Below are 118606 nucleotides of genomic sequence, written 5' to 3'. Positions count from 1 at the left end.
GGGTCCCAAACCCTACGCACAACCGCATAAGCGGGTTTCGCCTTCTCACTTTAGCTCGCCTCCAAACGGATATCTGTTGGCTACCCAGAGGATACTTGGTCTAAGACCGGAAGTCGTGAGCTGCTTGAGCCACATGTAAAAGAATCGTTCCTGGCCACTCCCAAGTGAATGACAGTTAGAAATTTTCCTCACTTACGTGAACTCCTACATATGACTCCATCCTCCAACAGTTTTTGAATGGTTATAAATACAGGAGCATTCCGATAACGTACACACTGCTGTTGGGGAAACTATTTTTAATTATATTAAGACAAAAGTCCGTTGTTTTTAAAAGAAGAGAGACAGTGTTATACAACTCATTTAGAACTACCAAAACTTTTTTAACCAATAACCCTGCTTTTGTCACCAACAAGCTAACGCCTGAAGATTTACAATTCTAAACAAGTTTCAGAAGTGCATTGATAATTAGCAAGCAAAAACAATTTCCGCAATATACTCATTCGAAATTTTAAATTCTCAAAAAAATGAACTACCAATTAAATATGCAAGGCATAATTCTACCTCATAATCCAAGTGGGAGCTCACATCCCCAACCAACTAATTGAAATCGCCGGACATAAAAACCTCACTTTGAAAATTATCGTATAGCCGTGAGTCCGACAAGCCAACAACAACAAAAAATATATATGGACCTTATTAATGTCTGTACATAACTGTCCCCAAAGGCCGAATGTTTTGCATGTCTGTATGTAAATGGAAATGAAAAGTGAAAGCAGGCAATCAGCAATAGAAACAACGGTACCACGGCCGGCGTATGAAAAGTAGAGCGAGTAAATAAATTGTAATGGACGCGCATAAATAAATATTTGAATTTTTTAATAGATTTGCAGACGTGCTCACCAGCGTAATTTTATTTTATTATGACGGCGTAGCGAGCATTTACGAGCGTTGCACATAAATAACTAAAGGACAATAAAAATCATATAACTGTATATGAAAACGAGAGTGAAAGTCACATTTGACATGACGAAAAACTGCTAGGGGAGTGTGGTCAAAAATAAATATCAATTTAAATATGTAGTGTGAGGCGCAGGAAAAAATGTGCCGGAAGCAGCGTAAAGCTAAAAAATAAATATTTACTCTGCCTCTCTACATATACAAATATGAAATAAATATATGAATGCATTTAAATGTATATAAATAACGGGAAATTAGTATAAATACAGCAGCATAACAAACGAAATGAGCTAGCAGGCTACCGAGAGTATGCGTCATAATTTTTTTGCCTTGAAAATTACATGGAACAAGCCTAAGCGCCAATCAAGAGACCCAATTGGAAAATTTAATACATTATTTTATTATAATGGTCGATTAAATACATTTTTTTTTATATCGATCTTGGACATTTGTGTCAACATTAATCCAACAAAATATTTATAGAGATCTGTATGCATCCCAAACTTATTCTCAACTGAAAATGTCAATTTTTAAGCCGAATTCTTGACATTTGCCGGAATGTCTCTAGGATCAAGCGCTCGTCGATTAAATCGATTAAATCGTTTTATATCGATCTTGGACATTGGTGTCAACATTAACCCAACAAAATATTTGTAGAGATCTGTATGCATCCCAAACTTATTCTCAACTGAAAATGTTACCTTTGAGCCGAATTTTCAACATTTGCGGGAATGTCTCTAGGATCAAGCGCTCGTCGATTAAATCGATTAAATCGTTTTATATCGATCTTGGACATTTGTGTCAACATTAACCCAACAAAATATTTGTAGAGATCTGATTGCATCCTAAACTTATTCTCAACTGAAAATGTCACTTTTTGAACCGAATTCTCGACATTTGCGGGAAATTTTGCTTTTCTTTTTTAATTCCAAGAAAATTGCGACTGAGGCTCATCGAATGCTTTCGGATACGTATGAAGAGGCTGTCCTAGGTAAAAAAAGTCTTAAATTTAACGGCGGAAGCAAAGTTGTACACCTAATATAAAGACAGATTTTCATATCGCAGATTCAATGAAGTTTCGACATTTCTTCCCAAGAGAACGAACTGAATATGCTTCTAATTAAGATAATTCCTATTAAAATCACTTTCGTTATCCATCATATTTAAAGTAAGATTTTCTATTGGGTATAGAACATCATGTTGTTGCCCTTAATTGTTTTATTTTTATTTGATTATAGTCGCCGTCGGCAATGAATTATATTAACATATAAACATCCACCACTCAAAGCCTATTTGAATAAATTGTAAATGCTTTAAGGCTTCACGTTTGGCTTTAAAGCTTGCAGGCAGCAGCTTTTGCAGCAATTGTTGGCTGCAGGTTTCACTTGCTGATTTGCATGGTCGACGGATTATGAATTCAAAACATATTTATTTATTTTTCCGAGTGTTGGGTATATTTAGGTGAAAGCGATTTGGTGATACCCGTAATTTGTATGAACAATTAAAGTAGAGTTTTTTTTTTGTGGTATATAAAATTTGCATATTTTTATTGTGTGAGAGCAATGAATGCTTAATTTAATAATTAGTTGGAAAATCAAGTAACATAAGCTTGAGTTGGGATATTTAAATCTCATTATAATTGGCCGAATTTAAAATTTCGTGTCAGATTTTGCAAGATTTGTTACCTTTAGATGAAGAATGTCAAGTTTAAAAACCTTGTAAAATCTCAAAATGTTTCCGTAAGATAATCAACCAATTTAATATCTTCTGCATTCATCTCAGCTTGAAAGATGGACCATGATCTATCATTAAGTGTGAAACTGATATCAGCAAGGTGCCCACAGAAGATGTCTGCTCCTGCATTCTTGAATAGGCTTATTAATATCATCGGAGATTCCCCAGGCCAGAAGTAACTATTTGAAATCTCAAAATAGGCATAGAAGCTCATAATCCGTACGATATGTTCTCTAAACAACTTAGAAAAGTGGACGTGAACATAATTTCTACTGGTTAAATTTTTCATGTCAAATTGGATCACAAACCAACCTACCTTTTACTGTCATTTCAGACGCCCTTAATTTTGCAAATCTAATCAAAGAATTTTGGATTTCGGTTCATAACAACCGCTAGCTACTTTCTACCACATATTGTGAAAAACTAATTGATATATTTTGAGTTTCTTTCGCTTACACAGAGCGATGTTCGACCCAAATGTGTGAAATCGGTCTATATCTTCCCAAAGATCTGATGTATCTCATATTTCCCTAATCATATTTCTATTTCTATATTTCAAATTTTTTCATAATCGGTCACAATATATAATGTATTTGTAAAATTAAGTAAATATGTTCTAACTAACTTACTTAGATATTATTAGAATATATATATATACATATGGCGTAGGGACCGCTTTAAGCGATAATAGCCGAATCCACCAGAGCGCACCACTCGTTTCTCCTTTTTGCTTTTTGGCGCCAACTGGAAACACCAAGTGAAGCCAGGTCACTTTCCACTTGATCCTTCCATCGAACACTTTCAGAGCTGGAGCATTTTCGTCCATTCGAACAACATGACCTAGCCAGCGTAGCCGCTTCTTTTTTTTATTCGTGGAACTATGTCAATATCGTCATATAAATCGTACAGCTCATCGTTCCATCGTCTGCGGTATTCGCCGTTGCGAATGTTAAGAGGACCATAAATCTTGCGCAAAACCTTTCTCTCGAAAACTCCTAGTGTCACCTCATCGGATGTTGACATCGTCCACGCTTCTGCACTATAAAGTACGACGGGAATGATGAGGAACCTGTAGAGTTTGATTTTTGTTCGTCGAGAGAGGACTTTACTTTGCAATTGCTTGGTTCTCAAGTAGACGAAAGTATCTACGACTTCAAAGTTATGACTGTCATCAGTGACTGACTGTTTGTTTAATGACAGGAGAAACCTTGCCAAGCGTTTAAACATATAATGCAACATCTAATGGTGCAACCAGAAAGAGCGTACTTACTTGCCTCCATAAGTTTTTGCTTGATAAATAGCGATACGTATTTGTTTCTTTCTCCTCACCATTAAAGCTGTATGTAAACTCTTAAATGCACAACTGTCCTTTCAATTATAAAAACTTGCTTGAGAACGGCACTTCGAAACAAAGTCAACATTTTTTATATAAATATATCATATATATTTGTCCTGTATAACTTTTAATTTATTACAAATGCTTCATATATACATATTTGCGATGCCAAAAATTTCTCAACAATAGCTAAACGATCTAAATCTAAACATTGATCCGCACAACCAGAAGCATGCGTAGCCAATGCAAAACAACGCCCGAAAATATGCTTCACCTAAATGTCATAAACTATTAAGTTATGTTTATATAAGTATATATCACTTGCAACGTGTCGGCTGTCAAGCACATATAAACATAAATATTATATATAAGTACAAGCAGTTAAACCATTTATGATGGCATTTTCAAGTCAGAAGCGAGCATACACAAATATAAGAATAAAATCACAATACATACGTGTATGTATGTGAAAGCATAAGTTAGCCGAATAAAAAGCAATTGAGTGAAATATCTTCTTATGACATCGTCTACCCGCATATGCGCACATAACCACACACACACATCCAGACACAAATACAATCATCTTCGCTTATCCCCAACTCCCTCATGCGTCTGGTGTCGCATTTCTTTCATGACCAACAACTTTTCCCCGAATCGCCTTCATTTTGAATGCAACGCACGAGCTGAAAATTTATCATGAGAATTATTGAAATTGAAAATGATGAATGTAAAATCTTGCAAAGAAAATAATAATAAAAACGAAATTTCAATGATGACAAGCACTCAGCAAACAGTGGAGACTGTGATAGCCTGAATGAGGATGTGTGTGTGTGTGTGTGTGTGTGTGTGTGTGTGTGTAGTAAGGCAGTGTTTAAAGTTATATCACCAATATTTGGCTGCTAAATCAACTGAATGACTTCTGATCAGCAAAGAAAAAGATGAAAAAATTAAAATAAATTCTCTCAACTGCTTTGTCCTTTGGGTGAGGGCGAGCAGTAGCTTCAGTGGCATAACTGACAAATCAATTTTATTATCACAAAGCTATTTGTGTATTTCTAAATACTTATAGTTTTAGGTTATCTATTTAAGTATAAGGATAGATAAATAATTCACTAAAGCTTTTTGACATAAAACAGTAATGAAATATTGAATTACAGAACAACTTTGGAATGTCATTCAAATGGTACAAGGAGAAATTTTGACCTTTGACTATATTAGGAAAATAAGGCCCTTCTCGTATTAATTTAAACATTTACATGTGCTCTTACGCATTGGCTTCGGAAATCATGCGGTCCTTACATTTTTAATCCATAACGTATGTATATTGTCGGAACTCATTGACTCAAAACTGATATACCAGACTTTCAGATGTTTTAACAATTCCGAAGATTATACCTCATACAAATAATTATATGTGCATTTCTGCTTTTGCTTACATTTCGTATTCACTGTTATTTTTTGGATTTCGGTAAACGTGGAATTAAAGGTTGATCTGTTGCCGTTACTATGTAATGAAAATTGTTTCATACTTTTCTCGTTCGTTGTACAGTTTCATTAAGAATGTGCTTGTAAATTGGGAATTGCATAGTAAATATTTATATGTGCAAAATCAGTTTAGCTGATCTTTCTTACTGATAGTGTCGCAGCAAAAACTTTGTTTGTTATAATTTGTACGCAAAATTATTATAATAAATATTAAAAATTTGATTATATTTATTTAACTTTAAGCCTTAAATGCCTCGTGGTACTAGTTTATCAGCCGAGGAACAAGGAATAATCATAGGAATGCATAAAAGCTGTTCCAAAGTGGTAACCCCACCACACTAATTATGGTATAGTGCGACGCAGCGGACGAAAAACAACATTGATGATCGGTTCAAAAGAATGACGGCTGGCAGTAGCGGACTCGATAAGCAGCGGTCAAATAAGGACCATGTTAAGACTACAAATAACAAGAAATATCATTTTTTCAATTATACATAACAATCAGTTTCTCAAACACACCTCAACCACAAACCTAAACCAACAAACAAAGACACAATAAAACACATTTGAGGTCTGCAAATATATACCAATTCTGGGCCGATGAGTGATAGAATAAAGTCTTTAGTGACGAAAAAAAATTAAATTTGGTCGGCTCAGATCATTGCAAGAAATATTGGAGTGATTCGCGTGAGGAACGACGGTCCTACTACAAGCGATGTTTTGGCAGCGGTACCTTTCACGGGCTGCATTTTGCTGCAGTGGAAAGCCATCTACATGTTTTATATCCACTCAAAATAATGCTAATATCTATGTACATCTTTTGGACAGCGAGTTAATGAAATTTGCAGGTAATATTTATGGCCTGTAACAGAACATATCAGCAGGATAACGCTTCAATCCACACGAAGAACGTCTTTAACAAACGGAAAATTCCCGCATTACAATGTGCAGCATTGATTTCGAACCTAAATCCTATTGAGGATCTCTGGGGGATCCTCTCTGGTCCTGTTTCCCAAAACTGAAAGCAGTTTCAGACAGTACGTCACCTAAACTACAGTCATTAGTTAATTCTATTCTTAATTTAGTTTTAAAATATAAGGAAAATGCTACTGACTATTAACATAAAAACATTTCTTTCAGTTAAACTTCAATGTATAGGATTTACTGGTAAAAATAGTAAAATGCACATATAAATATTTACTATTAGCCTAAACTTAATTTCTGTGTTATAGATATATAGATAAAAAATTTGAAATTTGTTATTTTTTTTTTGTTTTTTTTTATATCGTATATATTAATAATACATACCCAAAATATTTTGTAATTTTGTAATCTTTTATTTTTTTCGCGAAAAGTTCATGCACATATAATTATTTGTATGAGGTAAAGCCCATTAAAGAGCTGATTTCTTATCATACGGGCTTACTTACTTATACATATATACAATAACTACTATCTATAACACTGCAAAAACAATAGCCGGTCTAACATCAATTTTAACTTCGAAGACAATTTCTTATATTATTTTAAGCGGCAATGTCCAACGGCAATTTAATCTTGATCTTAGCTGCAACAAATCAAACTCAGCGGGAAATGTCATATGAGTTTTCTGCATGTACATAAATACATATATATTAAGATATGTACTTACACATATCTTGCGAATTAGAAAGCTTAAAGCTTAGTTGATGAACTTTCTGACTTAGATTAAATTCAGCCGACAAAGTACAAACTGAAAATGAAATAATTTAGCTGTTATGACTTTGTTCAAACTGATTTTGGGTAGTGAAAGGGTTAAGACGTAAATTCTGTTTGGCAATAAAGATTCGAAATGCATATCTAATGCAAAACTATATCCGCTTCAATCCTTAAATGTGACAATTGCTGCAAAATGGAAAGACAGTTGAATTTCCCTAACTCGAATCACCATAATCCACAAAAAAAAGGTCGCGTTAGAGAGACGTCCGAGTTACGGAAGGTAATTTGTATAAATTTAACTTCTATTGTCAATTCAAGAGTTCTAGTTATATACTGCTACGAGTTATAGAAAATCGACTTATGGAAGTTCAACTGTAGCACAAAAATTATACATCTAATTTATAGATTTAAGGTACTCTGAAAATTCCGAAATTATAAACCAACTAAATTTAGTTGCTCACACTATTTAAATAGTGTGTACACTCCAGCTTTAGTTTCTAGCGACTCGGAAAAAAGTCGGACATACGCAGAATTGCTTAAAAATATAAATTACTATATGCAACTTCCAACTTAAACATTCTGCAATAAAATTTTCAGTTTTTACAACTCCGAATGACTCCGAAAAAACTCCGAAACTATAACAAACATAAGTGTCATATGCAAACTTCTAAAAGAAATTACTACGAACTTAAATACTATGTTCTTGTGTACTCCGAAAAATTCCTAAAAACTCCGAATTCATAATAAATTCTTTTGTTAGACTTTAACCCCCAGAAATAAATTTTTACATACACATTTGTAAACTACGATTGCATGAAAGTCAGCCAAACTGTTGTTTTTGAGCCACTGCATTCTTTACATAGCAAATTAAATTTAATTATGCGGTATTATGACTTGCTAAACAAGGATAAATAACTTAGATTTAAGTATATTTAATTTAAATTATTTAATTGCTTTTCACACCTCATAAATCCGAAAAATAACGTGTACAAATTTGTATCTCATTGCATTAAATATTTATATACTTTAATAATCCGCTTTAACAAGTGTTTGAACCTAATAAATTCCACAAATATTTACTCTTCATCAACATAAATATATGAACCATAGGTGATAATAAGAAATTAAATTTTGATTAATTTTCGTTTGAAGGCATTGCAATCTGGAGGCAACAGTGCGTACACGAATAAATTTAATAGGAAAATTATGCTAGAATGAAAGACGATATTTATTTTATATTTGATATTTAGATAACAATTTATTATTGCATTTTGTTAACAAACATTTGCTTTGAAAAGCAACAGCAAATTTCACTTCATATATGGCTGAGAGTATGATGGTTTCAAGGAAGGCACACATTTTTCGGAGTTGTCGGTGGTCATATTTTTAGCATTTTTCAGAGTCTTTTTCAATTATTTATTTTATTCATATAATTATTGGAAGCCTTCTCACAACTATACTAGAGCTTCCTCAGCCAAATATGAAATCAGCTTACATCCACTGCTTGCCGTTACGATCCACTGGCGGTGGTGGCGCACGATTGCCATTGCCACTACTTCTACCACCATTATTACCACCCGACGACTGCTGCCCTGTAGACTTCGACTGTTTTTCATTTTCGATGCTGAAGCCACGCTCGGCACGTCCTTCCCTTTTCCTTGCGCCACCTGCCGGCTGCATAAGACTAACATTTACAACCGAACTGACCTCGGAGAGATTGTCATCGTTGGAGTGTAAGTATTGTTCGCCATCCGTGTCGCCATCATCCAAATCGACCACATCGATGTCGAAGGAACTGGTATTAGCGGTGGGTCCAGTGTAACCTGGCCGACGTCCGGAGTAACCGAACTCTACAGAAAATGGCGTGTGACGACTGCCGGGTGCATTTGCGCCGCTCTCTTTGCTGATGTTGCTATGTATGTAGCTAGGCGGTGCTTGTGGTGCAGTTGACTTTTTCACCGAACCACTGGGTCCACTTGTGGTTGCGCTGATAGCCTTGCCAGGTGCTTGCACTTTTGGTGCCGGTGGTTTCGTCGATTGTTGCTGCTTGGCCAGTGATGCGGCGGAGAGTGGTAATTCATTGCTTGGCTTGCTAGACTGCTTGCCGCTATTGTTGTTACCCTTGTGGTTGTTATTTTCAGGCGCTTTAACTGCTTTGTTGAGCTCTATTTCCGGTGCGGTCTTGGCGCGTGTCAGCAGTGGATATTCTGCCTGCTGAAATTTCTGCTGCTTTTGCTTCAGAAATGTTTGCTCTTTGTAGGTGGGTTGTTGTTGTTGCTGGAAGGCGCGTAGTAACTCGCGCTTTTTCATCTCAGCCGTTCTGGCGTGTGGTGCATCGTAATGATCATCGATCTCTTCACTAATCTTATTGAGCAAATCCAGTAGTGTTGAGGTCTTCTCATCCTCAAACTCTATAGGTATCGGCGACTCGATACCCGGACGTGAAAAGGTAGGACTAAGCATGATGAGTCTGTGCAGAAATTGGGAAGAATTTTAGTCCCGGAATATTTGTGACGATTTCAGTTAAATTTACTCACCGCTTCGCCTCCTCGATCGCCTTTCCAAGATGCTGCAAGTTGTCCGCATCGTGATAGTTGCTGCAGCGTCCGATTTGCGAGTTCTTGGTTACGCCACGCAGCACCACCGTCCACTTGTGTGTTGCTGATTGCGCAGCCACAGTGCGTGCAACACGTCGGAAACGCTCGAGCGGTGTTTCGTTGGGATCGCGCGATGGTTCCTTCTCGATTTTGATTTCGTTAATTTCACCTTCGCCATTCACATTGAAATTGGCATCTTCGGCGTAGACGACATTCACTGGCGCCACCTGGAAGCCCTTCATGAGACGTCGTTCCCACACTTTGTTGCGCTTGGCACGTGATGCTGCAAATAGAGTATTGGAAGGAAATGTTGAATACAATTTTGAGAAATGTTGAGATATTCATGAATTTTGACTCAAACATAATTATTTTTAGGATGAGGATGACAGCATAAATCAAATCATCGCCTCATTCCGACTAACATATTCCTAAGTGCTTTCAAATTTTATACAAAAGCTAACAAAGATACTTCAATCGGAGGTAATTTACATATCTATTAAAGCGGCCTTTGTCAATTATGGGGATATTGGGAGTATATAAAGAATTTTACAGCACACAAGGAAAAATATGGCTCAAGAGCATTAAAAATTATGTATTGTGTTTTATTAATAACTTTTATACAATTTGAACCTACTCCGAAAAATTCGGAAAAACTCCGAAAGATTCCGAATTGTTAATAAACTCCATTTGACCACGAAAAATTGAAAAATACTCCGAATACGTTATTTTGATTTCTTATGCCAAATTCAGTATATCAGAGAATATACCAAACCTATCCAACCTTATAAAATAATACTTAATTTGTAATGTATTTCAAATGTCTCCGAATTTCCTCTCTTCTCAATGCCATATTGTAAAGTATTTTGAACTAACAGTAAAGAATAATCCACAGTCTAGTAACAGTCACTTCAATCACACTTACGTTTCTCACGCTTACTCGCGCTCGAACAATCCAATCCGCTATTCTCGAACACATCCAAAATCTCATAGCGCATTGTGGAGATCTCGCATTTCAGCTCATTAATATCATCCTCGGTGACAGGATTCTCCTCAAACTTGCGATGCTCCGCCGAAATGAAACGCCAAACCAACGAACGCATTATATTGTCATAGGCATTCTCCTGGTCCTTAAGCTGGCGCTTCTGCGGGTGGGAAAGAAAACAATTACTCGCAAGTGTCTCACATTACAAATGCGGCCATTTAGTGCCTAATTAGCTGTACCTTTGAACGCTTCTTATCGATCTCCTTGCTCGATTTGCGGAACACCCTGATTAGCCACTTAGCCGAGGGCATTATATTGAAGGGTGGCGGCAGCGTGGCGCTGTCCTCAAAGTAGCTCATCCACAATTTGGTGCGTGCGAACTTCCACTCCGTGTCCGAGTGTTCCTGCAAAGAAAAGAAAAAGCGTGCGCTTGTAGTGGACGTAAGTGGGTGATAAAAAATCTTAAACTAAAGCTTTTGTGCCTACAAACGTTGCATGGCATAAATCAGGCATTGAATGGTGAAACGGCGTTGCGGCGCAAACAAATAAATCTATTTTCGGTCACAGGCAGACGCATACTTCCGTCGGCGCTTTCATTGTGCGTACGTGATGGCCGACCAGACGGTCTGCGACAATTGCTTGGTCTATGCCTGCGAGGGTAACGCATACTTTATGTGCCACAAACACGTGTTCGATTGCGCGGGAGGGGTGGTAAGCAAGTTGCCACTTTGACTCGGTAATCAGTTCAATCTTTACGTGCATCTACACCGACACTAGCACGTCTCCATCAGTGGTCCTTTGTTCGTCGGCCGCTGGACACAGACAAAACGTTGTCGCTTGCTGACTTACCAGCTTGCTGACATATCAATTCAACAACTTGGTCATTCAACACCCGGCCGACATACCCATCCACCGACCGCCTTGCAGCCTCTTCCAGCTACAAATTATTCATTTGCACATATTCTTCTCTATGAGTGGTCCCTTTCAGTTGTCCCGCTGTCTTGTTGTTTGTCAACGGTCTCTCCGGTCTTTTCCCATCCCCACTTCGTCGTCGAGTTCATTTCATTCATTCGTTTAAGCAATTTCAACTTACATCAATCATGGCATATGAATTGGACATCATCGCGATGAGTAGATTCAACAATACAATCACATTGATGACACTGTACGAGCCGAACATCAGCAAACCCCAGAAGCGTGTGTATGATTTAATGCCGGTCAGCTCGAAATCGGACAGGCCAACCATGCCGAAACTGGCCCAGAAGAGTGATTGCGATGACTCGAAGAGGCTGCAAAGGGAAATCAAATGTGAAATATATTGAAAGAAATGTGTACGAATATGTGTGTGAGTGTTGAATAAGTAATGAATAATTGGAAATAATCTATGGCGGCTGAGATGATGAACAAATGAAGGATTACACAGCGCTGAAGCGCTGATGACAAGAGAAATATATGGATTGAAATATTACAGTAAGCTGGAGGGCCAGAGGTAGGGAGGCTGAAGGAACAAAGTGAATAAATTTGCGAGGAAAACGAATTTGGACAGCGCAATGTTTTTGGTAATACACATGATAGTGAAAGCTTCAGTCGAAAGCTAAACTGAATACGAAGTCCGGTGAGACTTTGTATTAAGCGTTAAAATGAGTTTAGTGCTATTTAAAAATCAATTAATTCAGTCAACACTTTAACTGTTTTCCACTTACTTTCCAAAACGCCGCCACTTCATACACGAATCTCCATTGCCACCCCAATCGGCTGAACCATCCGGCAAACTATAGCACTTGCTCTTCTCCAAATCAGCGAAATACCACAGCAATTGATTGAGACCACAAGCAAAGGCGAACAGCACTAAAGAGTAGATGAAGAAAAATTTCACAATGTCGATAACCATGCGTCCAAGTGAGATCTGCAACGGTCCCAAGTGTGGATTGATCGAGAAGAGATGTACCAGTTTGAGTGCTGAGAACACGTTAGCAGCGGCTAGTAGACCTTCAGCGATTAACTGTGGATCATAGTCGTCCCATTTCTCGCGTGGCACGTACGCCATTTTCGAATCGTGCGCGATTTCGCTGGTCTGCTGTATGTAGGCGAGGATTCTGTGTGGAAGAATGAGAAAGAGAAAAGAATGGAATAGTTCGAACACTACAAACATTTCTCTCTTGAACTATACAGATAATTAAAGCTAGAACTCAATAGCAGAGGTATAAGCCAAAAATCAACTAATACTGTGAACCAAAGTATTTGAAGCCGAATTCGAATGGCTGATAGATCTTATGAGAAGACTTTTCTTCTCAGAAATTAGTCCGGAGATATGTCGTTGCCGGTAAGGAAAGACTTTCTGAAGTTGTTCCAAGATGGGATCGAACTGAGGTCCTCGTCTAGCCCGTATCCGTATCGTTGCCCTTATTGATGTTACAAAAATGGCAAGATGGTTTCATAAGGCCCACTCATTATCAGAAGTGGACGGAAATTAACTTATTCGTAATAACTTTATGTAGTGGAGAAAGCCATGAAGGGACTTAAGCCTTTTCTGGTTGGATAATCTCAAAGTTCATCTTGAGAAATTTTTTAATATTTTACTTCAGCGTTTTTAAACATAATCTACAATTTTCATATATTCTTTACACTCTTCAATTTCAAATAAAACACATATTTTTATACCCACCACCACTCCACCCGCTCTCACTTACCTCAAACACATGACGCTGACGTACAAACTGTTGCGCAGAAAATCAATGAAATTCCACATGTTACGCAAATAGCTCTTCATGCCCACCGTGAATATCTCCTGCACCTCCTCCCACATGAAGCCGAACACGTAGAAGACCACCAACAGCTCCAGCTTAGTCGGCGCTTTACCACGCTGACGCAGCTGTTCTTCGGCCAGCGCCTGCCGCATGCGTTCGGTGCCGAAAAGACGTATGACATCGTCGTCGGCACGTTGCGAGACCAGGATTAGGATGACTGTTTGCCAAAGGATGTGTATGTGACAGGCGGAACGGCGCGTCGGAACGCAGAGTTGCATTCAAGGACAGTGTCGGACATGCGAGCGAAGTGCAGCAGTCAGCAGAATGTTGAAAGCAGGAAATTGGAAAAAAGAACATAGAAAGAAAGCATAGAAAAATAGAGCAAAAAAATCATTTGTTTGAGAAAGCGCTACCGAAATGGCTAAAGTGCAGAGAAGATAAATTGAGAAATTGAAAAATATTGCCGGGAATCTTTTCATGCTGCCAACGTGTCTGCGCATTGTATGACTTTGATAACTGCTTATTTGTTGCGACTGTCAAGCGCTTGTGGCCGTCACACTAAAAGCACTCCGTTACAATCACCGTAACATGCATACACAAACACACCATCACAGACTTGCTGTAATACACATGAGTTGTGTAACGGCACATAAGTCTATAAATATAATTCGATTTTGCTCTACTCCAACCAACCACAGTGACCAGCGGTTTCCGCTTGTTTGCTTCTATATCTAGAACTAGCTTTTAGTTGTCTTTTTCATTTCTTACTCTTTCTTTTACATTGTTGCTGCTTTTATCGCTCGTAGCGCCTTGGCTTCACTGCAACAATTGCTGCCACAATCCCATGGGTATTTACTTCGTCCACTGAAGTATTTATTATTGCCGCTGTCTGTTTGACTCGATTAGATAATGTTCATAAATGGGTTTCTAAATGTTTGACAAATACGATTTGACTCAGTTGCCACAACTAGGGATAATGTGTGGTGCCACGAAATAAGAGTACGTGTCGGACATATATATGTATGTATCATGAAGAAAATTCTTGTTTTCTTTGCACGAGATAAGATATGAAAGTTCAGACGAACTTTGTAATTTAGTTGAAGTTTTAAGAAAGGTGGCAACTCTACACAGTAAAATTTTGGAATTTAAAGTTTCTTACAACTATTGTCTTTATTATCCAAGGAGAGGAAAATGATTTTAAATTAAATTCTAAGTAGGTGGCAACTCTTATCAAACATAAACACTTAATACTTTAAATTATTATACTATTACATAGTCCAGGAGCATCCCAGGGAGGATGGGATCGTGTGTAGAAGTTCACGCAAGTGAGGAAAGTTTTTGATTGTCATTCACTTGGGAGTGGCCAGAAACGATTCTTATCCACATGGTTCAAGCAGCTCACGACTTCCGGTTTTAGACCAAGTATCCTCTGGGTAGCCAACAGACATCCGTTTGAAGGCGAGCTAAAGTGAGAAGGCGAAGCCCGCTTATGCGGTTGTGTGTAGGGCTTGGGACCCACCACATAAAAACGAAGTACCAATGAAAAATCTACGAAAGCCTCGGATGAGACACGCCCTTTTGATGACGACCCCTGCAAACGTTTTAAGGATAATGATATAAGGGCATGCACCTGGAATGTCCGGACCCTTAATTGGGAAGGTGCCCAGCTGGTTGATGTCCTCATACGACTCAAGGCTGACATCACCGCCATCCAAGAAGTGCGATGGACGGGACAAGGACGGAAGAAGGTGGGTCCTTGTGACATCTACTACAGCGGCCATATAAAGGAGCGCAAATTTGGTGTTGGATTTGTGGTGGGAGAGAGACTCCGTCGCAGAGTCCTGGCATTCACCCCGGTGGATGAACGTCTTGCCACAATCCGCATCAAAGCGAGGTTCTTCAACATATCGCTGATTTGCGCCCACGCCCCAACGGAAGAGAAGGACGATGTGACCAAAGATGCTTTCTATGAGCGCCTAGAACGCACCTATGAGCGCTGCCCCTGCCACGATGTCAAAATCGTGCTTGGCGATTTTAACGCCAGGGTGGGTAAAGAAGGTGTCTTTGGCACAACAGTCGGAAAATTCAGCCTCCATGACGAAACATCGCCAAACGGCCTGAGGCTGATCGACTTCGCTGGGGCCCGAAATATGGTCGTCTGTAGTACCAGATTCCAGCATAAGAAAATACATCAAGCTACTTGGCTGTCTCCTGATCGAAACACGCGGAACCAAATCGATCACGTTGTGATAGACGGAAGACATGTCTCCTGTGTTTTAGACGTGCGTACGCTCCGAGGACCAAATATAGACTCGGACCATTATCTGGTCGCAGCGAAGATACGCACCGGCCCTGTGCAGCAAAGAATGCCCGTCAACAAACACAAGGAAGGTTCGACGTCGAAAAGCTGCAATCGCAACAGACAGCCACGAAATACTCTACTCGACTTGCACTCCTGCTCTCTGAGAGCACTCATCAGCATCTCGGTATAAGGGAACTGTGGAACGGCATCTCAAACTCACTGTGTACCGCTGCAGCCGAAACATTGGTTTTCGGCAACGACAAAAAACAAGCTGGTACGATGAGGAGTGCCGTCTCGCAGCGGAGAGAAAACAGACTGCCTACCTCGCAACGTTGCAAACGACCACAACACGTGCGTGATGGGATAGATACCGAGAGCTGAAGAGGGAAGCCAGACGCATCTGCAGACAAAAAACGAAAGAGGCCGAAATGCGTGAGTACGAAGAGCTTGAGAAGCTGGCAGACAGAGGGAATGCTCGAAAATTTTATGAAAAAATGAACCGACTTAACGAAGGTTTCGAGACCGGAGCATCCTCATGTAGAGACCAAGGTGGTAATCTGGTTACTGATATCCAGGGCATACTGGGATTATGGAGGGAACACTTGTCCGACCTGCTGAATGGCAGTGAGAGTACAACACCAGGATATGGCGAACCCGATCCCCCAATCGATGACGATGGAACAGATGTGCCATTACCCGACCATGAAGAAATTCGAATAGCAATTACCCGCTTGAAGAACAACAAAGCAGCGGGGGCCGATAGATTACCGGCAGAACTATTCAAATACGGCGGCGAAGAGCTGATAAGGTGCATGCATCAGCTTCTTTGCAGAATATGGTCGGAAGAAAGCATGCCTGACGATTGGAATCTCAGTGTGCTCTGCCCAATCCATAAAAAGGGAGATCCCACAATCTGCGCCAATTACCGTGGGATCAGCCTCCTAAATATCGCATACAAGGTTCTATCGAGCGTACTGTGTGAAAGACTAAAGCCCACCGTCAACAAACTGATTGGACCTTATCAGTGTGGCTTTAGACCTGGAAAATCGACAACTGACCAGATATTCACCATGCGCCAAATTTTGGAGAAGACCCGTGAAAAGAGGATCGACACACACCACCTTTTTGTCGATTTTAAAGCTGCTTTCGACAGCACGAAAAGGAGTTGCCTCTACGCCGCGATGTCTGAATTTGGTATCCCCGCAAAACTAATACGGCTGTGTAAATTGACGTTGAGCAACACCAAAAGCTCCGTCATGATTGGGAAGGACCTCTCCGAGCCGTTCGATACCAAACGAGATTTCAGACAAGGTGACTCACTATCGTGCGACTTATTTAACCTGATGCTGGAAAAAATTATAAGAGCTGCAGAGCTAAACCGAGAAGGTACAATCTTCTACAAGAGTGTACAGCTCCTGGCGTACGCCGATGATATTGATATCATCGGAAGCAACAACCGCGCCGTTTGTTCTGCTTTTTCCCGCATGGATAAGGAGGCGAAGCGAATGGGTCTGGAGGTGAATGAGGACAAGACGAAATATCTCCTGTCATCAAACAAACAGTCGGCGCATTCGCGTCTTGGCTCCCACGTCACTGTTGACAGTCATAACTTTGAAGTCGTAGATACTTTCGTATACCTGGGAACCAGCATCAACAACACGAACAATGTCAGCCTCGAAATCCAGCGCAGAATAACTCTTGCCAACAGGTGCTACTTTGGACTGAGTAGGCAATTGAACAGTAAAGTCCTCTCTCGACGAACCAAAATCAAGCTCTACAAGTCGCTTATCATTCCCGTCCTGCTTTACGGTGCAGAAGCTTGGACGATGTCAACATCAGATGAGACGACACTAGGAGTTTTCGAGAGGAAAATTTTGCGTAAGATTTATGGTCCTCAGAACATTGGCAACGGCGAATACCGCAGACGATGGAACGATGAGCTGTACGAGTTATACGACGACATTGACATAGACAGCGGCTACGCTGGCTAGGTCATGTTGTCCGAATGGACGAAAACACTCCAGCCCTGAAAGTGTTCGATGCAGTACCCGCCGGAGGAAGCCGAGGAAGAGGAAGGCCTCCACTCCGTTGGAGGGACCAGGTGGAGAGCGACCTGGTTACACTTGGGATCTCCAACTGGCGCCGAACTGCAAAGGAGAGAGAGAGGTGGCGCACTATCGTCGATTCGGCTATAACCGGCTAAACGGTTGCAACGCCAATCACATACATACAGTCCAGCACTTAGGCCTTTAAGCGGCTCATCGTGGAACCACCGGGACTTGAACTCTGGGGTTGTTAGTAACGATGTCGATAGTGCCACTTGCAATGAACACTACCATGTCCTCTCTAGATGATTCTTGATAAATTTATTCAATTCAATATGTTTTATAAGTTCAACTTTCAAGACACCCTCAATAAAATCGCCACCGATCTTTGTCACTCTTTCTTCCTGTGCAAAGAATATGTTCCACAGTTTCCTCACATTCTACTTCTTAGCAGCTTCTACAGTAATCTTTATATGTATATATATTTTTTTGTAATATATATATGTATATATACACTACTGGAAAAAATTAAGGGATAAAAAAAATTCCAAATTTTTGGGCAAATTTCAACAGGCCGTAACTTCGAAAGAAATGGTCGTACAAGAAATCGATAAAGAAGGAAATTATAGCTCCAAGTGTCTAGTTTTTGGATTAGAACTTTAGCTTAGTCACTATAAGGATCAGATACTTCGTTCATTTAGCTTTAATTTGGTTTTTTGAACACCTCGATAGGTCCACTTCTCGCCGAGATATCGGTCTTCAAATGGAAAAGGATCCTTTTGTCTTTGATTATCGATATCTCAGCTACCAGACAGAAAGTTAAAGGTGGGTTTCAAGAACTTGAATGTATTCTCATTAACGACTAGCCTTTGTTTTTCCGAAATTTTTTTTTTCTTATTGTCACATGAATTTGAAAATGTAACAAAAAAAAAGGCTTTTGGTGGTTTTTTGGAAAATCGAGCGCTAGATCGAAAATATTGAGGAAGCCACTAATGTTAAGTGTGCCTTTTACGGTTCAATATGTCCACAAAAACCCTACAAAAAAATTAAATTAATCCAGCCAGCCGTTTTTTTTTATCACTCGCTCAAATTTTTGAAAAAATTAAAGGATCACGTTTTTTGCTCTGAAAAACTCATAATTTTTAAAAATGAGGAAAAAAATCGTTTTAATTTCGCTTAAATTTTAAACAAAAAAAAAAAAAACAGTTAAGGAACAAGTTGTCTGCGATTGGGGAAGTTTCGTGCAACAATATTCGCATAGACAAAAGGTTGTCGTCGAAATTTTTTTTATTTGTTTTGGTCAGAATTGAAAATTTTTTACTTTTTTAATTTAATACGCAGACAACTTGTTCCTTAACTGTTTTTTTTTGTTTTAAATTTAAGCTTTTTCTGGAGCAAAAATGTGGAAAAGCTAGGAAAAACGATTTTTTTCTCATTTTTTTAAATTATGAGTTTTTCAGAGCAAACCACGTGATCCTTTAGACGTAGACCCCGCCCGTAGACCAAAAAAAAGAATAGAAAAATTTTGATAATTTTTTTGTTGATGGTTTTTCTACGATTAAGCGCTTGTAGCCGAATCCATCAGATCGCGCCAACTGGAAACACCAAGTGAAACCAGGACTCTTTTCACTTGGTCTTGGTCTTTCCATTGGAGTGGAGATCGTCATCTTCCGCACCTTCCTCCAGCGGGTACCGCAACGAACACTTTCAAAGCTGGAGCACTTTCGTCCATTCGAGCAACATGACCTAGCCAACGTAGCCGTTCGGTCTTTTTATTCGCTGAACTATGTCAATGTCGTCGTATAAATCGTAGAGCTCATCGTTCCATCGTCTGCGGTATTCGCCGTTGCCAATGTTTAGAGGACCATAAATCTTCCGCAAAACCTTTCTCTCGAAAACCCCAAGAGTCGTCTCATCGGATGCAGTCATCGTCCACGCTTCAGCACTATACATCAGGACGGGAATGATAAGCGACTCGTAGAGTACTCAGTCCAAAGTAGCACCTGTTGGCAAGATTGATTCTGCATTGGATTTCTCGGGCTGACATTGTTATTGGTGTTAAATCTAGTTCCAAGATAGACGAAATTATCTACGACTTCAAAATTATAACTGTCAACAGTGACTTGGGAGCCAAGACACGAGTGCGCTGACTGTCTGTTTGATGACAGGAGATATTTCGTCTTGTCCTCACTCACCACCCATATACATAGACTCATTCGCTTCGTTTCCTTATCCAGTTTGGAAAAAGCAGAATAAACGGTTATTGCTTTCGGTGATATCAATATTATCGGCGTACATCAGCAGCTGTACACTTAATATGCAATATAAAATATTGCCACCTATTTTAAAATTCCAAATCCAAAAAATGTACTTACATACATTATATAAGAACGCAAAAATATGAATGTCAAACAGAATATTGTTTATGAAAGCTAGCAGTTAAATATATATCTTTGTAGGGTTGCCACCAGTTTAAGTAATTGAACACATTAAAATTTATACAAAAAAGGGAATGCTGCAATCTTGATATCAAACTAAAAAGGTGTCCGAAGATTTGAATTTGCACATATTTGGATAGAGGTTGCCACCTGTTTAAAATATCATACATAAAATTGATAAAATAAGCAGATTCTTAAAGAAATACTTATCAGTATACACACATTTTGGAAAGAATTGTATCGAAGAAATTTAGGTTGGGGTTGCCACCAAAGACAAATGCAATTTTACAATATGAGTGCCAAACCGTACAAAAAATCATTCAATTTGTCTTATTGTTCTATTAAAGAGATAAGGTAATGGAACGCATTTTGAATATACATAAGTCCTAAACGGATTAAAGCTGCCAGCCTGTTCTAAATATTTCTGTTATACTTTGCCATAATAATAAGCTAAGATATATTTTTCTCACTCTACTTTCTAATCCCCAAAAGGATACTTGCACTTAAAAATTATCCAGAAAAAAATATTTTATTTTAGCCTTTAAGTGAAAAACATACTAAAAAATCACGATAGTGATTTGACGTGACAACAGCAAATTACTTTTGACCAGACAAGTGCTAATAACCGTTAGGTGAAATGTCCATTCCATGCACTCATAAGCGGCTCAAACTATTAGCGAAAATGACAAGCAGCAAATATGCCATCAACAGAAGATTTAATGGACTGGAAAGATTACCGATTTGCACGCATTCCGCTTGAGGCGCACGAAAATCCAAAAAATCGTTGACAGCTGTCAGTGCAGAGAGAGAGAGTGAGAGCGTGTAATCTGCGGGAGTATATGTCTAGCTAATGCACGAAATAAAATGACAGCAGTAGGAAGAGCTTGTTATACTCGTATTGCGGAGATAAATTCTTAAGACGCTACAGGAGTGAGATTTCAGCGAAGTGTTTTGGTCGAATTCACAAAAATTCTTCTTCAGTCACACAACACAATTTTTAGGATCCATCAAGAATTCTAATCTAATCCTAGTCATTAGCAGCTTCTAACGACAGTGATTTCATTTAACTCTCCAGTCTTAAGTCTTCGCTTTCCCTAGCCAAGCTGCTTAGATCAACAAGATTACACAGTGTTTTCGCTTATTAATCAAATATTGTTGTTGTACTGATTAGAGTTAACGCTGGCAAGCCTCTTTGAAGCTCGGAACATGGAGGTGAAACTCTAGCTGCGCTGCTGCTGCTTTGAAGGGCTCACAAAGGACTCTGGTTCAGAGTATGCCTGCTTCGATACAAATTAACAGTTACTCGCATTACATAAACTCCACACAATGCGCTGCAACACATTCCACACAAATTGATAAAGCACTTGAGCTGTTTAGACATAAACTCCAGAGATGGGTTGTGGATAGCTATACACCAGACTCAACAGTAATGTGTGTGTGCACAGAAGCATTCTTGAGATGTCGAGTAGTTGCACGCGCTCACACACGCATACTATCTGCCAAACACACATTCTCACTTAAACGCACAGGAGCACAATGCGCTAAAATTTTCCGCTCATTATACCCAGAATTCCGTATACTTACACAGGAAGAACAGATAGGACGAGGCGTGTATGAGAAACTTCATGAACGGTTTACGCATCAAAATTCCGGTTCGACAATTTGGCGCAAACATGTAGATCATACAATAGACGGGGAAGAGCACAGCCACCTGCACAATGCACCAGATCTTTTCGAGTACCGTTTTGCGCCTAAAACCGGGCAAACCATCGTACCAAATAGCCGAGAGCAATTGTTGGATATTCGAGTGGGCAACAAACTGAAAGGAGAGAGAGTGGAAATGAGATTAAATTTAAATTTTTATTTTGGAAACTCGAGTTTTTTAAAAAGTTTTGTAAAGTGGGAAAAGGGCGCCCTTAAATACAATGTTTATGAACATTTACACTACAGCGCCATCTATCTCATTTTTGAAGCAAGTGAATATTCTTTGTGGATCTAACTAAAGTGTTCAATGCTAGCCATTAATTTTGACAATCTGATTTAATTTTTAGACACTATTTTGACACCATTGCCATCTATTAAGTAAATCTTATGGAAGAGTACTAATTGCCTCTACTCACTCTCACTTATAACTAACTTGAAATTTCGATAATTTACTAACGGAAAGCGCCACATACTTCGTTGGCAAAAAAGTCCATGTTCGGCTTTATCCTCAAGACATGTATTTCATAAAAATATTATTGTATACTGAAAGCAGCCACTTTTCTATAGGCTCCGCAATCAACGTCCGGACTATCACCAACGAAATAGAAATAATATCTAACTTACGGATTTTTCAAGTTTTTAGTGATTTTTGCACAAGCTTTATTTTAGTTCAAAATCACAACAACTCCTGGATATAAAAATGTAATTTGTTTTCACTCACCTTCTTTTGTTTATACATGATGGCCTGCTCCAGACGGTTCAAGCTCATGCGATCACCAGGCTCATAAGTAGAAATCTCCGGATCGTAATTGAGTATTATGGCCAGTTCATTCGAGGTACGTGTTTGATCCAGCAGATCAACGGCGAATTTTTGGCACTGACGACGCAATTCCATATACTCGGCTTTGCATTCCTGAGAAATTAGAAAAATTATAATAAACGCTTCTAAAATAAAAAATTGTAATATAATTAAGGAAATAAAACAATAACAAAGTACAAATTAAAATAATATAATTATTCATAAATTATTTTATTAAAATTTGCACTGATTTTCTTTTTGTTTCTCAATTAAAAGCTGATATTTAACTGACCTGCTCCGTAAAAGCCAAATTTCGCAACTCCCAGGACAGTTGAAATGCCGTGAGCAATGGATCGGTAGAGGTGAGACAAATGAGTGAAGGACTCGCCAAAGCCTTATAAATGTTAACACGAGACAAAGAATGACGCAACGAGTCTTCGTTAGACAAACGTACGCACTCATCACAACCGCAGCTAAAATAATGTAAAAGGAAAATAGGATTTTTTTTATTATTAAAACAATATTTGTATATCAGAAAACCTCGATATTAAGAGTTTGATGATCATATAGTAAAGTACTCATACACACCGAATATCATGTGGCACCGGCACGGCAGCACCACGATCCAATAGAATTTTTAAAATCTCAAAATTATCCTTATGAGCAGCCAGTATGAGCGGTGTGATGTCGGGTGGGAACATAGCTGTATTTATATCGACTTTTTGCCAGCTCTGAAAGAAGAAGAACAAGTAAAGAAACTGAAAAATTAGTAGATAATCTATACTACTATTATAAAGCGGAAAGATTTGTATGTATGTTTGTAATGAATAAACTCGAAAACTACTGTGCCGATTACAAAAATATAAAATTAAAAATATATCTTCTACGAAGGTGCAACTTACTGCATTTTATCCGATGGAACTCTCTTTAGACTCAACAATAGTTTTGTTATTCGACAGAATAATTACGGCTACGTAATCAGATCGGAGACGAAAGCACAGCGACCACAATTTTCATAAAGTATCAACTGGTCGGCACTATCTTATAAACCTTATATGTAGACTTGCAATATCTTGAGTAGCCTTTGGTGACTATGAAGAAAGATTGCCTTTACACTTAATGTACGTATTGTAGCGTATTTCTTGACTCTAGTCAATATAGTCAGCAACAAACAATTTGTTTATCTAAATCTTGTTAAACTGCCGGTTCTACTATAATTTACATACATCTTTGGGACTATTGCCAAAATGGTCTGAAACTGGTACTGAACGAATTATTTCTCACAGTCTCTAACTTCAATCGATATTAAATCTTAAGTGGCATGGTTAAGCGATTCTGTCACCTGAGTATGCAGTGGTGACTACCTACAGAAATGTCTAGCGAGTTAATGGCTTCCGTCCCGTTAAAACTCAGGTCTTATAGAACGTTAGCCTCACTTGATTATTAAATTGCTATGAATTGAGAATGCCAATAAGTTCTTTGGGCTAACAATCGATAACTCTAATACCAAAAAAAAAAAAATTATCGAATTGTGATATCGATAATTGAAATATCGCAATCTATCTATCGAAACATGATATGATCAATTCTAAACTTAACACAGATATCGAACCATGAGATCGATTTATAAAATATCAAGAAAGATATCAAAACAAGGCCTATGCCTTCCTAGGAAAAAAATTCTAGAAAGATAGTGAAATTGACGAATATTTTTCATTAGGCACAAAAACTGAAAAATTATTTCTATAAATGTAGTATATCTGTAGATACTACAGTGCTAAGTTCGAGACGTAGGCTCTGAAATCGGTATTCTTCTTCCTCTTTCACCCATGTATCAAACACTGATTATTGGATTGAGTTTAAACTGGTTTAAAAATAAAAGTAGTCGATGAACTGGCGATTAGTAACATAAGTTATCTAATAAACAAGTAAGGAAAGGCTAAGTTCGGGTGCAACCGAACATTTTATACTCTCGCAATTTATTAAAGAAATTTCATTTACATAACATAAAAATTTACCCATAAAATCGGCATAAAGTTTAATACAATAACGAAAATCAGCATATATAGTATTTGAGGGCTAAGGTAATTCCTGAACCGATTTCATTCATTTTCACCAGCAAGGTACACTATATACAAGCCTATATGCTCACTTAATTTTGCTAAGATATCTCACATATTAACCAATACATATATGCGGAATAAAGCCTATAGTATTTGTAAAAAACCTATGACCTATAGGAGATGATATTTTTGAAAAACTGAACTGAAAACTTAAAAAAAAATTTAGGAGCTATGAGATGTTATGACCCGATTTTAATAATTTTTGTAAAAGAGACACACTATTAGAAGAAAACAATTTAATTTGAATTACATTAAATTATCTGAGAGATTTACCCGTATTTTCGGTTAAAATTTACCCTTAGGCGCTGAGTTCAACATGTTCGATATCTGAAGCCTTGAAAAGTTATAGTCCGTTTTCGACAATTTTTTCACAAGTCAAGCCAGAGATGATATGCACTATTTGTGTAAAGTTTTATTCCGCTATCTTCATTGGTTCCTTATGTATACATTATAAATTGAACGAATCAAATGGAATTCAAAATTGAGTTACAAGGAAAGTAGTCGTGGTTGTGAACCGATTTCGCCGATTTTATCCGTGTCAAGAAAACATTATATACCAAATATCATTGAAATCTGTCGAAGGGTTCCTGAGTTGTGGTTTTTGACCCATAAGTGAGCGATGCCACGACCATTTTTCATTTTGTAAAAGAATATGAGTGCAGCTTCCTTCTGCTATTCTGTGAAATTTAGTGTTTCTGACGTTTTTCGTTAGTGAGATAACCCACTTTTAGTAATTTTCAACCTAACCTTTGTATGGGAGGTGGCCATGGTTATTATCTGATTTCAACTATTTTCATGGTGTGTGGTGGGATACGTAAGAGAACCGACTGCAGAAAGTTTGGTTTATATAGCTTCATTGTTTTGCGAGATATATACATACATATAACCGATTTGGGAGCTGGGCAACGCCCAATCCCCGTTAAAAAAAAACCATCCAAATATGCCCCTTCCTAGTACGCTCCTTTATTCCAGTTATGACACTTTATGTGTTTTTGGTTTTCGCCGTTTTGTGTTTTCGCGTGACAATGGTCCGATTTTGCCTATCTTCGAAAGCAACCTCCTCAGGTTGCCAAGGAATACGTGTTCCAAGTTTCATTAAGATATCTCGATTTTTACTCAGGTTATCGCTTGCACGGACAGACGGACGGACGGACAGACAGACATCCGGATTTCAACTCGTCTCGTCATCCTGATCATTTTCTCTTAGCAACTTTTGTTGCGAGAGTATAAAAAAAAGAAAAGTATGCTGCATTGAATGGAGAAATGTTCGATAATTAAAATTCTTCGTATAATTTTAGTGTAGATACATTTGTGAATAGGTGATAAATCCATCTTGCAACACAAGTATTTTTAACTATTTTAAAATTTAAAATTAGTCTAATGAACTATTTCAACCAACGTTAGGACTACTTTACTTAAATTCAAATAAATGTATACTACTATTATAAAGAGGGAGTATTTGTATGTATGTTTGTATTGAATAAACTCAAAAACTACTGTGCCGTGTACTATATACTGTGTCAACTTTCTGGACATAGTTCCCAGGTATCAAAAAGACTCCGTGATGGAGAATCTTTATCTGAAACTGAAAATCGTCTTGCAAGTCATTATCTTCGAATCACAATCACGTTCCAGAGAGTCGAGTAACGAGCGCAGCTGCTTGCTGAACAAAATTTCAAAACCTCCCAAGTACGCGGTTGATAATCGAGTACAAGGATGTACAGCGGCTTGAAGAACAAAATATTAGAAGTATACAAGTTCGCACTAGGGACTCGAGCTCTGAGCGTTCCCAACGCCTTCATAATCAGAGAGAAAGACAACGGACACCAAAGACTAGATGTCGTAATCAAGCTCATTGCAAATAAAATATAATTTCATGTTCGAATTTTCCTCATTTTAATTTTTGAAAACGGCAAAGTACATACATCTGTATGGAAGAGTGTGTATAAGTGTGTAAAAACTTATAACTTTTGAAATGTTTGTTTAAACCAGTACGAAGCCGGAGCGGTCTGCTAGTATAAAATAATTTTTAAAACAGTTTTTTCCGAAAATTGTTTTATCTCAACAGCATTTATAACAAATATTTTAGCTTAAAAATAAATTGGTGTAAAGTGTTTAAGCATTTTGTTAAAAGAGGGTAACTTTTCATTAAAAACTTCTCAAACAACATTCTCATATTGAATTAGCACAAGAAAAAAACTGAGTGATGTATGCCTATAATTATGCCCGTGATTGAATGTTAAATGGCTGCCTATTAGCCACAACTGAATGCCTCACTCAGTCAACTGCTTGTGTATAAAGGTCGGTTTGAACACAATGAACGGCTGTGTGAACGCGCGTTGAACTGAATTGTGTCAGTTGGTGAGCTAAAGCATACACTCATATGCCTGTATGTATATGTGTAACAAAGTCAAGGACACAGCGTTGACACAACAGCGTCTCAGCTGCTTTCACGCATCACTCAACACATTTCCAGCCAACGCCGCCACCACCACCACACACCTGCGTGCGTTGATTTCCTGTCTACCCATTGGCACATTAAGTGCCTAATCAAGCGTAGCATAACATTTGCGACAACAAACTGCAAAGGTGAAAGGCAACAGCAACATTTTTGCATATGAATACCCCCACACAAACACTAACACACACGGATATTTATTGGCATTATTTTTTGTGTAAACAAACTTGTTTGTGTGTGTGTGTGTGTGTGGGATTATGTATGCATAAATATGCTGCAGCATATGAATGTATATGGCAAAAACACTTATGAATATATTCCAAAGCATAAAAATAGCACGATGAATAGCTGTTTGCGTGAATGAATGCATAAATGATTGCTTGATGAGGCAGTCAAGTGCGCAATGACTGTTTATGGGTAATCATTCATACACACACACACTCACATACACATTGGCATATAGTTTCATACATACCCAGCTAATTTTGTATTTTTTTCCTTTTCTAAAAATATTTCATTATTATACATTCATATGTTTGCCTACACCATTGATTGGGTCTCAACACCTCTGCTTAGCAGCAACACCTAGGCGTATGCGCAACTTTTATGTGTATGAATAAATTATGGTTATATGTATATATGTGTGTGTGTGACTGCATATTTGTAACTTGTATGTAAATTTATATGAAAATGAAAGTAATTTCTTTGCATTTGCAATGTTTTCATTTAGCTGTTATTAGAGGGTTGACTGTTTTGGGCCAAATAGCTGCGGAAGTCATGCCAAAACGAGCTGGAAGTTTTTATGCGAGCCAATATCCACTGAGCTACATATCTCCTGAGTTACATTTCAAGGCAAAATTATACATTTTCAAATTAAACACTAAGAATTTTTCTATTCTTCACTAATTGTATATGTAATTTTATAAACTATTTTTAAAGTCTGGGTAATGAACTCAACATTTAGTAAAACATTTCTGATTTGCCAAGCACAAACTTAACTGAATCCGCGTTGATACCTTGATTCGCACTAATTTATTATTGCCTCATAAGCTTAAGGGTAATAAATACATATTGGAATTGTGTAGTTTATCGTGGTTGGAATAACCTATTTAACTAATTGGTATGACACTCAGTTGAATGACTAGGTTAATTTAAGAAAGATTCCACACACTCGTATATAATTCCATCAGTATATAGAAAAAGCAATGAAAAAATATAGGCACTGACATATTGTTACAGCATTCGTAGAGAATGAATAGCATGAATTGCATACTCCAAAAATTTAGAAATTTAAATTGAAGCTTTGGAGGGCAGTTAGTGTTAAGTTGCTAAATCAAAGAAACTGAAACCAATATGGTGTTCTTCCTCTTAACCAACTACGAGTGAAATATTTTATGACCCGATTTCACCATTTCTGGTACAGAGGAACACTATTAGAAGAAAAAGAGAGAGATTTACCGATATTTTCGGTGAAAAATTACCCTTAGTCACTGCGTTCTTCATATTCGATATCCGGGGCATTGAAAAGTTATAGTCCGATTTCGACAATTTTTTTACAAGTTATGCCACAGATCTACATATATACAGTATATGTGCAAAGTTTTATTCCACTATCATCATTGGTTCCTTATGTATATATTAGAAAGTGAAGGAATGAGGTGGAATTCAAAATTGAGTTACATGGGAAGTTGTCGTGGTTGTGACCCAATTTCATCCATTTTCGACACGTGTCTTCAGGATATCAAGAAAATATTATAAAAAACCTATTTGGAGTGGGGCCACAGCAACTTCCCCAAAAAAATTACATCCAAATATGCCCCTTACTAGGACAATCCTTTGTACCAAATTTTACTTTTATAACTTTATTTATGGCTGAGTTATGACACTTTATGTGTTTTCGGTTTTCGCCATTTTGTGGGCGTGGCAATGGCCCATTTTCAATACTAGCCTCCTAAGGGTGCCAAGAAATATATGTTCCAAGTTTCGTTAAGACATCTTTATTTTCAACTCGTCTCGCCATCCTGATCATTTTGATATATATAACTCTATATTTAACACGTTTAGTTTTAGGTCTTACAACAACCGTTATGTGAACAAAACTATAACACTCTCTAAGCAACTTTTGTTGCGAGAGTATAAAAAGATCATTCAGTTAACGAGATCTTCTAACTAAGTAGCTCAACATGATACCGAGATAGTAACTACACCAGCGGAATATAGTTTTCATACGAATGGAACTTTAACCTTTTAAAAAATACATTATTTGCTATTCCTAAATGTAAGAAAAATAAGAGTCGTTCATATGCAAGTATATTTTGAGAAATTCGTATTAAAAAAATTAAGAATAATAATCCTACATAGCATATTCACTTAAGCCTAACCAAGGCCAAGAATGCTTGATTTTTTCGATAATCGCGTCAGAAGCTCGATATTGATTTTTAATAAAGTTCTACACGGTATATAAAATCACTTCTTTCAGCTCCGGATTGCAATCGAGAAAGTTAGATTCTATTAAAAACCACATCTTCTATTTGCTATCAAAATCGTTTATAGTGTAATTATAGCACTTGAAATGAATGCCATTTTCATTAGCATATTCAAGACAAATGAGAATATGCTATAATGTCAGTTTGTTAAATTATTAAATTATCAGATGAGATAAAGTTGAGCTCAACTCTGAACCCCAAGCTGACAAAAACCTATCACTTAAAAAGAACCAATTGTGCATGAGAGACAGAATTTTGACAAAAATTTCGATATTTCAACAAAAAATGTATCAAATTAATTTCGTGTTAACAAAACACTGTTTGAGGAAACATATACCGATCCTTTCTCATAGCACAGGTTATAACCGGCAAAATATGCAATCAAAATTGTTTGTTCTGTTGAGCTGTTATTTCATAATAAGGCCGAATATATAGATGACAGTGGATGAAACATGGTTCCCTCACAAAAGTAACTTTACAGTTTGAACAAAGTGACTTATTCTTGTACTTTGACTTCAGGATAATGTTCGAGATGAATGTGTTCAGGTTTATATAGTACATCGATTTTCATAGGATAATATTTTCATCGAAAATAAAATTCACTCACCCGCTCTTAATTTCTTAAAGGCAACTATAAATTTAATTTAAATTTCCATACTTCTACTACCAATAGAAATTTACTGTGCCTTGCCTGCTGAAGAAACAAATTAATTTGCTGGCAAACACTTGTCGTCTGTTTGAGAATCTGTGATAAGTACGTGACTAACGAGGCAACTGTCTTAACGAGCACTGGCAGAGGGGTGTTAAGGTAATATTTCCTGGCACTAAAAATGCAAAATTACACACACAAACAAACATACATATTACTATGTAGGCTACACATACAGAGATCGATTATTTGTGCCTTCAGCTGGGAAGTGTAGTTTGCATGAAAAGTGCTCAGCATACTTTTAAATTCTTCACACATATAAACTTACTTATGTATTTATATTTGTATACGTAGTGGGCCTTGCTGACATACAAGCTTCCGTTTAATCGCCTTCAATTATGCCAGCGTCAGCACAAGTGTCAAGTGTTGTATTAATAAAGTTTATTGACAGACAGCTTATTGATACACACACACACGCGCACAATATCAGATATCAATAAGTCTATACATGTATGAGAATGATTGGATGTAGGTGTGTATGTCACTTGTGCTCATGTACTCATATGTATGTTGTTGTATATACAAGTAAGTATGACACATAGCATCTATCAATCTCAGCGGCTCACTACAAATGCCTTCGAAGTATCTCCTGCGCTTCCACCGACAGCTGCAGATGCCGACTGACAGCGCTCACATAGCTGTTGTCAACTCATTAGTCGCTGACATTTCTGTCAACGTTGCAAAAAACGCGCTCAAAAATTGACGCCTGCTTGCTTTCAGCTCACACTCACTTCATGGCTTGTGTACACCAATCAGGCTTTAAGACACTCATACACTAATATTGGGGCACATAAGTCCTCTTTGTTGTAGATTTTTAAAGAATGATGCGTGAATAATTTAAATCGATTTTGAAATAAAATGAATATAGTTTAAATGTATATTTCTTAAAATTAAATGGAATCCGAAGTAAAGATTTAACCAAAAGGTTACCACGATATACTTTTCTACATTACCATCCAGATTGTCTTTGATTCTATATCCCGTCCCAGAAATGATTCATACCGGTCATAATATATTGCCCCGCTATACTCATCCGCGTCTTGTTTCCCACGTCACTATTGACAGTCATAAATTCGAAGTCGTAGATAATTTCGTATACCAGGGAGCCAGCATCAACAACACCAACAATGTCAGCTTCAAAATCGAGCGCAGAAACACTCTTACCAACAGGTGCTACTTTGCACTGAGTAGGCAATTGAACAGTAAAGTCATCACTCGACGAACCAAAATCAAACTCTACACGTCGCTTATCATTTTCGTCCTGCTTTATGGTACAGAAGCGAGGACGATGTCAACATAAGATGAGACGACAGTAGGAGTTTTCGAGAAGAAAATTTTACGCAAGATTTATGGTCCTCAGAACATTGGCAACGGCGAATACCGCAGACGATGGAACGATAAGCTGTACGAGTTATACGACGATATTGACATAGTTCAGCGAATAAAAAGACAGCGGCTACGCTGGCTAGGTCATGTTGTCCGAATGGACGAAAACACTCCAGCTCTGAAAGTGTTCGATGCAGTACCCGCCGAAGGAAGCCGAGGAAGGGGAAGACCTCCGCTTTGTTGGAGGGACCAGATGGAGAGCGACCTGGTTACACTTGGGATCTCCAACTGGCGAACTGCGAAGGAAAGAGAAAAGTGGCGCGCTATCATCGATTCGGCTATAACCGACTAAACGGTTTCAACGCCAATCACATGCATACATTCTCATGACCCTCTAAATGCTGAGATATATTAGCCTTATCTTAAGACAAGTCCAAGCATTCCTGGAAAACTTAAAAGATTTGGTTGTGAAAGTTGGAAATAGGCTAAAGCTCCAAATTCATAGGTTCATATTTAATTTCAGAAATAGGATTCTGTGGTAGACCAAAGATCATACTTCCAGCGGTACTGAAAGTCGTTTAGGCATATTTATTGCTAGAACACGTCTCAAGCTTAAGCAGACATCTTCGAAACAAACGAAATACATGAACATCAACTCGTATCTAAAATCTAACTTAAAATTCTTGGTAATCGCAGAAATTATTTTTTATATAGGAGTCCGTGATCCTAGAGACATCTGTTGGAAAACGACGGAAGCAAAGTTGTAGACCTAATATCAAGCTTAATAAATATATCTATTTATTTTCTCTTTACCAGAAAAATACATAATATAATTCAGAGGTCTTTCATACGATCATCAAAGAAGATGAAAGAGATAATTATAGTTTGCAAAATTAGACAAAAAGTAGTTCAATACTTGAGTACATAATCCCAAACAAGAATATCAATAAAATAATTCCCAAATACTTAAGTGGTTATAGTCCATTAAGGTCATCTTGTCACTGTACTGGACTTTTATATTTATCACTATGCTCCCTTAAAACCTTAAAACAAAGAATATAATGCTATTTCATTCTCTACTCACATATGGTTCGCCCTCCTTGTAGATGAGTTCCTCATGCTCCAGCAGCAGCTCAACAGCCTCGACAAACTCGGCATTAATGGCATGCAACAGAGCATCCTTCGTCTCCACGCCCATAATCACCAACAACTCAACCATTTCGAGATTCTCATTGTCAATGGCCAGGGTGAGCGCGCGTCGACCCAAAGGATCCATACAATTGATATTGATGTGGCGCTTGCGATGGGCCTTCTGCAGAATTCTAAAGGGATATAAATAAAGGGATTATTGGCAGCAAAAATCAGCAAATTATGAAAATAATAAATGAGCAAAAGTTTATAAACTTCAGGCGAAAAGTGCTTAAGAATAATAGAAAATGAACGAAAAGGTTATAAACAATTATTTCAACGTTGACCTTCTAACACGATGCTCAATGAAGAACATATCAAAATAATTGAGAAAAAGAAAAATAAAAATATTGAAGGAAAAATGGAAGATGAATGCATGGGAATAAACCGTAAAAAAGCAAATGAGAACCCTTTAGAATATCCCCAAGCGCATATGACAACAGTCACACACTCTGCTCGCAACAATACCAAACCTTGGCCGCATTCTAACAATTCCAACAATGAGCAACCGCAAAATACTTTTCAATACCACTTTTATTTATACTTTTTTAATATGTTCCTTCCTTCTTTCCTTTCATTTACGAATATTGCAATCACTGTCAATATGCAGTGGAAAATTAGAAAGCATTACAGCTTGAAAAAAAAATGCTTTAAGAAACTTTTAATTACTAGTCTGAGGCTGAGTGCTGAATTTAAGCAAACAAGCCAATCTATGACGACGTCAAAGCCATTACCAAATGAGCGCGGCCAATGGAGGTTGACAAGCCATTATGAGCGCTATAGAATTGACCGTTGAATAGAGTAGGCAAACTTTGCGGTCAACATGCTGCTCTTAGTAATATTTACATATATAGCTTATGGAGGCTTCGTCTCCTTTTCATATGGTAGACACACTTTCATAACGCTCAACAGTAAATCAATACATATGGAAGCTTTCGCTATTGGAAAAACTACTTAAAATTAATACATAAAAAAAAAATAAATAATATTGGTAGGCAAATATGTATCTCCCTTCCGCCCTTTTGTCTTTTGTATTTCGTGGCTATGTATAAAGCGCTACAGAGTTCGTGTCTGGCAATACCATACATTTATGAAAGGTCTTGACATAACCTACAAAACGACGCTATGCATAATTAGTTTGCATATTGCATTCAACAGTTATAGACGTGTAAAAATGGAGGTCACTAATGCCGAAATTCGCGCTATTTTAAAGTTAAAGGCAAATCCGCCAGAGAAACTTTCCGTGAGATTAATGGTGTTTTGGGGGATGGTACTCTATCACTTTGAATGAGGAATGATTTCGACGATTCAGAGGGGGTGAAAACGACACCATGGATAAGCCAGCCAGCGGAAGACCTTTGACGACGAATACCGATCAAATCATGGAAAACAGCGAGTTAGACCGGCATGTGGCCTCTCGTGGCATTGCCCAGGAGATGGGAGTTAGTCACTAAACCATTTTAAACCATCTGCAGAAGGCTGGATGCACAAAAAAAGCTTGATGTTGGGTGCCGCATGAATTGACGCAAAAATTGAAGAATCAACTCCTGCGATATGCTGCTGAAACGGAACGAACGCGACCCATTTTTAAAACGGTTGGTGATTGGCGACGATACAACAATATCAAACGAAAACGGTCGTGGTCGAAGCCGGTGAATCGCCGGGGTTGACGACCAGGAATGTTTTGCTGTGTGTTTTGTGGGCAGACGCTTAATTCTACCATCTACGGTGAACAACTACACCGCTTGAAGCAGGCGATCGACCAGAAGTGTCCAGAGTTAGCCAACAGGAGCGGTGTAGTATTCCACCAGGACAACGCCAGACCACACACTTCCTTAATGACTCGGCAGAAGCTACGGGAGCTCGGATGGGAGATTTTATCGCATCCACTATATAGTCCGGACATTTCGCCAAGTGATTACCACCTGTTCCTGTCCATGGCGAACGCCCTTGGTGATGTAAAGTTGAACTCAAAAGAGGCTTGTCCGAGTTCTTCGCAAATAAGGAGGGGGGCTTCTTCGAGGGTGGTATTATGAAGTTGCCCTCTAGATGAAAACAGATTATCGAACGAAACGATACATTCTTGTACTAATTCCGATCACTGTAACACTTTTTATAAAGCATTGAATAAAGAGCAAAAAAGATGATGGGTGATATTTTCCAACCTAATAATTAAGTAGGGAGTAGATTCTACAGAATGACACAACGATACGATGTGTATGACAATCCATTCCAGCTCATAATAATAATAATGTTCCAGTGTACCTCTATCTAATTTCCGAATTTTAGGGCTAAGCAGTCTAAAAGACAGCTATTGCTACGTGGGAATTACTCCTGAAAACCGATCCGTATAATAATTAAAGAGGCCAAATAAGAAAAGCTAGCAATCTTGAAACAAGGACGACCAAAAGTCCGTTCATAAAGAAAGAACAGTCGATGGAAAATTCTTGCTTCAAAGTTTCAGACCTTTGCATAAGAATCTGTAGCGCCATACTTCTTTGAAGAATTGTACAAAGTGATATGACTATCTGCGATCGAAAGTTTCAGAACCAAGTCGCAAACTGAGCACCGAATCGGACCACAGAGATCTTATAAATGTATGGTAGCTCCATTATGTGCAGCTAGTTTATATAGTTGAAGGACCATTGGATTGAAATATGCCTGCCAGTTGGCGTCAAAGTCAGCTCTAGGCAACGAACTGATTGAAAGTTATCAGCGTGGATACAGATCTGGGGTCAGACATTAATCACTAAATCTTGAAAAAGGCATGATTACAATGTATCAATATCCATAATCAATTTATTGACTATACCACACTTTCACATGTACAAATACAGGAAAGAAAGTCTCCAAGAAACATTAACTAAATTTATTATCGCTATCGACGATGACAAAATGCGATGAAGTTGGTTGTTCTAAAGGGTTCTATGAAGTTAAAGTAAGAGCACAGAACTCTAAAATATGTAAGATATGTGGAACCAACCAGAATAATATGAAAATAGGGGAAACACCTTCCTCCTTCCTTCACCGAATTGCGAGGCCTAAAAACGAATGGAACACTACACTCGATACATGATATTATAAATCACTTATATCCCATCCCCGAATATCAGTCTTTTAAAGATTGGGAAATTTAAAGACTCCCCATAAAGACAAAATCTGAGCCCATAACAAAACTGGGTGGAGGAACTCTGTCAAACAACTAGCAATTATGTAAACAGTTTCTCCAGACTACTTAATTTTCTCGCATTTATTATAACTGTAATGCGATTCCATGCTCCCACTCTCTCATTAATTAAGTTACTCCAACCACGTCCAATCAATTCAAAAGAAAACACAAAACACCAATATTAAAATTGAACATTGTAATTTTGATATTTCTCAAGTGTAGAACCCGGAAGCAAAAGCAATAGCAATTGAACGCTGAAAATAACCAAACTTCGGCAATCAATGAGAGCATAAAAATATCAATTAACTCGCCGAACTTTGCATTAGCACATTGTTTGCCGTTGACCACACGCTTACGACAGCGTACACCCCGACCAATTCGACCATTCGCATTTTATTGGAAATTACAATTTTACCATTAGACGCTGGAGGGTGAGAGTGACCCGGCAGCATAGACCGTGAAAGTGCCAAGTCAATAACAATTATAAAAGTTAAATGGCAGAAAAAATAGAAAATCACAAATTCAAATTGATGCTTAAAGCAAGTGGTGTGGGGTTGAAAGTGGAGGAAGGGAAAGGAGCAGAATGTGCGAAAGATATTGGAGGAGGAGAAATGGCATTAGAAATGAAAATTTAGAAAAAGTTAAATGGGCGTTTTGAGAGTGGAATCGTAAGGGAGAAAATGAATGAAGAAATAAACTTTAAGCGCGAGATGTTATGAGAGAGATTGTTGTATATAAATTAAAAATCTGGCAACGCCAATAATATTTGACTTGCTTTGGTGGCTTCTTGTCAAGCCTACAAATGTTTTTGATTAAAATTTTCAGTACTCGAAATGAAGAGTTTTCCTGCATCGACTTTTGACGAGAGTAATATTCCACTATGAATAAAAATCCAATAACTTCAATCAACTATGTACAACAGTCCATTTAAAACTAACCAAAAAATTCGTATAGCAAAAAAAAACTATTAAATCGAACAAAGAATTTTCTTTCAGCGAAATAATTGAGTTCATAAGTGCAGTGATGCATTAAAAGCTATCACAAACAAGCTGTACAATAATAATTACAACAAATTGCTGCGGTGAACTGGCCAACCAGGAGGATATATGTGAGCGACAACTTTTGACACGCGAACGACAAAAGTTCCAGCTGTCAAAACCAACGCTTTGCTGACCAGCAAACAATTAACAATGCCATTCGAACCGGCGTTTATATGTTCATACAAATATATATACATATCAACATATAAATGCTTGTAAACATGTAGGTAGTTGTAAATAAATGTTGAGTTCAGTGTTGAAGAACGGAAAATACTTGTCAAAACATTTAACAACGCGTGGACACAAAATCAAAGTTCATTTACAGAGACCCTGTAGGAAAGCGATGCTGAGATTATTCTCTACGCTTTATTTCATGAGAGTAGTTTTAATGAGAGTACTTTTTATACTCTCGCAACAATGTTGCTAGCATCAAAGTTGCTAAGCTTTGTTCATATAACGGTTGCTTGAAATACCCAAAACTAAACGAGTTAGATATAGGGATATATGTATATACCAAAGTGATGAGACTGAAGAGTCCGTCAGTCCGACCGTCCGTCCGTCTAAGCAAACTGTAACTAGAGTAAAAATTAAGATATCTTGCTGAAACTTGGTACACGTGTTTCCTGCCTCCATAGATTGCTTTCGAAGATGGACAAAATCGGACCATTGCACTGCCCACAAAATGTCGAAAGCCAAAAACACATAAAGCGCCATAACTAAGCCATATATAGAGCTATGGAAGTAAAATTTGGTATGAAGGATCGCACTATGAAGAGGCATATTTGGATGTAATTTTTTTGGAGAAGTGAGTGTGGCCCCGCCCCTACTAAGTTTTTTGCACATGTATCTCGTAAATTACTAAAGCTATATCAACCAAACTTTTTAGAGTCGTTTCTTTTTGATACTACCTTATAGAGTCCAAAAATGGAGGAAATCGTATTATAACCACGTCTATCTCCCATACAAAGGTTATGTTAAAAACCAATAAAAATGCTTTAACTCAGTAAGAGAAAACACCAGAAACCTTAAATTTCATTATAAAGAAAGTACGGAAGAGCTGCACTCAAATTGGTATAAAAAATTGTAAATGGTTGTGGCTCCGCACACTTATGGGTCAAAAACCATATCTCCGAAACTTCTCGGCCAATTTCAATGAAATTCGGTTTATAATATTTTTCTCGCATCCCAATTATATCGGTTCCAATATAATCGGTTCACAACCACGTCTACTTCCTATATACCAGAACTTTGAAGTCGATCTGAATCGTTTACTTTACAATATATAAAGTAAGTACTAGTGAACATATCGGAACATAACTTTCCATAGATACTGCATTTATAGTGTGTCGAATCGCTCTTCTAAAAACCGTCGAAAGCGGACCATAAGTTTCCAAGGCCCCATTTATCGAACATGAGGAGGTCAGAGCTTCTAATTGTCTTTTTTTCGAAAAAATTTGGAAGAAATTCAGAGGAAATATCTTTCTTTAAATAATATGTCTCCGTGCCAAAAATGTGTGAAGTCGGGTTTTAAATTTACCTAACTCCCATATACCTAATATTAGGGCTTCCTACTTTCAATGGACTTTATACCATATGTATGACGTTTATAGGGGTCAAATTGTGTATTATATAATATTAATTAAGTTAAATAAATAAATTGCGAGAGTATAAAATGTTCGGTTACACCCGAACTTAGCTCTTCCTTACTTGGTTCTGATAATGTTTGAGCGGCAAATATAGAGAGTTCTTAAAAATTTTCATCAAAATTAAAAAAGAATCTGTATAAATAAGAACCCGTACCATATACGGACAGTTCAGATCTATGGAATAATTGTGTTCGGTTGGCTAGTTTCTAACCTCTCTCCAAACCAAATTTATTTCACCATTCCTTCTATTAGAGATGAGGATGTTTATAGGCTTTTCGAATAGCCAAATTTATTAAGTACAATATAAATATAATTGAGAAGCCAGTTTTTGTTTTCGTACAGCCGGCTACTCGATTAACGATCAGCTATTATACATTCTTGTTTTTGCTGTTCATAAGAAGTTGATAATATTCATCAGCTGATTCTTATTTTATCACAACCAAATTTATAGCGTGAACAACAACCCACAGAGTTGCATTACATTTCTACTCGATTTATATTCGATTAAAAATTAAATTAAAAACAAATAAGGAAGGGCTAAGTTCGGGTGTAACCGAACATTTTATACTCTCGCAATTTATTTATTTAACTTTATTTATATTATATAATACACAATTTCACCCACATATTCGTCATATACATTGTATAAAGTCCATTGAAAGTTGGAAACCATAATTTTAGGTTAGAAGCACCGAGGTCCTCGTGTTCGATATATGGGGCCTTAAAAACCTATGGTCCGATTTCGGCGATTTTTAGAATGGGGCTGCCACACTATTAACATAGTATTTGTGCAAAGTTCTGCACCGATATCTTCACTAGTACTTACTTTATATATTGTAAAGTAAACGATTAAGGTCGTCTTCAAAGTTCTGGTATATGGGAAGTAAGCGTGGTTGTGAAGCGATTTGGCCTATTTTCACAACATATCATTGGGATGTAAGGAAACTATTACAAACCAAGTTTCATTGAAATCAGTCAAGTAGTTCCTGAGATATGGTTTTTGACCCATAAGTGGGCGACGCCACGCCCATTTTCCATTTTGTAAAAAAATCTGAGTGCAGCTTCCATCTGCCATTTCTTATATGAAATTTAGTGTTTCTAACGTTTTTCGTTAGTGAGTTAACCCACTTTTAGTAATTTTCAACCTAACTTTTGTATGGGAGGTGGGTGTGGTTATTATCCGATTTCTTTCATTTTTAAAATGTATTAAGAAGTGGCTAAAAAAACGACTGCAGAATGTTTGGTTAATATAGCTCTATTGGTTTGCGAGATATGTACAAAAAAATTACATCCAAATATGCCCCTTCGTAGTACGATCCTTCATACCAAATTTTATTTCCATAGCTTTATTTATGGATTAGCACTTTATGTGTTTTCGGTTTTCGCCATTTTGTGGGCGTGGCAGTGGTCCGATTTTGCTCATTTTCGAAAGCAACCTTCCTATGGTGCCAAGAAATAAGTGTGCCAAGTTTCATCAAGATATCTTGATTTTTACTTAAGTTACAGCTTGCACAGACGGACGGACGGACGGACGGACAGACAGACATTCGGATTTGAACTCCACTCTTCACCCTGATCACTTTGGTATATATAACCCTATATCTAACTCGTTAGTTTTGGGTGTTACAAACAACCGTTATGTGAACAAAACTATAATACTCTCTTTAGCAACATTTGTTGCGAGAGTATAATTAATGTAGTGCAAATAAATTTATTCTTTCGTATGGTAAATTAATCTAAATCAGCGCTTTAATCGAGCAAAGACCGCTTAATTGATCAATTAACTCATATGCGAAAAGGCTATTACTGACTGACTACCTATGTATAACTAGAAGTGCTTTCTCAAAAAGATCACTTCCTGCTTCTCAATACTATAGCATTAGACTTTCCTAGAGACGTTTTTTTTAAACAGCTCCCTACATGCCTGTTATCAAAATACCAGTTAGTTGTTACCACATTGCACACTTAACTTTTGTTATCCAACTGACCTTCGACCTAAATATTGTCACAAACTATTTGCACTCACTTCCAGTTTGATGGAGCAAACGGTGCATTTGAGTTGACCAGAGCAAGCAGTCAAACAATTACAAGCACATTACATAAGAGAAGAAGGCAAGCTTGTAAGGACTTCAGCCAGAGTCACCCAAAATGCACAGCTGGAGTTTCTAATTTAACACGCAAATGAATATGTCAGAACAGGGAAGGCAGTGCCGGCACCTTAGGGAAGTACATTGGACGTAGATTTTAAGGAAGGGAGGCAAGGAAAGAGTGACAAACAGGTACAGGAAGGTGACTAAGGAAGGAAAACTGGAGACAACAAAGCTTTAGAAAAAGTGAAAAAAACATGTAGGAAGGTGAAAGAGATGAGAGAGAAAAGAGCGTCGGATGCTTGGTCACCGCATCTACCGTACAATGTGTGACACAAAAAAATGTGTGCAGACAATAAAAATGTCCCAAACACAGACTCACACATACCCATAAACTGCCAGAGTTTGTTGGCCGTAGAAGCCAGAAACTAAGCAGCCAGCACACTGCAGACCCATATGACAACAGGAAGTGTGTGCGGAAGCTTGCATATCAACTTCATTTGGCATGCAACGATGCAGAGATAATGGTCCAACACACACACTCTGATAGCGGCAAGACACATTTTTGCGTAACAACAATCCTCACAGTCAAACAAATGAAACTCGCAAAATTCTAAGGCATACTTTTAGGCGCTTATTTGCATTGCGCAACGAATACCAGTTGTGTTTGCGTGTTGCGTAAAGAAATATTTTCTGTTTCGCTTCCAGCTTCCGTAGCACCTAACTAAGCATTTGTTTTGTCACACCCAGCAGTTGGCAATAGATTTTGTACTCGAAACACTCACACACTTGCTTACATGAGTGCCTTTTATTGTTTTTTGCATTTGTCAATGAACTGCTTCCGCTATGCTTTCCGGTCACTCACTGCTCTGCAGTGCTATCATTCTCAAAACTTATGTGATTTTGTGAAAGGCATTTGCGGTTGGGCTGCTTCATTATACCTTTCATGAAAGTAGTTATTCAAGAATAGCTAATGATATCCTCATATGCATATACATACTGGTATGTAAGTAGCTTTTTGAGTGAAATACCACAAGAAAGGCCTTTGGAACGTGCACGTTATATCTTGGACTGGTGCTTGGTATTGAATTTACCTTTTACTTAATATTCTATAATTGATGTTATTGTCCTTATTCCTCTTCTACTCATAAATTATATCTCAGTAGGAATTTAAACTCTAATCTCGCTCTAAGCTAGTTAGGAATTGCCTCTTTATCAATCAAACTATTTTGCTAGATGACTTGTATGGGTACCCGGTCACTTCGGAATCGCTGAAAATTGCAAAGTGCAATAGAAGCGGTTGAGTGGATCATGATCCACTAGCGTCAAAGCGCTGGACTTCGCTCGAGCTCTCCAAATATTGAATAACAACCAACACCTGAGCAATTGTTAGGTCTTTTTGGCCCGTGGTGGACAGAAATCGGTACTTCCAGCTGCTTTCTCTCAGGATGGTACATCTCTGCGCAAGTCTGGTGAGACTAGGGGTCATATCAGACGCAAGCTGACAAAGCTGTTTGGAGTAAAGCGAGAGAAGAAATCATCCAAGCACATCCTCCTTCAATGTCCACGTATTCACCAGACTGAGGTTAAAACACTTCGATTGACATACATAAGTCTGGAACTGCCGACTGAAATTGACCTAAGCCGACTTAAGAGTTAAGTCGTGTTCAAGGGATAAGGGATTCTCTGCAGTCGTGGAGATCTACTCCTTGACATAACCTAACCTAATGCAATCATTAAAAGGTTGAACGGTGTCTAACGAATATTGAGGGAGATCAACCCCAAAAGCAAAAACAACAAAATGTTTCTGGTGTTTATTTTAGAATTGTATTAAGCAAAACATACTGAACTGCAGTTATAAGATTAGGTTGTCACAAATCTCCCTCCTTTTTTTTTTTTTTTTTTAATTTCGCGGCTAGGAATAAAGCGCTACTGAGCTCGTACCTGGGAATATTATACATCACATTTTGAAAGGTCTTGACATATCCTACAAAACGACTATGCTATACATGATTAGTTTGGATATTGTGTCCAACAGTTATAGAGTTGTAAACACGGAGTTCACTACCGCCGAAATTCGCGCTATTTTAAAGTTAAAGGTAAATCCGCTAGAGAAACGTTTCGTGAGATTATTGGCGTTTTGGGGGATGGTACTCTATCTCGATTCTGAGCGGATAAAGACGACACCATGGATAAGCCAGCCGGCGGAAGACCAGTGACGACAAATACCGCTCAAATCATGGAAAACATAGAGTTAGACCGGCATGTGGCATCTCGTGACATTTCCCAGGAGATGGGAGTTAGTCACCAAACCATTTTAAACCATCTGCAAAAAGTTGGATACACAAAAAAGCTTGATGTTTGGGTGCCACATGATTTGACACAAAAAAACCTTCTGGGCCGAATCAACGCCTGCGATATGCTGCTGGAAAAATTTACCACATACGACAACATCAAGCGAAAACGGTCGTGGCCGAAGGCCGGTGAATCGTCCCAAACAGTGACAAAGCCGGGATTGACGGCCAGGAAGGTTTTGCTGTGTGTTTGGTGGGATTGGAAGGGAAGCATCCACTATAAGGTGCTCCCATATGGCCAGACGATTAATACTAGCATCTACTGCGAACAACTGGACCGCTTGAAACAAGCGATCGACCAGAAGCGTCCAGAATTGGCCTATTATATAAGTATATAAGGTAAGTATATAAGGTAAAAAATGTTTTGCAAGCAAATGCAAGTCAAAAAGTTGCTCATACGCCAGGTCACCTTTAGTATTATGTTCTTACTAGTTCGTCTACATTAAATGTGAACAAAACAGCTTCACAGCCTCAAATGTGTTTACAATGTGCGGTACTTATGCTTTGTGAATTAACATTTGACAATACTAACAACAAATATTCTGCGTATATATGTATATAATATTCATATATACATAAAATATATATAGATATGTTAAACATATATACCCATCTTTAATTCTATTTAATATATCTGTATACTCATGTATGTTATATATCTCTACCCCCATTTAACTCACTCACCTGCGTACATTGCCAATATCGCCACGTTCCACCGCCAACAGGAATTTCTTCTCCTCCAACAACAACGGCTGCGGTAATCCCAGAGGTAAGCAGCCTTTACGCGCGCCAGCCGGCAAGCCATGTGCTGGCACCTGCACCCAACACAAGCGAGGAAGCATTTCATGTGTGTATAAATGGTGTTTACACGATTTCCAGTTTAAGTTGAAGTGAGTGTCGAATATTTCGTTTAGAGGCAAAACATGCGAAGAAAGCGAAAAGAGTAAGTCAAGTGCGGAAGTGGTAGTGTAATAAGTTTAAGACTCATTTAAATATATTATTAATACACACAAGCTTACAACATAACAAAAGCGCATGAGAGTATATGTGCGAAAATGACTTTAACATTTGGCAGAAATCGAATTTCAGGAAGCAAACAAAATAGCGGCAGGTGAAGTTGATGTATTTTGTGTGAGTTTTTGGATTTTAAGGGCGGCTTTTGTTGCGCTAAGAGTTTCTGTGGGCATTTATATTTCATGTCAGCGCCGCAATAAGCAAAATAAATTATTTGGAAATGTGAGTTTTGTGTTGTGATATGCGAGATAAGTTTTTTTTCAACTAAGCGAAAGGGGAATGGCTTTAGAGTGTGAACAGGTGTGTAAAGCATATTTGTATGATACAAATCAAAGAAAACACATAATTTGAAGTAAATTATAATAACTTTAAGCAATTTATTATTTAAGAACACATAAGAAATCTTAAAATATTTTATTTAATCTAAAATTTAATTTATTGATTTAATTTAATTAATATAACACAGAATTTGACCCACATATTCGTCATATACATATGTATATGGTATAAAGTCCATTGAAAGTTGGAAATCCTAATATTAGGTATAATATATGGGAGTTAGGTGAACTTAAGAATCGACTTCACGCATTTTTGGCACGGAGACATATTATTAAAAGAAAGATATTCCCACCGAATTTCAACAAAATATTAGAGAGGCTGAACTATATTTTCGGTAGAAAAAATTAGAAGCACTGAGGTCTTCATGTTCGATATATGAGGCATTGAAAACTTATGGTCCGATTTCAACGATTTTTAGAAAGGCGATGTCACACCATTAATGCAGTATTTGTGCAAAGTTCCGTTCCGATATCTTCACTAGTGCTTACTTTATATATATTGGAAAGTAAACGATTCAGATCGACTTCAAAGATCTGGTATATAGGAAGTTCTGGTATATTATGAAGTTAATTTCATCGAAATTGGTCGAGTGGCTTCGGAGATATGGTTTTTGAGGTGGAGCCGCGCCCATTTAAAATTTTGTATACCAATTTGAGGGAAGCTATTCTGTACCATCTTTATGATGAAATTTAAGGTTTCTGGTGGTATTCCTTACTGAATTAAAGCATTTTTAGTAGTGTTCAACGTAACCTTTTGTGGGCGTGGTTATAATCCGATTTATTCTATTATTGAACTAAATAAGGAAGTAACTAAACGAAACGACTCTAGAGAGTTTGGTTGATATACCTTTAGTAGTTTACGCCCACGTTCCCAAAAAAAACCACATCCAAATATGCCCCTTGCTAGTGCGATTTTGTGTACCAAATTTTACTTGTATAACTTTATTTATGTCCCATTTTGAATACCAACCTTCTCAGGGTGCTAAGGAATATGTGTACCAAATTTCATTAAGATATCTAAATTTTAACTCAAGTTACCGCTTGCACGGACAGACAGCTTGAACGGATAGACATCCGGATTTCAAATCTAATCGTCACCCTAATCATTTATATATATATAACCCCATATCTATTTATTTCTTGGTGACAGGAACAACCGTTAGGTGAGCAAAAATATAATACACTCTTTAGCAACTTGTTGCGAGAGTATACAAATTAATAGCACAAAGTACTCACACTACTAGGAGGATATACATATGTATATTATTTCACTATAAATTTAATTTTATAAAACAGCTTTGTTTGAGCTTTCTAATCGATAAATATTAAGTATGAAACTACGCAATTACACATCAGAAGCATCCTAAATGTAGGCAACACTTTTAAACTCAGTATCTAGTAAATTCAATAAATTTTTTAAATTTAGTAGGATAATGAGCGATGACTCTACATACATACATATACCAAAATGACAATTGGGTAATTAAATAAGTAAATTATATACTTTTTGAGATCAATATTAAATTATATATTTGTAATTTTTATAAGGTGATTATATACTGTTACGCCTGAAATAATCATACTGGTTGCTAAAGAGTCTAAGAAATACATTAAAATGTCATAATAATAATAATCTCTACTTATTTTCAGTATCACTTACTCCTGCCGGCGGCTTCTTCTGAATGCCCATACTTGTATGTGGCGTCATTTTGATTCACTAATTTGATAGATGTAAAGTACTTTAAACTTTTAGTCCACACATGTACATTGAGAAAACTTATATTTCTTATAAGCTTAATTTGTTAATAACAAAATATTTCAATAAATTGTTATTTCTATTTTATATAGTTCGTATAAAAAAACACGATGTTTTTATTTTTATAAAATAAAATATTTTGGATAAATAAAATATAAATACAAATTTTGCTTTCTTAAATTTTTTACATCAAAAAAATTCGTATTCATTAGGCAGATACATATATCTTAATTCTAATGGTAATGTAGTAATTTCTAAAATATTTTCAATCCAAATATTCTGTTACCTTCCCCATTATTTTAACTAATATAGTTTTTGGTAAACTTATATATAACTTTTATACCCGAGACACACATGTAGTAACAATACTATTGTTCGTACGAATACCAGATGTGTGTCACCAAATACTAGCACTTTACCATGTGAGCAATGTAGTATTTTGCTGGTAACAATATCAGCATTTTTTTGTGGTATTTCACTGAACACAGCTAAAAATAGGTAAGAAACCTAGGTTAGAGCTTATATATAATACGAAAGCTTTTTAAAATATTTTGTCAATATGACTTTTCAAGAATAAATAAATATAAATGAAAATTAGAAATTTTTCAGATTTTTTTTTTTCAAAAATACCAGGGTCATGTGCCGCTTTATTTTGTGACACGATTTTAAGATATACTTTAGCTACTTCTGTTTTTTTGGTGAAAATATATGTATTTTGGCTTATTTTGCAATATTGAATCTTGCTCTCTTCATTTCATAAACATATGTAAATATTTATTGTTTATATAAAACAAATACTAGTATTTGGGTTTAATACAAATCGATGTTTGTCAATGTACGTAGTAAACAAAATACCATAATTCTTTTATCATGGTATTTTTACCACATGTGTGTCTCGGGTATAAAACAAAGTTGTTGCTTTGTTTTTCTACTTTCACATATCATTTTAATAAAAGTTGACTTGAAATTTGTTTATTTAGTTGACAAATTAGACAACAAAGTTTCAGCAGACCGAAAAGGACAACAAGGGCACACTCAAGTTTCAATTGGAATGCATAGCGAAAATTTCTAGGTAATATTGGTTTTTGTTATATTCACAAATATTTAGCAAACTTTGCACTGGCCACTGAAGCTCAAGGACATTTAAAGCAAATAGAGTGAGTCAAAAAATTTAATTATTTTTTCCATTGAACTAAAAGTCTTCAATTTGGCAAAACAACATACTCATCGACTATCTCGAAATGGTTCAATAGAAAACAGAAAAATATCTAGAGATCGATGAAAACGAAGTCGATATTAAGTTGCTATTTGCGTTCAATTTCCGAATATTCCGTGTTATTTACTTTACTATGGCCATTTTAAGTATGGGCAAAGCAGAGTTCTTGGCGCTACCATCAAAGAGAAAGAGTAATATATCTCTTTTTGGGTTAGATCGACAATGAATACAATTCATCAAGAAATTTATATCTCGAAGTCACGGAAAGCTATGAAATCGCTCACTTATCCATAATTAAGCTCATAGAACTGTTCTTTACTAAATATAAACAAGTAAGAAAGGGCTAAGTTCGGGTGTAACCGAACATTTTATACTCTCGCAATTTATTTATTTAACTTTATTTATATTATATAATACACAATTTGACCCACATATTCGTCATATATATTGTATAAAGTCCATTGAAAGTTGGGAAACATAATATTAGGTTAGAAGCATCGAGGTTCTCGTATTCGATATATAGGGCCTTAAAAACCTATGGTCCGATTTCGGCGATTTTTAGAATGGGGCTGCCACACTATAAACATAGTGTTTGTGCAAAGTTGCTTACTTTATATATTGTAAAGTCAACTATTCAGATCGTCTTCGAAGTTCTGGTATATATGAAGTAGGCGTGAAGCGATTTGACCAATTTTCACAACATATCATTGGGATGTTAAGAAACTATTATAAACCAAGTTCCATTGAAATCGGTCGAGTAGTTCCTGAAATATGGTTTTTGACCCATAAGTGGGCGACGCCACCCCCATTTTCCAATCTGAGTACAGCTTCCATCTGCCATTTCTTATGTGAAATTTAGTATTTCTGACGTTTTTCGTTAATGAGTTAACCCACTTTTAGTAATTTTTAACCTAACCTTTGTATGGGAGGTGGGCGTGGTTATTATCCGATTTTTTTATTTTTGGACTGTATTAGGATGTGGCTAAAAAAAAAACGACTGCAGAAAGTTTGGTTTATATAGCTCTATTCGTTTGCGAGATATGTACAAAAAACTTAGTTGGGGCGGGGCCACGCCCACTTCACCAAAAAAATTACATCCAAATATGCCCCTTCATAGTGCGATCCTTCATACCAAATTTTATTTCCATAGCTTTATTTGTGGCTTAGTTATGGCACTTTATGTGTTTTCGGTTTTCGCCATTTTGTGGGCGTGGCAATGATCCGATTTTGCTCATTTTCGAAAGCAACCTTCCTATGGTGCCAAGAAATAAGTGTCAAGTCAAGATATCTTAATTTTTACTCAATTTACAGCTTGCACAGACGGACGGACGGACGGACAGACAGACATTCGGATTTGAACTCCACTATTCACCCTGATCACTTTGGTATATATAACCCTATATCTAATTCGTTTAGTTTTGGGTGTTACAAACAACCGTTATGTGAACAAAACTATAATACTCTCTAGCAACTTTGTTACGAGAGTATAAAAATAGTGCTGTGACCATTGCTGTGAGATCTGTAGCATTCCTCTCTCTAACTATAAGAATTATCTCAATTTAGGCTCTTTTCAACACTTCAGAGAAATATTTCAATAAATCATAGAAACAATCACATAACTTTCTTCTGTATTTTTATATGACTTCATAAGGTACAGTGAACCCGGCTAAAGAAACCAGTCGCCATTTAGAGCACAAAGATTTACTGTATATTGTAAAGCAAGTGAATATCGATGCTACCTTACGTGGCTATATGTGCTTAGAATCAAGTTAAGGGAATACTTTGCCCCAATTCAGTAAGAAATATCTAAACTAAGCTCTAAGTGAATTCGAAGTAGTTTTATTACCACAGAAGCAAAAATTTCCTCGAATCCGTTATAAAAACCTAACATGGATACCCGACTACTTGAGTATTATACTCAAGTATTTAATAATGATGGAAGGAACCGCCGTGGATAACTTAGTATAAAGCCAACATTGATCTAATTGTATTGTGCTAGGTCTGCAGCCAAAAGTTTCCAACGCATATGTTAAGTGCTTGTGCATATTTTGCGAAATTATTCCATTCAACTAGTATGCACTCACGACTCATTCATAAAATGCAAAATAACTGCATATTTCACGTTCTGTTCATATGCAAAACTATTTTCACTTAATCAAATACGACAAAACGCGCTTAACCGTTGTCAGCTGTTAAATCCATTGTTGGCGCATTCAACATGTTTATTCCGCTCATGTACTGGTACAACGTGTGCTATATAGCAGACATACTCTTCCGTGTGCCATACTCTCTATATTATAAGCGTTTGTGTTTGTATTTCTGGCAAAAGCAAAGTTGTCACACCTTAAATAGCAGAAATAAAATATGTCAGCGCCAAGGCAAAAAAAAAGGCATTCACGACTAAAAGCTCAAAGGCAAAGCCGGGAAAATACCAGTTTGTATATGAGATCAACTACACCCAATCCACTTCATACGCGAGTCTCACTGCCGCGTGTCGCTTTGTGTATCAACTGTTGTGTCGGCTCACCCTTCTTTTGACGCGCCGCACTTTCGGCTAACTGCGTGAAACTTCACCGGCGGGAATTCGGAAACAAAAGTTGAGAGAGCATAGAAAATGAATGTCGTCCACAAAGCCGACGATGATATGCGTTGTTATAAAGAAACGGAACACATAAATAGTGGATGGTAGGTTGTGCTGTGCTGATGTAGTTTCGCTTATTAATTTCGGTCGCTATCTAAATAAATTTACTAATTTCCAAACAAAGGAAACCGTATATTGTATCCTAGTATTTTTGAGATATTTTGTTTCTAAATAATAACCAAAATTTTCAGAACTGAAATCAGTAGTTAATTCACTGACTATTCCCTATGAACACTATCAACTCTTCAAATGGCTCTCATATTACCGAAAAAACACACTGTCAACCAAAAACTGAAACTCCCTTTACTTCACTTTTTTCAAAACAAATAATTTCATTTAATAGCAGTGAAAAAGTTAATCCACTTTATGCACCGCTTAAAAAAGTACTGTGAAGCCATGTTGGATTTTAAATGCCGTTATAGTTAACTGCTTAACTTTTGTACACTGCCGAAAAAAATATCGCGCGCATTTTCGTTACTATTTCAACACTATAACACTTGATACCTCATTTAACAGCTTAAACGCCTAGCTGTATGCTAAGTTACAGCACTCACACACAATTTTTTTCGACTTTATTTACAGAGTTTTGTAAATAAAAATATACTAAATGCAAAAGTTTGTTTGTTAACAGAAAAAGTCCAACAGCTTAAGCACAAAAACAACCTGGTATGTGATAAAAAATAGGGTGGCAATGTTTATAAAAAACTGGTGTAGTCTATTTACAGCGCTTTTTGCATACTTAAACGCGCACAGTAGCTTATGAATCTTTTTAACAGTTTTTCAGACCCGTTAGCCACATTTTTATGCGTTTATTATGAACTTTAAGCCACCACAATTGTTATATTTTTTTGACACAACCCAAATATTTGTGTCTGAAATCCGTTGCAAGCTGGTTCAAACAAATATTTTTCAATGAGATTTAAATTTGTATACCTTTTATGGTGTGCAAGATTTATATAGGGCTTCTGTAATTCTAACTAAATAGTTATAAAGTAATTGCGAAAATAATACTATTTTATTTTATAAGCCTAGTGCGCTAATAAAACATTTCACTGCGGTATATTTATAATTAATTAATTGAAGGATGACATATGGAGCGATGTAGTTTTTGCTGGATCGTTTAAAATATAATATCTGTAATATTATTGAAAACAAAAACTTGGCAGACAATATATCGTATTCAGCCAAGTCAAGGTAATATTGAGAACTTTCAGCAACATTGAGAGAACATGAGAAGTACTAGAAAAGGTGGATAAGTTTGATAAAGTACATACAATAATGTGCGCTCTCACGATAAGTAAGTTTTACTCCGTATTAGTATCGATCGATATCCACAGAACGAGAGCATAATATTGGTATGTAATATAGTCGAAAGTCCAATGACTTTCATATTTGTAGTTTTTATTTTAAATATATTAGGTCTACAAATTTGCTTCCGCCGTTTGTTTGTAAATTTAAGCCTTAATTGTATAAAAACGGTTACAAAAATATTGGTTGACGCTAGCTACTACTTTTGACCATCTTTCTGGCAGCATGCGTATTTCGTGACGAAAGAACTCCTCATCTTTCGAGTCGATCCAAGTATCAATCCAATTTTTGACTTCTTCATAAGAACTGAAGTACTCTTTAGCTAGACGCAAATGTCGAGAATTCGGCTCAAAAAGTGACATTTTCAGTTGAGAATAAGGTATGGGATGCAAACAGATCCTTACAAATAATTTGTTGATCCAAGTACGATATAAAACGATTTAATCGATTTAATCGACCAGTGCTTGACCCTGGAGACATATATTGGAAAACAGCAAAGTCGTAGCCCTAATATTATATTATGATATGATCACTGGGTGAATTAATTATTACACAGTTGTTTGTATAATAATATAGGGGCATTCTCTGGAAAAAAAGCCACTTGAAAAAAAAAGTTCTTTATTTTTTTGGCAATTATATATCTTATAGTACATGTAAAACCTAAACTAAAACATATGGTTTTAGGTCTGTGTAACGCGGGGTTGCCATATTATAAGGGGCCAAAGTTATTTGTAAAAAAATTTTCGAACCGACTATTCTATCGACTATTTTTTTAAATTTTTTTGTATTGTTAAAATTTTTAATTTTTTTTGTTTCTTTTTTTTTGGTTTTGTTTTTTTTTTAATTATTACGTAGATTAGATTCAAGTACGTGATAATTTTAAATAAAAAACAAAAACAAAAAAAAAATAAAAATTTAAAAAATACAAAAAAATTAAAAAAAAATATTAAAAAATAAAAAAAAATCAAAAAGGGATTAAATGTCTGCTACGTCCACGTCGTGAATCCTGGGTTACGCTAAATTCTGATAATAATAGTGCATAAATCAATGATTTTTCATCATGTTCTGAGTTGGTTTTTTATTTGTAGCTCATACAAATATTGCTGTCCCAAAATTCCCTTTGGGGGGTAAAAAGGTGATGAAATAAGGAACATTTTAAGATATTTTCGAAAAAAATCTAAGGGGACATAAGTTGTTAAAAATTCCAAAAAAAAAAAAATTTTTCATTTTTTGCTATGAAATATTAATTTTAAAAATTTTTACGATATACAGTTTCAAAGTTTGAGAAATTCTGTACAAAAAAGTCACATCGTGTATTAAAATCTGTTCATTAGTTTTAAAGTTATGGCGGTTCGAAAATTTTTTTACAAAAAACTTTGCCCCTTATAATATGGCAACCCCGCGTTACACAGATCTAAAACCATATGTTTTATTTTAGGTTTTACATGTACTATAAGATATATAATTGCCAAAGAAAATAAAGAACTTTTTTTTTCAAGTGGCTTTTTTTCCAGAGAATTCCCTTATAGCAAAGTCGCCTTTAACTTATCCGTTTTACCGAATTACTGTAAGGGCTCTGGCAGATCTGCTCGAAAGTTGTAATTTTGTAAGTGAAGAATTTATCGTCATGAATAAATAAATTAAAGACCATCTTATCTTATACTAAAGTAGTAAACACGTTAGACTGCATAAGTTAAATTTAGAAGTGGTACGAATATTTGGTACGATGAGTAGATGAGAAAATTCTCATATCGAAGTCTAAAAATTGGTTCGAAGCCATAACTACTACACTATGTAAAATGAAATATTTGAAGGAAGATTGGATCACTTTCTTGACACCATTAGCGCAGTGAAATTACTATGTGTATGTATTATTATTGGCAATTGTAATAAAAACAAGAAAAAACGTTAACTTCGGCTGTACCGAAGCTAATATACCCTTCACAGGTGCATTTCTTTTAGTAACTATGTGTTTAAGCAAATCTAAAGACGTCAGAAAATGTAAGTAAAAAAAAAAAAGAAAACAGTTTACTAATTCTTTTTAGCCGGGTTGTTTGCTAGAAGCATTAAGGTTATATAGTTAACCGATCTGAACAATTTCTTCGGAGATTACATTATTACCTTAAGCAGTAATCCACGTCAAATTTCGTGAAGATACCACGTCAAATGCGAAAATTTTCCATACAAGCCATTGATTCCGATCGTTCGGTTTGTATGGCAGCTATATGCTATAGTGAACCGTTCTGAACAATTTTTTCGGAGATTAAATTATTTCAATGAACAATAACTCACACCAAATTTCGTGAAGATATGTAGTAAAATGCGGAAGTTTTCCACACAAGCCCTTGATTCCGATCGTTCAGTTTGTATGGTAGCTATATGATATAGTGGTCCGATATCGGCAGTTCCGACAAATAAGTAGCTTCTTGAAGAAAATTTAACATGTGCAAAATTTCAAAACGATATCTTAAAAACTGAAGGACTAGTTCGTATATATACAGACAGACGGAAGTACGGACAGACAGACGGACATGGCTAAATCGACTCAGTTCAACATACTGATCATTTATATATATACTTTATAGGGCCTCCGACGCTTCCTTCTGGGTGTTACAAACTTCGTGACAAACTTAATATACCCTGCTCAGGGTATACAAATATTTAAAAAATTATTTTTATCAATTTTTGTTGTTTCTAAAATATCTAAAATGTTTTTCCTTATATTTAAAATTCTAGATATTTAATTACATACCTAATTACGCATTAAATCATTTACATACACACAATAACAACATCAAATTGTGCACATTTAAAGCTATTTACATGCTCAAAGCCTGTGTCGAGCTCAAAGAATTTAATGCGTGAATAGCTCACCTGCTGCATTTTTGAGCAAACGAAAGCTTGCAGCTTCTCTAAACGTTCTGGTACGATCTTCATTTTTAGGTTTCTTATGCATACGTTGTTTTTATTAATATAGGTAAGGGGAAAACTATAAAGCACTAGAGCTATAAATTGTATTATATGTATAATATATTTATAAATATAGATATTATGAATAAACTTAAGAATTTACTTTTCAATAAGAGTAATAATGTTGAGAAACTCTCCAATAATTTAATATACCATGCACCCAGCGAAATAATTATAAAGGCAATACTGGTATTTCAATTGAAAACAGAAAGTATTTGTGTAAACAAGTGGAAACAATTGAGAAATGGTAAGTTCCTAGAATTTTTAGATCTTTTTATCTGTAGATTAGATTTTTTGGTGCATGTGTCGTAGCCTGTTTTAATAAATTGGTTAATAGTTATGGAAAATACAAACGAGCTGGACTCCACTGATCGAAGAAAGGTCTAAACGAAGGATAAAACACACTGCGGCTGGTTGAACGGCGTGTTCAACAAATTTTGAACCTAGATTAAAATTTCGTCTCTGAAAAATAAATTTCGAAATTTGCACTTTCACCAAGGCATAATCTAGGAAGATTCGATTTGCTCAGAAATACAGATTTTGGGATGAAGTATGGAAAAGGTTATTTTTTCAGACGAGAAACAAATTCAATTTATAAGATCAAGATGAAAAGGATAAATACTGGAGATCTAAAGGCTGTCCGAAAGATATTCGAAAACTTCGAATCTTTGGAGGTGGGTATCTAAACTATAACACAACCACTCCAATATGTTTCGTTCCAGTCCATTGTTGTCTCTGAGTATTATATGCAGTTGTTGAATCAAGTTCTGGTGATCTTTGCAGAAGATTTTGTTGATCCTGAGTTCATTTTTCAGCTGAATAATGCAGCGATTCATTGATTGAAGAATACTGCAAATTTTTTGAAATCCAAAGGGATTACCACTTTCTCAGATTAGATCAGAATTCGCATGGTGTACTCGAAATTACATTTATATAAAGTAGGTCTTCTAAATTATTTCTGGACTTATATTTTATATTGTAGTTTATATATAAATTATGGAACAAATATTATTAATATTACATGTTTTCACAACAGTGTTTTGAATTGGTACAGAGAAACTTATACTGTCGAATCAGGCAAAACTGTTGGCGCGAGAGAGATGTTATAGTGAATAAGACTATAAGATAGCTTAATTTGGAGGATATGTGAGTTAGATAAATCAGTGGCGTATTCAGTTTGTGGGTGGGTATAATTTTATATTAAATTGTAATATTTGAATATATAATATTGGTGTTAATTTATAGAGAATATGTCGATTTTAAGTATTATATTATTTTTATTCAAATAAGAAGCTCAACAGAAATGGATATAGAACATTTACTTTGCCTCCAAAGCAATATTAAAATCAGATCATTAATTATCGTTTGATGTCGAAGGGTTAAGAAATATCTATTACGCATAGAGTAGAGTTCTATAAACGAATTCGAAAATAATGTGAAAGAGGTTCTTTGCAATATATCTAAAGAGACAAGATTTGACTAAGCATATACATGGGTATGTATATCTTCGAATCATATTAATAAATTAAATATATATTTTATGGTTTTCAAATATGAACTATGCTTTAGTCAGTGTACCAACTATTAAAGCTTTGGATAAATAAATTGAAATGGCCTCAGATCAATAATTCCATGAAATTTGCTGTATGGTGATCTGTAGTCAGTTCACTCTCACTTGTTCCTTACAATATAAGCACAATCTCTAAATTAAATTAATTAATTAAATTAAGAGATATAACCACTCAGTTCAACATATATTAGTTAGCAAGATTGAAACTATTTTCGCACAAATTAGTGAATAAAATTGTTTCGGCTATGTTAAGGATATTCACATTATTTTTATAACTATATAATATTAATTTTCATCTTTATATAATTTAATTATTTTTGTTTTATTTTTTGTTCTCGTAGGTATGTGTATATAGTAGATAGTAGTAGGTATTTTTTAATTTCGTGGATATTAATTAATTTTTAATTTCTAATCTTGCTTCAATTATCGAGTTAACCAACACTTATTTATATTTGTCAAACTAATGATTCAATCACACATCACATCGTACTTTAGATAAAAAAATTTAGCAATTCTCTTCACTGATTCACTTCACTGATCAAAAATAACATTTTATTTGTTCATTACCACCTTTAATTTTTTTCTTTCGTACTTTAATGTCCAGTTCAAAATTATTATTATTTTTAAGAATATTTATTCCTTAATTTAATTTATACTTTTTATTTTTTTACAATTTTTAACAAATTCACCTCGCACCCACTTTAGAAAACCACACGAGTCTGAGTTAAACACAACGATTTCCGCAACACTTCGGCGAACGCATAACAGCTACAACAACAACGCAAAACTACCAATAACAGCGTGACACTTCCGCGTGAACTTCCGCTGCGGCCGTTTTGACTGCGTTTTACAGTTATCCGGTTTTCGCGTACACGGCTGAAGTGCTACGCAACTCGCGTCCAATACTTTAGTGTTCACAAATTCGTTTACGCACTGTTTCACCACCGACAAATAAATGCAAATATAAAATTCCCGTTTTGATAGTTTTTCGTTTGTATTCCCAGCACTTGACGGGCGCCCGTTGCCACTCGTTGCGCGAAAATACCGTTGCGTTTTGACTGCGCTCGCCATGGGGCGCTGAAATTTATATAGCCGTACCAACGGCGAAGCAATAACAATAGCAATATGATGACAGACAAATGAGCCTAATTTAATTAGGCTAAAACGTTAAATATTTGTTGTAAAGCGTATTGGTTATGTGGTGGCCGAAAGAAAGAAATATGTATATTACACTTGGTGGCTTATGTATTTCCTATGAAATAACAGTTTTGATGGATATCGATGGCGCGCCGTTCAAATGTCAACAAGACGTGCGAAAAGCTGGCGCAAACTAAGTTTAAGTGCGACCATGCGTGTGTGTGTGTGTGTGCCTGGCAGTGTGTGCATTGCACAACAAATGTACTTGTGTTTACACGCACTCATACTTATATGGGTTTCCTCGATATTACCTAGACCTCGACAGTGAATTTGTCTGACATTGTATCACAGCACGTAGCGCCTGCTCACGCCACCTAACGCTACGTTATGCCATAATTCATGTAGTCGCGTTTTAGGCGCCGAGCGTTTTACTGCGTACTTAATGCTATCAACAAGTGTTACGCTTATACCCTTCGCGAATAAACATTTTTGAAATGTTAGCAATGGTGTATTTTTGGCTCTCAAGACTCTGTTGTATGACAATGCATAACACTTTAGTCTTCTTTAAGTAGTAACGCATTTCTATAAAAATAACACAGTTACTAGTTCATTAAATATTTGACATTTCTTTCTTCCTCAATGCATAGATGGTATTAGTTTTCAGACTAAATAATTTCCGTTGTCGATATTTCGCCATTGTTTCAACCTACTCTCAATTATGTTTGTTCCACATTTATCGTACAAAAACAAATGATTATTCATAATTCTTGTAATTCCTTCTTTTCTCCTTAACATTCTTCTATCGGTAATTGTCATTTATTCATTTATTATCAGTACTTTCAATACCCTTCTTTATATTTTTACTTAGAATTTCTACGTCAACTTCATATACGTATTAAACTAGCAAAGAAAAGCAATGCAGGGAAGCAAACAAACTACACGAGGTGTGTTTTAAAAATAACATAAATTTTCGTATTTTTATTAATTTCAAATATTTATTAACTCGTCTACAGTAATGTTGTCGTTTTTAATATAGTCCACATACGATATTAGGCAGTTAGCCAGCGCTTCTTCCAACCGTCGAAACACTTCGCAAACTCAATTTTCGGGATAACCATTGGAAATTTCTCGAAGGTCTGTAAAACGTCTGCTCTTTGAGGATCTCTTTATTTTTGGAAACAGGAAAAAGTCACACGGAGTTATGTCTGGTGAATATGGAGGCTGGGGCATTGTTGCAGCATTGGTTTTGGCCAAGAATTGACGAACCAGCACCTAAGGTTGAACTTTTAACAAGCTCACAAAAACACGTCTAACCTTACTATATATATATATATATTTGGCGTAGGAACCGCTTTAAGCGATTATAGCCGAATCCACCAGAGCGCGCCACTCATTCCTCCTTTTTGCTTTTTGGCGCCAACTGGAAACACCAAGTGAAGCCAGGTCACTTTGCACTTGGTCTTTCCACCGGAGTGGAGGTCGTCCTCTTCCGCGGCTTCCTCCAGCGGGTGCTGCATCGAATACTTTCAGAGCTGGAGTGTTTTCTTCCATCCGTACAACATGACCTAGCCATCGTAGCCGCTGTCTTTTTATTCGCTGAACTATGTCAATGTCCGCGTATAAATCGTACAGCTCATCGTTCCATCGTCTGCGGTATTCGCCGTTGCCAATGTTTAGAGGACCATAAATCTTGCGCAAAACCTTTCTCTCGAAAACCCCAAGAGTCATCGGATGTTGTCATCGTCCACGCTTCAGCGCCATACATCAGGACGGGACTAATGAGCGACTTATAGAGTTTGATTTTGGTTCGTCGAGAGAGGACTTTACTTTTCAATTGCCTACTCAGTCCAAAGTAGCACCTGTTGGCAAGAGTGATTCTGCGTTGGATTTCAAGGCTGACATTGTTGGTGTTGTTAATGCTGGTTCCCAGATAAACGAAATTAGCTACAACTTCAAAGTGATGACTGTCAACAGTGACGTGGGAGCCAAGACGCGAGTGCGCTGACTGTTTGTTTGATGACAGGATATATTTCGTCTTGTCCTCATTCACCACCAGACCCATACGCTTCGCTTCTTTATCCATGCGGGAAAAAGCAGAACAAACGGCGCGGTTGTTGCTTCCGATGATATCAATATCATCGGCATACCTTACTATATACTATCTTGAATATTAGACTCTCCAAACCCTATTATTCCTATTACTTTTTGCACACACCACGTATACTCTGGCCTAAATTGCCAACAGGTTATGAATATATGTATCGCTTTCTAATAATAAATTGCGTTTAACCCTATTCACGTTTAGGTCTAGTTTAGAGAATACTAATACTCTTCAGATCTATGAGTATAATATATTTAAAGGGTGATCCATTTCGAAATTCTCTACCTTTTTAAAGAAAAAAAAACACAAAATTCAAATCCTATTTTAATTGGGAATGTTTATTATCCTTGGAAACAACCTTCTTTGGTATTTATTTTTGAAAGAGTATCACTTTTAAATGTTGACCGCGGCTACGTCTCAGATGGTCCATCCTTTGAGTCCAATTTCTATGACTCGCTCGAGCATTATGGCTGATATATTGACCTGAATCGAAGCAGGATTGTCCGCATAGACTTTAGACTTTTCATACCCCCACAGGAAAAAGTCTAACGATGTGATATTACACGATCTTGGTCGCATATCGACCGGAACAAAACGTGTAATTATCTGCTCCCCGAAGTGCTCGCTCATTAAATTGGTTTATGTGATGTGTGGGAAGTGGCGCCGTCTTGTTGAAACCAAATGTCATCATCAGTTATCATAGCACGATAACAGTCAGAGTTGCTGGGAAGGGCGGATTCGGTCGAATATTATCCAATAATGAATGCTGGGTGTCAAGATGGGTGATGGGGTAGGCCAATTATGTTGATAATAAGTCGAGTTCTTTGCAGAACGTGAATTTTCGTAATAAAGTTGAACAATTTTTAAACGTTGTTCAGGCGTGAAATGCCAAAAAATACTGAACAAAAATAGCATGACAGCTTGACACGACTCACGCGTGATCGTCCAAAAAAAGGATCTTGAAAAAGGTACATCTACTTGGATCACCCCTTATCTGGGACATTGCTCTGCTTTTTTAGGATTTTATCTCATTCTCAACAGATTATTTTGCAAAAAAAAAAAATACATGATATGGAAATATACATTAATATCACCTGAAAATCATATACAACCAGAGTGCTGCAAAATCAAACAAAAGATATTCCATTTATTATATCTTCACTTGTAAAAATAACCTTTTAGCATACCATGATACATACACGATGCACTTTAGAGCAATAGAAACGAGAAGTCAAACGCTACACAATTGACTTACCCAATGCACAAAAGTGAATAATAATGCTACGTTTACACTTTAGTAAGAGTACAACACAATGGTGGTATCAAGCAATCTTACTCATCAGACTTTTCAAAAAAATGATAAAGATGTTCTCTACAGAGGTTGGGAACATTCATAAGTTGCTTAACAAAATTAACTCTTAAGGCTTCAACAATAAATCCTTCAATATCTCATAGAAAGCATCATACAATTTATCTCACTAAAATGAGGGAAATGGAGCATAATCAGGTTGAGAGACTTAAGAAAGCATTAACTTCAGCCTTTCAAGTGTTCACACTACCACTTCACGACAGATTGTGTGGAAATAACGATGCCAGTCGTTTTTTCGGGTAAGTAATCAACTTTCGTGCAGTGTAAACGCACCATAATACTTTCGTATGTAGAACCATTCTATTTTATTGAACAGCTATTTTGAATATACCCAAAGTGCTTCGCAGTCATAAATAAATTTAGTTACTTTTCTATTGAAGCGTTTTAAGGTATTTTTATCCTCCTAATAAATTTACAATATTTTTCTGTTGGTTGAGTAAAATGTTGCATGCACAAGTTACTCTTCTACATATTGTATATAATAGTGAATTTAGTGAGAGAATTGTTGGATGACAGTATGCGCGTGCAACATCCAGCAACATAATGTGGCAGCCGGAAAGAAGCAACCATGAAAAATCACTGTGTGCAGCTGTGATGAAATAAAGTACATTAAATTACTGTGGAACAGTAAAGACGCTCTCGGAGTTATGAGAAGCGTTGCTAAAGCCACATGAAGAACTCATAACTTACATAGGAGCATGTGTTTAATATGTAGTAGTTTAAAGGGTGGTCCATATAATCTGACCGTGCATTTTCACTGAAAATCTTTACAGAATGAAACGAGTTGAGTCAGTGAAGAAAGTGAATTAAGTTATTTCCGGGTTATACAATTCCAGAGTTTATGCAAAATACTTTAGCGGCGGCATTGTCATTTTTTCAGCACTAAAGGCCTCAGAAGTCGTGCAGTACATTCTGATAAAGCTTAGGTTCCCATATCAAATATCTGCGACCCAGTTCTAAAATAACGCTCGAACATCGAGATCAATACTTCAAAATATCAGATTTCAACCCGATTGAAGGTTTAACCAAAGATCGTCCACGCAGTTCAATCCAGGGAACCATTGAAAACGAATTTTTGTCGCTCCTAAATTTGGGTGTTAATTAAGACATTTGGGAAGACTCTAGTGCTAGAGAAGAATGATGAACGAGCTTATAACGACAGAAACTGAAAATATGGACTTATACGAACTTTAGCTTCGACATAAGGTATCCCAAAATAACTTCTCGGCTCTACCATTGACGTCAATATACCCTCTTGTTCCATTTCTTAAAGAGAAGAGCATCAACAGATCAAGAATCCCCTGAGAAGAATCCAGAAACACTACCGAGGCTAAGAAAGCTGAATTAGAACGATGCAGGAGAACAAGAACGACCACAAAAACGCCGAAAATTGTTGTTCCCATATTTTTGGACCACCCTGGATTTGAGTATTTCATATTTGCTCGCAGCGCAGTTTACTTCCCCCTTAAAACTTGCCACAACCTTATAATATTTGAAAATATCCACATTATATGTAAGCTACAACAAATACAACAACAACACACTTTAATGATACAAAATAGTTGAGGGCGAAAAGGGGAGAGGGACCACTTAAGTAAGAGCTGCCAAAGAATGTGTGCTAAGAAAGTATTAGAACAGTAGTTGACTGTTGGCTGTCAGCTTTTCAGCTTATAAACATAACAATAAAGAATGCCAATAACAATAAAGCAGAATGCAACGCTGCAACGCAACAACAAGTAAACCGTTATGCTACCACCATAGCGACATAGTTGAAGCAGAAGAAGAAGAAGCATATGTACACAAGCAGCAACGCGGTAAAGTCACAACTCAGTTTGGAGTTCTTTTTCTAGAAATCCAAAGCAGCTCACCAGCTCAGCAGCTTGGCGGTGCAGGGAAGTCAAAGTCGTGGAAACCATAACAAAGTAATCCAATGCTAATACGAGGTTAAGAGGCAAGTTTTATATTACCACATACACACTTTGGCTGTGTGTGCTGTGAGCATATTGTTGGTTAATGCAACTCGGAGCTCTCTAGCGTGCACTTGCGGCTCACATGAAGCATGTGCATTTGTGGTAGTTGACTGATTTATGACTGCTATTACTAACGCAGTCAATGAGCGGTTGCTGACTAAGACGCTAAGCGGAGTACTGCGTTCAAAGTATGCGGTAAATGATGCTATAACGGAAATATTTAGAAAATCCACTACTTAATGCGCAAATACTTAAATAAAACTATGGATCATCAAGTACTTAGATTTTATCTTTATTGAGGCCTTTGCTCTACTATTTGGAACTTGACTTGATTTTTTTTTTTTAAGTTATAGTGAAAATGGTCAAAAACTAATAAATTCTGCATTACAAATCAAAATACACAACTGGTCACTGTCCATCCGTGAAATTTGCGACAAAATTTAAAAAGAAGTCTGATAAAGAAATAAAATTAATTTTATCCAGCAGCACTAGAGGGGTTAGATTTGGTTATATTTCGGATGCGATAGTTGTGACGGAGTTCACGGCACTTCCTCTTTTTAGAAACTCGAGTTCTTTCTGGTGTCAAAACTCGTAGTATGTAACACAAATTCATTTCATTCCAGCCAACTTGACCGAGTGTCAAGATTTTTTCCCCTTGCCTTCCTTGAGGCAACATTGCGTCAAGGTGAACCTTAATAACCGGCAGTAGTTCAATAGGCGTCTTGCGCTCCGTTGTTGGCCAGAAAGATCTCTCAATCGCATTGATGAATAGAAGAACGATCTCGTGAAACATATATTTAAATTTGTCAAACGGCGAGACCGTACCCAGTCTTCAAAGGTATTAAAAACACATTTCACACTCTAAAACTCTCAATATTATGACAGTCAAAAAAGAAAACATTAAAAATGTTGACTAAGATACCGATGATATCGATATCATTGGAAACAACACTCCCGCCGTTAGTTCAGCTTTTTCCAGACTGAATAGGGAAGCGAACCGTATGGGTCCGGTGGTGAACGAGCACAAGACGAAATATCTCCTGTCATCAAACAAACAGTCAACGCATTCGCATCTTGGCTCCCACGTCACTGTTGACAGTCATAACTTCGAAGTCGTAGATAATTTCGTATACCTAGGAACCATCACAACAACCGATAATAATGTCAGCCTTGAAATCCAACGCAGAATCACTCTTGCCAACAGGTGCTACTATGGACTGAGTAGGCAATTGAAAAGTAAATCATTCCCGTCCTGCTTTATGGTGCAGGAGCTTGGACGATGTCAACATCAGATGAGACGACACTAGGAGTTTTCGAGAGAAAGGTTTTGCGGACGATTTATGGTCCCTTAAACATTGGCAACGGCGAATACCGTGTTATTCGACGACATAGACATAGTCCAGCGAATAAAAAGACAGTGGCTACGCTGGCTAGGTCATGTTGTTCGAATGGACGAAAGTGCTCCAGCTCTGAAAGTGTTCGATGCAGTATCCTCTGGTGGAAGCCGAGGAAGAGGGAGGCCTCCACTCCGATGGAAGGACCAGGTGGAGAAGGACCTCTCTACACTTGGTATTACCAATTGGCGCCAAACTGCCAAAAGGAGAAAGGCGTGAGCACTGTTGTGGCGGTGTCAACGTCAGTCTAGAAGAAAAATAATGAAGATACATCCTGAGTTCCACATAAATGTTGAGTAAAGTCTGTAAGACAGGTATTATATTGGGCTAAACAAGAATCCAGATATATATAATTTACTACAGCGATAATATGTACCGAACCAGAAGGAACATGTATTTGATAAAACCAGAATGCATTACAATCAATTCCAAACACACTACCCAGTATTAAAACTTGTCTTCAGTAAACAGAGCCGTCCTACATAGTACCGAATACCTCCAAAACTTTGCGAAAATAAGGAATCAGGACTCAGCGAGACAAAAATTAATTAGTGAATATTTGTATGTCCACAAATACGGCAACTGATAAAGAATAAAAGCTTTAAAGAAAAACTGAATGATCAGTAAATACGCGCCTGAAAATATTTTCTGAACGTTATCCAAAATTTTCTAGGAACCTATAAATTGAAGGATTACAAAGACTTAATAAATGAACTTAAAATATCATATATGGTAAAGAAAGAAGTAGAGAACTACAGATATGAATATATATCTAAACTCCGAGACCACCTAAATCCATCGGCTAAGCTTTAGTACATTCCTCTAATTAACACATCTAAAAAGAAGATATGCCTGCATACTAAAGAGCAACATTACACCAAAACAACTCAATCACTTGGTTTAGATTGTCTAGTTTTAATTAGATTTAAGATTTTATAACTTATTATTAGGCTTCCTGAAAAATGCATATGCTGGTTTACCCTTATCTAGTTTACTTCCCGTCAAATTTGGGTGTTGTGAGTGACGAATAAGAAGAGAGGTTCCACAAGGACATTTCGCGCAGGAATGCTACCAGATTATTGTTGGAGACTTAAAAAACGTTCTTCCAGTAGTCTAATGTTCACGAAAATCTTACTCCTGTTAGGGGAATAACACTAGAATAACACATTGAATATTCCTTATCATAACTCTTTAATAAATCCTCTTAGTTCATTAATAATAGTGAAAAATTGCTGTTTATCATTGAGATGTAAAGAAATATCATATATATATATATTAGATAGAAAAAATAACTATTTTGTTTATTTTAAGAACTATTCTCTGAACTAAAATGACACTCAACTTCAGTTAGTATTCCTACTCAGCATCAATTCTATATTCCCTTACAATCGCAAAGCCACTGCTTAAAATGCAATACTAAAATAATTACAAATATTGAATATACCAATATATATCTATCCATTATTATATATACATATATATTACAAAATCATCTATATATATATTTATATATTTTATACACACCATCAAGCAATTATTGACCACAGTCGAAAGCAAACCAAACTTGTGGTTGAGTGCAAATTTAATCTCGATAATCCAATAATATGCACAGAGTTGCTCAGGTTTTTGGTTTGTTTGTTCGCTTGTTGTTTGCATTAATTTCAAATTTAATTTGTTTATGACTCGGAAGCATTAACATATTTGCATTAGTATTCGTAGCATATTTACAATGCTTCAACGGAATAAATAAATAAGTTGTAAGGAAATTAAGTTTTGCAAAACAAAAGCTTTCGTCGTAGGAAACGTGAGTTGCGATTTACATTTAAATTAAGGCAGGTGTATGAAATCAAAATTTCAGTGCAGGTTTTCTTAAGTAAATAGCAATTTGGATGGTTTTGCATTGCATTGTAATTAGTTTTGTTAAGGGAAATCTGCAAGAGAAAGCTTTTATGAAATATAACGGAAATGAAATAACTGTCGAAATTGGTATTTTTTGAACATTTCAATAGCTAAAAGATTTGATTTGAAAGCTCAGAGGAAGGATCTTCAAGCTTACTTAAGTTTTTAGTCGTTAGTCGTAGTCGTTTTTAGTCGTTATAGTTATAGCATTCGCTTTTAAAGCTTTAAGCTTTCATTTTGTCAAAAGAGATCTTTGAGTTATATTATTATATCTAGGCGACTCATAATTTGTATAATCAGCAAAATAAACTTTATAAAGCTATATTTTCTTCTAAAAACGTGAAAGAAGAGGAAAGCTCCCAAATGCTTTTTAACGTAATTATTTTACTCATTGATATATCTTTGAATACAAAAAAATAGATGTCTCGTGTTAAAGTCATATTTTCCGGTATGAACCGCATTTTTACTCAAAGTTGCATTTCAAAAGCTCTTGACAGCTTTCACTTTCACTGGGTTTTACAAGTAGGAAGAGTTCATACGATCGTTTGAAAGTCTAAGTCACAGAATTCTTGTTAAGATTAATTATATTACAAAAAATCCAAAGTTTCGTAAAAGCTTTTAGCAGAAGCTTTCACGAGCTTTTTACTTGCACTCTTGTGGAGCGTAGCCTCGATCGTTTTAAAATAAAAATAAATCATGGAATTCGTACCAATAAATTTCGAAAAGCATGTTTTATGTATCCTACGATAGATACGAGTCTAATTAGTAGACCCCGATTTAAAAAAAAAGAACTTTTAGCCGAGGCATGGTCTCGTCGATCAGTAGTCTTATGCGCCAATTATTATCTAATAATTGTCATAAATAGCCAAAAAAGGTTCTGTTAACTTCTTCTTCTTCTTAATACTGAACCCTCGAAATCACTAAAAACTTTTCCATGTTTTCACTTAAAATAAGTCAACACAGAATTGAATTAAGTGAAATTTAACTAAAACAAATTAGAAAACAACAAATTGGAAGCACTTTTGTCCCTCACCTTCAGCAATTATGGCCTCTCAGGTCGACTGTCTGCCGCACTTAATGCAAATTGAATAATTACCTTGAACTGTCGCAGGCCAGAATGAAAAATAAAACAAGAAAGAATGCAAATCCGAAATGCACGACTTGTCTAAGTAGTTCTTGTTGCTATTTAACAGTTATAATGCAGTGACGATTTAATGCCCTTACTGCCATTGGCAGTGGAAGAAGTACAGCGAATAGGCAACAACTTGTGAATTAAAGAGAAATACAAAATGCAAGGGAACGCACTTCCATGAAGTGCGGCAAAAGGAAAAACGAAATTGGAAAATGTTCGCTGTCCGCTTGTAATTAAAGCAAGCGTAATGAATCCCCTAAGCTGTCACTGGCCAATGGCCGTGCACTTGAAAGCGCTGAAGACAGCAGTGGATTCTTGAATTGTTGTTGCTATGTCAGCAGAAATTGGAAAAGCGCCGACTGACAGACAGTGATTTTGCGAGCATTACAAACGGTTGTCAGTTGTTGTACATTAATTTCTTTAAATGTCTATATTTACCGTTTCTAACGGTTGTTGGCTGTCAATGTCTACAGGTTGCGCACGCAAATTCACTCTGTTGAGGCCATTCGCCTGTGTGGAAAGTAAGCGCATTTGCTGTTATTTTGTTACTATTTAAAGGCCTAAGCCACAGAGAAACACATTAAAGCTATCATGTCAGAAAATAGTAAAACAGAAAATAGGAAAAAAATATTTAAAAATCAATGCAGTCATTATGTGCAAACATGTCAACCCAGAAACAGAATGCATCACTGCGTTAATGCCAAGGTTATTGCTGTCAATGTTCAATTTGAGTGTGGTTATACAATACTTGGTGACCGCTATGACAGAGTAGTTGAATATATAATAACCACTCGATTATACGTAATTGCATGTGACTAATCAGAAAGCTTCTATAGTTTTGTATTATATATTATTTTATAGTGGTTTCTCTCAATGAAAAAAAACTTTCATATAAGAAATCTACAAGCTTCAAAATACGAAAACGCCTCTATAGATCCATCTTCATTTATTAAGACAATGTCAGTGCCAATACGATTGCAGTATCCAGGAAGCAATCCGACAAGGAAACTCATGTTTTTTCGCCAACTCAAGCTCTTTGCTGAGCTGGGGTTTTTACTCTCACAAAAGCATTTGTGGGTAGTCTATTTTAAGGTAGACGCTAAAAACTTTAGACCTTTAGGTGCTGCCTTAATTGCAAGCCGTCGTGATAGTATGAGACAAATCTGCTTCAAGATCGGTTAACGCGACGTAGGAATATTTGCATATACTTCTTGGAATGAATTCACAAGTCACAAAATAAGGTGTAGGTCGTCAGATTCATGTGTTATCTAGTGTTGACACACCTTCAAGCGATTTAAGAGAATAGAAATAATGTTGAGGACAAGGTCAATAAAACTTTATATTCAATATTCCAAGGCTTTGGGTTTTGACTTCTAAATTCGACTGATAGACGAACGGTCGGTAATCCAGCCATTTACCCATGAGGTAGGGTCAAAGGACTTTTTATAATATAACTTAACTGCTTCGTGAATCAATTTCTCTAAGCCATCTAGGTGCTTATGGCCTTCAGTGATTTACAAAAACATTTTTGATTATTATAGAGGCACAGTTAGTGAGTGAAGATTGGGGAAAAACAAGATTGCAAGTGTCCTAACCAGCATAAAAAGGAGAGAGATAATAATAAAAGAATCCACATCATTACCAATTTATATGCCTTTCTTACCACTAAGCTATCCTCAAGAAAACTAATAGTAGGGCACAAACCCAAACTCTTCTGTTAGACCCACAACCTGGAACTGAAACATTTACATGTTGTAATTTAGTTTCAAGTTATCTTCTATTTGGTAATCACCACACATGAAATCGGTTCCTGTGTTAACTTCCCTTCAATATATCGTGTATTCTTCTCCGTTCAAGAAATTTTTTTTATCTCCACAGAAATTAAATTTTTTCCGGTCGAATTATCAATTTATCCATATTTCCCTAAGTAGTGCGGGTATGATACTCTCAAAGACATTTTACGCGATGACAAGAGAGTTCTTCCTTCATCAGACCGATACATTTCGAGTTATTATACAATTTTGTGAAGACAGAACTAGAAATGTGCTTGACAATGACTCTTCCCTATCTGAAATTTAAAAATGTAATCGGCACATAACAATGAGCTGAAAATAATTAATTGTTTCAAAATATTTTATTTATTAAATTAAAATATTTCTGATATAATTAATTATTCGAAATTTTTGTAGATTTAATTTTCATCGCATTTCCGAGACTTAACATAAATACTGTCAGGCATATAAATAAAAATGTTTTAAATATACTTCAGCTGAATATTCTTACTGCCAAAACGTGCATCATATAACCTCACTCCTTACATTACTCATCCTCAGTCTCTCTGACCAATGCGAATAATTTTTGCACTGACTTAATTGCTGTAAAATGCTTTGAATGCCGGAAAATCTTTTGCCGCTGCTGCGAAAAATTCCATCAAATGTATGCCTATATGTATTTATGCAGGCATGAAATTACTTATGCAAAGGTAAGTGTCTTTTACACACCTCTGCGCATATAAATATACAAACGTACATATGTCGAATATTCGCGTCTGATTTTACATCCTTGCCCTTGGCCTCATCATGGTCATTGAGCAAAAAATGTCATCAGTGTTTTTTGCTTTTAATTACACGCCGCATATTTTTAAAATACACAAAAGTAAGAAGCCTATTGCACCTAAGGATATGTGCGCAGTGAAGCGAAGAGCGCAGTTGAGAAAAGAAGAACGAGGCGAGGCAATCAAGAGTTTTTGAGTACAGAATTACAAATTATTGAAAGTATATAACAATTGTTGTAAATCGGAGTATAAAACAATGATTTTCAAATAAATACATTAGATTAAATTAGAATAGATTATATTATATTAGATTAGATTAGATTAGATTAGATTAGATTAGATTAGATTAGATTAGATTAGATTAGATTAGATTAGATTAGATTAGATTAGATTAGATTAGATTAGATTAGATTAGATTAGATTAGATTAGATTAGATTAGATTAGATTAGATTAGATTAGATTAGATTAGATTAGATTAGATTAGATTAGATTAGATTAGATTAGATTAGATTAGATTAGATTAGATTAGATTAGATTAGATTAGATTAGATTAGATTAGATTAGATTAGATTAGATTAGATTAGTTTAGATTAGATTAGATTAGATTAGATTAAATTAGATTAGATTAGATTAGATTAGATTAGATTATGTTCTATTTCACATTTATGTATATATGTAGGCCTAATACTCATACAATATGAACACAAACTAAACACTTTCCAATTTTCACTCTCAAACGCAATCAATAAATCCCCACTGCATTTAAAACACAGCCGGAAGCACTTTAATTGCTGCTTTATTATTCAATCGCACCGTTACATACACACAACTGGGTTAATATCCTGTTTTATGCCGCATATCCGGAATAGATGCTGAATGAAAGCGAAGGTGGAGAGATAAACATAACCCATTGATGGACTACATGCTTAAATAGTTTGAGAATGGAAAGGAAGCCATCGCACGTGCCAAATGGGAGCCAAAAAGGTGAGAAAATTACTATATTTTAAAAAGATTTTTGTTTACAAACATTTGGTTTACATATATTTTTAAGATAAAGTAAATAGTTATCCTCCAAAGTGAAGCATCACCATGGCAAAATCAGCTCAGAAATATTTTTCTCATATTTATATGGCTTGGTCTTGTTATTGATTATTTTTAGTGCACAGGAAACCGCAAAAGTTGATCCCAAACAACAGTTGACTGTAAATTGAAAAACCCACATGGGGTTACAGGTATTTATTTGGAAAGCAACTAACTTTAAATCAACTGTGAACACTTATGTGAGGTAAGAGAGAGAGAGTTTTTGTTATTTGTGCATTTTCACATGTAGTTCAATGTACTTGTTTATGATTTATTTGTCCGATAATTTATTATCCCTTTTCCATGTAGGAATTCAGTATAAAAATCAATACATATACATACGTACTCTATATATACATACCGACAATAAAAGTCTTCTCTGAACACATTTCCACTTGCATACCTTTACGACGACACGTGTTTTCATACAATTTTTAATCTTACATCTCTCAGTTAACAACAGCCGTATGATATCAAAAGCATACTTTAAGGCGCGAAGCCTTATTTGAGCGAATCTCAATCTGGTGTCAGTCATATGTACATTCACATATCTGGTTCTTCCACAGCAGCTCGCAAGCTGTGCAGCGAAGTATGTACATGAAATATATAAATGTGCAGATTTGCTAGACAGTCAAGAAAGGCAGCGCGTTTGTTTAAAGATTATGTGCACATGAGTATGTGAGCGTCTCAGCAGGTGTGCATCCACGGCATTCATTCAAACCTTCAATGTCACGCAAAGTAGTCAGTCATGTAGCATAATCTCGTCTGGTGTTACTGCTACCCTTTATGCTTTAAAATACTTATAAGTTTATATATGAAAAGATGTCTGCTCATTTGTGCTAATAAAAAGATTTTCCCCAAGGAAATTATAATATTAAAAATTATAATAAAATTGTGTAGGCCAAACACTCATTTATATTAAATGCATTTTAATTTACTACATTAAGATCGCAAGAACATTATTATATTATATGAAGTGATGTGGTGTATGAAATAAAATGACATGATGTGATGTGATGATATGGTATTATGTAATGTGATACGACTTGATATGATATGTGATGTGATAAGAGTCATTAATATGTATATGATTTAATGTCATATGATACAGCTAGATATAATATGATTCCAATGTATGTGATGTGACCACATATCATATGATGTTAAACGTTATGAAGTTTTATCACATGATGTGATGTACTCACATGTGATGTGATATTATAGCATGAGCATGAGATGTATTGATATGCTATGATACGATCTGGCATGATTTAATGTCATATCATGTTAATATGATTTATTATATTTTAGTAATTGTTGTTAATGGTTGTGATTTGCTCTTCATGTGATGGAATAATTTATTATGTCCCAAAATGCAAACATTTGCAATAAATATACCCGATAGCATCATTACATATTTTGTTCAACATATCACACATTCCAAAGCTTCTCCCATAGCCATTTGCTTCATTTCTAATTGCTGAATTCACATAAATTTATATAAATAATATTCCCGCATAGTTTCAGTGCTTCAGAATTATTTTAATAGCGCGCTAAAATCTACTTCTATGTTGACTCGTCTATTTTTAGACATATTCTGGCATTTGAATTGGGTCAAGCAACAACGGACTGCGTGCTGTCAATGCTGCTAAGAGAATTTGTATTGGTGTATTTAAATTATAGACGTCATATTAAGCACACACACAGCGCTTCTCAAGCATTTATTTATTTATACGATATAGTATCACACAAATATATATCTTCAGATTTTGATTTGAATTACAAACGAAATTTAAAGATGATTTCCATATGAACAATAATTATTAAGGTATTTTTAATGCTAAGCACATTTTAACTGGCAAAATTAACAAATAATTCTTTCCGTAAGAATTCCCAAAGATTTAAGCAATTATATTAGTACATTCCTCTTACTTCGAAACCAATAACTTATCTGTTAGGGTGGAGAAATGTAATATTAAGACCTCGAGGAATATTAATTATGCGTTGAAATACTGATAATTACGTATCTTCCTTTAAATCTTCCTTCTTGGTTCAAATAAGAGTACCTCAGTCAAATAGTTATATGTGCATGAACTTTTTGCAAAAAAAATTAAAGATTACAAAATTGCAAAATATTTCTGAGTATGCAGGTTTGTTATTATTAATGTATACGATATAAAAAACAAAAAAATAACAAATTTCAATTTTTTTAAACTATAAAACAGAATTGAAGTTTAGGCTAATAGTAAATATTTATATGTGCATTTCACTATTTTTACTAGTAAAGCCTATACATTTGAGATTAACTGAAAGAACTTTTTATATTAATAGTCAGTAGAATTGTCCTTATATTTTAAAACTAAATTATGCCGCTTAATCAGAGAATTAACTACTGACTGTAGAATAGTTATGTAAATATTGGCAAATTCTTGCTTTATGACTAATTTAAGGTGACGTACTGTCTCAAACTGCTTTCCGTTTTGGAAAACCAGAGCAAAGAGGTTCCCCCAGAGATCCTCAATAGGATTTAGGTTCGAACTCAATGCTGCACATTGTAATACCGGAATTTTCCGCTCGTTAAAGATGTTCTTCGTGTGGATTGAAGCGTTATCCTTTCGATATGTCCAGGTATATGCCATAAATATTGGCAGCAAATTTTATTAACTCGCTGTTCAAAAGATCTACATTGATATTAGCATCCATTTGAGTGAATATAAAACATGAAGATAGCTTTCCACAGCAGCAAAATGGCGCCCATGAAATCAAGGTACCGCTTCCAAAATATCGCTTGTAGTAGGACCGTCGTTCCTGGTGCGAATCTCTCCAATATTTCTTGCAATGACCTGGGCCGACCAAATTTATTTTTTTTGTCACTAAAGACTGTATTCTATCACTCATCGGCACAGAATTGGTATTCATTTGCAAATCTCAAATGTGCTTTATTGTGTTTTTCTTTAGCGTTGGCTTAGGTGCCATGGAGGTGTGTTTCAGAAACTGATTTTTATGTATAATTGGAAAAATTATATTTATTGTGATTTTGTGTCTTAACTAGGTCCATATATGATAGCTGCTTATCAAGTCCGCAACTACTAGCCGTCGAAACATCCTTTCGCACCGCTCATCAATGTTGTTTTTCGTCCGCTACGTCGCACTATACCATAATTAGTGGGGTTTTTAAGAAATTTTGAGATACAATTCCGATGTCGCTTTGGTCTAGAGCCATTTTGGGAACCGCTTTCATGCATTCCTATGATTATTACTTGTTCCTCGGCTGATAAACTAGTATCACGAGGAATTTTAGGCTGAAAGTTAAATAAATGTAATAAAATGTTTAATAATTCATTAAGTTAATGCACCTACACTAATTTTGAAAACAAATTTTAACAAAAAAAGTTTTTGCTGCGACACTGTCAGTTAGAAAGATCCGCTAAACTGATTTTGCACATATAAAAAACAACATATAAATCCAAAAAATAACAGTGAATAAGAAGTATAAACAAAAGCAGAAATGCACATATAATTATTTGACTGGGGTAAAAGATTTGAAATGAAAACTCAATAGCAATCGATTATGTCATTTTAACAATCAAACAATCATTTTAATCAAGTATCCAAATACTCTCTGGTATTGAATTCATATGATTTTTTTTTTCAAGAGATCAAACACAGCATTTTCGTTTCCCTTACGATATATATATTTACAATACCAATTACCCCTATTGCGAGTGTCGACTGTGAGTAGAATAGATTCCAGTTCATTTGAGTCGATTATATTCCGTCGACAAAATTCTAAAATTTCTACCGACTAAATATTTTCTGTCGACATATTTTTTTATCTGATATAATTGAAATTTATTCACAGTCGGTGGTTCAGCGATTGATAGTGATAGTGATTACCTAGAATCTTGAAAAAATACCCAGATCTCTGGAAATAAAGTTTAATTAATCGAGCCAAAGCCGAAGTAAATGGTTAAGCGTTCAGGAAAATATCGAAGTTACTATCAAAATGACAGCACTGGAGATATGGTTGTAGGAAATGATTATAAAGTGACATCTCCGGTTCAGAAACTAGAACTTGCTGGCCTCTTCGGTTAATTTTGTAGCTGAACTAGAAAGATGTCCTAGAAGGTGAAGCCATTACCTTTCTCTTGAAATCTATCAATCTTAAGCAGTCTATACTTCGATAAAATTTAATAAGTTCTATGGCACGATGTGGCCGCGAAATAAAACGATTCACAAATTGTGGTAATTAAATCTTTGTTGGAATTTGATAAAAGGGAAAAAAGCAACAATCCGAACTATTAAAATTTCACAAAGTTTTCCACAAACCACGTGAGATGTTTAAGAGTAAAAGTATGGCGAACCTTATATTTTACAAAATACAGGAGTAAAACTTATTTGCTGATTTCATACAGTAAATAGAAATGAGGTTGCAAAGGCAACAATACATATCTTCCGAATTTAAAGGATATTATAAAGGCTGATTCAAGTAGAGGTAATTTTTTCAGATCACGCGTGTGTCGTGTCAAGCTGTCATGTTATTTTTGCTCATTACTTTTTGGGGTTTCATCATGGAAAGACTTACGCCTGAACAATGTTTACAAATTTTTCAACTTTAACGTTCTGTAAAGAATGTGTTTCGCATGCTTCGCTCAACTTATGGTCAACATAACCGGCCTACTGAGAGTACTATTCGCAACACCATCACCCATCTTGAGACCCAGCATTCATTATTGGATATTATTCGACCGAATATACCACGTTCAGCACGCATTGAAGACAATATAGCAGCCGCAGCTGAGAGTGTACACGTAGAAAGTCGATTTGGTACATTCGCAGCAACTCTGACTGTTATCGCGCCATGATAACCGACTATTTGTTGCCTGATGTTGAAGCTCTTCATCTCGGCGACATTAGGTTTCAACAAGACGGCGCCATTTCCCACACATCGCATCAATTAATGGATGAAAAATGAGAGAACACTTCCGTGAACAGATTACTTCACGTTTTTAGCCGGTCGATTGGCCACCAAGACACACACACCATTAGACTTTTTCCTGTGCGGATGTGTAAAGTCTATAGTCTATCCGGACAATTCCACTTCGATTCAGGCCTTAGAACAAAATATCGGACGTGTCTCTCGTCAGTCGAAATGCTGCAGGAGTCATCGAAAATTGGACTCAACGGATGGACCAACTGAGACAAACACAATATCTCCTCGCTGAGGAAACTACATCACTTTATAACTAATGAATGATTTTATTGTCGAAAGGCACGTATTAATACCACCTTCAAATTTGTATTTTCAGCCACTAGAACTTGGTCTAATAATGTCTAAAAATAAAATGTTTTTTAAATATTTTTGAATTGCAACAGAATAATACTCTTTTATTTGTCGTTTTGTGACTCCCTCTTTTATTAATAAGCCCATAAAGTAGCTACCAATTCACCTAAAATTATCTAAACCGCTACAATAAAGCTATCTGTGAAATTCCAACTTCAATCGCAAATAATTTCAACGAGCCTCCACAGAAATGTTTTCAATAAATTCTCACGCACCAGCGCCACCAAAGCGGTCACGCGATTTTCATAAAATTAGAAATTCCATTGTTTATGCCGGCGGCTAACGAGAGCGCAATCCTTTCATGCCTTCAAACTTCGGCCGCACAATAATCTGGCAACTAAAATCTCTTTTCGCATAATATTTTGATATTTGTGTGCGTGGCGCGTGCCACACGCTACGCAGCTTGAACGCGTTGTGGCTAAGTCAGTGCGTACAAACTGTTTTCATTGTACTTTATTGTTGTTGTCATAATCTTACTATGGACTGCGTGGATTAAGCTAGATTGAAACGGATATGTGTCATTATGCAAAATGTGCGAGTTCCCTGAATCTGCATGAACACGAGACGGTATGAGAGGAGGGAGTGCGTTTGAATTGTGCAAATTTGTCTGTCTTACAGGTAATTTGATATTTGCGCTCACTGCTCACCCCTTGTGCTCTCATATCTCTTCTCGATTGTCCTTAGCTTTAACACCTTCGCTTGACTTGCAGCTCACTCAGCGCTTTGCAATAAAGTTTGAGCTTTTCAAGCTCACACAAATACTTGCTTTGTGAGCTTCAAATATTACAAAAACAAAAAAGAATCTGAAATATTTTAACGGTAAAGTTTTTTACAGAAATTCACAAGCAATCATTTCACAAATTTAATCACAACAAAAATATTTTGCAATATTCAATTTCGCTTGTGTCTAGCTCCACGCTTTTTTTCTGCCAGACATCAGCGATCTCTCGACATCATAAAAAGCCAGCAAGAAATTCAATAAAAAGTGCACGTGATTTTGTCTGCAATATTTTCACTTCCAAATAAATATTATTTATAGCCTTGTTGCATGCGCGCAAAGTTATGTTGCAATAGTGAAAATGCCGAAAAAAATTTAAATAACAACAATAAGAACGAAGTGAAGTGAAGTGGAGTCCTGTGAACTCCAACTACCTGACAATGGCAGACACGGACGGCGTATACAGGTATTTATTTCTGTGTTACATAAATCTCCGCGCAGCAATTTATCGCGCAGACCTCGCCGTTCGCTCAAGTGAAATGCTTGCAGCAATTCACTTGTTGGCAGCAACAACAACAAATACGAATTTACTATAATTTGTTTTCATGCCCGAGCGCCCTAGTTGCTGTACGCTGCACGTATAATAACTTTATTGACATAACGGTTCAAACGAATCGCACCGAATCTGTTTCTTTTTCGTTTTTGGATTCCTGTATCGCTTTAAATAATTTGAGCTCTTTAATATAGACAAGGACACTTTAATGTATAAATATGAAAATATTAAAAATCCCTCTGTAAAAGATCTCTTCTCTAAAGATTAATGTTGAAGAGCTAGGAGAGAAGCGCGAGATTTTGTCTAAATTTTGTTTTCGGAATCAATACAAACACATTTCAGACATTTTCACCACCAAGCAATACTCAATACTATATATTCACTTAGTTTTGCTAAGATATCTCATATAGAAACCAATGTATACAGTACCGTGTGATTAAAATCCTAACATTAGGCAAATGAGAGCCAGTGGAAGTAATCACCCAAAGTTTTGTTTTAAAACCTTCACTTTTGATTGACTTATACAAATATTATAAAGTCAACGATACAGGTGTAATCCGAATTTGTGTTTTATAGAAAGCAGCTGTGGTAGTAAACCGATTTCGCCGATTTTACAGCTGTACCATATGGGTTGGCAAATATCTCCCTTCCGTTTTTTTTTTTGTTCTTTATTCAATCCTTTATAAAAAGTATAGGCGTCATTTCGTTCGATAATCTATTTCCATCTAGACGGCGACTTCATAATACCCCCTCCTTATTTGCGAAGAACTCGGACAGCCACTTTTCAGAAGCCTCTTTTAAGTTCAACTTTACACCACCAAGGACGTTAGCCATGGACAGGAACAGCTGATAATCACTTGGCGCTATGTCCGGGCTATATGATGGATGCGATAAAACCTCCCATTCGAGCTCCCGTTGCTTCTGACGAGTCATTAACGAAGTGTGTGGTCAGGCGTTGTCCTTGTGGAACACTACACCCTTCCTGTTGTCCAATTCTGGACGCTTCTGGTCGCAGTAGAATTAAGCGTATATGGAAGCAGCTCATAGTGGGTGATAACCTTCCAATCCCATCAAATACACAGCAAAACCTTCCTGACCGTCAATCCCGGCCTGGCCGCTATTTGGGACGATTCACCGGCCTTCGACCACGACCGTTTTCGCTATCGCATTCGTTGATTCGGTCAAATCATTCGACACCAAAACATCAAGCTTTTTTGTGTTTCCAGCCATTTGCAGATGGTCTAAAATGGCTTGGTGACTAACTTCCATATCCTGGGCGATGTCACGAGGTGCCTGTCTAACTCGATGTTTTGCATGATTTGATAGGTATTCGTTGTCATAGGTCTTCCGCTGGCTGGGTTATCCATGGTGTCGTTTTCACCCGCTCTGAGTCATCGAAACCATTCCTCCCGTATTCGAAGTGATAAAGTACCATCCCCCAAAACACCAATTATCTCACGGAACGTTTCTCTAGCGATGGAAAACTTTAAAATAGCGCGAATTTCGGTGATTCTGAACTCCATGTTTACACGTCTTTAACTGTTGAACGCAATATCTAAACTAATCATGCATAGCGTCATTTTATAGGTTACGTCAATACCTTTCAAAGATGTATAGTATTGCCAGATACGAGCTCTGTAGCGCTTTATACATAGCCGCGATATTGAAAAGACAAAAAGACAACCTAGTATATATCTGGATCAACCCTAACCTTCAGCTAAATCAGTTTAACGTGAGGAGGTTAATCCCACAATACAAACGCTCAATATTGAGCGATACACCACCGGGTCAAGAGCAAGAATGTACTATATCTGTTAGCTAGCTATTCCGATTTCAAATTTTCGGAGTTAATACAATGTTCTTGAACAAAATGATTATATGAATAGATGATATATCCTTGAATATAAAGCAATAAGTTTTTTTTGCCATACGTGTATCATATAGCAGCCTTGTGGTGATGGATTAAATATCAATCCGATTATTGAGTTATAGATGCTATTACCATGTATACCTTTCACGCCGTTTCGATAGCAATACTGATTTGCGATCATGTATTCGTTTTAATTCTGTTAATGAAGATTTAAAGATTGAAAATACATTGACTGCAAGGGTCCTTACTGTAGTCAACAAACGGGTTCTGGTGCTTCACTTTTGTGTCGTATTTTTGAACAGTTTATGAAGATATAATTTAGAATATAATCTAACAAGAAGACTGCTGAGAGGGGTGCAAAAAATTTTTCGGTTTATACATATGTACAATATACCCAATGCCAGTTTCTTTTTCTCTCCAGTTGTTTTTGTTTTCTTAAGCTACTCAAGTTGTTTCTCTTTCTTCACCATTCACGAAGAGTAAGCTACTCAAGTAACTTCATTTTAACCATTCACGAAGATTAGGTACTTTTTAAGCTAATCTTCCTATATCCTATTCAACAGCTCATCGCTCATCTGTAGTCTTATTTTCTTTGCTCGGTTTTAATTGAGTTCCTCCAACCCAAAGTTTTTGCTTCAAACACCTTGTGAGTAAGCGGGCTTGCGCTACATTTGAGCTCCACATGCCGCTTGATTTATTTTATTCACTTGCCTTCACAATATTTTCGAAATGAAATTCAACACAAAATGCATTTAATTCACTAAATTGCCAACTGAATGTGTGGGTGTGAGAAGCATGGTCTTTGGTGTCTTTGGTTGTGTTATGTACGAGTATATGTACATCACTGCCTATGTACATCTCCACACTCAAGTTAAATAGCATTCAACTTCTATACTCACACGCGCATACCTATATGTATACTAACAAAAAGTTAGTAGTCCTTCCATATGGAATCCTGGCGATTAAAACCACAAATTAATTCACACAAACCAACACCAACAACATCGCCTCATTATTATCCTCACTTTGTATACAAGTATTAAAAATAACAAATTTTTTGTTGTTGCTCGGATTAAATTAAATTTTTCGACAATGTGGCATGCATTGAGTGTCGCTAAGTAGCTGAAAGGAAATTAAAAGTGAATAGGATAAAATTAAGAAGACACCAAGAAGCATGCTTCGTGTCTGCTTGAAAGTAAGCTGGTGTGTGTTTGTTTTTAATCCGGTAAGCAGTCTTCAATTTTGGGTGGCAACATTGTGGTAATTGAGTGCAACTGTATTTAAAGGCTTACAGTGTGTAGTGTAACCCAGTGGAGAATTGAGAGTTTGATTTTGGAATTGAATTTTGTAAGAACTTTACTTAATAGACAAGGGACTTATTTTCACCTTGAAATAAAATATTTGATTTAAAGAAAGTCTGCTGATAGCAAATACTCTCTTCGGGTTAGACTTAAAACTTTCAGCACAAAAACACTCAAAGTAAATTTCACTTTAATTACTACCCCACAACTCACCCATATATAACCAATTGAAGTGAGTACACACCAAAATAATGCATTTGACCTACATCCACTGGGCTTAAGCTGCCACATATTATTTTCAATTTAATTCTTTTGCAAAATGAAACTTGAAAGACATCTACACCTAAGCAAATTTATTAATTTTTTTTTTTCATTTTAATTCCTTACAAGCATTTAGTTGAGCTTTTTATATGATTTTAAGTTTGTCTGCTTTAATTTATAAGAGTGAGTTAATCTGGATAAGCTTTCATTTGTGGTTATTTGACGAAAGAACGAATAAAGAGAAATTTCAGCATTTAACATATGATATATACAGTTGAACTTCCATAATTCGAACTTCAATAACTCAAAGTTCTGCATAACTCGAACCCTTGAATTGGCAATAAAGTCAAATTTCATACAAATTACTTTCCGCAACTAGGAAGTCTCCCTAACTCGGAGATTTTCTGAGGATTATAGTCATTCGAGTTAGCGAAGTTCAACTGTATATGTATGAGTGGTATATAGAGAAACATAAAATATTTTATTTAAATATTAAAATTTGTCAGGTTTTTTAAAAATAATTGTAAAAAAAAATATATATAGTATGAATACTTATATTATCCATAAATATATATCATATATTTGTAGATTCAAAATTCTGAAAAACTCTTGTCTCAGAGAGATATCTCTTTACCACAAAATGTGCTCTTTATTTTATTACTGTATATTCTGAACGCCCAGTTCGAATCTCTTGTGAGATCACAGTTCTTCTCTAAACAAACGCCCTCAGCACACTTGTTTCTCTCTCCGTAAACTATTTTTGTTTTTTTCCCATAACAAGTATATATTTTGTAGGCGTGAGATTTCTTTTTATATTTTGTGATACAAAAGAATTCAGAATTCATTTGTGGTATGCAGTCGGTAAACATTTTTTTCGAAAATATCCCAAACAAGAAGAAGAAGCAACAATTTGTATACAAGTATTCGTACACTCTTTTTTATTAAGGCCAAAATTCACTTTTTTTGTATTTGTTTTGATTTCATTTTTGAGAGAGGATAGAAAAAAGACATAAAATATGTGTCTTCTATATGACTTAGCGATTGACAGATTGATATAAACATATATTTCTTATTCTACTAGCAAAAATTATATTTATTTTTAAGAGTAACTCTCTTAAAAAATCGCTCTTTTATCGTTCTTGCTTTCTTAGCTAGTCCCTCGCTAACACATATTTGTCAATCTAGCATAGTATATACAAGTAAATGGTAGAAATTTCTCTATAAAAGCAAACTAGTAGCAATTCTTAAGGGGTTACATGTGTTTTGTCGGGTAAAAAAGGCCTATTTTCAATATTTTTTTCTATTTAAAAATTTAAAATTGTTTTAGGTCTAGTCTTTGAACGAAGAAAAGACAAAAAACTAAAAATTGGAATTTTGGCAGACATTTTTTCCAAAAAAAATAAAAAATTCGGTCAAATTTGCTTGAAGCTCCAGCAAAATTTCATCAAGATTGGCTGAGTAGTTTTCGAGAACATTTGACAACCGACTTTGAAAACAGGGTTCCGAGAAAAGCTCGTTTTAAGTGTTGAGTAACAATAATACCCGACTTGGAGCGCTTACCTTCCGAAGGCTGTATCTCCGAAACTATTATTCGGATCGAAAATTTAGGACAATATTCTTGAGATGTTTTAGAAATAAATAAGCAAAAAACAAAAAAAAGATTTTTTGAATCCATGATACCCATGTAACCCCTTAACGATTTTATCTTATCCAAGACTCCAGCCCCCTAAAAACTTTATCAGATCAAAACATAGATGAATAATAGACTAGCAGACCCGGCCACACGTTTTTGTGGCTAAGGTATACATTAAATTAAGTTGGTCCAATCTTGGCTTCGGCGACGATATTGATTACTCGAGGTTGATTTAGTTTACGCAGCATGATGACAACTCACACTACGTTTAATTGCAAAGCGAGTGGTGATAGTACAGGCAATTTTAAATAGTTTGGGATAATTAACTACGTCATCCTGGTTTGTAGCTATGTCAACTCTCCTGGACCGAAATTCTAAATTGTCGCATTAAGATCATCGATATCCTTGTTTTTTACCACCAACATAGGTCATTCAATCAGTCATTTCTGGTTATCATATCTAGGTTTCATGTCAGGAAAACTTCTCTTTCGAGTCAATGAAGTGACAGAAATCTGTTGAAAATGCTATTAATCCATCGAGGTGTCAACTTCGACCCTACCATTTCCAACTGATTCTACAATCGCAATTTGATATTTTCTATTGGACTTTATGCCGAATATATAGGTAAAATTGTGTGTTATCTTAATAAAATTACATCAATAAATTGCGAGAGTATAAAATGTTCGTTTGGACCCAAACTTAGCCTTTCCTTATTTGTTACAAATTGTTTTGGCCTATCGACACAACCTTATAGCCATCCACGAATATTTCAAGACTAAAATTAGCCAGATCGGTTTGGCCGTTCACGTTTTTTTGCGGCACAAACGAACAGCAATTCGTTTTTATATTATATTATTATCAAGCGACAATTTTTTTTAATTCCGCTCACGACCATTCAGTAAGGAGCCGACCGAGGTGATCTTAACCTCCCTCCAGTACCTCCGTGCCCTAGTGACGCCCACAACTCTACAACGCATAGTTAGCCACCGAGCGTATATTTTTCAAAATTTTTAACTCGTGATATCTTTTGAATGGAATATCAGAATCTAATAATTCAAAAAGTTATATTAAGATTTTGATATGGCATTTCTTCAATAATAAATCATTTATTTCGATAAGGGTTTATACTAACGTACAAATGAAGAGCCTTTTCAAGTAGTGGTATTTCAATTAATTTTTTTATATAAAATCGCGTATTGTGACAAAAGTATAATAGTTAGATATACGATGATAGATAATGATTAGTTCTACAAAATTGTAGTACATCACTTTGTTATATCTTCAATCATTTTCGCAGCATTCTCGATTAAAGAAAGTTTTTTGGTATTTTTTTAAATTATCGGAGTTTTGGTAAGGAATTCTACTTTTTTTTTTAACTAAATATAGCCTATGTCACTCAAGGATAGTATAGCTTTCCAACGGTGAAAGAATTTTTCAAATCGGTACAGTAGTTTCGGAGCCTATTCGAGACAAACAAACAAAAAAACAAACATTTCCTCTTTATAATATTAGTATAGATTCCTCTCATACTTCGTTTTGTTTTAATGTTTTTTTTTTTTGTTCAAGAACTTTAATTTAATGGTCTCACAAATCCATTGACTTGATTTTGTCAAACTATCTCAAGTTACGCCTCATATTAAAGAAGAGGAATATAGAATACCTTATTCGATATAATAATATTTATGATACATATATAATAGGAAGAAAGAAATATATAAAAAAATTTAAAAAAAAATATTTAGAACATACAGGATAACATCAAAACATAGTCAATCTATGAATCTATGATCCATGAAATCTAGAATATTTTGGAACAAAGTAACCTTAAATCATAGATCCAGAGTGGGTAAGAACGAATTAGATTTCACTAAATAACTGTTCCAATGTAGATACAGCTAAAATTTAAATTTAACTGAGTAGTTACTCTCATCAAATCCTATGAAAAGTACCTTAAGGCTATTTTAGTTGTGGAAAGAGACGACCTACGAATTAAAATACTATATTTCTATAGAGGGAAAATACATAAAAATTTTAAAATTACAACATTTTGTTTTCATTTCTGCCATCTTTAACATCTGCTCCTCTTCACACCATTCGCAAGTAGTCGCTGCTATTGCCAAAAAACCTTGAACTTTGTACTGCTTTCTGCTTGCCATTTTGTCCTTCACAACTGAATGTCAATGGCGTTATTAAGCATGTGTAGAATTACTATTGAAAAAAAAAATACAGTTTGGGCCAATTGCATCAAGGCAATAAAAGGAAAGATTTGGCGGCTCTTTGCCAAAAATATGGCAGACAGCAAGTAAGAGAGAGGATCGATAAAATCGAACAGATACTGCAACTGCTTGTACATATGTATGTGTATACATAGCTGCCACAAGCAAAAACGGCATGCAACTACAACCACCGCGCCAAACGGCAGCCACTGTAATGGCAGATCACAGCCAGCAGCCAAATTCGATGTGCAACAAACAAACACACATACAAAGACGCACTTGGCAGCCGTCGAAAACAGTTTTGGCATTAATTTCGAAAATTCGAAATTTCAATTTAGTTGTGCGGCTAATGAACGAGAGAGCAGATCACGCGGTGCAATTGAAGTGCGGTATTTAAAAAGCAGACGACAAAACAGCAAAAACAACTAAAACATAAGAAAGTAAATATTTGTAAAAAAAGCAAAAATAAATACAACAACAAAAGCAACAAAAATAATATATTAATAAAAAATATATTGCAATAAGATTTTTGTGCTCGGTTTTCAGTATGCCATAGATATATTAAATACGGAAATTTATATACAATTAAAAAAAATCATAATAAATCATATTCAATCATCATTAAATTCATTATAAATTCTTAATTAAAGAGTATGGAAATTTGAAATAATATTACAAGTAAAGCAAATCAAGTGAATTAATATTATAAAGCTTTAAAATATAATAATAAAAACACGTGACCAACAAAAAAATTTTAAGGAATTGAATGCCAAGAAAAACTACATAAAAAACATAGAAGCAGTAATACATAAATTAATTATTCGATCTGTTTTTGCAGTTATTTCTCTGTACTTACATGTTTTACACCACTTGTACATAAATAATGCACTCATATGTAAACAAATAGATCTTTAAATTTTTTATTAAACATGAACTTTAATATAAAAAACATAAAAAAAGACACAAACAAAAAATAATTGTTTTTGGAAAACAGAAAAACCACTTATGAAGAACTCGAAATGTAAATAAAAAAAAATATTAAGCAAAAGCAAAAATATTAGTTAACGCGTTTAAGCAACTAAAATAACATAAATAAAAAATAAATAGTAATTTTTTGTCGAAATATGAAAAAAAATCGAAAATTTTCTAAAAACTAAATAATTAAAAAATGTCTATAGAAAATCATAAAATATGTTCCTAAGATTTTCAAAAATAATTTGAATATTTTCTAACATTTTCTAAAATAAATACGTTTTTTTAATTTATTTAAAATCTAAATACAGTGGAACTTCTCTAACTCAAAGCACCATAATCCACACAAAAAACTTCGAGTTAGAGAGACTTCGTGTTATAAAAATTTCATTAAATCATATAATTTTTCAAAAAAAAATGTAAAATATAGATTTCCATACAGTTTTATTAATTTATTTCGCATATAGTTTTATGTAGATCCGTTAAAACATGTTTTCTGTAATTTTGTTTCTTTCAGTTTGCTTAAGTGTAATATCTATATGCTATAGAGGGACTCTTTTAAAATTCTGCCTCAATAGTAAAATTTTATATTTTGTGTTTTGCCTTGGTCAAAATGTTCGATTTATGGAAGGAAATTTCTATGAAATTTTACTTCTATTGCCAATTCAAGAGTTCGAGTTATAGAGAACTTCGAATTAAGGAAGTTTTAGTTTATGAAAGGAAATTTGTATGAAATTTGAATTCTAAACGCTATTGCTCATTCAAAAGTTCGAGCTATGGAGATCTTCTCTAACTCAAATCACTATAATCCACAAAACAAACTTCGAGTTATCGAGAAGTTCGAGTTATGGAAGTTCCACTGTATATAATAATATCATATTTTTTGTTCTCTTCCATACGATATATAGACCCTCTTATAAATTGTGCCTCGATAGTAAAATTTTAAATGTTTGGAAGTTAGAGTTATGGAAGTTCCACTGTATACGAATTTAGAAAAGTTCAAATAAATTAAAAAACAATATTCGTTTGTTTTGTTGGATGTTAAATTCAATCCACATAAAAAGAAAAAAATATATAAAAATAACAAAAATATAAAATACTGTGGACTTTCCTAACTCGATTCTTCATAATCCACAAAAAACAAGTTCGAGTTAGAGAGACTTCGAGTTATGGAAAGTATCTAATTTGTATGCAATTTGACTTTCATTCCCAATCCAAGAGATCGAGTTACGGAGAACTTCGAGTTATGGAAGTTCAACTGTACTTTAAACAAATGTGTAAATTCGTCATTTTCATTTCAAAACACAGATAAGGGTAGATATTGTTATCATTTGATATCATTTTATTTTTAAATTTAAAAATCATCTCACCTAAAATCGCAACGAAGTTTGTAAAAATAAATATTGGTAAAAAGAACTAATAAAACTGCAAAATGGAAAAAAAAAACATTATAAAAAATACAAAAAAAATAAGTAAAAAAAATGAAAATGAAAATACTAATATTTCCAAAACTGACATTGGAAAAAGAGAAAAAAATATAAAAAAACAATACCAGCTAAAGATTGTAAAAACAAAACTAATTTTACCGAAAATATAAATCTCAAAACCGCTTCAAAAATTTTTATTTTATGCTATTAATTTTTTCTTAATTATTCCTTCCTTTTTATTTTTAAACAAAATTAATATAAATTAAAAGGAGAATAACAGTTTTTTGTATGTATGTGATTGGCGTTGCAACCGTTTAGCCGGTTATAGCCGAATCCAAGTGTAACCAGGTCGCTCTCCACCTGGTCCCTCCAACGGAGTGGAGGCCTTCCCCTTCCTCGGCTTCCTCCGGCGGGTACTGCATCGAACACTTTCAGGGCTGGAGTGTTTTCGTCCATTCGGACAACATGACCTAGCCAGCGTAGCCGCTGTCTTTTTATTCGCTGAACTATGTCAATGTCGTCGTATAACTCGTACAGCTCATCGTTCCATCGTCTGCGGTATTCGCCGTTGCCAATGTTCTGAGGACCATAAATCTTGCGCAAAATTTTCCTCTCGAAAACTCCTAGTGTCGTCTCATCTGATGTTGACATCGTCCAAGCTTCTGCACCGTAAAGCAGGACGGGAATGATAAGCGACTTGTAGAGCTTGATTTTGGTTCGTCGAGAGAGGACTTTACTGTTCAATTGCCTACTCAGTCCAAAGTAGCACCTGTTGGCAAGAGTTATTCTGCGCTGGATTTCGAGGCTGACATTGTTCGTGTTGTTGATGCTGGTTCCCAAGTATACGAAATTATCTACGACCTCGAAGTTATGACTGTCAACAGTGACGTGGGAGCCAAGACGCGAATGCGCCGACTGTTTGTTTGATGACAGGAGATATTTCGTCTTGTCCTCATTCACCTCCAGACCCACTCGCTTCGCCTCCTTATCCATGCGGGAAAAAGCAGAACAAACGGCGCGGTTGTTGCTTCCGATGATATCAATATCATCGGCGTACGCCAGGAGCTGTACACTCTTGTAGAAGATTGTACCTTCTCGGTTTAGCTCTGCAGCTCTTATAATTTTTTCCAGCATCAGGTTAAAGAAGTCACACGATAGCAAGTCACCTTGTCTGAAACCTCGTTTGGTATCGAACGGCTCGGAGAGGTCCTTCCCAATCATGACGGAGCTTTTGGTGTTGCGCAACGTCAATTTACACAGCCGTATTAGTTTTGCGGGGATACCAAATTCAGACATCGCGGCATAAAGGCAACTCCTTTTCGTGCTGTCGAAAGCAGCTTTAAAATCGACAAAAAGGTGGTGTGTGTCGATCCTCTTTTCTCGGGTCTTTTCCAAGATTTGGCGCATGGTGAATATCTGGTCAGTTGTCGATTTTCCAGGTCTAAAGCCACACTGATAAGGTCCAATCAGTTTGTTGACGGTGGGCTTTAGTCTTTCACACAATATGCTCGATAGAACCTTGTATGCGATATTTAGGAGGCTGATCCCACGGTAATTGGCGCAGATCGTGGGATCTCCCTTTTTATGGATTGGGCAGAGCACACTGAGATTCCAATCGTCAGGCATGCTTTCTTCCGACCATATTCTGCAAAGAAGCTGATGCATGCACCTTATCAGTTCTTCGCCGCCGTATTTGAATAGTTCTGCCGGTAATCTATCGGCCCCCGCTGCTTTGTTGTTCTTCAAGCGGGTAATTGCTATTCGAATTTCTTCATGGTCGGGTAATGGAACATCTGTTCCATCGTCATCGATTGGGGGATCGGGTTCGCCATCTCCTGGTGTTGTACTCTCACTGCCATTCAGCAGGTCGGAGAAGTGTTCCCTCCATAATCCCAGTATGCCCTGGACATCGGTTACCAGATTACCACCTTGGTCTCTACATGAGGATGCTCCGGTCTTGAAACCTTCGTTAAGTCGCTTCATTTTTTCATAAAATTTTCGAGCATTCCCTCTGTCTGCCAGCTTCTCAAGCTCTTCGTACTCACGCATTTCGGCCTCTTTCTTTTTTTGTCTGCAAATGCGTCTCGCTTCCCTCTTCAGCTCTCGGTATCTATCCCATCCCGCACGTGTTGTGGTCGTTTGCAACGTTGCGAGGTAGGCAGTCTGTTTTCTCTCCGCTGCGAGACGGCACTCCTCATCGTACCAGCTTGTTTTTTGTCGTTGCCGAAAACCAATTGCTCTCAGAGAGCAGGAGTGCAAGTCGAGTAGAGTATTTCGTGGATGTCTGTTGCGATTTCGCTTTTCGACGTCGAACCTTCCTTGTGTTTGTTGACGGGCATTCTTTGCCGCACTGAGGCGGGTGCGTATCCTCGCTGCGACCAGATAATGGTCCGAGTCTATATTTGGTCCTCGGAGCGTACGCACGTCTAAAACACAGGAGACATGTCTTCCGTCTATCACAACGTGATCGATTTGGTTCCGCGTGTTTCGATCAGGAGACAGCCAAGTAGCTTGATGTATTATCTTATGCTGGAATCTGGTACTACAGACGACCATATTTCGGGCCCCAGCGAAGTCGATCCGTTTGGCGATGTTTCGTCATGGAGGCTGAATTTTCCGACTGTTGTGCCAAAGACACCTTCTTTACCCACCCTGGCGTTAAAATCACCAAGCACGACTTTTACATCGTGGCGGGGGCAGCGCTCATAGGTGCGTTCTAGGCGCTCATAGAAAGCATCTTTGGTCACATCGTCCTTCTCTTCCGTTGGGGCGTGGGCGCAAATCAGCGATATGTTGAAGAACCTCGCTTTGATGCGGATTGTGGCAAGACGTTCATCCACCGGGGTGAATGCCAGGACTCTGCGACGGAGTCTCTCTCCCACCACAAATCCAACACCAAATTTGCGCTCCTTTATATGGCCGCTGTAGTAGATGTCACAAGGACCCACCTTCTTCCGTCCTTGTCCCGTCCATCGCACTTCTTGGATGGCGGTGATGTCAGCCTTAAGTCGTATGAGGACATCAACCAGGTGGGCAGATGCACCTTCCCAATTAAGGGTCCGGACATTCCAGGTGCATGCCCTTATATCATTATCCTTAAAACGTTTGCATGGGTCGTCATCAAAAGGGGGGTGTCTCATCCGAGGCTTTCGTAGATTTTTCATTGGTACTTCGTTTTTATGTGGTGGGTCCCAAACCCTACGCACAACCGCTTAAGCGGGCTTCGCCTTCTCACTTTAGCTCGCCTTCAAACGGATGTCTGTTGGCTACCCAGAGGATACTTGGTCTAAAACCGGAAGTCGTGAGCTGCTTGAACCATGTGGAGAAGAATCGTTTCTGGCCACTCCCAAGTGAGTGACAATCAAAAACTTTCCTCACTTGCGTGAACTTCTACACATGATACCATCCTCCAGTTTTTTACCTTATTTAAATTTAATGTTAATTAAACTATATTTATCTCAGAGTTTGCTAAGCTTATAATTTGTTTGAGCTTGTCTAGTTTTTAAATAGATTTAAGATTTTATAACTTATTGTTAGGCTTCTTGACACCGAAAAAAATTTTTTTGCCGTTTGTTAAATGTCTATTAAATTCAAAGCTTATATAAAATAAAGAAATTTATTCTATTTTATAATGCTGTTTATTTATTATTATTATTTGTGTTTTTTTTTTTTAATATTTTAAATATCATAATTTGCCATAAATTTATAAAAAATATAAATAATTTTTTATGAAACTACGATTAAACATGATAATAAAAAATCGCCGACATAAATTAAAATAAAAAAGATCTCCTTAAATTTGTGTATTACACAACACACAACAGTGTGCAGCAACTAAAAAGAAAAAAAGAAAAAACAAAAATGAAAATAAAAATAAAAAAACAACAGAAATTCCGTAGTTTTAATGGCGCCACCAACACAAATTCGCCGCAAGTGCAGTGAGTGCCTCTGTAATGTGCTAAGTGCTGCCAACTAGTTTTTTTTTAAACATATAAAATACATATGTATAAATATAAATATATAGTATATATAATGGTATATATGTGTGTGTCAAGTAATTGCCACAGTTTAGCCCAATGTAACCACGAGAAAGCTCAGTGCCGCCTGCAATTTGTGTTGTCCTTCGGCAGGCGTTTACTACAAACAAGCAACGACTATCGCACCGGGCGTCGGTCAACAATAACGCACGATTTGGCGCTTGGCTAGTTACCAAGCTTGCGGTGGTTTTCACACAGCAGTTTCCGCGCGCAGGCTTCCGCGTCCAACCACAGCTGCTGTCGAATGCGCCGCCTTTCATACCCCACCGCTGGATGAATACCCACTCCGGCGCGTCGTCGTTTTCCTCCACCATTTTGCGCTTTGAACAATTAAATTTTTGCTCCAAATTGTAATTGCAATTACAAACAAAATTTTCCGTGCATCGCTTAGTTTTCCGGCTCCAGCTGCAATCGCATCGGACGCGTATCCGCAACGCTTTCTCAGCTCGTCTTTCGTTCGCTCGGCACAATCTGTCTGTCGTTTGCGCACCACGTTAGCTATAAATTAGCTCTTAAAATGCTCAAGTCCGAAATTTATTGCAGCTTCAGCAGCAGCAGCGCGCTGCATTTTCACTTGCCGCGTGCATCGCCGCGTCTCCCACTTACGCTAGTTCTCTAGCAAGCGCTGCGATGGAAAGCATTTCGTGCATTCCAATTTTCTACATTTTCACCGTATTCCCCCTCGCCGGTCTTGCGTTGCTTCCATCTCGCTATCTGTCTATTTTCTCCTTAGCGGCAATTTGTTATTGTCTGCCGCGCTGGCATCGCGTGCCGCCACCGCGCCGCGCCTCTGATTGAGCTGTTTACAAGTTGCTGCGCGTAGCAAGCGGTTCGCTCAACAAGCTGCTTGCCAAACCACAAAAACATACACACACACGAATCTCACTAATGGAATATTGTTGTTGTTTGTTGTTGCTGCATTTAGCTGTGCAAATTGCCGTTGTTGTAGCGGCAAAAGGTAAGGCGTAAATTAAATTCTCACAATCTACTCTTAAATATATGCGTGTATATACCGTTATACATTATTATTTTTTTTTTTTTTTTTATTCTGTCTTGTATTTTATTGCACACCTCCTTGCTCCTTACGCTCCCTTTCTCACAATTATTTCGTTTACTTTAACGGCAAATAAATATTAATCGCTTGCGTAAATCTTTGGCAATTTCATTGATCTCATTGTTAAACAAATTATTTAGGTGAGTTTTAATGAATGAATTGATTGACCGTTTCCGTTTTAACGACCTACGCTAAAAGTTCCGAAAGGTTATTGAGAGAATAGAATGAGAAAAAAAACATGTGTTTAAGTGAATGAAAATGAATGTGGTAAATATCGAGCGTCCATTTAAAGTGTCATATAAAACCTTAGGAATTTGGCATTGCATATTAAAGATTATGAAGGAATGTGAATCAAAATTATACGCCTTGATCGGTATTCAACTCCAGCATCATATTCTCTGGTAATCTCTCAATCGACACTGTGACAGGTATGACTTATAAGAGGTCGTAATTACAATAGCTCACCTTGATAAACGAAAATATGGGGAGTGGCGAATCGAACAAGCAATTTCCCATATATCACATAGACTGGCATATTCAAAAAGAAAGACGAGTTCAACTGAGTAAATTTGTTTGAAGAGAGCGCGGAACTCTAATAAAACGTACAGAGAAGAGATGAATCGAAGACGTTATGATAATTATATTATACACTGTTATCTTCACTTTAACCCTGACAAGAGACCTAGTATTAGATTGGTTTACATATAGTAATATGGAACCAGTTCTTACTAGAAAAAGCGACACTTTTGTTCATTAAAAGGTGAATGTAATATGTGGCCTATGTAATCAGTCAGGAATCTACTTCGGTTTACCTGTTTAGAAATATTTGCAAACACCGTTCAAGAGTCGCACACCTTTATTTGTGAGGTTAGGTTGGGTTCCATGGCAGTCCCCTAGATGGTGATCCCATTTAAATTTCCTTTGTAAAGCCAGAAAAAATTATATCATAGTGTAATTTGTTATATTTAAACGACAAATCGACTGTAGATACATATATGTAGCTGAGTCTCGGTAGAAACAATCAATGACTTGCTTAGGCTCAACCCTCAACGGATTAGTCAAAAACGTCTTTGACTAATAAGACACAAACACATATTTTGGTCTAACTCACACCAAGCGAGCATGCGTTTTTTGTCTCGTCTTGTTCGATATGGGGTGTCACATATGAAGCTACGGGATACTGTCGTATCAGACAAGAAGAAAATACGTTTCGTTGAACTTAACGAGCAGACAAACGTGGCCTATGTGGAATAAGAGCCGCACATGCTGACTATTGAAATTCAAAAGGAATGACATAAGAAGCCTAGTAGGAGTGTTAACAGGTCACTGTCTGATTGGGAGACACGCCAGCAGACTGGGGATACTTTAAGCTGCCAAGAAGTAGAAAAAGAAGAGTCTATTGAACACCTTCTATGCGGATGTAAGGCTATTTATAAGAGAAGAATCGCAACTATTCGACGCAGTTTCCTCGATGATGTGGCGGAAGTTGTACACATCAGACTCTTTTAATTACTTAATTTTATCAAGACCACATAGTGGTTCAGTGAGGACATAATAGTTTGTGTGTCTCAGTCCCGGTGGTATCACAATGGGTCTGCCAAAGGCCTAGTGCGTCGAAAGAAGCCAATAACCTAACCTAGTTGGTTAAGCTAAGTTCTACGGCTGATCACCTTCTTGGGGACTTGGAAACATATCACAAGGTAATTTTGTGGACAATATTATATACGGATTGAATATTGTTGAAATTTCTGATCAATTTTATTTATTTTCACATCAAATCTCCGCATATATTTCTTGAAATTTGATATAGATCACTTATTGTTAATTTAAATATCTTATTATGGGAACCTCTTACTTTCGTTCAGCTTCAATTCTTTAGAAAAATACCAGAAATCAATTTGTCGTTTTCTTCTAAGATTTTTAGTATATTTAACGATATATCCATAACCGATTATTTTATAGTGTTGTATGTTGTAAGAGCATATACATATATACCTGAGATGTTCACTCTTTGAATAACAATTCCAACTGCAGTCATTGAAACACACATGCTTTATGGTGTCCACTTTTTTGCCATTTTCTCACCACAGAAGTATTTAAATGTCATAAATACGATGAGGATTAAATAGATTTTTTATATGTCCGCAGCGCGCAATGCGGAAGCTTAGCGATGCTTTTAGGCGAAATGTAAAAAAAGCTGCTCAAAAGAGTGGCCAAAAGTCATAATTCTCCGATAGGATTTAAGCAGTTGAAATTTTAAATTCTCAACCACGTAGCTTGGCGTTTTTACACAGTTGGATATAAGAATATACGGGTAAAAAATTAAAGGAAATGAAAGTTTATGTTTGCGTGCGAATAAATCAGTGTGAGATTAGAACAACATGTTGAAGAGAGTTTGGAGAATTAAAAGAAGTAATAAAAATTATTTAAGAAATATGTGAAGTAATAAAATAAAATGTTTTAGATTTAATTAAATTGAAGGAAACAAAGTAATCTTTGTAATGAGCTTTCTATTTCACTTGTTTATCCACCCTATGAAAGTGATTATATCCCATATATATTCTGTCAAATAAGTACCTGGAAATTCTCATTTTAAATTTTTCTGCTGAGAATATTTCAAAAATTTGTTTTCGCAGGTTGGCACAACTTTCAATTTTTATTGCTATGTGTCATTTAGTTTGTTTACGGCGTCATTAGGAACAAGCCAACCTTATGTGTGCGTTGCGATTTTTACTATGGATAAAAATATTGAACAAAGAGTTTGTGTTAAATTTTGTGTTTCAAACAAAATTTCTTGTGCCAAAAAAAATATTTGGTGATTCAACCATGTCGAAAACTTAGGTTTACAATTGGTAAAAGTCCAAAGAGGGGCGAGTAGAAGTGAACGATTTGCCACGTTCAGGACGGCAAGGAAATGGTGCTTGTCATCGTCATTATAGTTTGCGAAAGATAGCCCAAATAATGGACATGTCTCATGAGGCCGCTCGCCATATTTTGGTTGATGTTTTGGGTATGCGAAAAGTCGCAGCGTGATTGGTGACAAAAGATCTGCATTTTCTTCAAAAGGTGAATCGCACAAAGCGATCATTGTGAACGAGTTTTTGAACAAAAATTCAATAAATATCATCGACTACCACCGTACTCTCCAAATATGACCTCGTGTGACTTTTTCCTGTTTCCAAAACTCAAATTACCACTTCGTGGAACCCGTTCTGAGAGCATTGAAGGCATCAAAACTAATTCGCAACGAGAACTGAAGAACATCCCGGAATATAGCTTTAAAAAGTGTTTCGATGATTGGATTGTTCGTTAGAAGAAGTGTTTTGCCTCAGAAGGGGCCTATTTTGAAGGGGATATAATAAATTTAGATGATTGATAAGATGGTTGTGTTTTTTTTTTTTCAAATTTCCGGGTACTCATTTGACAGAATGTAGTTTAGTTCTGTTTCTGATATATGTATATGAAAATGCCTCGCACAAAATTCTGACTCTTATTGATTAACTATCAAACCAAGATAGAGAAGATTATGACCACCCTAAAATGCCGAGATCTTTTTTGATCGGTTAGTGGTTTCAACAATAAGGCAAACTATATAAAGAGGTTTAGTGTACCATATGAATTGTTATATACCTGCATTCATATTTTCATACATATCTGGGTAAGTTTTTAAGGTCTTTATATTGTATATTGTCTGCAATTAATATTTAAAATGTTTCTATTTTTTTCCCAAAATTCTAATACATCCGAAAAGCCGTCACATTAAACGCCTCATATGCTAAGCATCACGAAAATTACAAAATTCTGAAAAATTCCCAGGCATGTCACGCAATTATTTGCCATATCTATGCACAGCTACGTGATTAATTCACATAAATAATCCGAAAATTTCGCCGCGAGAAATTCATTGATACAAATGGATACATTATTTCGCATTTATTTATTTTCGCAACGCTGCATACTTGGCCTTTTAAAGCGTTATATTTCGGAAAGGAAAGAAAAAAGAATGGCGAAAAACAAGAAAATATTTGCAAAAATGCAAATGTCAATAAAAATCTTGAAAATTTGCCAACATTTGCATGTGGAAAAACGGGCTTTCTAAAGTTTTTCATGAATTTTCGCATATTTTCCGAACGCAAATATTCAAACGCTCACATATAAAATTACACAAAAAAAATTATATTTGCATAAAGCATTTGTGTTTGTTGCTCTATTATTTATATAATTTCGGGTTTCAGCGCCGCACTTTTAGCCCGTCAAAAATTGCGTTCTTGTGAATTGATTTGGCGCGTCGCAAATATTTTCCTGCGCTATTCACCGATGACGTCGTTACGTGGCACCACCTTTTACATAAAGCGAGTAAATAAAATTCGAAAAAAATCGTACATAATTGAAAATTGTACAACAAATATGAAATTTGTATTTCCGCTTGGCTATACGCTGCGCCATTTTGTTGGCCACACAAAACACTTTTTGTGTAATTATTTTGACGATTTGCAGGTGATTTCATTTATACTTTTTTCAATTTACTCATGGGTTCTGGCAGGTGCGCTTTTAGTTGTGCATTGTAATATATTTTATAATTTTCTTTTTGTTGGGTGACTCACTTTTGTAGCATTTTTGTGCGAAATTAAATATTGATGAGTTTTGAAAATATTTCAACTATTTTGCTTGTTACGGCGGAATTTTAAAAATACAATTTATAAGTCATTTCATTTGAAGCTTTTCCGATGAAATGAAATCATATACATATGCCTACGCGCTTTAAATAACATTTGGACATTACTATTTCTATTTTAGAGAATATTGACAGTATTTTCTTACACTTAAACCATTTTGTGCGAGTCCACAACAGCGTATAGGAAGTTTTTCCCATCCGCACTTGGTACTAATTAGCACTAATTACGTTTTATCCACTTTATTTTCCCAACGCAGGTGAGGCGTCACAATCCCTCTGCAACCATTCTTTTCCATTCAATACTTGCCGTGCTGGAGTTTCTACAGTCATTCATTCTACAAGTCATATCCGACTATATAGTCGATATTTATTTCTCCGAACTCTGAACAATTGTTGTCATCATAAAGCTGTATAACTCTTGATTCCAACTTAATTGACATCTTTTTCTCAAATACTCCAAACATCATGTTATCTCTGCCTGCGCGTCTACCCTATACGTTAAGTCATCGTTAATCTTCATATTTCTTTAGAAAAAACGATTGGTTAAAAGTTATATACAGACGCCAATACATATTATTTAAAATCCCATTACTTGGCTTAACAATTCATCGTGGAAGAAATCCCTTCTTAATTGGCCCTGATGTTTACTGAGTTTGTCACCAAATCCTGTTGATATGGAATATATCATTATTATATATCTTCAGAGAGCGCTTTTCCCCAGTTGCATTTCCAAGCTGACCTGAGTTTTGTGACATGATCCTGTAGAGGCTGTATAATGCCGTAAAGTCTAAAACTTGGACTCACTTTACTTTACTTCACTTGAATATTTATTGTCCGGATTTCGGAAATGACTTATATGGTAGCCCTTGTTGTAGTAGTTACATGAAAGATAGAAACCTTGCACTGCTATATTTTTCGAGATATGGCCGAACTTATTGTTGAGCCGATTAAGAGAAAATGTATACTAACGAAGACAAAACATATATGAACTATATCTACGTCGTCCAATAAAACATACAGCTCATCATTCCATCGTCTGCGGTATTCGCCGTCGCCAATGTTCTAAGGACCATAAATCTTCCGCAAAACCTTTCTCTCGAAAACTCCTAGTGCCGTCTCATCGGATGTTGACATCGTCCACGCTTCTGCACCACTAAGTAGGACGGGAATGATGTGGGACTTGAGTCTCATCTAATGCGATATTAAAATATGGCGTATTAGGGATACTCTAGGATACCTTTTTGCTCTTTCTTGCTCAAGGCATATAGTTTGGATCTTTCCTCACGTAATTTAGGTTGGATCGTACAAATTTTGGGCAAATGAAATCTGACCCTGTTTTAAGAACCCTATTAGATCTGTAATGGGTTCTACATCCGCTGTTGATACCTCTGGAAATATTACGAGTATGAGCAAAAGTTTCATGATTTAAGTACGCCAGGCTAATTCCTTCGAAATTTGTACGAAATTCAGACCCCCTGAAAGATAAAAAAATATTAAGAAGTGAAGTGTTTAAAAAGATAAAGGTGACCAGTTCGATGCTTTACGAAATGTGAAGACTTTGAGTCAGGAATACCTTGATAAAATTCCTATAACTACTATTCTTATACATATTTGTTTTCTGCCAATAGCATTATATATTGATTTTTGTACTACATGTAGTCATTTCATATGAGGAGAGCTCAGAATAAAAATGTATTTGGACACATGTCCATATTCTACAGAGAAGAATGGGTAGTTTTTAAAATCAATACAATTAATAAATTAATTTTAGTTTATTTTAACCGCGACCCTTCGCTTATAAACCTTTTACATCTGTACTACTGTTATAAAGAGGAAAGATTTGTATGTATGTTTTTTTTGAATAAACTCAAAAACTTCTGTGCCAATTTAATAAATTCTTTCACCATTGGAAAGCTAGATTCACCCCGAGTAACATAGGCTATATTTATTGCTAGATCTCAACTTTCTGGAAATAGTTCCCAAGTGAGGGTATCAAAAAGGCTCCGTGATGGAGTATCTTAATCTGAAACTGAAAATCGTCTTGCAAGATATTCTCTTCGCATCGCAATCTCGTGCCAGAGAGTCGAGTAACGAGTGCTCGCAGCTGCTTGCAGAACAAAATTTCAAAACCTCCCATGTACGCCCTTGAGAGTCGAATACGGAGCGTGTGCAACGGCTTGAAGAACAAAATATTAAAAATATACAAGCTCACTCTAGAACGTCGAACTCTGAGCGTTCCCAACGCATTCATAATCAGAGAGAAATACAACGGACACCAAAGACTGTAGGTCGTATAAGTGTGTAAAAACTTATAACTTTTGGAATGTTTCTTTAAACCCGTGCGAAGTCGGAGTGGTCTGCTAGTACCGATTTGAAAAATTCTTTCACCGTTGGAAAGCTATACTATCCCTGAGTGACATAGGCTATATTTAGTTTGAAAAAAAAATTGGGTTCCTTACCAAAACTCCGATAATGTAAAAAAAAATACCAAAAAACTTTCTTTAATAGAATGCTGCGAAAACGATTGCAGATATAACAAAGTGATGTACTACAATTTTGTAGAACTTATCATTACCGCTACATCATATCTCTAGCTATTATAGTTTTGTCACAATAAACGATTTTATATAAAAAAATGTATTGAAATACCACTACTTGAAAAGGCTCTTTATTTGTACCTTAGTATTAATCCTTATCATTCCCGTCCTGCTTTACGGTGCAGAAGCTTGGACGATGTCAACATCAGATGAGACGACACTAGGAGTTTTCGAGAGGAAAATTTTGCGCAAGATTTATGGTCCTCAGAACATTGGCAACGGCGAATACCGCAGACGATGGAACGATGAGCTGTACGAGTTATACGACGACATTGACATAGTTCAGCGAATAAAAAGACAGCGGCTACGCTGGCTAGGTCATGTTGTCCGAATGGACGAAAACACTCCAGCCCAGAAAGTGTTCGATGCAGTACCCGCCGGAGGAAGCCGAGGAAGGGGAAGGCCTCCACTCCGTTGGAGGGACCAGGTGGAGAGCGACCTGGTTACACTTGGGATCTCCAACTGGCGCCGAACTGCGAAGGAGAGAGACAGGTGGCGCACTATCGTCGATTCGGCTATAACCGGCTAAACGGTTGCAACGCCAATCACACACACATTAATCCTTATCGAAATTAATGATTTATTATTTAAGATCGCTTCAAAACCTTTATATAACTTTTTGAATTATTAGATTCTGATATTCCATTCAAAAGATATCACGAGTTAAAAATTTTGAAAAATGTACGCTCGGCGGCTAACTATGCGTTGTAGAGTTGTGGGCGTCACTAGGTCACGGAGGTACTGGAGGGGGGTTAAGATCAGCTTGGTCGGCTCCTTACTGAATGGTCGTGAGCGGAATTAAAAAAATTGTCGCTTGATAATAATATAATATAAAAATGAATTGCTGTTCGTTTGTGCCGCAAAAAAACGAGAACGGCCAAACCGATCTGGCTAATTTTAGTCTTGAAATATTCGTGGAAAGCCAGAAAAAGATTAAAAGTGAGTAAATATGGAAAAATTGCGAGGAAGCTAATAATATGAGAAAAGACAAGAAAAATATAAAGAGAGAAAAAAAAAATAATATTTTGAAGGTTATCATTGTTGCTTTGTTAAAATATTTTTGTTATTGTTCAACTGTATAAGGTTGTGTCGATAGCCCAAAACAAGTTGTAACAAATAAGGAAAGGCGAAGTTCGGATCCAACCGAATATTTCATACTATCGCAATTTATTGATGTAATTTTATTAAAATAGATAGACAATTTGACCTATATATTTGGCAAGTCCAATAGAAAATCATCATATATAGTATATGAGGGCTGATGTAATTCCCGAACCAATTTCACTCATTTTCGCCACCGAGTTTAACGGGAATAGGGGCAACTTGGCACCTGTTAGTAGGCAAAAAAACGGCACATTCGGCCTTGAAATTACTCCTAAATTGCAAATGAACGAAACACCAGTCGGCAAAATCGCCAAAAAATAGCGCTTTAACGAAGATTTTCCAAATATTCAAGAAGTCGCTGGAGGTACTGCACAGGACTTTAAAAGATCTTGATTGTCGATGAACGTTTTTGGTGGAGCCAGGATTCTGTTAGCAGGTGATTTACGCCCGACTCTTCCAATTATTCCTGGATCAACTGTTACTGACGGGCTAATCGCATGCCTAAAATCATTTAATTTGTGGCGACACATAAAGAATCGCCAATTAAAAACTAACATATGAGTGTTTTTGCAACAATATCAAATTGCGATTGTAGAAGCAGTCGGCAGTAGACACCTCGATGGATTAATAGCATTTCCAACTGATTTTTGTCACTTCATTGACTCGAAAGAGAAGTTTTCCTGACATGAAACCTCGATATGATAACCATAAATGACTGATTGAATGACCTATGTTGGTGGTAAAAAACAAGGATATCGGTGATCTTAATGCGACAATTTAGAATTTCGGTCCAGGGTAGTTGACACAGCTACAAACCAGGATGACGTAGTCAATTATCCCAAACTATTTAAAATTGCCTGTACTATATCCACTCACTTTGCAATTAAAAGTAGTGTGAGTTGTCATCATGCTGCGTAACATAAATCAACCTCGAGTAATCAATATCGTCGCCGAAGCCAAGGTTGGACCAACTTAATTTAATGTATACCTTAGCCACAAAAACGTGTGGCCGGGTCTGCTAGAAGTAAATAAAGAGCAAATAAAAAAAAAAAAGTTTAACAATTCTGAAGATTACCATTTTCTTGACACCATAAAGCTGAAATACACTCGTTTATTAACTGACCGATTCGAAAGTGTGAAAATTTTAGAAACACTTGCAATAAGAATTGCACAAACAAAAAGGGAGGAAATGTGCAATTGAGTGCAATTTACGCGCACTTGCACTGACAAAAACAGCAACAAAAAACAAGTTACAAACAACCATTTACACACACTGCGCACTGGGTCTCACTCTCTCCTCCCCTCTTTCACACGGCAAAGCGCTCACACATCAATGCACACGCTGTGTTGGTGCATTTTACGAGTACTACATTGCATTCGGTGCCACAAGGTGTGAGCGTGTATGCAAAACATGCAACAAACAGACAGTCGAAACGTCGCACGGTTGCAATTGGCGTATGCACTAAATCGTCCGGTAAACAAATGTGTTATATAAAGCAACAACAACAATAAGCCAGTTTATTGTAAAACAACAATGAGTGTAGAGTATGTAGAGAGGGGAGTGCAATGGTTTTGTGTTGCAAGTTAGTAGCGGTGAAAAGTTTTCGGCTAAGCTATGCAAAGAATTTTCCAGGTGATTGATTCCTTTGCGTTCTTGTGCACTTCTGAGTGGCGTTAAATGCGCAAAGATACCGTGAAATCCATGAGCAAACAGATACTATACAATAGATGTGTATTTGTTACTCATTTACATATACCTCACACACCACACCTGACTTCCATCGCAGCGCTCAGTTTAAAGCGAAAGGGTTAGTTAAAGATGGTTTGAACAAAAGTACTTTCAAGGCTTCAGAATAAGGTATCAAGTTTCGGAGTGTTTTTTCCAATAACTCCATATTAAATACTATGCTCTCTGAACTGTTTTACTACTAAGATAAGCCTCTTTAACTTTCGGAATCAGTTAAAAGTTAATAATAACTTTTCAGCGATAAGAATGGAAATATTTTGATACGAAAGCTTTCCGAAGCCTCCAGAAATATAAAAAAAAAATAACTTTTTTTAACTTGAATTGTCAAAATTACTAGTAATTGTCCAGTTACGACTTCCGGTAGCTTTTAAACAATAAATTATTTTTCGGAGTCACTCCGAATAACTCCGAATTTATTTAAAGAACAATAAGTCATTCAAATAGGCTTTAAAAATGTGTTTCATAGTTAATAGCAGTAACTTTTGAAGGATTAAAGGGAAATGTTTTAATATGAAAGCTTTCCGAAGACACCAAGAGTTTAAAAAGCTTTATTTATATCAACTCATAATGTCAAAATTGTTTGTAATTAAAAAGTAACGACTTCCGATGGCTTTTAAGTATGAAATATTTTTTAGGAGTCACTCCGAATAACTCCGAATTTATTTAAACAGCAATAAGTCAATAAAATAGGTTTAGAAAATCTGTTTCAAAGTTAATAACAGTAATTTTAAATGTGTTTCATAGTTAATAGCAGTAACTTTTGAGGGATTAAAGAGAAATGTTTTAATATGAAAGCTTTTCGAAGCCACCAGAAGTATGAAAAAAGCTTTTTTGTATCAATTTATAATGTAAAAATCGTTTGTAATTAACAAGTAACGACTTCCGGTAACTTTTAACCATGCAATATTTTTTCGGAGTCACTCCGCAAAACTCCGAAGAATTTCGTGGAAGCCAAAAAAATTATACTAAGAATATTTAGAAAGTTAATAAAAGTTAATTCAAATCGACAGATGTTAACATCGATATTTCCTATCCATCAATCTAGCTCAACTTATTTAGGCAATTGTTTAATATATTATAATCTTTAAAATAAAATAATTCGAACCAAAAACTACTAACATTTTTCTTTATCACTATTTATTAACACCTCTCGCTTTGGCACACAAAATCCTTTTCGGAAACAAACGACATTTTTATTGTTGCAACAATGCAACATTGTATGCAGTCCGAACTGTGAACACTGCACTTACCCGACGATTTATTGTTTGCAAACATGTTTTTCGATGCATTTCTGCCAGCTTGCACCTATTCAAATCTCACCAACACTTCAATAAGCCATCCTGTCCAATGGCTTCCTCCAACGGTTGCACTATAAAAAGAACAGCAAGCAATGGAAAAGCGAAAGGAGTGACTTTGCAAATGTGCTGCAAATAAATTCGTTATTGAGTTGTCGTATTGCAGTCAAACATGTCAAGCTTACGAAAAAACATTATGCGAGATAAGGTAGATTGACAAAAAATAAGGGGTGAAGAAAGTATGAAACACGGGAGTATGAAAAAAGTAAATAGCAGAAAGTGCTCAGCAAGAGCAATGAATTTAAATATGTAAATGTTGTAAAAATGAACACTGGTTTTACACTACGAATTATTTATGATATTGAAAAAAGTTTGTCTTTTGTAGAATTCATAGCTTTTTCACATTTCAGCCCTTTTTGTGAATTTACCTCGAAGAAGATAAATGGAAAGCGTTATTCAAGTTTTTGTACATAATAAAGTGAGAATGGTTTTTACGTGCTGAAAGTTGGAACTATTTCATCGGCGTCGTTTTCATAGTTTTTGTTTCGCTTTTGCGTACTATTTTCGCGGAACATTTTTATTAAAATTGAAAATATTTTAGTTATTCCATTGAGGTGTAGGACATATTTTGCACAAAGTATTAAAATTCGGAGTTATACAAAGTATTCGCATTAAATTTTCATATTTCTGACAAATTTTCAATTTAATTGGAGCAAATTTAAAAATTCGGTGTTACTCCGAAAATTCGGAGTTGAGAAAAATCATCCATTCGGAATTATACAAAGTACTCACATTGACTCTTCATATTTCTAACAAATTTTAAATTTAGTTGCAGCAAATAGCAAAATTCGGAGTTACTCCGAAAATTCGGAGTTGACAAAAATCGTTTAATAAGTTCAGTAGTGACTTTTTTTAACAATCAAAACAAATTTCTGGTTTCAATTGTTAAACCCACGTTCATGTCAATACTTTAAAGCCCAGCAGCAGTTCAAATTTAATACATACAAGAATTTCCGAAACTTTTAAACTCATAACATAATAAGCAAACTTCAAATGCAACACCTCATAAAGCCATTTGTTAAACGAAAATAGCACTCAAGTTCAACCACCTATTCAGCGGATCCATCCCACTTATTCATGCGCTCCGCTAATATTTTCTAAGCTCTCATGCGGAAAAACATACACCAAGTGTCAAGGGGCACAATGTTTGTGTGTAAAGTAAAGTTGAAAATACATTTTTTGCGCTTTGCAGCACCACGCCTGAACCACAACAATTCATCCATTGGGGAAAATAGGCATCACATTTTGATTTTTCACACGCATTTACGCCTTCGCTCGCTCGCACGCTCGCTCATTGAAATGTTCGCTACTTTTTGTGCGCATATTTTTTCGCACTTTCATTTTTCGTATTTTTCAGAATTAATAAATATGAATGCCGCTAGCTCCCCAAAGCAACATTTCGTGTAAGATTAATGGCGTATGCTGTTGTTGTTATTGTTGTAGTTGTTGGCATGCAGATTTAAAATTTCTGACGAAGGTTATGTAAATACATATTTTGCTACTTTTTTAGCATTTTCACTTTTTGCGCTCGCCATTCGCATGAAGTGGCAAATAAATAAACGAAAAAGTGATACAAAAACGAAAAAAAGGTCGGGGCGCAAAACTGTTGCGGGGCGTGATTTTTTCGCAGGATTAAATAAAATAATTATTTGTTGATGGGTTTGGCTTAAAGCTAAATTAATTAAAAGCTTGTATGGAATTTTCGGAAAGTTTTAAATACAAAATGCTTTCATATTTTTAATGGAGCGGATTTAATATTTGGTATGTGGTAGTGGAAATGATTTGACAGTATTGCATTTTTCATGCGTAGAGTTTAAATTATGTACTTCGTGCAAAATGTAAAACAACCTAAAATATATTTCGGCTTCATTTCCCGAATATATAACTCACTCTGACCTAATATTCAAACCTAAACCGATATTGGAAAATGTTCAGTTAAGTTACCATAGCATTTCTTTGAGCTAGATTATAACGACCCCTCAAAACCATTTAATCTCATAACTCTACTTCCATATTCCAGTTCTCATGACTTATCCAATTGATTCGGGAAAATATGTGAAAATATTAGAACATGAATAGCAAAGTCATCTTTATTTTTATTCTAATTCCTATATAGTTTCAAACTTCAGAAAAGTACTATGGGGTAATGTAGACAATGGACAGACCAAAAAACTTCTTATTCTGAGCAAAAGAGAACTAAGCTGTATCACAGGTGTGATCACGGGACACTTACCCCTTAGAGGCCACCTGCAGAGTAGTGATGAGCGATATTTCACAACCGGTGATTTTTTCATTGTGATTGAAAAATCGCAATATAGCAACTACGATCAATCAGTAATTTACAATCGCAATTGCAGTTCAGCAATTTGAGTTCGATCACAGTAGCTTTTGAGAAATTCAGTGCTTTTGTTCGATCACAGTACATATAGGAGTTCAGTAATTCTAATTCGATCACTGTAGAAATAGCAATTCGAAAAGTAACAATCATTGTACAGTACCAATATCAGTTCGAAAGTAGTAATCAGTGTTCAGATCACAGTAGCAATTTTAGTTATGATTTTGATAATTTTGGGTACGGTGATTACAAAAGCAACTAAAATTTTGGATATTGTTAAAATTAATAAAAATGTAAATGTGAAAATAAGAAATGGAGTACAAATTCTCATAAATTCGATAATTTTTTTGTGATTTAAAAATAGCAATATCGCTCATCACTACTGAAGAGACTTGGTATAGTGGAATCTGCGGAATGCAGGGCGTGCGCGGAGGATGACTAGACGCCAGAGCATTATCTTTGCGAATGCCCAGCTGTCAGTCGGTTAAGAAGAGACACCTTCCACGGCTCCCAATACTCTAACCTAAGAGAAATTGGGCAGCTGGAATGGAAAAAACTTAGAAGTTTTGTCAAATCGACCGAGCTGTTTAGGTGACGCTTATCATAGTACTTCTGAGAAGCACAATGGGCCTAATGATGTCCTAAGTGCGGCCACGCGCGGTCAGCCTCACTTTACCTCCCTTTTCAACCCATCAACCATATAGTTTCTAAAGGATATAACTGTTTTAAAGATTTCCTATCTTTAGAATAGGTTCCAAAATTTCTCCATCTATAAAGTTGATGTAAAAAGGGCGAATTGAGCTTTTAAAATTGTATAACTTTCATGCAAACATATAGTCGTACTCAGTTCCATCAGCTTAAAACTAATAATAAAATCACTGATCTCTCTATTATTCCTGAGACTCAAGTAATTTAACGAATTGAGACCACTAAGTCATAAAGGGTATGTTCATGTTTTGCAGCATGAATATTTTTATAACTCTTCAGAAATTTTCGGAGTCCCGCTTAGTGTACCAGTATAGAATTTCTCCTACAAAAACTATACTAACCCTTGCAGTATAACTTATTTGTTATGAAAGGCCTCTTTCAAGTATTTGGTAGTATTTCGTATTACGTATTTGTCTTTGCTGAATACCGATTTCTTAAATATTATTAGTAAAAGCACACCACATATTTCAAAGTATTTTATTCAGCGCTATTCGAGTTAAAACACACTGTATAACAAAATTTTGCAATTTCGGAGTTTTTCGGGGTAACTCTGAATTTATTTTTTACAGTATCTAAGTAATTTAAACTTCCGAACCACTGCAGTATTTTTCAAGCGGAGGTGTTTGCTGTTGGGAAAGCCGCAGAGCTAGCCCTCAATACAGCAGCCGGCTAAGCCAAAGTCAATACATAGACAGTCAAGCAGCAATCAAGGCAACAAGCTTGGTTTGCATTTCGACCAAAAAAAAGTGTTTTGGATACCAGAATGGCAGTGGAGAGAGTTGCTAGGAACACATGTCTTCACTTCCACAGGGTGCCAGGACATAAAGGCATTGAAGGCAACCAGATTGTGGACGAAATTGTCAAGAATGGTGTAAAACTGTCTTCCGGAAACGCGACCAACAAACCCATGCACTGTCTGTCCAATGATCTGGACAGGGGCGTGAAAAGAATAATCCTAAAACGTTGGACAAATATACCGGGGTGTAAAACCGCTAAAGCCATGTGTAAAACCGTAGACCAGAAGTACACCAAACTCATTCTGTCACTCGATACAAGGGACTGTAGGAGTTTGGTGGGAATACTCACAGGTCACTGTCTGGTGGCGGCACATGCCTACAAAATGGGACTTACAGATCGAGATTGTATGATTGACTGTAGGAAATGTCAATAGCAAGGTGCAATAGAAACAATGAAGCATCTTATGTGCACCTGCCCTGCATTGTCAAGGCAACGACTTCGCTACTTGGGGGCCTCACATTATGAGAACCTGGAAGAGGTATCGAAAGTGAAGCCACAAATGCTTTTAAAATTCGCGTCAAGCCCAGCATCCTAAAGGATGACTACTCCTCGTGGACAACGTGACGGCACTCCATCTGGTATCGCAAAGGACCTAAATAGGCGTGTGTGGCGTATTGGCCTACCAGTATAACCTAACCTAATTAATTTATTACGCTTAAAAACAACAAAAATAAAATACGTTATAGCTGTCATCATAGTATTGGTATATAATAAAATATATTTAAGTTTCGGAGTAATTCGGAGTAACTCCGAATTTATTTATGCACTAAGTACCAATTATACTAAGCTAAAAATCAGAAAATAAATTTTCTATATTTGAAAATATTGATAGGAATTCAAATTTCGTTGATTTCTTAAATTAAATTTAAATTTGTAAAGATCATTAAACTCATAATCATAAAATAGCCAGCCCATTTGAAGTACCTTGTAATATCATAAATGTCTGAGAAGAATCGTACATTTAGTATTTATGAATATAGTGACTTCGTCTTACTCTAAAGAGCATACAATTTTACATACTTAAATAAATATGTAACAAAGTACAGTGTACGACCGTACCGCTACTGTGATCCCATTCCCGTTATCTGGCACCAAACTCCAACTGATGATTAATATAAATTTCTAATCAAATTTGTTGCTTATCAGCTAATTGAAGGTAATAAAACGGCCTACAGATATATGAGTATATATGTATATGTACTTACATACATATATTTAAACGATTAATGAGTGGTGATGATAAGTCAGATATACATACCACAGGTAAACGCGCTCAAGTGCCATATAAATATATTTATATATATGTATATGTACATATAGAAAAGTATATTTATAATTCTGAGTAATTAGTGCGATAAGTGAAACGTCATTATCTGAGCGGCGCGATGGCAAGAGGTGGACGGCTACGCATACGTATGGAAGCAGGTGAAAATATTTTAATTGAGTGGGAGATCGCTGTGTCGAATGCCATTCATCTATATATTATATTTGAGTATAATGAGTGAGTAATTGCCAATCATCATTTCGGTATGCGCGTCCACCTGCTTTTTCTCCTTTTCGCCGAGCCCACACTAACAGGTATTGGAACTCGTAGTGGGTTGTGTATGCGTTATCTTTGCTTGTAAGCATTTATCTTTTGCGTTATGTCTGATATAAAAACGTATGTGTGTCGACATGTGCCGTTGATTATTGCCTTTTGCTTCTAATTTTGAAATTCATTGGAAAATGTCATTAGATTATTTATATAGCATTATTTGTTTCATTTATCAGTATTTTTGCTGCTACTTCCACTGTTTCTTCTTGATTTTATGCTTCTTATCAGCACTTGATTTCACATTTGTAAATTATTATTGCGGTTTTTCAAATTTGTATGAAATTATATTGCATTAATTTAAACAGGTCGTGGAAAGTTTCGGATAAAATTTGTACTTGTAATATTGTAATATTCCACATATTAACTTTACCTAGTTCAGCCAATCTTTGGTTCTCTTTAACAAGTGCTCGAAAAAATCTTAATGTTATTGCCTCGGAAAGGTTTTATAAAAATTGTTTTCGTTACTATATACCCAACTTGGATTCTATTGATTAAAAGCGATGACTACTGCTGGGATAGAAAGAACTGAACCATAAGATTATATTGATTTGAATATAAAGATGAATAATATTCTATAATGATTTGATTGAGTATTTTCAAATAAATCTTAGTTAGAGACTAGTCGTAGAATATCCACTATTGTCCAATATAACAACAAGTCCACAATGTCAACTACATATGATATCTAACCACCACTTAAAATACGGTTAAAGTAGTGGTTAATGAATATGAAATGAAAAAAATACATTTAGCCGACAAATTTTTTTTACCACCTTATTGAATATATGTGTTAGTGTATATAAACAGATCTAGAAAAACATTATGATCCTGCATTGAGCTGAGTCCATATTTTAAATAGCCCACATACATATGTATAAGTTATTGATAACTTAACAAATACCCTAGCCTACAATATGGTGAAAACTAACTCTCCTCAAGTCATTTATTGAACAAAAATTAGAAAGTGATTCTGATCTATTTTTGGTTTTCTTAAATTATATATAACACTTCCTCGTTCCCTTTCTCTTTGATCTTTTTCAAATCATAGCAGACACTGAAAATTTAATCAACGATTCTATCATTAACAAGTAAGGAAGGGCTAAGTTCGGGTGTAACCGAACATTTTATACTCTCCCAATTTTATAAAGATAACACAAGTCGACCCATATATTTGGTATAAAGTTCAATAGAATAATATATAGAATATGGGAACTGAGGTAATTCCTAAACCGATTTCACTCGTTTTCACCACCAAGATACAGTGTATCGAAGACTATACGCTCAACTAATTTAATATTACTTATAATTAGGTATATGGGATCTGGGGGAAGTTATGACCCGATTTTTTACCATTTCAGGTACAGAGAGAAACTGTTTCAGAGGGAATGAATTACATTAAAATATCTGAGGGATTTACCTATATTTTCGGTGAAAAATTAACCTTAGGCACTGAGTTCTTCATGTTCGATATCAGGGCCCTTGAAAAGTCATGGTCCGATTTTGACAATTATTCCACAAGTGATGTCACAGCTCTAATATAGTATTTGTGTAAAGTTTTATTCCGCTAGCTTCATTGGTTCCTTATGAATACATTATAAAGTGAACGAATCAGATAGAATTCAAAATTGAGTTATACGGGGAGTAGACGTAGTTGTGAACCGATTTCGAACATATTCCACATTCCGTGTCATCAGAGTGTCAAGAAAGTGTTATATACCGAATTTCATTGAAATCGGTCGAATAGTTCTTGAGATATGGTTTTTGACCCATAAGTGGGCGACGTCACGTCCATTTTCCATTTTGTAAAAAACTCTCAGTGCAGCTTCCTTCTGCTATTTCTTATGTAAAATTTGGTGTTTCTGACGTTTTTCGTTAGGGAGTTAACCCACTTTTAGTAATTTTCAACCTAACCTTTGTATGGGAGGTGGGCGTGGTTATTATCCGATTTCTTTCATTTTTGGACTGTATAAGGAAATGGCTAAAAGAAACGACTGCAGAAAGTTTGGTTTACATAACTTTATTAATTTACGAGTTATATACAAAAAACCTATTTGGGGGTGGGGTTAGGCCCACCTTTCCAAAAAAATTACATCCAAATTTGGCCCTCCCTAATGGGATCCTATGTTCCAAATTTCATTTCCATAACTTTATTTATGGCATAGTTGTGACACTGTATAGGTTTTCGGTTTCCACCATTTTGTGGGCGTGGCAGTGGACTGATTTTGCCCATTTTCGAAAGCAACCTCCTCAGAGTGCCAAGGAACATGTGTTCCAAGTTTCGTTAAGATATCTTAATTTTTGCTCAAGTTATCGCTTGCACGGACAGACGGACAGACGGACAGACGGACAGACGGACAGACGGACGGACAGACATCCGGATTTCAAATCTATTCGACATCCTGATCATTTATGTATATATAACCCCATATCTAACTCTTATATTTCTTGGTGACACAAACAACCGTTATGTGAACAAAACTATTATACTCTGTGCAACAGGTTGCGAGAGTATAAAAAGTACCACTCAAACTTTGTTGTTCATGTAAATTTGAGACAAATCTAATGAAATTATTAATTTCAAACATGGTCAGAAGAATATAAAAGATCAAGTAGTCACTTCGTTTGGTATTATAGCTCATAGAACGAGGCCTTAATATTTATCATTTAGTTAGACCAAAAACGTGAAATATCGAAATATCGGAAAACATGCAAAAGTTGTAGCAAAAGATGAGGTGACTCTGAAGACTTGATAACTATTGGACAGACAATACTACTTAATTTATTTAAGAATGAGTTGTATTTGTTAAGCATAAAGTCAGTTCGAGACTCGAACAACGAACGAGAAAACGATATCATATCATATTATAGCTGCAAACTCAGCAATCTGCAAAAAATCTTATAGAGCATATGTATATTTCAAGCACCATCAGCGTTTAGTTGATCAAATCTGTTTAATATATTTCTAGTTTGTAACATATTATATTTTCTCAAACAAAAGCTAGATCCGACGATTAAACATGTTTATGAAATTGATGTTGCGACTCCCTATTGATTACTTACTGTGCTCACAACACAATATAGTTATACTTTGAGAATGTTTGATCTAATCATATGAATTTAATTTTATTGGAATTTCTTAGAAACATTATGAACTATTTAACTTTGAAACAATGGCCAGGGAAATTTTGTAATTTTGTAATGAAGTTGGACGAATTCTGGCTCAATCTGTTGTAACTGCATTCGAAATTTCTATCTTCACACACCCAACCAATAAAGCTTGTTCAATTGAACTCGTATCTGTGGTTTAACTATGTTATTTAAAAGTGCTCCCAGCGTCTTAGTCTTAACCTTAAAGGCAATAGTTATCTATGAGATCTATGGGAAATATCTCCCATCCGTCTTTTTGTCTTTTGAATCTTGCGGATATGTATAAAGAGCTACAGAGCTCGTATCTGACAATAATATACATCTTTGAAAGGTCTTGACATAACCTACAAAACGAGCTATGCATGATTAGTTTGGATATTGCGTTCAACAGTTATAGACGTGTAAACATGGAGTTCGCTAACGCCGACATTCGCGCTATTTTAAAGTTTTCCTCGTTAAAGGCAAATCCGCTAGAGAAACGTTCCGTGGGACTAATGATGTTTTGGGGGATGGTACTCTATCACATCGAACTAAGGAGGAATGGTTTCGACGATTCCGAACATGGATAAGACAGCCGGCGGAAGACCTATGACGACGAATCAGTATCAAATCATAGAAAACATCGAGTTAGACTGGCATGAGACATCTCGTGACATCGCCCAGGAGATGCGAGTTAGTCACAAAACCATTATAAACCATCTGCAGAAGGCTGGATACACAAAAAAGCTTGATGTTTGGGTGCCGCATAATTTGACACAAAAAAACCTTCTGGACCGAATCAACGCCTGCGATATGCTGTTGAAACGGAACGAACTCGACCCATTTTAGAAGCGGATGGTGACTGGCGAAGAAAAATTAATCACATTCGACAATATCAAGCTAAAACGGTCGTGATCGAAGGCCGGTGAATCGTCCCTGACAGTAGCCAAGCCGGGATTGATGGCCAGGAAGGTTTTGCTGTGCGTTTGGTGAGATTGAGGGAATCATCTACCATGAGCTGTTTCCATATGGCCAGACACATAATTCTACCATCTACTGCGAACAACTGGACCGCTTGAAGCAGGTGATCGACCAGAAGCTTCTGGAATGGTATAGTATTCCACCAGGACAAAACCAGACCACACACTTCGTTGATGACTCGTCAGAAGCTATGGGAGCTCAGATGGGGGGTTTGGCCCTTAGTGGTGTGAAGTTGAACTCAAAAGAGTTCAAGGGTTGTGAAAAGTGGCTTCCGAGTTCTTTGCAAATAATGTTGCGATCTAGATGGAAACAGATTATCGAATGAAACGGCGCATATTTGAACTAACACTTTCTATAAAACATTGAATAAAGCGCAAAAAAGCGGAAAGGAGATATTTGCCAACCAAATCGAGCCGGCTATATGAACCTCAGTTGTTTAACTTTGTTCTTTGAAAGTGCTCACAGCGTCTTGGTTTTTATCTTAAAGATTATAATATTATAAAATAATATATATATAGAGATTTCGTAGTATAAATAGTTGAAGCTGTAAACGTACACTAAAGTGACAAAAAATATCCTTAATATAATATATTTTTTGATAAAACGGCAATGAAATGAAAACCATTTATTATATTATTTCTTTTTATGAAATTTGTCGCTATCGGAGATATGAATAATACCATCTAATAAATAATTTATAATATGGCTTTTAAGACCTCTTGTAGTGAAAGATTTTTTTTTTTTAAACAGTGGTGATACCCTTAACAGTTAAAAATCGTAGAGGCTAAGATTCCAGTTATGGTAGAAAACAAGTAATGGTAACTTTCAACCGTTTGGTCATTAAGCCCGAGTTAAAGATTTCAGTCTTCACTACCAAACATCCTGCTTTAAACAAATGATGTACCAAAATTTTATAAAGGAGAGTAACCACAATGCAAAGTTTATCCCACCAAAATTCTGATTCTGAACTACAACCCTTTCAAAAAACAACCAAAACAAACAACCAAAGAATTGCAAAATATTTTCTGTTTATTCTTTAAAAAACGCTTGCTTTTTATGACTTTTGTTCTCAATTGCAACACAATCAATTTTTGTATAGAAAATCCACATATTGAAATCTATTATATACAAAACTATTGGTTCAACTCAGCATGCTTCACGCTGCAATAGCTCATTTCCCTGCACAAAAACATTGAAAAAACACGCCTAAATACATCAAAACACACCTATTTTGATATATTTCCGAAGCGCGCAGACTACTGTATGTGTGCGTGTGTTTGTGTGCGCCGCCATCATCCACATTACTCGTAAGAAATCAAACAAATTGTGATGCCTGCTCACATGTGCTGACGCTTTGTCTAACCGTTTTTTGTATATTTTTAGCGCTAACGCGAGCTGCTTTCCGCCACCATCAACAGACCAGGCGGTTGGTTGGAAGGCCGCACGGGCAACAACAAACATTTAAACCAACAACCTAGCGCAATCATGTGTCGTTGGCCGTGGCTAAGATGACTAGGCGCACAGCAAAGCACAGCAAGCAACTGCCAAAAGTGGCAGTCAACAGCACACCAAACAGCCAACGCGATGACGCGCTGTGAAAACTCGAAAATAAGCGCAAAGAAAAACACACAACAGCAACAACAATGACAACAATAACATTAGGTGGCAATCGTGTGCGCCAGCAACAAACAACAAAGCAAAGAAAGCGGCAGTTGAGTGGAGACACAGCAGACAGGTGGGGAGAGTGGGTGCTAGCCGCCGCGAGCGTGTGTGATTCAATTTAGGAGTAATGCTGCCGGCGCTGCTGTGGCAGTCGCGTACTAAAAGCGCTCAGCGCTCATCGCTCAGTGTTCGTTGCTCAGCTGTTGGCCAGCACGCCACTCGCTCACTCACTCCCAACGCCGAAATAGCACACAAAGCACGCTATTTGCGCCGAAGCTAGCCAGCCACAGAACTGGCGCGGACACTAAACAAAGAAAAGCACGCGATAAACGGGTGAAAATCAAATTCGTACTACAATATATTCTTTGTGTTTAATTTTTGCGAAGAAGTGCTAATTTTTCTAGGCGCGTTCGTACCGAGTGGCAGCTGATGAAGTAATTTATTGGGAAATTGCGTTTTTTCTATGAAGTTTGGAGCAAGTAAATTGCATTTGGAGGAGTTCTAAACACACAAATGTGGTGCAGTGTAAATAAATAGTGAAATGGGGAAAAAATGCATATGCGTTCTATAAATACCGATACTCTTTAGTATACAATACACATGGCACAAATGTTTTAATGAAAAGAAAAATAATCCGAAGTGAAATAATTTGAAATTTTAAGTGATTTGTGATTCGGAGTGAAATTAATAAAAATAAATATTAAATAAATAATTGAAACTGTAGAGTTAATAATATTTCTTTAAAAAATTGTGATTAATATGTGTATATATCGTATGTATACGAAATAGTTATTAAAACGTCAAAAAAATAAATAAAATCGAAAAATACCAAAAATTAAAAAACAAACGTAAAAATACCAAAATAATAGTGATATACAAAGCAATTTTTGAAATAAAATAAAATAAAATAAAATAAATAACATAAAATAAGATAAAATAAAATCAAATAAAATAAAATAAAATATTATAAAAAATAAAATAAAATAAAAAATAAAATAAAATAAAATAAAATAAAATAAAACAAAATAAAATAAAATAAAATAAAGTAAAATAAAGTAAAATAAAATATTATAAAATAAAATAAAATAAAATAAAATAAAGTAAAATAAAAAATAAAATAAAATAAAATAAAAAATAAAATAAATAAAAATAAAATAAAAAATAAAATAAAATAAAATAAAATAAAGTAAAATAAAAAATAAAATAAAATAAAATAAAAAATAAAATAAATAAAAATAAAATAAAAAATAAAATAAAATAAAATAAAATAAAGTAAAATAAAAAATAAAATAAAATAAAATAAAAAATAAAATAAATAAAAGTAAAATAAAAAATAAAATAAAATAAAATAAAATAAAATAAAATAAAATAAAAAATAAAATAAAATAAAATAAAATAAAATAATATAAAATAAAATAAAATAAAATATAATAAAATAAAATAAAATAAAATCAAATCAAATAAAATAAAATAAAATAATATAAAATAAAATAAAATAAAATAAAATAAAATAAAATAAAATAAAATAAAATAAAATAAAATAAAATAAAATAAAATAAAATAAAAAATAAAATAAAATAAAAAATAAAATAAGTAAAAATAAAATAAAATAAAATAAAATAAAATAAAATAAAATAAAATAAAATAAAATAAAATAAAATAAAATAAAATAAAATAAAATAAAATATAATAAAATAAAATTAAATTAAATTAAATTAAATTAAATTAAATTAAATTAAATTAAATTAAATTAAATTAAATAAATTAAATTAAATTAAATTAAATAAATAAAAATATTATTATTTAATTGAATTATTTACTAATACATTAATTGAAAATGTGAGTTATATAAAAATAAAAATAAGCAAATATTATAGTAAATTAAAAAAAAATTATATTTCGAGTGAAATGTGAATTGGTTATTATAAAGGGATATTAAAAGCGAAATTTCTAAAAACCAAAAAGGAAATAAATATCAAATTAAAAAAAATAATAATTTAATTAAAATAGAGACAATTCAAATTTGAAAAAATATATTTCGAGTGAAATGTGAATTTAATAAAAATTTGTAAAAACTTCTGGTTTTTTTTTTTAATTTGTAAAATAGTTAATAAATTTCGTATTTAATTAAAAAATAATTTATGGCATATAATGATTAGCAAGTTAGTTAATTCAGAAAAATTTCCGAAATATTTTAAAAGACTCAAAAGTGTTCCGAATCAGCAAATTGTTATGTAGTGGTATTTATCGCAATAAATATAAATTTCATGAATTTTTAACTTCATTTTATCTTTTTCGGAGTCACACACAAAAGCGCATGCAACAAATATACTGATTTCTAAAATAATAATTTTCATATAAACATGTATGTTTAGGCATTAAGTGGTGAAATATAAATTAAATATTATTGAACTATTACTAAAAGTATGTAACTTAAAAATGTTTGCAGGCAAATTCCATCAAGTTATTTGACCTATATAAAACACTCCGAATTTTCGGAATAACTTTTTCTACTCTAAGTGAAATTATTTGAACAAGTTAAGTGCGCTAAATGGTTCATTTAGACTGTATTCCGCTAGAATTTAAAAAAAAAAATTATCAATCTCGAAAGTTACATCTGTGTTTTGAAGTTTTCGGAGTATTACGATTATACCACAAAATTTTTTTATTAGTAAAGCACTTGAAAATAATAAAAAAAAATTGTAAAATTAGATTTAAAATTGTTGAAAGATATATTTAAATATAATTTACAATAATATTCTATTAAAATGTATATTAATGAATTAATTAAATTAAAATAAAATAATTAAATAAATAATTATTACTGCTAGGGCATCCAAAAAAGCTTTCCTCGACTTTATAAATCAACAAGAAATAATTTAAAATTTATTATATTTTATAAAATCCACAAACCACTTCTGCATTACAAGATGTGATAATAAAAGTGTATTAAAAGTTCCAATTCTATTTACAAAATTTAAATATTGCCAAAAATAAAGTTCCAATAATTTATTATTTAAAAAATTAAAAACATACACAAAACATAAATAATAATTTGAAGTAAAAAAAAATAAAAAAAAAATATTTTTCCTTTAAAAATTCAAATGCGCCAAAAAATTATTTTTACTCAATTCTTCCTCTTACAATTTCAGTTTAATGCCGCAGTCAATTTTCGCAGTGTGAAAGATAAATTTATTAATTAAGCAAACACACAGCGGGATATACAAAAATAAGCCGTGCAAAAAAATATCTGTGTGAATATATTAATTAAAAACATTTTATTTTAAAAAGCCAAAAAAAAAAAAACAAATAACAAACAACAACAACACAATATACGATACTATATCAATTCAACAACGCAATTCCTTCTGCGTCAAAGCACCAACAATCAATACAACACACAATCGAGCATTCTACCTGACGCCGCCATACCGCTGACAGCACACACAACTACCACAAGCACACACATACAAACACAAATAAGTATCTACATATACAAGATAACAACCCGAGAGGTGTGCTGCGCTGCACTAATTTTAAAATAAATACAAAGCAAAAATAAATCATAATACAAAGAAAAAAGAGTGTAGAAAAACAACAACAAAACGACCTTCAACACAATAGATATTGAAGACAACTAAATAAAAGTGTGAATAGCGAAATTTAATTCGATTTGCT

At 35.7% G+C, this 118606-nt stretch overlaps 2 protein-coding genes across 19 annotated transcripts in view; one reads left to right on the top strand and one right to left on the bottom strand.

Moving 5' to 3' along the window:
- Positions 1–8437: 8437 nt before the first annotated feature.
- Positions 8438–57294, bottom strand: LOC105215125 (transient-receptor-potential-like protein). Of its 8 annotated transcripts, none has more exons than XM_054233777.1 (15): positions 56895–57294; positions 46423–46597; positions 44095–44225; positions 33011–33248; positions 23413–23555; positions 23117–23297; positions 22747–22938; positions 21906–22140; positions 13480–13753; positions 12493–12885; positions 11883–12078; positions 11029–11193; positions 10730–10949; positions 9748–10090; positions 8438–9680 (listed from the first exon to the last, which is right to left on the bottom strand). In XM_054233777.1, exons 2-15 carry the CDS (start codon positions 46468–46470, stop codon positions 8702–8704), a joined length of 3738 nt encoding a protein of 1245 aa, XP_054089752.1. In that variant the 5' UTR covers positions 46471–46597; positions 56895–57294; the 3' UTR covers positions 8438–8701. The 8 variants fall into 8 exon arrangements, with proteins under 8 accessions (XP_054089752.1, XP_054089755.1, XP_054089751.1 ...); XM_054233780.1 differs by having other exon boundaries at positions 46423–46555; XM_054233776.1 differs by having other exon boundaries at positions 56913–57294.
- A 27775-nt stretch (positions 57295–85069) lies between these two features.
- Positions 85070–118606, top strand: part of LOC105215127 (probable serine/threonine-protein kinase fhkD) — a 125932-nt gene continuing 92395 nt past the window's right edge. Inside the window, exons 1-3 of one of the 11 annotated variants that reach the window (XM_054232868.1) lie at positions 85109–85196; positions 114650–115453; positions 118081–118606. The exon at positions 118081–118606 is cut by the window's right edge and continues 312 nt beyond it. The gene's annotated coding sequence lies outside the window, so the exon portion shown is untranslated. Of the gene's footprint in view, positions 85207–91174; positions 92151–114649; positions 115454–117403; positions 117466–118080 lie in introns of those variants that run through there. The other 10 variants (XM_054232874.1, XM_054232867.1, XM_054232870.1 and 7 more) reach the window with 10 other exon arrangements.

Source organism: Zeugodacus cucurbitae, chromosome 6, assembly GCF_028554725.1.
Source record: "Zeugodacus cucurbitae isolate PBARC_wt_2022May chromosome 6, idZeuCucr1.2, whole genome shotgun sequence".
Lineage (NCBI taxonomy): Eukaryota > Metazoa > Arthropoda > Insecta > Diptera > Tephritidae > Zeugodacus > Zeugodacus cucurbitae.
Note: the sequence above shows the minus strand (reverse complement) of the source record. Positions and strands in the feature narration are given on the sequence as shown.

Bases quoted from the DNA above. Each gene is read 5' to 3' on its own strand.
- LOC105215125 (XM_054233775.1), bottom strand. From the start codon at position 54,620: ATGAAGATCGTACCAGAACGTTTAGAGAAGCTGCAAGCTTTCGTTTGC. The intron at 13,754-21,905 runs GTAAGTATACGG...TTTGGCAAACAG, and splicing joins GTCCTATCTGTTCTTCCTGT to TCATCCTAATCCTGGTCTCG. The intron at 12,079-12,492 runs GTAAGTGGAAAA...TTCCCTTTGCAG, and splicing joins AAGTGGCGGCGTTTTGGAAA to CCTCTTCGAGTCATCGCAAT.